This window comes from Tachypleus tridentatus, chromosome 7 (assembly GCF_004210375.1).
Source record: "Tachypleus tridentatus isolate NWPU-2018 chromosome 7, ASM421037v1, whole genome shotgun sequence".
NCBI lineage: Eukaryota > Metazoa > Arthropoda > Merostomata > Xiphosura > Limulidae > Tachypleus > Tachypleus tridentatus.
The window spans coordinates 22,521,728-22,639,117 of NC_134831.1; the positions used below are offsets into that span (position 1 = coordinate 22,521,728).

At 33.3% G+C, this 117,390-nt stretch overlaps 2 long non-coding RNA genes across 6 annotated transcripts; one reads left to right on the plus strand and one right to left on the minus strand.

Moving 5' to 3' along the window:
* Positions 1 to 8,805: 8,805 nt before the first annotated feature.
* LOC143255289 (uncharacterized) lies at positions 8,806 to 68,361 on the plus strand. 3 transcript variants are annotated; one of them, XR_013030519.1, is made up of 2 exons: positions 8,806 to 8,915; positions 68,027 to 68,361. It is a non-coding gene; the product is annotated as an uncharacterized LOC143255289 (long non-coding RNA). The 3 variants fall into 3 exon arrangements; XR_013030520.1 differs by lacking the exon at positions 8,806 to 8,915 and adding an exon at positions 8,935 to 9,101; XR_013030518.1 differs by lacking the exon at positions 8,806 to 8,915 and adding an exon at positions 50,288 to 50,382.
* A 6,229-nt stretch (positions 68,362 to 74,590) lies between these two features.
* Positions 74,591 to 116,539, minus strand: LOC143255288 (uncharacterized). Of its 3 annotated transcripts, none has more exons than XR_013030515.1 (2): positions 116,442 to 116,539; positions 74,591 to 74,882 (listed from the first exon to the last, which is right to left on the minus strand). It is a non-coding gene; the product is annotated as an uncharacterized LOC143255288 (long non-coding RNA). The 3 variants fall into 3 exon arrangements; XR_013030516.1 differs by lacking the exon at positions 116,442 to 116,539 and adding an exon at positions 89,684 to 91,005; XR_013030517.1 differs by lacking the exon at positions 116,442 to 116,539 and adding an exon at positions 77,972 to 78,494.
* Between the last annotated feature and the right edge of the window lie 851 nt (positions 116,540 to 117,390).

Below are 117,390 nucleotides of genomic sequence, written 5' to 3' on the forward strand. Positions count from 1 at the left end.
TCATTTAAAATAGATAAACTTTCTTTAAATAAAAGTTCAGTATTTGATGATCCAGATGGGATGACATTGTACGAATTGTAGAGTTTGGTGGATTTGATATTTTGATAAAGTTCAGTATTTGATGATCCAGATGGGATGACATTGTACGAATTGTAGAGTTTGGTGGATTTGATATTTTGATAAAGTTCAGTATTTGATGATCCAGATGGGATGACATTGTACGAATTGTAGAGTTTGGTGGATTTGATATTTTGATAAAGTTCAGTATTTGATGATCCAGATGGGATGACATTGTACGAATTGTAGAGTTTGGTGGATTTGATATTTTGATAAAGTTCAGTATTTGATGATCCAGATGGGATGACATTGTACGAATTGTAGAGTTTGGTGGATTTGATATTTTGATAAAGTTCAGTATTTGATGATCCAGATGGGATGACATTGTACGAATTGTAGAGTTTGGTGGATTTGATATTTTTTACCGGTTCTTTTTATTACTCCCATATGTTCGCAAGTGTAATTGATATATATAGTTTTGCCAATGTAAGCACCACTTTGCTCGCATAGTGAAAACAGTAACCACTCCGTCTTAGTTACAAATTTCAAAACCATATCATCTGGATCATCAAGTAGTGAACTTTTAATTAAATAAAGTTTATATATTTTAAATGAAATCCTAAATTTAAATTATGACACAAATTCCTTGTTGCTGCCTTCGTCCTGTTATTCATCATGAAACTTCGATTTCCGTCAAATGAATCTATTGCTTGTGTCCTGCAGTGGCAGCCAATGGTGTCTCAGTATATTCTGTGATTTCGAGAGTATATTAAAATATGCAAGACAGTTACATATGTAAATTCTTTGATATCGTTCGCTGATCAAATAACAAACTTTAATATTCTTGATAAACTACATAAATACTACAGAACGAAACAAACTATGCTTTAAAACACATATTAAGATTCAAATATAAATCTTTTTTTTTCATGTAATTACTGGTAAACACATTACTTTAAAAAATAAGTAGCAGAAAACATTAGATAGTTTTCGTATTAATAATTCGCATCTCAGCTACTTCATCAGTATTGGCGCTACATTATGGATAATAATAATAATAAATAAAAAGGAGTTATTGTTTCAAAACACAATTTACTTTTATTTACTGGAAGAGAATTATTAGTTTAAACTAAAGGAGAAAAATGAAGCACATTCTATCATTCGACTGGCTGTTACTTCACAAAAATAAATTACTAGCATTACTAAAGCTTATTATTGGACTTTCTGTATAAATATGGGATCACTGTACGAGCGAAATATACAGCAAAATTCCACAGATAGAAGAGTCAAAGCTATTTATTGGTCCAACACCTCGGTGAGACAGCGATAAGTTTACAGACTTACAACGCTAAAATTCTGGATTCGATACCTACAGGTAGGGACAGCTGATAGCTCTAGAAAACAAAGAACGAACAACGTTTCGACCTTCTACGTAAAATATTTTCTCAACCCAAACGAGCCGTTTTTGCATATATATTTCTCTACAAGTGGGTTTTCTCGACATCACTGAAAGCCGTTTATTGTTTTGCTGACTTCTATATTTTTGGTGTATCCGATAATATTCGTTTTATTTTGCTATTCACATAAAACTTAAATACAATTTAATCAAGGATACAAGACGTTAACAGGGATGGGAATTTCTATGACTTTAAATCAAACAAAGTAGTCAATAATACGTTAACTATTTTATTAAGAACCAAACATTCACGAAATAACCTTTCTAAAGAGTGAAATTGAACCGTGCAGTGGAAACAGTATTACTTTTTGTTAGGGTGATATAAATGGTTTGTTTACAGTAGTGAAATAACTTGTGACAAAACATTACTGGGGTATATTTGAAATTTTCTATTACTTAATAAGCAGTATACGCACAAAATTTTATTAATTAAAAAACCTTATCTACAATAAAAGCAGTATTTCATAGGTGTGGTTTTCCAGTGCCACATCCACAGCCAATTGGGAAACAGAAAAGTTATCCTGCGAAGAAGACAATGAATCAACTTCATCTAGTAATTCTATTCATGCAGCACCTCAGCATGAGCTGCCTCATCTGATCACACAAGAAGAACTAAATTATATGATTCATGACTTGTCTCTATCAAAGCAGCGAAGGGAACGTATTGGCTCTTGTTTACAGCAATGTAATTTATTAATTCTAGGAACAAGAGCTTCAAATTACCGAAGTTGCCATCAACGTTCTTGCTTCTCATTACAACAGTTAAGACACTTTATGTTTCTCTGCATTTATTGATGCACTAATGGAAGAATTAGGTAATGAACATCTAAAGTTAGTGTGAAAGATATATTTTTCAACAACGCGAGCACTAAATTATTGATTCCTGTCGCTAGTGCTATGAACATTAAATAAATTTATGGAAGTATCAATTGTTATACATTCTCAAATGAAATTTTCAATGAATAAATAAAGTTTTTAAATATAAAGGTATTATTTTCATGATATACAAAAATATTTTCAATAAATTTATCATAGCTCGAACACCAGAGACAATCAGTAATATTTAAAATGATTTTTAAACTTCGCGTCGTAATATTACTCAGTGACAAGTACTAGTTTCTATGAGTTTCTGTGGTATATAAAGCAGATATTCTAAACTAAGGTGGTAATGACAAGTACTAGTTTATATGAGTTTCTGTGGTATATAAAGCAGATATTTTAAACTAAGGCATCAAAGAATGTACTACTTTCTATGAGTTTCTGTATTATATAAAGCAGATATCCTAAACTAAGATATTAATGACAAGTACTAGTTTCTATAACTTCTGTGGTATATAAAGCAGATATTCTGAACTAAGGCATCAAAGACAAGTACTATTTTCTATGAGTTTCTGTAGTCTACAAAGTAGATATTTTAAACTAAAGGATCAATGACAAGTGCTAGTTTCTATGGTATAAATCAAGCCTGATAATGAACTAGAAATTAAGAATTTTGTGGTATATGCCATATTTCCTATATATGTCCTAGTTTTTATGTCACAGGCCAGTACTTTTAATCTAGAAGTATAATAGAAAATATATTTTCACTTGTATAGATAAAAGTTTCTAAAATAAGAAAGTGGTAAATCCTATAATAATTCTGTTGCAATAGATAAGAGCTTCTAACTTAATGATAACATGCAACAATAAGTTTGTATTGTAAAGTTCAATGTGTATACCCTTACCTAAGAGCTCAATGAGAGTCTTAGATTCTGTAGTATACTTTAGAGTTTCTAAATTAAGTATTCTATCTAGGTACAAGTTTTTGTGTACGCCAGAGTTTCTAAATTAAGCATTCTACGTAAGAACAAGTTTCTGTAGCATACATCAGTTTCTAAATTAAGTGTCATTTGGAGGTACAAGTTTCTATATACGTCAAAGCTTCTAAATTAAGCATTATACGTAAGAAGTTTCTGTAGTATGTGTCAGAGCTTCTAAATTAAGCATTATACGTAAGAAGTTTCTGTAGTATGTGTCAGAGCTTCTAAATTAAGTATTCTACGTAAGAATAAGTTTTTGTGGTATACGTCAGAGTTTCTACATTAAGTATTCTATCTAGGTACAAGTTTCTGTATGCGTCAAAGTTTCTAAATTAAGCATTCTGCGTAAGAACAAGTTTCTGTACAATACGTCAGAGTTTCTGAATCAAGTATTTTATGCAGGTATAAGTTTCTGTGGTATTATTTAAAACTTCTAATCTAATGGGTCATTAATGATCTTTTTTGACATAGGTCAGGAACTTGAATCTAATGAAGTAGGAAAGAGTATCCAGTCTATGAGTGTATAAAATTCTAGTAGCTTCTATGGAACAGGAGAGAACTGTGAATCTAATTATACAAGAGATTCTAGTTTTTATGAAATATTAGATAACTCTGAATCCAATTGTACAGGAGGTCCTAGTTTCTGTGATATAGGTCAGAGTTTCTAATTCAAAGGAGTAATAGGGATTTTACGTTTTATCAGTGTTGGTCAAAACTTTTAACCTAAAGTTTCAACAATGATTCTAGTCCAATCTCTGTGGAATAGATCGTAACGTTTAATCTAAGAGTGTGACTGAAGTCATACTTTACATAATTAAGATTGCGATGGGATTTCTAGTTTTAGTGGACAAAGTCAGAGTCCTGTATCTAGTGGTATAAAGTATTTTATTGTTTGTTTGTTTTTGGCATAGGCCATAGGTCAATGCATCTAACTTAGGAGACTCTAGGAGTTTTAGTTTGTATATAATTTGTCAAAACTTCCATCCCAAAGTTATGATAAAGACCAATTACACCGATACATATAGCATCTTCTGAAAACATGTAATAGACCTTGTGTTTGATGTAGTTTCGATACGAGCTTCTAACTCAGTTTCTAAGTTTAGAAGTTCGAGCTCCTAACACATTGGTGAAATAAAGATACTAGTCTCTTTAGGATAGAGTGTTATAGTTTCGGTGTAAAAAGTAATAACTCTGTGCGTAATAATAAAGAAGCTGTCCTGGTCTCTTTCAGATCTCTCTTAGTTGTTATAAGTATCTGAGTTTCTATTATTCCTACATACAATGATATAGGGTGGTACTTTTGACCATAAGAAACAGTAGAGCAAAGTTTTTATGGTATAACTCAGAGTTTGTAGTTTAATAGTGTGTTAAGTATTCTGTTTTGTGTGGTATAAGTCAGAGCATTTTAAAATGCGACAGGATTGTTAACAATACTCAATACAAGCCTTAATTCATGTTTTATAGATCACAGCTTCTGATCTTACTATAAGAAAGGAATAATAGATCTGTGTTATGAGTCATATCGTGTATGTTCAGATAAGATAAGTATCTTAGTTTTGTGGTATAGAAAAGGCTGTTTAATTTAAGGGTGCCAGTTATGACCACAGATTTTGTGACGTAGGTTGAACCGTTTAATTTAAAAATATTGAAGGAGTGTTACACTGTGTGATACATATCAGATCTACTGATCTTATGTTATAATAGGAACCCTAAGAGTAGAAGACCCCTTAACCTGTGAATGCAATAGTGGTCATTATGAGATGTAGGTCACGTTTCAAGTAAGTAAGTGATAACAGTGCTAATTTTAATTTGTTACGACAGGTAATTCAACCTAGCAATGCCACATGAAATCTACGTTCTGCTCTTTTAGTCAGAAAATATTATTTATGTGTTCAAAAAAAATTTATCTGTTATAGCGTTGGCCAGAATGCTAATGGGTCGTAGTTTCTACAGTATAGGTAAATACTTCCTGTTTAATTCTACCGTAAGGTTTCATTAGCTATCCTAGTTTCTGTGGAATAAGTCAGAGCGTATATACTAAAAACACGGTAAGTCCATAGTTTATTTGATATAACTGAATTTTCAGACTAAGAGTATAGTAAAGTCCTAGATTATGTAACATAGCTCTAAGTTTTCAGACTGAGAGTGCGAGGATGTTTTAGATTCTGTGATATACTTCTGAGTTCCCAGACTAAGAGTGCGGTAAGGTCCTGGATTGTATGATATGGCTCTGAATTTTCAGACTGAGAGTGCGGCAAGTTCCTATTTTCTGTGATACAGCTCTGAATTACAAGATTACGTGTGCGGTAAGGTCCTAGTTTCTTTAATATATCTCTGAATTTCCAGGTTAAAAAGTACAATAAGATTCTAGGTTCTGTGATATAGATGTATCATGATTCATACAGGTTTTTTTAGAAAGAGCATGAGTGACTTGGTGAAAGCAAGGGAAGTGTACAGAGTAAGGTAATATCTAATGTTTACATCCTGTTAAATAATATGACTTCACAAATGAAATGGGAAACGAGCAGATAGTCGCGCTTTAGTATACAGTTCAATGCTGTAAGAAAGTAATAATAATAAATATATTTAAGTAAGAACAAAGATAGGAAACAAAAGTATAAACTTATAGACACTAAACTTTCTTTTGATAAAGTTTAATATTATTGAAATATAAAAGCAAAGAGATTCCAATCCTCTTAAACCCGTCTTGTGTATGTTTTAAAAAATAATAGAGATTAAAAGTCATAAAAACGCTGTCTAGTAACATATTTGTATAAGAGGTAGAAATCCGTACGTCCAAATAAGGTACAAAGTTATTGTTACGTATATATTATAGCATAAATATTATTAGTTTTATTTCGTTCTTTAGTAGATTTCTCAATGGGCTTGGCATGACCAGGTGGTTTGGATCCTTGACTCGCAATCTGAGGGTCGAAGGTTCGAATTCTTATTCCACCAAATATGCTCGCCCCTTCAGGCGTGGGAGTGTTATAAAGTTACGGTCAATCTCACTATTCATTTGGAGCAGTACAAGAGTTGGCAATGAGTGGTGACGACCAGTTGCTTTCTCTGTAGTCTTATGCTAATAAATTAGGGACGTCTAGCTAAGACAGCCCTCGTGTGGCTTTACGTGAAATTCAAGAACAAACAAACAATCAAGCATCCCATCGGAAGCACCTCGAATACAACAGGTTTAACAAACTTTGTGCTCACTGATCTTACATGGTCACCAAATATGAAATATAGAATTAGGTAAATAGCCAAGCTTTAATTCCTCGTGAAATAAACGGCTCTGTGTAGTATACTTAAGGAGTTTTTACTTCTTTACTTGAACGCTTGGGTGTGGTAAAGTCAAGGAGCAGGAAGTGGTTATTTTCTTTTAGTTTTAGGCATACATTCACTTCGTATCTTATGCCATCGTCGTCAACTGAGCGATGCCCCTTCGTTAGTCGACAAAGACTACCACAGGCACACACGCTTCTGCCCCCTGTGTGCTTTTCTTTCCAACCTTTCGACAGGACTCCGCCTCTTCTTGTAGAGAGACGAAAACGAAACAGCGGACATCCGTTCCTAGTTGGTATGAAAGTTAAAAACTACTTCCATCCACAGCTAAGTCGGGTTAGGTTCTACCGTGCGCTCACTTTTTAACAACGGGCCTAACAATGTGTTCAGCGATCAAAGCCAATAATCCTCACGTTACAGACTTGCATGTAACCACATGGTCGTGCACTATACTTTATAGTGAATGTTTATAACCACTAGAAGGTTTCTTTATTCTAAACTCAAAAGTAGATTCTAAACATAAAAGAGTCTTGCTATTTTTACTTCAGAAAAAAAGTCACGACTGGTTAATGTAAATATAAAGTATGCATCCAAAAATTTCACTTAAATATTTCGGTGAGAATGTAGAAAAAAAAACTAGACCTTCAAAATGTACTTATTAAACATTTCTGATGCATAGAATTAAATCTTTATTATGTTATTTTTTGTGCTTAAGATATAACTGTTTGATAGAAATAGGTTGAAGCATTCCCTTCTTTTCATATGACTAGTAAACATTTTATTTTTCAAGAATACTTTAAAGATGCGAATTTATTTGTTTGACATATTTTAAGGGAAATTTGTAGCTATTCGTATACAGATCAGTTGACAACGTTTGGAATTGTAAATGAATTATGTTAACCTTGATAAGCCTTGTATTGCAGATGGTGGTGTCTTAACATTTTCTATTGTATGTTAAATCCAGTCTAAATTCAAGGGAAAGGGAGCTTTCTCTAGGGACGCCAAATAGAACAGGTATTTCATCTTCAATAAGAGTTTTATTGTAAAGTGTGTTTTTCACCCCTAATAACAGTTTTTTATGTTTTATGATAATGGTGTTGCATTAAAAGGCGCCAAAACCTGAAGGGAGAATGGTCACGACCGTATTATCCTTTCCTTGGATTCTCTTCAGTATAGTGGTGAATGGAAGAAGTTAAAGGTTACTAGTGCACTAAGGGTATGCTTTAAAATTATTCATTTCCGTGAGCGTTGAGCTTTATGAACAATTAGTCTATTTCGCTTGATGCTGTAAAAGTGAGCAGATAGAAAACTTTTGCAAAATCCAGTGAGAAGAGCCGAATATGAGCATAAGATATAAGCACTCATTTTCCGAGTAAAATTCATAATGAGTTCCCGGTCGTAAGAAGTGTGGTTAATTTGAAGTATTGATGATATTTTTTGTTTACACGTTTTAGTCTTTTGTAGTTGTTGTTTTGAATTAAGCACAAAGCTACACAATGGGATATTTGTGCTCTGCCCACCACGAGTATCGAAACCCGGTGTTTGGCGTTGTAAGTCCGCAGAACATACCGCTGAGCCACTGAGGAGCTTAGTCTTTTATAACCCACAAAGTCATCGGTCCACGAGAAATCTTGGTGCATAAATACCTATAAATATTTTTAACTAAATTTAATCTACTTGTGGACCCTACTGTTAACTCTACAGTTGATTAATGCATACTTCTTTCAAATCAATGGTTAATCTGGTGAGATAAAAAGGAAAATTTTTAACTTTGAATTATTTTAGACTGTCAAGTAGAGCCTGGAGATAACTTTGTAATATTATACATGACATATCATTTATATGACTAATAAAACATACGATATATGTGCATAGCCTCTGGAAAACATAATTAATGGTAGGTTATCAGGCTGGCAAATCAAAATTACGTAGTTATCATATGTGAACAGCAAATTTGATCAACTGCTTATCCTCAATAATAGATAACAGTATTTATTTAGTAACTGATGGTATGTCTTTTTAGGAGTAAAAATTACTGTAGTCAGTAAAATATCCGTGTTATAATTATACGTTAAGAACTGAACGTATCAGTATATTTATTATTACTTTTTGTATACCCAAGTACGTTATACGGTTGGAAAAGTAATAAAAATGTGTTTGTTTTAGTCATGCTGACGTAAAGGCATTTTTCTCCAGGCTAAGTACAACACCTGGTTCGTAAACCTGTTGGTTAATCGTTAATAATATATTAAGAGTAACAATTAAGTCGTTAAGATATACATTTACCTGGGATTGGTGGAGAAGCAAGTCATCTGGTTTAGGTATGAGGTTCTTGGTGAACTGGTAGAGTTAAGTAGAATTGAGATAAAGCTGATATATCAACTTATTGATGAATTATAATATTACGTATGTATTGTATCAGACCACTTGTGAGTATCTCACATACAAGTTGTATTTGTGTAATTAGAATAGCATTTTACCGATAAGTGCTAGTGATGTTGTTATAGGTAAGTGCCTTGTAGTAGTAATACTCAGTGTATGCCTGTTTTGTAGCTTTAGGGTGGTGGTATAAGTGACTAGTAATGGGAAGATGTGGTAAAGCTGGCTGGTAGTTGTTATCCAATTGAAATAGCTTTTTTATAGTTCTTTAGATAATCTTAATGTCTCCATATGTAATGGAAAAGACAAGGTATGTAATCAAATAGCTGTAAAATCAAACCTTTGTCAGTTGCTGGTGCGTTCGATGTGCTGTCAATAAACATAGCAATATAGTAGGAATATGTTGTTTGAAAGTCTGTAATAACTGTCTTGATATAAGACTTGAAAATATCAATCAGTTGTTTTTTACTATGTCAATATAAGAAATTATAATTTAACGTTTGAACGGAATAAACATTACGGAACGTGTTTCACATTGAGACAGTCAAACTAAGATTTTAACTCCATTTAGCGTTTAGCGTGTTTCTACCAAACGTTCTAGTTTGTGCAATCAAATAATAAATGTACTTTTCATACAGTTAAAAAAAAACGTATACTGGTTTAAGCACTCACGTATACACTCCTTAACATAGTTTTAAATTTGAAACTTAGAACTTTTACTTTACGTTTTGATTATATGATATGTGAGATTGTAAGACGAACTTAGAAACCAACAATCTGCGCAGATCATAACATTTAGATTTATGCGTTTTGTCTTTCTGAAACTCCTGTGGGAAACTTTAGACAATGTAATACTTACTGCATCACTTTGTAAGTTAAGATAAACTTTAGAACCAATGTGTTGTTCAAGCACATAACGTTGACATGCGGGAAAAGTTAAAGTTGCTTTCTAAGCCTGGAGACAAGATTTGAACAATAATCATAGCTCAGTTACTAACAGAATACTATTCAAACAGCTTTGGTTTTACTAATGTATAATTTAAAGAGAATATGTTGATTTACTCCATAAGAGACATTGGTGTTTTCTGTTACTAAATATCTAAACCAATTAGTAATTCCTAGAAATAAGAAAAGTTAGCTCATTTGTGTTGAAGGATTGGAAGAGGGGATATTAAGTTTTGGAAGATAACAATTTAAATGTCATTAAGGTTATTAAATGGACGAGACTGGAGGGAAGTAAAGTACAGGGTCTTCAGAAAAATATACCCTTCTTTTAATTACATTTACTTATTGAAATATCTTACTAACAGTTACTGATTTTGGTGTCAAAAAAACACACGATGTTTACGTGGTTTTGGCTGTATTGTATTTACTCTAGCAGAAGCTACAGTCCTATGACTAGCATCAATCAGAAATTTAGACTGGAATTCTTGAAATTTTGATAGATGTACGTAAATGTGTTTCGATGCTAATGGTTCAGATATTGAAAGTATTTTTACGTGTCTTAAATGTCTCTATCCTCGTGTGTTTTGGACACCAAAATAAATGTTTCAGTAAATAGATGCATGTGTATGTGTGTGTTTTTTATAGCAAAGCCACATCGGAATATATACTGTGTCAGCCGGGGGAAGGAATCGAAACCCTGATTTTAGTAGCATCGTAAATCCAAAGAATTTTCACTGTCCCACTAAGGATATACGATAAATGCAATTAAAACTAAAGAGACTTTTTCTGAAGACCTTGCAACTGACTACGTCAAACAGATATGAATTCAAAACGCAACTGATGCAGTCTTAAGAATAATTACATTATTTGAACCTTTAGATTAAAAAAAACCCATCCAAAACAGGTTCCACATCTGAAATTCGAAGACATCTCGTAGAAAATAAACTGATTTCAGTTTACTTACCAAGGCATCTATGACATGCGAGTTAAGTTTTGTTTTATTTTCTGTTTCACATTGTTTAGTTTTTAATTAATATTATTTAATGAAATGAACTGCAAGTGTCGCGCTTGCCTATAAATATGTGAAATTTCAATTGACGCTGAAGAAGCTTTCGTTGTGTGTTTTTCAATTATTTTAATCCAATTCAATTGAGTACTTTATTAATTAACAAATAAATATTGATTGAAAGACACATCTTACGACGCAAAAGGAGTTACGATATTAATGATAAATGTTACTGTCTCAAATTTTTAACGTTATTTAAGAAGTTTGTTTGTTTGTTTTTGAATTTTGCACAAAGCTACTCGAAAGCTATGTGTGCTAGCCGTCCCCAATTTAGCAGTGTAAGACTAGGGGGAAGGCAGCTAGTCATCACCACCCACTGCCAACTCTTTGGCTACTCTTTTATCAACGAACAGTAGGATTGACCTTCACATTATAACGCCCCCACGGCTGAAAGGGCGAGCATGTTTGGCGCGACGGGGATGCGAACCCGCAACCCTCAGATTACGAGTCGCACGCCTTAACACGCTTGGCCATGCCGGGCCGTTTAAGAAGTTAATGAAGTCATGTACGTGAATCGAGCATCCTTAAACTGTTTCATAAATTTATTTCTATTTGTGAAGGTCTGGTGGTTAGAGCGATCGACTCGTATGTCGCGGGTTCGAATCCTTGTCACCGAACATGCTCGCCATATCAGCCGTGGGAATGTTAAAATGTAAAGATGATCCCCATTATTCGTTAGTAAACGAGTAGCGCAAACGTTGGCGGTGGGCGATTTGACTAGTTGGTTCTCCTTGGTTCACCATTACTAAATTAGGCTACCAAAAGAGTCTTCGGGTAGTTTTGAGCGAAATCCAATGCAAACCAGTACCAACCCAAAAACCGTGACAGACCCAGAGTTTATCCAGAAAGTGCTGTAGGGTTGACCTAAGAATACCTGGGGATGCTACCAACGCAGACGAAAAGAAGCAACAATTTTTATTGATTAAATCTTTTAAATGATGAAAAAGCACATAATCATGGAATACGGTACATAAATTCCCCTTTGCTCTTTCAGGCACATAAAGCGAAATCTATATACGTTTCTCTCAGTCAGCACAGCTTTATCATGCTTACAAAATCAAATACACTATATGTAAAATATCCTAGTTTTTATGTTCAACCAATTACGGTGTACGCTCTACTATAATTTGGATAACCGGAAACAAATGTCGGAAGGGTTTAATCTGTACTACGTACGTATTTTCGCGTGCACAACACGGGTTTTCCCGCCTGAATAAATGAAAACACAATTGCAGCTTTTTTTCTTTTCTTTTTTTACAGATTTTTACTTCTTCGAAGTGTGTAGTTGTCAGAAACTTCCATCATGATCCGATACAGTTATTCAAAATTTAATGTTTATAAACATTTAAATTTAGCCTCCCCTTAATGGCACGGTGGTACATCTACGGACTTATACTGCTGGAAACCGGGTTTTGATACCTGTGGTAGGCAGAGCACAGATTATCCCTTTGTGTAGCTTTGTACTTAACTACAAACAAAATTCTGAGGTAATGTAGCAATTGCCAGTTATAATCATTTTACGTCTAAATTCATTCACCGTTTCACAACGATCGGGCCCGGCATGGTTAAGTAGATGAGGCGCTCGACTCTTAATCTGAGGGTCTCAGGTTCGAATCCCCGTCACACCAAACAAGAGGGCATTATAATATGACGATCGATCCCATTATTCGTTGGTAAAAGAGTATTCCAAGAGTTGGTGTGAGTAGTGATGACTACTTACACTGCTAAATTAGGAACGGCTAGCGCAGTTATCCCTCACGTAGCTGTGGACGAAATTCGAAAACAAACAAACACGACGATGGTATTTAAAATAAAGAAATTATTTTGTTATTCCATATCAACAAATGTGTATGTGGAGTGATGTTACCCTACTTCTTTATTTTATTTTAAATGTTAAATGATACGTAGTTAAGATTTCATTCACTTGCCTTAACGAACAAAAACATCAAATGTTTGTATATTACGAATTTCAGGTCATATTGATAAAGCTGTTGATTACCATACATGATCTTATTACCATTGCTTTTGTTGTTGTTTTTGCCTAGAGTAACTTTGCATATTGCACAACTAATAATATAAATATTTGAACGTTTACTGTGCTGTGAGTAAAAATATTCTTAACGTTTTTGTCACTTCCCCAACTCACATTTTCCGTAATATCAAAATATAGTCAGTCTATAGTAGAACTCTATCAAGGTCATATATGACGCATCATGAGAACTCGTAAACATTTAACAAGCGTATAAGAATTATAAAAATGAATTAAACCATTAAATTCTGCACACTAGACAACAATTAAAACACTTGCCTTCCTGGTGGTTGGCTGTAGGGTAAGCTTAAGAACACATAGCGTAAAAATTTAGGATTTAATCTTTGTGTTGAGTAGAGTATAGGTCGTCTGTTGTGCAGCTTTACGCTTTTCAACAACCTGCCAATTAAATCAGATTTCCGGAATTAAAGTGTTTATAGGTAATTGTATCAATAAACACAACACCACGTTTCAACTTGAAACTATAGTACACTCCAATAGGTGATACTTTGTATAAACTATAGTACAATCCAATAGGTGATACTTTGTATATCTGAATCAATTTAAGCTGATACTGTAAATTGTAGCAGTTTTCAGTCACTCGTGAAACTTTTAATATGTTCTAGTAACATACATGACTCAAAAGACTTAAATGTTACAGTCATCTTATATTTATTCGAATGAAATGAGTAGTTACTAGAAACAAATTGGTCAAGTATGCCCTGAACGACAAACAGTTACAGTTTTGTCATGTTTGTCCAGAAATGATGATCTGATAAACCATAACACAACTTTCACCTATTTTTTTCCAGTAATCCACGACCTAGCCTTATCTATTATTTTGCCTCTCAGTGGTTCAGCGGTATGTCTGCGGATTTACAACGCTAAACCCGGGTTTCAATACCCGTGGTGGGCAAAGCACAGATAGCCCATTGTGTCGCTTTGTGCTTAATTCAAAACAACAACAAAAACAACAAATCTATTGTTTTCCCCATTGGTACTATAAGTACATGCTTAATCTTAGTTTATCTAATTATTCCAGCAATTCGCAGCTTAACCTTAGGTCGTCTTATTATTGTATAGAAATAAACAATAATTTATTGATTGATTCAGTAATTTAGAACTTTGCCTAAGATTATTTAATTGGTCTATTAATCAACAACCCAGTCTCAGTTCATCGGATTATTCCATACAGCTTAGCCCTAATTTGTCTAATTTCTCCAGTTCTCTAGATCCTGGTTTTAATTCACCTGATTGTTTCAGTAACCAACAAATTTACTTCATGATGAAACTTTGTAGAATGGACAGCGTTTAAAATGTCTTCCGCCATATGTCTTCAGTTTCATCATGAATAATCTAAACAATCTATCAAAGAAAAATTTAGTTCATTTTATTCTTGAAGTAAGACACAAACATGCAGTAATTTACTATTTGCTACACTAATACACATCGTCGTTTTTTTTCGACTGATTCTTCATATAAATATATAATTTAGCTTAATTTCATCGGAATTTTAAAGTAATCACCAGCATAGTCTTGTCTCACCTAGCCTTAGTTCGTCTCATTGTTTCGGTAATTCAAATCATATCATTAGTTCACCTCAGTGTTCCAGTAATCCACAACATAGACTTAGTTCACCTCGTTGTTTCTGTGATACAAATCTAAGCCTTAATTCACTTTACGGTAATTCCGGTAATCCATAATCTAGTTTTAGTTCATCTCATCATTTTTGTAATCCAAAACTTAGGCTTAGTTAACTTAGTGAAACTTGGCATTTTAATGTAGTTCTAAGCAAAGTCGTGGCCCGGCATGGCCAAGCGTGTTAAGGCGTGCGACTCGTAATCTGAGGGTCGCGGATTCGTATCCCCATCGCGCCAAACATGCTCGCCCTTTCAGTCATGGGGCGTTATTATTTGACGATCAATCCCACTATTCGTTGGTAAAAGAGTAGCCCAAAAGTTGGCGGTGAGTTGTGATGACTAGCTGCCTTCCCTCTAGTCTTACACTGCTAAATTGGGGACGGCTAGAACAGATAGCGCTCGAGTAGCTTTGTGCGAAATTCAAAAACAAACAAACAAATCTAAGCAAAGTTAGTTTTGATTAACATTTACTTTTGTAATTCTTCAGTAAAGTTTCTTTTTATTGTAGATATTTCTCTCACGCAATGGCGTAACTACAAAAGATGTTTCCGTACCCCTCAGTTTTTCCGACCCCTCAGGGCCTTTTTCGGCTCATCCCTCCCCCGCAATTGCGTAAGCTGTATTGGCATACTTACACCACTGGTCTCATGTCATTTTACGTTGTCATTTTTGTAGAATAAAAATGTCATTGATTCCTACCGAAACTTTCGTGTTCTGTCTGTTCCGTCGTAGGTTAAGTCAGATTTTAAACATTTCACAGACAAATAAAATCTATAGAAGTTCTGTTATACAGTTTTAAAACACCATCCGTTAGAGCTACAAATCTCACACCAGTAACACATAACATAACTTTCGTTAACCTGAGTAATTCAAATCTAGCCTTACTTCATCTTAATTTTCGAGTAATAGATCAGCTTGCGTTAATTTATTCTTTACAAACTTGCCTTAATTTACTAATATACAGAGTAGCCATTGAATAGCTTTACGTGAAAACCAAACCAAACGTAACCCAAAGTATCGCAAGTATTTATAGTTAGAAGTGGTAAAATAAGCACGAAATATCCAGCAATGTTGAACCAACTGCTATTTACTCTTAAAATACTTGCACAGGAAGAGTTTAGGATTCATTCTACAATCTAAGTAGTATTATTTGTGTTGTTTCTAAGAGCTATTTACACCTACCGCTATCAATCATTAAGGCACCACTGATGAAACATCTACTGTTACGTGTTTCTCTGTTTACCTCAGTTTTTACAGTTAAAGACTGTGTCCATTCTTTGTTGATATTTAACCAGTTTGTGGTCAGTTTTGTACGCCTTCCTTCTACAAATACTACTTTTAACAACATGACGATGCAAAGACTGAAGGACAGAGTGATGTAGCCAAACCGCCGGAGGTTTCTTCTTTTAATTAAGTAGTCTATTACTTCACATTCCCTAACCTTTTCATTCCTGCACTATATATATCTACTATAGATATATCTATTTTATTTGTTTAGCGTAATAATACACAACATATAGTTTTTATAGTCTACAATCCACGCAGTTACAGTTCATAAATAAGGTAAAACTACTGCAATCTGTCTTGTTTAACAAGGTAAAAGAGAAGAAGGAAGTATCCTTTTCACCTGTTAAATTGAATTGGACAGCCCGCCATTTTTAAAAACAAAAGATGTCATGAAATCTGACAATTCACGAAATAGTTAACAAACTTTCCTGTATAATTTTGGATTTATATGAAGCTATGGTGAATGTTTAAGATTTTAGAAAGGATGATTTAATTTGTATGTTTAATTTTCTAAAACAGTATGCGCTTAGATTATATTGAATAATTAAAGACTGGGATGAAATTATTTCTGGGCACATTACGCAACAAAAAATGTCTTTCTGCTTCTATGTTTCCGAACTGCATCAAAATGTCATACCTTAAATAGAGAAACGAATTTCTTTCATTTAGTTCCTGAAACAATAACATTAACTATCTGTAAGTTCCTGATCGTTTTGAATCAGTAAGATTACCCATCTATATAATAATTTTCTGATCGCACGAAAACAATAAAATTACCCATCTATATTGTAAGATCCTGATTGTACTAAAACAATAAGATTACTCATTTATAAGTTCCTGATCGTATTGAAGCAATAGGATTACCTACACCAAATCTCAGATACAAAACTTAGGTTATAATTCGCGTCACACTTGGTATTAAAAACATCACTTAAAGAATAACTATTTATTTATTAATTGGATGAATCGAAGCCCTCAAAGTTTCAAGATGTATGACGATCATTGGAAAATAAAGTATAGTATTATCTGCTAGTATGATAACTATGCAGTATATCTCTATGTATCTATATCATATACTTAGCTTAATAATTGGCAACACTGGATTTGAAGTTTTCTTAGAAGACGCTCCCAACACTTATGGTAAAGCAGCCAGATTTAAAATTAATTGCTTTAATTGTTCTAAAGAAATTCTTTCTCAGATGCAGTATTTCAAAACATTATTATAAACTTTTTATCCATCCTGACTGGTTACTCTCATAGTCCTGAAGGACAATGTAGTTTTTTCTGATGAATCCTTCGTTCTATATTTTCTAGATTATTGTCAGTCCAATTTCTTTCTGTCATCATTTTTAATTATTTTTCTTCTTTCTCATCTGTTCTTGCTATACATTAGCCTCTCTGTTGGGCCCAGTTTTAATATTACTTCTCTTCTATTTAAATGAGTGTATTTCACCAGTTTCCTTTTCTTAACTTCAACTAACAACGTTTCTCTTTCAGGATTCCCAACATCTCTCTCACTCATTAACTGTTTCTAAAGCTTTGCTGTAGCATCCACATCCAACAGCATATCACAAATATTGTCACCCTATTCTGTTCCTCTCCTTCAGAGTCCAGTTTTAGGCTTCATAACTCAACTATAATCCATACCAATGCTTACACAACATCTTTAACTTTCTGCTAGTGACTTCCATATAATTGCCCTATATTTATTAAATAGGCGTAAGTTTAGTTTTTAATAGTTTAGTGATCATTTTGGCTTACAAATGAAACTACTAGGCAGGTGTGTTGTAATGGAGGAATTTGCTTTGATTTGCTAACATTTTGTACCAAAAGTTCAAGTGTTAAATTAGAACTACAGAATTATTAAAGTACGTTAACCAAACAAAGTAACTTATTTGTTTTCGTTTATAAAATATTATCAGAAATGTAATGGCAATAGATTATGTAAATCACTTCTATTCATATTTATTTCTTGCAAAATTTATGTTTTATATATTAAAAGGAAGAAAAATTATTGGAATAAATACCTTAACCACTTCTGTCCTAGATCACCTCCCAGCGGCACAGCGGGATATCTGCGAACTCACGTCGTTATAAACCGGGTTTCAATACCCGTGGTGGGCAAAGCCAGCAGAGATGTGCTCAATTCCAAATAATTAATCAATTAATTAATCAAGTGCCCTAGATCACAGAATAAAAATAGCTTGTATAGAAGTCTCCAAGCATCATTTTTAATCAGTACATTTGGTATTATCTTATAATTTCTTCATATTTTGCTAACCGATAACTAAATCAACTACTCTGTCAATAAAATATTGCGATATAACGTTTTGTAGTCTTAAACCTCGTTCTCAAAATGCTTTTGGTCTCAGCCTACTTTTAATCTGAAGCTGCTGAATGTTATTGCACATTCAGTTCACTGACCTTCCCTGCTAAGACGGCGGCAAATTATTACGAAATTATGACACCAAAATCCAATGTTTGAGTCCCCGCAATAGACACAGCAGATAGCCCACGGTGCCTTTGCTCTAAAACAAATAAAATAGTTCACGAATGAAGCTCGTTAACACTCGTGAATTTATATACTCTGTGTGTAGAGTGACGTTCTTGAATAAAATTAACAATTTGAATAAAAAGCTAACCCACCTTTACCAAGCAGTTGAATTTCAGCCTGAATCAAGCGATTTTTATATATAGTAACTACAATGCTGAAAGTCAGTTGTATCCGTAATTAGTAAATAATTTAAAACCTACTTATTCTGAAGCAGAGGAAAGAAACTATAAGGAAATACAAACAGATATATTATTTACTGATTTGTTTTTAAAGTAAAGTTGGTGAAGCATACAAAGCTTTTTGTTAAGTCATTTCCTATTTCTTTAGTGTAACTGTTCACCCAAACATACTAAAACAATCTGAAAACAGTATTCGAGCCATTTACCAGGGGAAAAGATAAGCAAATTACATGTTAATAAATAAATAAATAAACGTAATATTCCGAAACTTGTTTAATTTCGAAGTCTAAGTTCAAGGGAGGTCCAGTCCAATCTATGCTCTGATCAACGAGTGTTATTGTGTTATACTAGGTTCGAAGAATTCCACTCCTCCTCAGTAACCCTGAACACAAGTTAACCAAAGACAAATAAGTTGAACCTAAATAATAGTGAAAAAAAGGGATCTAACATATTTCTAGGGTGAATGTGCTTCGTATTCGCTATGAGGAAAACTTATGCACTGGATAGATCAAGAAAAAATGTCATTGGCCACTATTCATTTCTTCCCATCATAAAGCCATACTAGTATAACCCAATAGCACACGTTGATAAAAGTGTAGATTAAACCGGACCTCTTTTGAATTCACAGTTTGAAATTAAACACTTTTCAAAATACTAAGTTTATTTATTATATACGTTATTGAGCGACTATATAATGTGAAGAACTGCACAATGGCCAATGACACGTTTTCTTCAATTCACTTACCAAGCGTATAGGTTTTTCGTGATAGTGAATACAAAGTATGCTCACACCAACAATATGTTTGAAATTATATTTTCGTGTTGTTTGTTTTGTTTTGAAATTGAGCACAAATTTGCATAAAGGGCTATCTGTGCTCTGCCCACCATGGTATCGAATCTCGGTTTCTAGCGGTGTGAGTCTGCAAAAATACCGCTGTGTCACTGGGGGACGAAGTTATATTTCTTCCATAAGTATGATATGCTTTAAATGATAACAGTTTCCGAGCAGAGTAAATTTTAGTACTTAGAGCAAAACTCAAAATAAATATGGCCATCAGTATACTAAAATATACTTTTTCTTTACCTTTTTACTTATTCACTTTAAAATGTTCATTAGTTGGTTGTCCTTAGTACTAACGACATTTTTCGGCCGTAATCTCAATAATATCCCACGAGATTCGGCCACCTATGAAAATATAGGCGTTAATATAACAAAGAATGCATTCGTTAAAAACTGATGTAACTAAATTAATGACGTAGTGTCGTACTATATGTGAAACCATTATATAGCTAATATTAGCTATATATATATATGTAAAACAATAACTTAAAGAAACAAGACATAAAACTAATGGTTATCAATACACCAAAGCTGCTTATTATTCAAAGCAATATCCTAAGGAAGTAAAGGGTAAGTGTGAAAGTTTTTAAAAGGTCGTATCGTAATACTGTGTAAAACTTCTGAACCCAAAATCTCTAACAAGAATATTATGGAATTTTCACAAAACTGAATAAATCTTGTTTATTTTGTGAAATGTGAAATCTCGATTATGGAAAATGCTAGTGTGCTTAAAAACTATTTCTACAAAATATTGTAATGGTGAGCAAATTCTATTGTATCGAAAAAAGTAGGTGAACTAAAGACTGAAACATAACTGCTTTATAATTTTTGCATTTGAAATTCCCAATTTCCCTCTGAAGAAGAAAGGCCCACCTTTCGAAAGCGCTCGGGTTGTCATTTTATTACAAGACTTCCTGAACCTACGCGTTTTTCTGACATCATGAAGATAAATAAATACAGATATTGTGCTTTGTTTTTAGCGAAATAACTTTTTGGGAGTGGGTTATGGTAGATAAATTTGTTTGGCTGTCTATATAAAACGTGTATAATTCAATATAGAAATATCATCTACATAACAGTTCGTTCCCCAGTGGTACAGCGGTAAGTCTACGGATTTACAGCGCTGAAATCAGGGGTTCGATTTCTCTCAATGGACTCAGCAGATAGCCCGATGTGGCTTTGCTAAAAGAAAAACAAACTCTATCTTAATAGGGTTTTTAATGTTTGACAAATTCTAGTACAATGAATTGTACTAGAATGCCGACCAGTTAAATTCGTTGTGGTGATTGAAGACATGTTGAATAACAGGCATATTTATATTATTAAGTACAAAATACTTAGTCTACAAACATTCATTTAATGTCAAACAGCGGTATTTTTATTAAAATTAGTGCAGAGAACTCTCGTGTAGCTCTGCGTGAAATTCAAAACAAACAAAGAAACAATATTTAGTCTCATCTTAGTTCTCAGTTTGAGTGAACGTGAAATAGTTTTTGTTATAAAGCATTTGACATCGAAACACTCAGTACAGAAAGTGCAGAGAAGATTTATGTACTAACTCAATAGTTATTCTTTATAAACTAAGTAAAACTTGTGTGATCATAGTTAAATATTGATCTGAAATCGTGCAAGTTGAACATATATCTTTTGACGCACGAGATGAACATAAATTCTGCGTTCAACTCACATTGTGAACCGATATTTAACGTAAACTACCAATTATTTCTCAAAATAACTGCGTCAGCAATATTACTATGATGTATATGATTGAGTGTGTGTGTTTTGTTCTTATAGCTCAGCTATATCGAGCTATCTGCTGAGTCTACTGAGGGGGAATCAAACCCCTGATTTTACCGTTGTAAGTCCGTAGACTTAACGCTGTACCAGCGGGAGACATATATGATTGAAGTATAAGGCCTTTAATCGTTGGTTTTTAAATTGTAAATTTTGAGTACATTTTGCACATGAGTGAACGACGAAACACATTTAGCTGCCACAAAATGGACCTAAGGTTTTGCTTGTTTTGAAATAAACACAAAGACTACAGAATGAGCTATCTATGCTCTGCCCACCACGGGTATCGAAACCTGGTTTCTAGCGGTGTGAGTCCGTAAACATACAGCTGTTCCACTGAGGGACAAACCTAATTCCTAATTGTATATATAAAAGAGTTACACGAAAGTCTATAAAATCAACTTGAACAAAACAAAACTGATTATCTAAATAATCCCTTATGCTATAAATTGTGTGGATAAACTATAGCTTTGTTCGAAGACTGACACCGCTATACTTGTGAAATAATAAAAAATGTTGATTTGTTTTTGTCCTATACAAAACAAATAATCTATTTTGGATTGTACGAGGTGCTTGTCTAAATATTTGCAATTATATACATATTGGCATGCAAACTAGCGTTTGTAGCTGTGATTAATACATGGAAAGACTTATAATTATAATCTCTTTATCTACAAATTGGCATGATTTACAAACTTATGATTTGAGTGAAAACGTTACATTGGGGTACTATTTAGTTGAAATAAATTATTTCCTATGTATTCTGAACTAACTCACATTACACTCTTGGATCAGTTTGCTGCCTATGGATATAGGCCAGTCTTTGGTCAGTGAATCGCGTGGTAAATGCTCAGGTAATATCTAATTCCAAGACATGTTCCTAGGTCAAACACTAACTAGCATTAGCTATGTCAGACGTAGAACGATAGATGTCAGGTACAGGTTAGGTACATGTTAGGTTACATTTCTGACTGGAATTGTTTTACGAAACGTCGTACATTTAGAGTATTGTTCTCAATAGGATAATAAGTGTTACCTATTATTTATATGCTATGAAAAACGTTACACGTTAGGAATATTTAATTAGAATAAACTATTTTCTGTCGAGTTTAAGGACTAGAAGAGAAAATCAACTGATTGTAACACTGAAGAAAGAACATTGGGTATATATAAACACAGACAGATTAAAAAATAAAACTTCAAACAGACATACCGTTGATAAAAACCCTTTTCACTTCGAAACATCGTATTGTATTTAGTTAGTCTGATGCACGGGATCTAGAACTTGAATTATTTAGGTCACTATGAAAAAGAGTCCTTTTCAGGGCTAGGTACTTGTAAGATAAACTTCTATATCAATAGATATCTTTGTAAACCGTGAATTCAAAATGTAGTATATTGCCATTACATATATGTAAAAACGGCTAGTATGGGTAGACCGACTCACGCACAACACAAATATACGGCATCCCCAAACCTCATAAATCAGATTGTACACTACGGCTAATAATGTCCACATATGAATACTTTAATTACAATATCGGTAAATACATAGCATGGGCATTCTCCAAATATGTAACATCAGTCAGCTCATTCATTAGACTCTTTTAATTTCGAATCTAACCTTAACCAACTTAATCACAAAGCCTTAATAGCCAGTTTCAATGTTATATCCCTCTTTACAGAAGTCCCAACCGCTGAAGCCTACAAGATAGCCTTAGAAATCTATATCCGAGATACTAACCCATCAGTAGACATTCCCAGCAACCAATTAGCAACCCTCATAGAATTTACCACGATGAAGACAAACTTCATGTTCAACAACCACAACTATATGCAAACAAATGGCCTAAGCATGGGCAACCCAGTATCACCAGTTCTAGCCAATGTTTTTATGGCACAAGTTGAAACACAAGCAATTAACACAGCATTACATCCACCACTATACTGGTACACATATGTAGACGACACGATTAAGGGATTCACATCTACAGAACACACACTTTAATTTTTCAATAACTCTATACATCCCAACATTAGCTTCACATGTGAACAGGAAGAAAGCAATCAAATATCATTTCTTAACCTCAAAATTACAAAACCGATACACAATTTAAAACAGAAATCCACCGAAAAATCACTCATACTGGACTATACATTTCTCGGGACTCAGCACATGAAACAAAACAAAAACTCAACATACTAAGAAGCCAAATAAACATAGCCATAAAACTATGCTCACCAGATAAAATTAACGACGAATTAGACAAAATGAAACAATACTTCATCAACATCAATATGTTTCCTCCACAAACCGTAGAAAACATTATATGCACACACCTAGACAGAAAGCAAAATCAACCAACTAAAGTAAATATACCCTACGATTTAAAAAATCACGAAACCATATACTGCTGCACACCATATATTCCCAACATCAGCAGAAAAATAACTAACATTTGGCAAAAACTAGTAACAAAACATGACATTCCAGTTAATACCAAATTTATTCAAAAACCAGACACAAAACTGAGGTCTATACTATGTAAAAACTACACTGACAAACACCACACCAACATTATTTATAAAATACAATGTGATAAGTGCCACGACTTCTATATTGGAGAAACAAGTAGAAAAATGGAAACCGGATTCAAAGAACAAAAAAGTCACCTTCACACGTTTTCGAACACTGCAAGTCAAATAAACATAACCATAGAAAAGACCCAAATACTAAATAAAGATACAAACGCAAAGTTTAAAAAGCATTACTTATACATCAACTCAAGCCCAAAGTAAACCAATACAATGTACAACTTTATACCTATATTAATAAATATAATCAAACATCTAAGCACGCCCTCTACATTCCTTCACTCAATTACACAACTGCCTTCAAACATGTGGTGCTATCGGTCAGTTATCTCTTTCTTTCTTTATGAACCTGACGATGACCGAAGAAGATCGAAACGTTGTTCTCTCCTCTACATAGAGCTTTCTCTACCCAAACCAGCCGTTTTTACATATATATTTTTCTCTATAAGTGGGTTTTCTCGTCATCACGGATTATACTGCCATTAGTTATACTATGAGAGATTCATACGTTTCATGTGTAGTTTAAGTGTTTTACAATAATAAGAGAAAACGTCATTTGAGAACTATGTATGTTGTTAGCTGAATTAACGAGTGGATATTATATGTGTACCATGTGTTACAATGTATATGAAGTCAAACTGTAATAAATAAAATGTTAATTTTACGTATTCAAACAATGTTTATTTTTGAATAAATGAATATCGAAGTAAACTTATAAAGCAGAAATTTTGATCATTACGAAAATGCAGAAATGATATCGTATTAGGAGTTCTGATATTCAAGGTCAAACACAGTTTAATTTCGCTTATTTATAGACTGGGACATCGGTCAGTTTAAAATCTGTGTTACGTCTTGGAGGCGATTTATACACCCTCATTGTGGTACTTCATGGAACCACCATATAACCCTCTTGTAGCGCTCAGTGGAACTATGCGCCCCTGGCTACACTCCATGGTACTATTTGTCTATGGCGTCACAGGCTTTGTGACCCCACAGCCTCAACCATATCCCCTCTCAAGCCCTAAGCTATCGGCATCATTTTTGTACAAAAGTGGGGTGCATGCTACTGATGATACTGCTAATGACCCTCTTGCAAAAGTAATAACTAGGTATTCGGTTTTAAAAGGTATGGCCATGTAGTTGGTGCCCTCGACAGGCAATATGCGGGTCGTCAAACATGCTCGCTCTTTCAACCGGGAGAGCGGTATAATACGACAGTAAATCCCACTATTCGTTGGTAAAAGAGTAATCCAAGAGTTGGCGGTGGGTGGTGAAGTCTAGCTGCCTTCCCTCTAGTTTTACACTGCTAAATTAGGGACGGCTAGCACAGATAGCCCTTGTGTAACTTTGCGCAATATTACAAATAACTCAAACCGGTAATTGGTCATAAACGTTATATAACAGTGTTTTTGACTACCGATTCTAATTTAACTAATCCTACACTTCTGTCAATAGATGAGACTATAACCGAAGTCTTATTCTTATGGTTGTTAACTATTGTTTTATTGTTATAGTTAAGTGACTACACGTAGCAAATAATAGCTTGTCTATATATTCAAACCTGCTGACACAGGTATTTGTTCTTTTAGCTAACAGTCCTTGTATAATAACGTACAAATGTCTGAGACCATTTGCTTGATAAACTATCCTGTGCTTTAACCTTGTCTGTTCTGCGTTTTTAACCATGACAACGTGACTGACGAATAAACAAACTAATAAAATATGGATTGTTAAAATGTACAATCTTGAAAAAGCACGATTTTTATTTTCTATTCGTTCGTTAAGCACTAAGGTAATTTGAAACTAGCGTTTTCATTCAATAGTCCTTCTTTCTACTATCATGTAAACAATTTAAATGTTTAATACTGTACTAATTCTACGGGCTGTACGAGAATGCTCTTGAGGATTAAATTGTTGATAGAGGAAACCTGGATGCTTCTTTTTTGTTGAGAACTGTAGTCCTCTATTATATCTCTCAAAAACTGCAAAGACTCGCCAGTATTAAACCTCAAATTGTCTGATCTAAGTAAGTGTACAATACGTTTAGAGTCGTATTGTAAGTCCTGAAAACAATTTTTAATTACAGTTTTGTTTGAAAGATAATTAGTGGATGTTTTGTGACAAACTCTGTGATTACAAGCCGTTTGTGTATAAGCATTTTTAACCACTGATTCATAACCAGTTATGGCTGGTTATGGTAACCAGCATTTAAAAGTGTTCATTTAAATCATGAATATGCTAAAGATTATTAATTAGCATGAAAAACATCATCAGACATTGCCAGTGTCTGAACACGGATTACTAGTAATTTTTAATCTGAGTACTTGATTAAGGCCTACTTGTCGAACAAAGCAGTTACATATTTCAATTGTAGTACAGAAATGGGGTTATTTTTTATGTACACAATATCCCAAAATATTCGAATAGAATTTTGAACTATCAGGGTTTGGTTTGGTTTTTAATTTCGAGCAAAGCTACTCGAGGGCTATCAGCATTAACCGTCCCTAATTTAACACTATAAGACTAGAGGGAAGGCAGATAGTTATCATCACCCACCGCCAACTCTTGGGCTACTATTTTACCAGCGAATAGTGGGATTGACAGTCACATTTTAATGCCACTACAACTAAAGGACAAGCATGTTAGCCTGTTTGGTGCGACAGGGATTCGAACCCGCGACACTCAGATTAGGGGTCGAGTGCCTTAACCACATGGTCATGCCGAGCCCAGCTATCACGGAAAAGTTATGTAAATAAACCATCCATGTTCCTTCCTCGAACTTGGTTCTCTTCAGGTGTCAGAGTGTTCCGCAAACAACCTTAGAAATTTTCATGTTTTTCTTTAGTGTAGAATCGGTGCCATACACATGAATCTGGACTACATTACTCGTCAATTAAATTTAAAAAAAACAATTGAGTTCGTTAAATTATCGTTAAGAAACAAAAATGAGTAACAGTTTCACCTGATTTGTGGTAAAGGTTCTGTTTTTAGAATTTAGTTTTTGAGCTGGATATCTGAAAATACGAATGCCTGGTCTATTTCCAAATTGTCAATATGTTGGGATTTCCGTAAGAATTGGTTTAGTCATTTTAAATAATAAAACATGTCCACTGATCAATAATGACCTCCAACTCTATTGAAATGAAGTTAAATAATATATCGTTAACTGATCTGGAAGTACTAAAGTTATTTCTATGTGTTATATTGCTATACTGAGAATATTTCAGGAACCTGATATGAAAATTACCAATAGATTTCAAAGAATCAGAAAGTTAAACGTTTTTGTTTAGTTAATTATTATTCTTCAGGTGTAAATGAGTGTAAATATTAAAGAGTGCAGTAGAACTGATTTGAAAATAAAAGGTCATGTAAAAGCTAACAAATCATTCTAAACCATTGGCGGCACGGCATGGCCAGGTGGGTTAAGGCATTCGACTCGTAATCTGAGGGGCGTGGGTTCGAATCCCCGTCGCACCAAACATACTCGCCCTTTCAGTTGTGGGGCGTTATAATGTGAGGGTCAATCCCACAACTCGTTTGTAAAAGAGTAGCCCAAGAGTTGGCGGTAGAGGGTGATGAGGAGCTGCCTTCCCTCTAGTCTTATACTACTAAATTAGAGATGGCTAGCAGAGACAGCCTTCTTGTAGTTTTGCGCAAAATTCTAAAACAAACAAACTAAAGCATGGGCTTCTTTCCGTTTTGTTTCAGTTCTTAATAGAAATATATTAAATCACGATATCTTCAGATACACCCTAGTAACACAAGTCTTCATCACAATGATATCTTCAAATATACCCTCGTTACACAAGTCTTTATATTTTCTTGTTGGTGGTGTTTCATGTATCGAAACCTACTCACTAAAGTATTTTTGAGCTAAGAGCCAGGCGTTGCCTTAATGGATAGCGTGCTTGGAATATGGACCTGACGGTTCTCGGCTCATTGCCCATTGCTACAAAAATATATATTAAGCACTTCGGGCCACACCTGTCTCAAAAAAGAGTGTAGGCCAAATCTCACATTCGATTAAACTAGAGTAGCCCACAAAATGGCAGTGGACACTGATGACTAGGTGCTTTCCCTCTGGGGTACCATTTCAAAATTAAAGTCTGTTACGCACATGTGGCCCTTTCGGTTCATTTTTATACCACAATAACCCTTTAAAACTAGTTATTCTGGCTGTACAGTTGCATCGTAGTTGATCAGAAAATACTTATCAATAAGTGATTCGTATTTTTAATTCACAGGACTTTATAATTTTGTTCTACGATGCAGACTGACTTGAATATTATCATTTCACTCCAGTATGTTCACCTTTGCTATACGTCAATGTTCACACATAAAAATATTAAAACACGGTTCACATCAACTAGGTGTTTATTGGGTGTACTTCAGTCATCTTCAAATTATAAAATAGGTTTCAGAACGTAGTATGTATTAAAATTAATATCTATTATTTAACAAGTATATAGTGAGGCATCGAAACATTAAATCCGTCAGATGTCAGCACTATTACTCACTTCAAAAATGGTGTCTGCACGGAATAAATCAAACATGTATAGAAAGTTAATTTCACAAAAAACGTTTCTACAGATTCAACTTTTATCCAGTACTGCCGTAAGTTCTAAAGACTTCCTTTTAATTCCCATAATCCAGAAACTGAAAACCAAGATAATTTAAGCATATGAATGACGCAAAATAAAAAAATCACGTGCATTGTTATCTGCTTATAACTTTGTTTATATTTTCCTGAGTGCATTTAAATATATCTTTACATCAGTTAACCGAGTGATTCGTGATCCGTTGCCGCAAAATCGCGCTCCGCCCTTTGGGGACATGTGGGATTTATAAGGGTAACAGTCAAACTTCACTATTCAAGTAGAGTAGCCAAAGAGTTGATCGTAGATGCTCTTGACCAGCGACCTTCTGCATCCTGTTATCACTTCAAAAGTATGGACTTCTAACACAGACATCCTTTCTTTACCTTGCGCGAATATATTAAACAAACATACTTTATACCAGTACTTCTTAACCGATGAAAAATTCTAAAGCATTCTAGTATCAATGACGTATTTACAAACACGCAAAAAACTATCCATTCTTCCCTCATCCATTTTGTGTATCGAAAGCTAAACAAACGTACTTTTGATCTAAGGGCCAGGCGTGGTGTCTTCGTCTTGTCTGTGAACTTAACTAATTTGTTTATTCACTATATCCCTGTTGAATTTCGGGCCATTTAATCGTACTGATGTGTGTTGTTTTTTTTCAAAATTTTCTGAAACTTTGCAACATTGAATTATACCTGCTTTGGTAATACGAAAAGTAGCAACCTATACAGAGATAATTAATTTTATTCTGATGAAGTAGCATGTTGATTGCGCCTAAAACAGAGCGTGTTTGGTAAAACAAACAGCAATCCAGTTTTACGTTAAGGTCGAGACTCTCTTTATGACGTGTTTGTTCTGATTTGATACAGAAATTTAGTTCTATGAATTATACCTATTTGAAAGGCATTTAACTTTTCACTTTACATATAAAAGTTCTTGAGGTTTCTGTTTTGTTTCTGTACCTGCTTTAATACTAATTGATTAATAAATTAGTATAATCAATTAGTAATAAATTAATAATTAATAATTTTATGTATTAATAGTATTATAGATGGTATTAATTAAATAATTAATATTAATTAATTTTAATTCGCCTGTTAACTGACGTGCATAGGGAAAGGGGTGGCTTGGTAAGCTAAAGGCTTTGCCTTCAATCTCTTGTGTCATTTTTCTCTGTCATAAAACATTCAACGATTATAAAAGATATATCACGGTTGTTTTCCGCTATTTAATAGGAAAAAGATAATATTTAGTGTTAAAATGAACGTTTCACTGGGACTTGCAGGAATTTATAATAAAAACGTAACTGAGATGCTAATAAGTGTTAATATGGAATAATTCACTGTTAAAGTTTAGATAGTAAAAATGTTTATAAGGGCAAATGCTGTTTTATGAGCGGATGTTCCTTAAAATAGCTTACAACAGTATACATACGTTTTAGTAATGGTGTAAAATAAAATAATGTTTCAGTTCTCCATATTTAGTTTACCTCCGTTTTTTGTTTGTTTGTTTTTGAATTTCCTCAAAGCCACTCGAGGGCTATCTGTGCTAGCTGTCCCTAATTTAGCAGTGTAAGACTAGAGGGAAGGCAGCTAGTCATCACCACCCACCGCCAACTCTTGGACTACTTTTTTACCAACCGTCACATTATAACGCCCCCACGGTTGAAAGATGAGAATGTTTGGTGTGACGAGGGACTCGAACCCGCGACCCTATCGAGTCGAGTGCCTTAATCACCTGGCCATGCTGGGCTAGGAATATAAGGAGATATGTTTGCTTCTCTGGGTTTTATTCTATATTTAACAGAAGTAACTATGATGCCCATAGTATCTTCCAACATTCCTTCACCTCACAACCCCAAAAAAGTTTCTTAGCCTTTATGTTTTACTATCTTATATAGATAGATAATACGCCTGCTTATTTTCTAACACCACCTAGTGATAAACAAGATAGACATTCTATCGATACGTGTTGTATCTTACTTCACCACAAACTATTTCAGTTTGCGTATAAAGAGTTGTTCGCCAATTTATTGTTATATTTGCATAATAGGCTTTCATTGTGAAAAATCAGCTAATTGCAACGCTCCACGAAGTTTATTATTGTTCTATTATAGTTGTTTCGTAGTGTTTGTTATTGTACTACACGCTTAAGCATACTTAATATTATTTTTTGTTGGACCTATCGTGTTCAGTTGTACTGAAACTATTATTTTCACGCCGGGTTTATAACAAGTCTAATAGGATTCAGATCCGTTTCGTCGCTTACGTCACATCACTAGTTCACCGGCAAATGTCCTGTAACAATAATAACGTACCATTGGTTTCTAGAGCATTCTTTTCATTCGTTAGTAATCTGAGTTATGTTTAATTAGCGAGTGTGTACGGAATATTCTAATAATATTCATCTCTCGGAAAGAAACACTCCTATCCTTTTAAACAGTTTTATATATGTTTATATAGGGTTTACTATTAAGCCTATTCTCTTAAGAATGCACTGTTGAAAACGTAGTTTACAGAATGATACTTTATTACACACTACTCTCTAAATGTGTACAGATTTCAGAGCAAAATATGTAATTATAAAAAAAGAGGGGCCATCATAAATCTACTATTACAGGACACTCCCACTTACAATAATTAAGCGGTTAAAGCGAAATCTATTTTTCTTTAATTTTAACGGCCCAGTTATTTTTACGTATCACATCAAGTCGATTATAACTAGACGACCCCAAATTACATTTCAAATATATCGGCTTACCTTAATAACTACAATTCTGTCCAGGTTTAAACCTGTTTTATGTTTTTGATTTCCTGCATTATCTTAGTTTTAAAATCTCTATAAATAAACAAATTACTAACACTAACGTTATACGTCAACAAATGAATATCACTGATTTCTTCAAAAATTATCTTGAAAAGGTATATCTGCTCGAGTCCTATTTACTTAAATAATACAATTGTTAAATAGCATTGAATATATTCAGAAAATACACCATTAAAGACCTGTTATATTCTCTACTATATATTTTGAGTTTTTACAGTTTCTTCACCTAACAGAAACTTTAGTCTTCAGTTTTTGTACCTGAGAACCCGGCATCATTAGTCTGAAAAGATAACTTTTCAAACTACAAAGAATTAAATGTTATCGAGTTTAATTTAAACATTATATATTTTAGTGTAAGATTTCAATAGATGCTATTGTTTGTTAATGATATGTTGCTTTAAATTATGGGACTATATATTTAAGTCAATTAACACGTTCTATTTCTGAAAGGGAAAGAAAATCCATGCTGGTCAGAAGTTTCTTCTTTAAATAAAACACCAGTGCTATAAAATTCAACTTACATTTTGTTATTGTAATCGATATTATATTGCAATAATTTTCTCAACACTTGTTTGCAAATATTTTACGTTATTATTATTCATACATGATAATATGACATTTTTTTCTTATTAGTAAATTAGAATAAGAATCTATGTATCTGTCTCCCATGTTTATGTGACATTGGAGATTGTGGATTTGTGCAATACAGAGCAGAGAGGAACATAAACATTTGGAAGGGAGAATGTGGCTTCTTTCATGGCGAGTAGTGACGTTTCGTGACGTAAGATTAAACGCAAATTGTTGGCCTTAGACCTGCAATGTTAATATTCAGCAGACTACGGCAACTTTCCTCCAATGTCATATCTCGTAGCACAAACTGAGTCAACAGCTGACCAATGAGAAGAGCATTATCGCAAATCTTTCCGCAGAGGAAGTTCTATGTTAATAAGGTTCCAGTGAACAAGGTTACTGCTGTCTATGGAATGGCTTCCTCAACGAGAACGAACTCACATACAAGAATTTCAGTGAGCAGAGTTAATATTTCGACAGTTTGCGTCAGTATATAAATCTTTCTGTTTTTGCAGAGGTCTTGCCAAACTAAGACTACAAGACATATCAATACAAAAATGTTTACTGTAAAAAAATAATAATAATAAAACTGCCTGCCTCCCCAGGACTTTTTTTTCATCAAGAAAGCATAGAAACGAAAAATTTTCCTACACATTTGTATGTTTTACCGGTTTATGATCAAAGTAGCTTCCAGGACATTTATCATCAGGTAAACAGAAGATCATCGGATTATAAGCCTCTGTTATCACATAAAATTAATCTCACCTGTACCTAAAAAAATTACCATTCTAAATACAAAATTACTACAACTTCTGAGCACTTATCGCCATAATAAAGCATATGATCACCTATCTTCCAAGCACTGAAGACTCGGCCCGACTTGGTCAAGTGGTTAAGGCACTAGACTCGTAATCCGAGAGTCGCGGGTTCGAATCCCCGTCGCACCAAACATGCTCGTTCTATCATCCGTGGACACGTTATAGTGCGACGGACAATCCCATTATTCGTTGGTAAAAGAGTAGCCCAAGAGTTGGCGGTGGGTGGTGATGACTAACTGCCTTTCCTCTAACCTTACACTGCTAAAATAGGGACGGCTGGCGCAGATAGCCCTCTTGTAGCTTTGCGCGAACTGTAAGAAACAAACAAATAAAATAGTTATACAAACAGGATATAACCAAATTCCAGCCGACCCCGCTGATACAACGGTAAGTCTATAGACTTACAACGCCAAAATCAAGGATTCGATTCCCCTCTCGATTTACTCAGCAGATAGCCCGGTGTGGGTTTGCTATAAGAAAACACAAACAACAACAACAAGTTCCAGGCCTCTTGTCATGATGTAAGTTACCACCAACAGAATAATCACTCGGCTTTTGACCAAATATTTTTCGTTGAACAAACAAGTTTTCATCAGCTTCTGGTGCAGTTATCATCACATAAACAGAGTCTCACGAAGCTCAAGAACACTTGTCATCACACAAACAGAATCTAACAAGTACCTAAGAGGCATTGTTATCACATAAGTAGCAGGATATTAACAGCTTTCAAAACCTTTAGACAACTTAGTATTATACTACCATCACATGTAACACAAATTACCATACTGTTTGTCATAATATAAACAAACTTATGCATATTTTGAAAACGTTTTTCAATTGTAAACAAAATTTTCAAGTATCTTGAATACCGATTAAAGAATACGTGTTCTAAAAACATCTGAAATTCATTGTTCTTACAACCTTTAACGTTGTAAGTCTCTAAACTTATCGTTCATCCACATGAGGACAAAATGAAAAGTAGAGTCCACTTAACAAAAAATGTTTTATTTCCTCTACAACCAGTTTTACTACCTCATTAAACGATAGGCCTAAATAACAAATAAAACTAAGCAGCTGTAAGTTTACAGACTTACAATACTAAAATAGTGGTTCCATTCCCATAATGGACAAAAAAGCTAGCCTAATGTGGCTTTGCTCTAATAATAATTGGAGTCATATAACGCCTGCAGTTTACGTATTGCAAATACAAGTATAGAGAAAACCATAAACCATTTTACGTGTATTTGATTGCAAACAACATAAAAACCTATTTGTATGAAAGTGTGTTTTTGCAACATATATTGATGTACGAAAACGAAAATATCCGTTAATTAAACAGAAATGAATCACATGTTTGAGTTAAAACTTCATATCGGTTAAGTCGGTAAAAATACGATTTTTCATCACTCTCAGATTGCTGTACCAGGAGCCATTTTAATTATTTATAGAAATAATCGTATTATTATCTAAAATAAGTAAGTTATAAATGAGGGATTTCAGTCGTACTCCCAATCTAATTAAACACTTTTATTAAACGTCTTATATATAGAAAAGTCACATATTAATAACTGTTTGGATGTCAATTCCTCAAGATAATAAATAATAAAAATTTAGTTATTTTGAATTTCGCTCAAAGCTACACGAGGCACGAGGACCATCTGCACTAGCTGTCCCTAATTTAGCAGTGCAAGACTAGAGTGAAGGCATTTAGTCATCATAACCTACCGCCAACTCTTGGGCTACTCTTTTATCAACGAGTAGTGGAATTAACTGTCACATTATAATGCCCCCGAGGCTGAAAGGACAAACATGTTTGGTGAGATAGGGATCCGAACCGGCGACTCTCAGATTGCGAGTCGAGCGTCCTAACCGCCTGGCCATGCTGCACCAAATAATAAAGACCTTTAAAGGAATATCTCGTAAAAAAAAATACAAATTGTAGACAGTCTTGCATATAATAAACCTTGTAACAAACACGTGGAAAACTTATTCACTTCTGTCATAACAAACTACATCTCTGTGTTATTAAAATATATTCTTGCGATTGTATGATCTTAGTACAGTTTAACAACTAGTTTAAATGTGTGTAAGGCTGGATTATTCGAGAGAAATTACTTTCAAAACTAAAATTTGTAACTCAGTCATATCCTTGTTCTGCTTATCCCTCACAACTTAGTTAACACCAAGTGTATTAACCAAATTTACATTATGTAAATAGTATACTACAATTCATAATGCATAAATATGATAGTCGTAGCTTTCCACTAGAACACTAACAGAATGCTGAAGCCACATTATATATCTCAGTTGTGAGTGTTATAAGCTTTTCTTATTACGATATATTCATGTAAAATCTGTTAGATTTTTCTTAACTTACTTTTAACCTTTTGTTATTCTACATATGTAGTAACTCCATTACATTCAAATATCGCGTTTGACGTAAACTAAGTTGAAATCAATTTCATGCAACCCCTTAAGCACAAACATGTAATTTACATCTAGAAGAATCAAGTGTTTAAGAATGTTCACTTTTCCATATAGGACAGCACATGTAGAGGGTACATGTACAGTATAATTACCCAAGTCAGCTGTTGTCCTATTTGACAGTTGTCTATTTTAACAATAGCTCTGCAGCGTAGTTTCCATTTCAAAATGTTATCACGATAAAAACATTCTACTCCTCCTTCATACTTTCCATAATCCATTTAAAAAACGAGGACGACCATTTTTAAGCACTCATATCAACAGTAAAGTTGAAATGCGTAAATAACTTGACCGGTATGTCTTCATATTGAATAGCGTGAATACACATGTCATTTTCTAGTTATGTAAGGTATACGATGGATGAAAAGCAAGCAGAACTCGGAGCTTTGTTTTGGTGAGCTCATATTCTGTTTGCCTCGTTTCGGTAAAAAAGCCGATATTTCTTTGTGGTACAAAGGGTCCAGATCACTGTCATTATGGTAAAAGAGTACAGCTTGACGTTTTTCTCAACTTTCTTGATTTCTAACTTATTCCTAACGTGATATCCACCAGTCATCACACGTTTCATAAAAAGATGATTAGCGATATGCCATGTTCCACTTTTGAAAAATTTTCTTAAATCAGTTTAGCAGTAGAAAATGCCACCAAACTTCTTACAGCTTTCATGCTACACAAACGTTTCGTGGACTATGGCCATGTACTTCCATTTTAACAGGTTATATATCGTTCACACAGTTTTCTGTGGATGGTCTTCCTTCTTCTTGGTTGTGTTTCATGCTGTTATTTGAGATATATGCGTGGCTTTCTTTACCAACCCTTGTAGTCATAAATTCTCACTTTACTTACCATGGATGGAGTACAGTTTGTGGCAAGTATCTTTCTGGATGATTCTGATGCTCCAGTTTGATCAATATTCCTCTGTTTTCAAATCTCATAAAATGCATACGACGTCCTTGTGTAAAAAATTCTAAACTCCTCATTAGAATACATCTGAATGATTTCAATGTGCAAATATTTTGCAGTCAAGAGTTGTTAATACTCTCTTTTCTTTTCCAAAAGTGATTAATTGTCTATAGCATTACTCCAATCACGAACTCCAAACAGTATCAGATTGTAACTCTCATTCATGCCATTTCACGATAACCCTATACCACATGTGACTATCAGATGGCTTGCTAATTTGCATATTCAAAATATGTACCTAAACAGATAGACAGAAGCCGCGCATGTTACATCACTTTAAATATTTTTAGGAATACAATTCAAACAGTCCGCGTATTTTTTGAACAGACCTCGTACATTGTCTCGCTTCATTCGCTTGCAGATTTTAATTACACTTGCTCCGCCTCCACGTCTATAACAGAGTTAGATCCTCAACCCTTTGTAGTTAACATTTTAATAGACATAACAAATGCAAAAAGTTGCATAATTACTTCTTGTACCAAATGGTTGAAAGATGTAATCTGGTTTCATTTTGAGTGTTTTCAATGCAATTAATTCGATAAAACAAAGAAAATCACTCCAAAAAGCAATCAAAAGACGAAAATCACGTAAAGCATTTAAAAAAGAAAGTAGTCGAGAATAATAACGAAGAAAGTTATTAAGATAACAAATTAAGCGAGAGAAGGAAATTGAACTAAATTAGAAATAAAATAGCATTAAATAAATAGATATGAAAGATAGTCTCCTCCAATTAGAAGTAAATAAAAAAGTGGGCAGTAGAAAGACACTAAAGGTCAATTAATAAGACAGACAAAGTAGCGAGTCAAATAAGAAAGAAGCTCTCGACTCAAATAAAACTGAAATACGTCTAAAATAACTAAGTGTAAAAGAAAAAGTCGCCTGATCAAATAAGAATGAAATTCGCCTGCGATAGTTAAGTAATAGAAAAAGGTAGTCAACCAAATAAGAAAGTCGCATAAAATAACTGAATAATAAAGAAGGTATTGGAGTGAAATAATAAGTAGAATCGGTTAATATAACGAAATAAGAAAAAAATGATAGTAGAATAAAATAAGAAATAAAACTGCTTAATATATAACTAACTGAGAGATGAAAGATATGTTAATCAAATAAATAAACAACAGAGAAAGAAGAGGTAGTAGAATTAAGTAAAAAAGAAACTCGTATATGAAAACTGAAATAAAAGATAGTAGAAACATATAAGTTGTCGAATATAATATTTCAAATAGACCAGCCTTCTAAAAAATTAAAATAACGTGATCGTTGTTGGTTGATTTATAGCTTCTGTCTACGAATAAAGAACCGCTTTTTAACACAGAGGCTTTGTTTATCATTGGCCCGCCATGGCTAGGTGGTTAGAGCATTCGACTCGTAATCTGAGAGTTACGGGTTTGAGCTCCAGTCACACCAAACATGTTCGCACTTTCAGCCGTGAGGTCGTTAAATGATTACGGTCGATCCCTCTATTTATTGGTAAAAGACTAGCCCAAAATTTGGCGGTGGGTGGTGATGACTAACTGCCTTTCCTCTGTCTTACATTGCAAAATTAGGGACGGCTAGCGCAGATAGCCCTCTTGTAGTTTTGCGCAAAATTCCAAAATCAAACAAACTGTTCATTATTGATGTTTGTTAAGTTTGGTTTGAATTTCGCGCAAAGCTACTCGAGGGCTATCTGCGCTTGCCGCCCTTAATTTAGCAGTGTAAGACGAGAGAGAAGACAACTAGTCATCACTATCCACCGCCAACTCTTGGGCTACTCTTTTACCAACGAATAGTGGGATTGACCGTTACTTTTAACTCCCCCACAGCTGGAAGGGCAAGAATGTTTAGTGTAACGGGGATTCGAACCCATGACCCTCAGATTATGAGTGGAGTACCTTAACCACTTGGCCATGCAGAGCCTCTTTGTTAAGACCTTAACATAATTAAAATGGACGATCACGTCACATTTACCTTCGACATATTCAAGTACACCCAACTTGAATATTCGCATGTTTTTAGACGAGTTAAGAATTTTCCTTTAGTGGATTAAATACAGTCTTGCTTACAGAAATAACAAATAAATTTAGAAAATGCATTTGGTAACTACAATGCAATAATGCGGTACTTAAATATAAAATAAAAGTGTTGGTGACAATTACATTAAAAAATATGCTTTACCTATTTCTTATATATCATCCAACCCCCCGCTAGTACAGCAGTAAGTCTACGGATTTACAACACTAAAATCAGGGGTTTGATTCCCCTCGGTGGGCTCAGCAAATAGCCCGATGTGGCTTTCCAATAAGAAAACACAGCACATATATCACCCAATAATAAATAAATACTGTTTACTAACCTATGGCAAGAGAATAACAGAAGGATATTTCGGAACTTCAAATATAAACGGTTAACTTCACCCATTTAATTAATCTCGAAGCACTTTATCAGTGAGAAAAAAATAATTGTTATGTAAGAGAATTTTCATGTTACTGAACTCTAACTCAAAGATTTTTTAAGTGCTAAGTATTTTATAATACGCACAATGTTACACAATTCTTGTTGACGAGAAACCCACTTGAAATAAAAATGCATCTCAGAACGGCTGATATGGCAATTAACACTTTTATTGATAAGAAGAGAACAAGAACGACGTTGTTCTCTCCTCATCAATAAACGTGTTAATACCCATACCAGCAGTTCTGAAATACAATGTTACACAATGTTAACCAAGTTTGTTTTTTTAATATATTTAGCGTAAAAGTTACTGGTTTACTGGTTGTGTGTGTTTTTCTTATAACAAAGCTACATCGGGCTATCTGCTGGGCACGGCATGGCGAGGTGGTTCAGGCACTCAACTCGTAATCCGAAAGTCGCGGGTTCGAATCCCCGTCACATCAAACATGCTCGCCCTTTCAACCGTGGGGACGTTATAATGTGATGATCAATCCCACTATTCGTTGGTAAAAGAGTAGCCCAAGAGTTGGGGTGGGTGATGATGACTACACAGCTAAATTACGGACGGCTTGCTTGTATAGTTTTGCGCGAAATTCAAAAACAAACAAACAAGCAATCTGCCGTGTCTACCAAGGGGAATCAAATCCCTAATTTTATCAACATAAATCAGAAAACTTACCGCTATCCCAGCGAGGGAGAGGTTTACTGGTTGAGCATTCGAAAACGTTTATTGTTAATTAATTCACGATAAAAGACAGTTTTAAATTTTTCTGTTGAAGTACAGTCACTAAAGTTTGATAGTGGTGTTTATTAAGTCAAGTTTTAAGATGAATCATTTTATATAAGTATACCATTGGAAGGAACTGTATAGTTAAGCATTGATTTGATTTACAACAACACGAAAGACATGGTCATTTTTAAGTAAGTTCTAATTTTTAAGTTGGTGTACTTTGCTACTTAGTTAGATTTCTGACGACCAGATTGATGATTCTTCTATGGGTTCAAGACAGACGCCTTCTTTGGCAAATATAATTTGTCGTCTTAAAAAACAATGTTTGGAAAACCGCGCGTAATCGTTTATATTGCTTTATTATTGCACGCGTATGGGTGACATGTTAGTGTTCTTTAAGAACTCTTGACAAACATATAGGGATGACACGTTAATGTTCTTTAGAGCTCTTGACCAACACATGTGGATAACACGTTAATGTTCTTTAGAGCTCTTGGCCAACACATGTGGATAACACGTTAATGTTCTCTAGAGCTCTTGACCAACACATGTGGATAACACGTTAGCATTCTTTAAGAATTCTTGACCAAACTTCTCACTTTTTTCAATACTTGTAAAATAAACACTAGAGTATAAACTCTATAATACTGGTTTGTATTTTAATTGTGTAAATTTTATTATCAAATATTATTCTTTACCAAATAAAATAATAATTTTTTGTTCTATCGTGCGCATGATATATCTGGCACTTATAAAGTTTTGTATAAGGAATTCAACATTAAACCAAAAATTATTGTGTAAAAACAGATTTTCCATCTATGTTCTAAATAGGATATTTAAGGACTAATTAGATAAGTGAACTAAACCATTTATATTTGAAGTTCCGAATACCATATGAGTAAATGTTTTGTTGTTACTTCTTTATATTCTGTTTAAAATGTACGTTGGTTTGTTTTAAATCTCGCGCAAAGCCACATGAGGTCTATCTGCGCTAGCCGTCCCTAATTTAGCAGCATAAGACTAGAGTGAAGGAAACTAGTTCTTACCACCCATCTCCAACTCTTAGGCTACTCTCTTATTAACGACTAATGGAATTGACCGTTACATTATAACGCCCCCACGGCTGAAAGGGCAAGCATGTTTGGTGTGACTGAGATTAGAACACGTGAATTACGAGTTGAGTGCCTTAACTACCTGGCCATGCTGGACCCAAATATAAAGTAGTTGAATCAACAAAGTGACCTAAATGTGCAAGATAAGAGAGAGAGAGAAGTTTCGAATCAAATAAGAAAGGAAAAACATAAAATTACCAAATAAGAAAACAGTCGAGTTGAAGAAAAAATATCACCCAAGTTAATTTAAACAAGAGAGAGAAGTTGTACTCCAATCAAATAAGTACGAAAGTCGACTAAGATAAATAAATAAAAGACAGCATGTAGTCGAATCAAATAGGAAATAAAATCACGTAATATAACTAGATAAGGTAGTTGAGTCATATAAGAAAGAATGTCGCCTGGGACAAAATAATAAAAGGGAGTTGGTAGTCGAGTAAAATAAGAAAGTTTGTTTGTTTTTGAATTTCGCACAAAGCTACTCGAGGGCTATCTGTACTAGCCGTCCCTAATTTAGCAGTGTAAGATTAGAGGAAAACAGCTAGTCATCACCACCCACCACCAACTCTTGGGCTACTCTTTTACCAGCGAATAGTTATAACATTATAACGCCCCCACGGCTGAAAGGGTGAGCTTGTTTGGCGCGATGGGGATGCGAACCCGCGACCCTCAGATTACGAGTCGCACGCCTTAACACGCTTGGCCATGCCGGGCCCATAAAGTAAGAAAGAAAGCTGCCTGAGATATCTGAATACTGTTGTAACTATATACGTTTTTAATGTTGAAATGTTAGATAGAAGAAACAGGTAATTTTTAATTATGTAACGTGACGTTAACCTCAAATTAGTCCGAAAAAATATTTGAAACAAAGCAGGTTGGATAAACGACGTTTTGCGATTCGTCAATTTTGTTGAAAGTTGAGTTGAATTGAAAATTATATGAGATAAGAGAGGTATTGGGCTACTTTGTACAAGTAAGATGTACATTAGTTCTAACTGTGTTTTAAGAGATGTACAAGTCCTTTGTAAACGTAGACCTAAACAATTTACGACAGTGTAAAAATGGTTTGAAATTGTAGAAATATTTAAAGAATGGAATAAATTCATTAAGCGGACTGCACATTGAATTATTTTCCTCGAATAATTTAAAAGAACCCGCCTATAAGAACTACAGTGATAACTGTGGTATGAGAAGTGTGATATTTTAATGAAAGCAAAACGGATGTTTAGTTGATCTTCAGTTGTTGAAGATAACGACCACAGGAGCACAGACTGAGATATAAAACCTGTTGTACAGAATAGAACACTATAAAGGAAAATAAAGTGAATGAAAAGAAGCTTTTAAAGTAAACCAAAAAATATACAAAAAATTAAAAGTTTATTTCAATTTGTTTGGAATTTCGCGCAAAACTACACGCAGATTGGGAGTCGAGTTCCATAACCACCTGGCCATGCCAAGCTCGAAACTTAAAAGAAAACAAAGAAGAACGTGACAGAAAGTTAAGGGAGGAGTGAAGGAAAAGAGATGTACCATTTAAAAAAAAACAATTAAAATCTAAAATAAGTGTGACCGAAGGCATGGTCGATGTAATTTCAGAAAACCCGCAAAGGGACTACAACAGCTTGGAATAAATGTGAAAGCAATAAAGAGAGGCTGTGATGACAAAATTGACTATGTTAAAATTGAAATAAAGTTTGGTTTGAACTTCGCGCAAAGCTACATGAAGGTTATCTGTGCTAGCCGTCTCTAATTTTGCATTGTAATACTAGAGGGAAGGCAGCTAGTCATCACCACCCACCACCAACTGTTGGGCTACTCTTTTACCAATGAATAGTGAGATTGAGCATCACTTTATAACGCCCCCACAGCTGAAAGGGCGAGTATGTTTGGTGTGACGGAGATTCGAACCCGCGACCTTCAGATTACGAGTCTAGTGCCTTAACCTCCTGACTATGTAGGCCTTGAAATATAGATTAACATCGATGAAAATGAAAACAAGATCAGTGAGTTAGAAAACCACATTGGCGACAGAATAAAACATCTAGAAAATTAGTTATTAGTTGCAATGACTAAACCAGTCTCATTTCTTTTTTCATTGTTTCAAGAGTTACAGTCTAAAACACTACCTACTATAATATATGGAAAAAGACATTTTATCTACACCTACTACCATCACTGATGAGCCACCTGAAATGAAGAGTATTTCTGGATTACCCCAATCATAATGGAAAAAAAAAATTGGACTGAGGTTGGAATGACCCATATGAAATCATTTCATTATAGTCCATTGTTTTCTTGATAAACTTGTTGAATAATTAAGAACAAGTTATAGATTTTGTTGCCTAGCTTTCACAACATTAAACAGTGTTTCAGCTGAGTGTTATAACAGCTACCAAAAGTTGGTTGCCACTTTATTTTAATGGATCGGGAGTGATGCATCAGGGAAAAGGATCCAGAATAGAATATGAAAGAAAAAAGGGACTTTATCTAAACTTACAGACGATTTAGTAACCCTTGCCCAGTTATCTTACCTAGATGCTCCTCGTGAGAAGATGGATTTCTTGCTACATGACAAATTTATATTAGTCATAATAGATGGTGATATGAGAACTGGGTTGAAGCAAAGTACATCCTTAGAGGAACCCCTATAATTGGTTATTGAACTAGAATTAATTAAAATCACATATAAACAGGTCTAGAAACACTATCTAGAAATTACAGAATCATCAGATCGAATATAACTACTTCTAATTACAGTTTAGAAAAACTTAAAGGATTAGTTAAACAAAGTTGCTCAGAATGAAGGAAATAAGCAACAAGACAATGGGTGTTTTAGGTGTAACAGAGAGATAGAATTGTAATAGATGCAGGAAACCTGGTTATTATAGCCAAAACAGTGAGGAGTCAAGAGTCGTTAAGATACCATTACACAATGTCATCTTGAGAATACAGTCTTCAAGCCTTTATTGTCCTTTTGATATGATTAACTGGACTTACAGGACAAAATTTAGCTCAAAATACATAGGAAGTCTTGCAGTATATTGATCGACATTGGTTATAAAGCTACAATAATTCAACCTGATATAGAAAAAGAAGCAAACAGGAGGTGGAAATAAGTTTACAGCGAGAGTAAAGTTAGAAGTTGCCCTTACACTAATAAACTTCTATATGCCTCATGACTTTGGGGTCATTTACACTGGGGAAGATTACATATTGGGAAATCACATTACATAAAATATGAATACAAAGTTAGGCTTGCTTCAAATAGTTTCACATTCTATGACCAAGATATGATAAACAAGAGAGCAGTTCTTGTACCACCGAGAAGCAAAGAACTCATAACTATTATTTGTTAAAAATACATTTACATCTTGTGACGGGGCTGTAAAATAATTAAACAATTCAGTGTGTCCTAATGAATTAATAATTGGTAGAACTCTTGTAGACCTAAATAATAACGATGTCATCATTAACGCCATGAACACACCAAAAATAGGATTCGAGTCAAATCTTGATGGCACATTGTAATATATGATAATGTACAGGTAGTACATTTATATCAAAGAACTTTAGGAGTAGTCATCTCTCAAGAATGATGTGGGAAGTCTGATATGAACCATTTATTCAAGAATAGATTACAACTTCACTCATAACGGTTGGAAGGCCTTATCTGTGGAGGTCTTGTAAGTGATCAGTGTCAGCAGCTACACAAATTACTCACGAAATATTAACACATCTTTTCACGTTGACCTCAAGACTTGAACCAAAGTAGTAAAATAGCTTACAAGTCCACATACTGGTGATGCAGCCACGATACACCAGTTAGCCAAATGACTCCCACTAGCAAAGTATGCTGCAACTTTTAAAGTAATAGAAGCCATGAAGGAACAGTAAGCCATAGAACCAAGTACTAATTCTTGAGTATCGTCTTCTGTAGTTGTGAAAAAAAGGATGAATCCACAGAGTTCTGCATAGATTACCAGGAATTAAATGGAGCTACAAGCAAGAATGGCTACATACTGCCAAGGATTGACTCTTCCTTGGATTTTTTACAAGGATTGAAATGGTTTTCAACAATGAATCGTAAGAGTGAGCATTATCAGGTGGAGGTACACAAAGCAAGTAGAAAGAAGACAGCTTTACAGCAGAATGTGGATTTTAGTAATTTGTTGTGTTGCCATTTAAATTATGCAATGTATCTGCTACATTTCCGAGACTAATGAAGTGTGCATAGTTTGAATTGTTGGTAAGTTTTTGCAATCACGAAAGTCAGGTAGCAAGATGATTCAAAAAATCCGAGATTAAAACTTTGATATTTTTCTTTGCCATGGATAGAATCATAAAATTGCTGACACGTTATCCTGAAGGCCATTTGTTCTTGAAGAATGTAAACAGTGTGTACAGAGGAAGGCGTAAGAGAGTAAAGAATAGTTAACCTAAAATACAGCAGAGTATAATCCAAGATGTGGCACACACAAGTGTTGGTAAAGAACCAGTGTAGTCCAACACTCAACTCAAGGATGCTGAGGTAAAAGATCTTGAAACCTATTAATCAGTGAATCATGAACAGCGCATAATGACCTTTGTGGCAAACAACTGCTCTTTACAGCCCGAAAACAAAGATGTAATGGGCACACTTATATTCATTATGCCTAGAAGAAGGTTTATTAATTCTGAAATGAAAATATACTAATAAATGGCTATAGTCTGCAGTTATATAATCTTTATGTTCCACAACACTCCATCAGCTCCACAACCTGCCAACAACTAGACAGTTAAGTGATAAAAATACACCATATAGAGTAAGAGAACACTTCTATTGATTTGAGTTCCAGGAACCTACAAAAAACGTACGTCACAGTTGTGATATACCATTTCGTCAAATGGTCATAGGTATATGCTGTTTGTAACCAGGTAGCAAAAACTCTAACAGAGCAACTCGTCAATGGATTTGTTTTAAGATTCTGGACGCCAATAGAACACCACTCAAATCAGGATTTGTACTTTGAAAAAGTCTTTTTTGCAGGAATGAGATAAAAAAGACCAAGACAACAAATTTTCATCCATCTTTTGACTGGATGGTGAAGAGATACAATCATATACTCTTAAATCAACACAACCAATTTATGTGGATTAACATCAGAATTGTATGATCAATATCTTTCACAGCCACTTATAAGCTATTGAACAATAGCACTCGAAACTACTAGCACTACACTATCATAATAACTGATTTGTTATTGGATCTTCTGTACTTTCGGGAGGCCTGTCATTCAACAGAGTTTTATATGGGATATGTCGAGGGCATAATAAGCACCAATAATGGCATAGATGATTTTATCTGGGGAGAATTACATCTGCTGACGACAAAATTAAAAAACACTATGATGTTAATTCTATATGACCGGATTTCATCTAGGCAACATGGTACGGTTTTACAATCTTTGCAAGAAGAAAACATGAATTTCAAAATTAAGCGGACGCAAAGAAGGGCAATGTGTTGTAACAAAAGCAATCCACAAGGATAGATCATCCATCCTCTGTGATCATTTTTGGAAGTGAGCCAGTGAGATAATTGTCAATTGCATAACTCCAGAAAAAAACAAAAGTTTTCAGTTGAAACTCGGCCTTTTGAAGAGCCCAGGGTTTCTTTTGTTTGTTACCAAAAATCATGACAGTTTATAAATGGTTTAAGCTTGCAGAAGCATTTAAAGGATGAATCAAACAAATTGCATATAATTAAGTGGATTGAAAGTTGAATTATTTTCATCAGTTAACCTAAAAGAACCCGGCAATAAGAACTATATTACTGCAATACTGTTTGTTTTACTTTGTTTGTACTCAGGTCTTGAATAACCGTCATTACAGCTTTGTACGATTACTATTCCGAGAAAGTCATCTGTAACGTAAGAAGGTTAAGTTGTAACAAGTTACTGCTCCAAGAAAGTCAACTATATCGTAAGAAGGTTAAGTTGTGACAAGTTAGTGCTCTGAGGACGTCAACTATATCATAAGACAGTTAAGATATCGTAATTTACTACTCCCGGGAAGTCATCTTTATCACCAGATGATTAAATTATAACGTATAAGTTTTTTTTGTGGAAACCATATATATATATATATCACAAGATGGTTAAGATATAGCATGTTACTGTTCTGAGAAAGTCAAGTATATCGTAAGATGGTTAAGATATAATATATCAGTTCTCCGTTTAAATCAGCTATATCACAAGATTGTTAAGTTATAACATGTTACTGCTTCGAGGAAGTCAAGTGTATTTTAAGATGGTTAAGCTATAAGCATGTTACTTACTATGTCGCGAGGAAATGAGTTATATTTTTTTTAACGGAGAAATGACATTTCTTGTGAACTTTTTCTGATAAAAAAATAAATATTGTGAGGATATATAGCAAAATATCCTCAAAAGCTATGAATAAGAATTAAAAACAACCCGTGATCATGTTGACTGATTATAATGGGAAGTTTTTTTACCAAGTTCTACATGAGTCTTAACGGCATGTAGTGAAAAACTAGTAACATATGGGCGAGATATGAAAAAATATTTAGTTAGGAAAACACTTCTTGTAGTAAATGTAAGTACGATGTTTGATTAATTACATGTAATAAATTAGATATGTTATTTTGACAACAGAGATATCCCAACTGTACAATATTGTTACAATTAAACTCAGCAAAGATGTTTATTCTAATTAAATTGCTGAATTTATTATGGTTTTAAGTTTTAATACTACACATCTGTTATCTCAGATTATAAATCTTCTCATTCAGTATGGCTTTAGACGTTTATTCGTCTAACATTTTGTCTAAATATTCCCAAAACTTTGAAATGAAAGGTACGTATATATATATATATATCAACTACAGACATTTCCGAAGTTATTTGAGTGTTAATATATTTGGAAACTGAATAGCTCGGTGATATTACCAAAAGCCAATTCTATAATCTGTTTGTAAAGTTAGAGTTTATTACTCGCTTATAATTTCTTACAGAATTCTTTAAATCATTATAAGCCAGAAATAAGTGAAACGCAAAGCTAAAAACGTAATGAAATTACAACATCTCATTGAGTTTCAAGTACCATTAATCACTGTCACATTTACACATTTCTCTGAGTACCACACATCTTCTGACACATTAAATCAAGCTAACTAAAACTAGATAAAAAGTGAAAACATTAAGTTCATTTTTAATTTTCATCCTGAATTTTAGCAGAATTTATTTGACTTCAAAAATATAGCTCGTATATTATTCTATATACATAATAGTTTGACTTCAAATTATATTTTTATTGCTTATCGTATAAATTTATTAGTATTTGAATCATATTTTTATTTATTTAATTTCGTATTAATGAGTATCGCATATTTAAGAAATCTTTCATAACACATTAGTAATGCTAAGTAATCACTTGTTTAGTGTCAACTTTTTGGGGTATATTAAGGGTATAATAAACACACAAATCTATACCAATAATAATTAACTCACATCAAAGTCAGCGCCATTTTTACTTTTTAAGTCTGGAGAGTTGTTTTTCGTTATTTGTTTTGCGGTAAAAAGCGAAAGTGGGTGGGGTAGGACCGGTAAGTGGTCTGTAGGGTCTTTTGCCCCGCCATAGTGGTCATCAAACGAAAGAGTATTATGACCATTAGTCTATACAACATTGTTAAAGCACGTTTTATAAACGTAATGTTATATATAAGCAAGCGTTTTGTTAGCGTTTAACAGGAATTTGAATAAGAAAATGTCTGCTGGTGAATAGAAGCTCTGAATTTACAGCTAAAGTGTCGGATAGCATGTTTGTAACGTTAAGACATATATATTTTTGTGTTCACTGCTTTAGCCAAAATCACATTATTAATAACAAAATAATATATTTTTTTATCTCGAGGCTGTGCTCAGTGCTAAAACTAATATGGATGTTTTAGTACAGAGTTATACCATTTCTATTCTACACACAGTTTTGGGGTAAATATAAAGATTAATTTCACTGAAAAAAACTCGAGAATAAAACGTGCTGTGTGCTACTGACAACCTTATAAACTGTAAATGGATTTTTCGCTATTTTAAATCAAATACCTTGCTTTCAATGATGCAATGTCTAATTGGAGCTTCGGCCACATTAATTACAAACTCTGTGATTGGAATTCACTTTCCTATAAGAAGTTGTTAAAGTACAATGTATCTAAAAGTCCGAAACTTACCAGTTAAGTCCAGTTGTTAGATCCAATTAATGACAACAACTAGTTGTTAGATAACGCTATTTGTCCTTGTTTTCTACGAAACTTATCAGAAAAGTACACATGTTATGCAACATTAGTTGTTTTTTTTTTGTTTACTCTGCCAGTTACTAAACCAGATCAGGATCTGTATTTTAATCTTATATTTCTTATTTTTACAAAAGAAAACGGAGGGGGCCCGAGCAGGGCCAGGTGGTTAAGGCTTTCGACGCGTAATCTGATGGTCGCGGGTTCGAATCCCCGTCACACCAAACATGCCCGCCCTTTCAGCCATGGGATCATTATAATGTGCGGTCAATCCCACTATTCGTTGTTAAAGAGTAGTCCAAGAACTGGCAGTGGGTGGTGATGACTAGCTGTCTTCCATCTAGTCTTACACTGCTAAATTAGGGACGGCTAGCGCAGATAACCCTCGTATAGCTTTGTGCAAAATTCAAAACAAAAAAACAAAAAATTGAGGTTGGCTGAATATGGAGAACTGAACCATTTTACACATTTATTTTACACTGTTACTAAAACGTATGTGTACAGTTGTAAGTTATATTTAGGAATATCCCGCTCATAAAACAGTAATAAAGAAGTGAATTGCTCTCAGATGTGAAAGTAATATGCCCTCGACGACCACCGAGGTTGGAATTTCCAAATTAAAATGGTTCTCTGCCTTTAAAGATACATTACTTGTTTGTGTATCATAAAATTAATAACATTCCAAAATAACTCTCTGTAAACCACTTGTCCGATCAGCACAAAAATGTTCCAAGAGAGAGAGAGGGAAATTTTTCAAACTCATAAATCTGTACCTTAAAAGCTATCACACCCAAATGAGCGAAGGAGCATTGAATAGACGTAACGGAAGGCATTACCCATAACACTGTATGCATGCTTTACAGGATCGTGTATATGGTAAATAGTTTTACAATAACATTGACATACATATATTCAAAAACAGCTCTGCCTCAAGGTGCTGTAACAACTTTATTAGTGAAGCACACGCCATTTTGATATTTCAACAATACTCCGAATATTGTTCGCACTTTCTTTCATGGGAATCTTTTAAACAGAGTTTGGATTTCCAAATTAAAATATCATTTCTCTGTTACTTTATTAACTATATATTATTTGTTTGTTTATCGTAAAATTAATAACACTGCAAAAGAACTTGACTATTTACTATTTAATTAAGATTTACTTGGTGGACTACAGACTATTTTCTAATTAATGAAGATTTACTTGACATGCTACAAATTTACTTTTTTCTTCCTGGTTTTGTAGTTCGAAACGACAAACGTATTAAACGCACATCAACAACGAATGTTTGTGTTTTCCCTAATCCTTCAAGTTAATTTTGAAAAGCACCGTTATTTTACTAAAAAATATCGATAGAATCAAGTAACAACTAGAATAAGTAAGAAAGGCACTTTTCTTTCACTCCCCAACTATTAAAGTAACACCTACTATAGAAATATCTAGAAAAACAATTTGGTGTTGAAGGTAAATATTTCCTTATCTTTATACAAGATGGTTCGAGAAATATTTTATCATTTAATACTCATGATTATAATTTAATGAACAGTTGGTTTCTCAGTAGAAAGGAGTTTCCTAATCGTCTCGCAGTAAATTAGAACGACAAGCAGAAGAAGAGAGCGATTTGAAAATTACCTTCGTTTTACCAAAAGGTGAGCTGCAGACAACTTTTATGACGCAGGTGTATCTTAATACGTGTCTTTCATACCAACGCGTAAAACTTAATAAAAAAAAAACTTTACGTTGTGCATCAAAATCCGTTTGAAGTTGAAAACAAATCATTTTTCTGCCTAGACATATATCTGTTAAACAGCTAATTGTATTTATAATTACATTATTTAAGTATTCAGGAAATCAGCATCCGATATTACTGAATAATTTTATAAAGAAAATAGAAGTGGAGTTTTCAATAGAAAAGGCAAGTATTCAATGTTATGTATCCACATTCATCTAAATATGAATCTAGGTTGCTGGTTGAGTTCACATTCATTTAAATATTGTTGATATATTTATAGTTATATGAATATAGGTTGCTGGTTTTCTTCGTTTGTTTGTTTGTTTTGAATTTCGCGCAAAGCTACAGGAGGGCTATCAATGCTAGTTGTCCCTATTTTAGCAACAAAATACTAGAGGGAAGGCAGCTAGTCATCACTACCAACCGCCAACTCTTGGGTTACTCTTCTGCCGACGAAAAGTGGGATCGAAGTAGCAAAGTTACTTAAGTTTTGTTTACAAATAAGTTATACGAGCCACACTGTTTCAAAATAATAAATTCTATCTTTCTGCAACTTCTGTGATTTACCAAAGTTTTGTCTCAGTTTCAACTTTTCAGTGGTCATTATATAACACAATTAATATATCCTGCTTTTAAGACTAACAATACCATTTTTTTAGAATTTCTATTTATTAACTAATATAATGAAACTAAAGCACTGTTGACATCCCTTAACTTATCCACAAGTGCCAACACAGATTTTACGTAAAGTATCCATAACAGGCGATACTATCTTACTTAGAAATTAGCACATGGTAACCAATATTAATTTTTAAGATGTCATCATCACAGTATGCAACGTTTTAGTAGTAAATGCTGTTTTACGTCTCTTTTCTATAATATAACTCAATTCTTTAAATAGTCGAGGTACTTGGATCTTTTCTACAAAACTTTAAACACTTTTACATTTTCTCCAATATTTGAGGTATTTGGATCTTCTCCATAATACTTGACGTACTAGGATCCTCTCTACAATACTTTAGGTCCTTGGATCTTTTCTACAATACATGAAGTACTTGAATCTTCTCTACGACGCTTTAGGTAATTGGATCTTTCTACAACGCATGAGGTACTTGAATATTCTCTACTATACATGAGAAACTTGGATCTTCTCAGTGTTAACTTTGTTATTAATTCACCTAATGTTTAATGATTGAAGTTCATGTTAGTTCTTTTCTTTAGACGTTCAGAGATGAAAATACAATAAATAGGTCTACGATCATCCACAAGTTCAGTTAAAAAGCGTCTTTAAAACTGTGTCTAAGTTAAAATGGTTCTTTAATGTTTAAAGATAATAAACACCCTTTGACTACCTCGCTAATGGTATACGAGATTACGTGCTCTTAGTGCACCAAAAAAATAATTGGATCAATCACTAGAAGGCTCTACAGTCGAATAATAGAACACTGTAACTGTAAAACCTACAACACCAGAAATGTCATCAACCACTGTCCAAACGAATGTAATGTAGTGCCTAGTTCTAGTATTTTCTTCATTCCTGGCAAGAAATTCAACATGTAATGCTAGAATCTCTTACTGTCAAACTAAGAAAATCATCTTAACAAAAAGATGAATGTCTTACTAATACATGAACTTGGATTGTTAAATGTTAACTTTAAAGACATTAGGTCGGATGTATAGTTATTGCAAACATAACAAACTTTTGTGATTCACACAATATTGAAAGCTAACTCTTATTCATAGCAGTCTATCAAAATATCTGACTTAAATAGTCGGTACTTCTTTCACGAAGATAGTATCCACAGTGTTAATAACTGTATTGCAAAGGTTATAATCACTGAAGGTTAGGCCTACGTTAACCATCATGAAATTAAACCACTAAGAAATTCTTGAGTTCATAATTTTATATTTTCTTTATATTAAAAAATATACTTTCATACGGTGTTGCGTGTTCATGAGAGTGAGAAAAACGCATATAGAATCAAAATGTTTGGTAAATCACTTTTAAAATATCCGATGATATCAAACTGGTTTCGTCAGGTGGATCTGTATTCTTCAGGAATAAAGAAAGATAAGTAACCAACAAGATAATCAACTATCACTGTAAGAAAACAATACAAACAAATGTATTTTCACAGTAGAATACACCATAGTTTTGCTTTATTATTTACTGTAAAACATTACAGTACAGGTATGGTACAGCGTAGTATAGTGTCTTGTGAAACGATATAACTAACGTAAATGGTGCAGTGCGATAGTTGTATATAATGCACTGTAATGCTGTCTCTTATAAACTAGTAATGCTATCAACAAAGTAACACTTCTCAGTGATAAAGAGTGAATTAAACAAAGAACGCACGTTACACGTTGCAACAAGACGGGTATTTTAAAGTATGTATGGATATAGTCCAGCATAATCAGGTGGTTAAGGCGCTCGACTCGTAATCTGAGGGTCGCGAGTTCGAATCCCAAACACACTAATCGTACTTGTCCTTTCAGTCGTGAGGGCGTTATTATGTGATAGTCAATCCCACTATTTCGTTAGTAAAAGAGTAGCCCAATAGTTGGCGGCGGATTGTGATGAATAGCTTCCTTCCCTTTAGTCTTACACTGCTAAATTAGGAACGGCTAGTGCTGATAGTCCCCGAGTAGCTTTGCGTAAAATTCAAAACAAACAAAATGTAACAATACAGAACCAATGCTTATAGTTTAATGTATCATGAAGAAACTTTTCTTTTTTTTCCACACGATATTATCACTATTCAGCTCTTACTCTGTTCAGAGATTAAACCCGGGTCGTGTATTTCTTCAGTATTTATAAATGGCGTTATTATATATATCCTTTTGCACTATAGCTTGGTTTTTAAACTGGCGAGATGTTTTATGGAAACTTATTGTCACGCTTCTTTCGGGGAACTGTAATATATAATTATGTATACAATGTATATTGTAGAGTGGTTTGATTGTTTGCAATGCTTATTCATGAGCGAAAGCAAAGTGTAATAATATATTAAATACCCTACATCTGCTGTACCCAGTGCTGACGACGCCGTTCGTTCAAAGCCAGCAATAATTAGACTAGTTGAGGTATGTACACGTGTATCGCAACTTTATACGAACAACTGTTTTGGTATCAGTCAGACTAAGCAAGTGAATTATAATTATTATCAGTTTTATTTTAATCATTTACAAATCAGGTTTATACTTCTGGAATAAATAACACAACATTACTTATGTTTTATTATATTTTTTGCAATATTAATTATATTTTGTACCAATAATTATGAAAATTGAAAGAAAAAAAACTTAACAAAATAACTTATCCTAAGATTCATTTTCGATGTTGAAATACAACAAGTTCATGTGAATATTTCTCTACAATTGTTATTTTTGTGATTATTCTCATATTTTTATAGATACTAAGATGTTTCACTCTATTAAAGTTTTCAATTTACTAAGTTTTCGAAAATGATAAAACTTCAATGCTACTTACTGATGGTACTAGTTTTATAGTTTATAAGACCTAAGATTACTGTTCAATAATTGTAAGAAATGGAATTTTTATTGAAAATTTTCGAAATTTCGGAAGTTTTCATTTATAAAACTGTAGAGCGAAGATGATAGAAAGACGGGGGATAAAAAACAGACATTGAAGCGAGTATATATTATCATAAGTAGGGGAGAAGAGGAACAGTGGAATAGATCGATATTTCAGGAGATTAATTAGCTTGTCTAGCATTACAAGGTACACAAGATGAAAATCCTACATTTACAATTCACCCCGAGAGGGCGGAGCAAGTATATTCTAGGGCACAACGGCGATTGGCTCGTGCTCCTGCTCAGTGGCCTTGAACGTTGGCACGACCCACTGGAAACAGGGAACGAGGTGTGCCCGGGGTACATATTATTATCACAAGAGCATTACGTCGAACGGTATATGTGAGGCTGCATGATATTTTTTTTGTGTGTGTTACTCTGTCTTTCACGTCATTTCTTCCATTCCTTTCCTGTAGAGATGTTATTCCCTTTCCACATCACTTTCTCATCATATCCCTAGATTAGCATGAACTTCATAAACCGGAAAATTAGTTTGTATAAATATCTGTTACTGAGTTTCCCCACACTGTATCATCAATAATAACGACAGTGAACTTAAACATATCAGGAAACTGCGTTCGATAAAAGTCTAAGCTAGTTATGCAGAGAAAAGACCATCTTATCTTCTGTTCAAATATTACGACAAAAGAGAATATAATAGACCTGATTACTGAACATTGTCAACATTATACAGATGTTATGTTAAGGAGAGAATATTATACAGAAGTACTATTTTTGAGTAAATATTAAATAACTTTGACGGTGTTTAACTAACATTTAATACGGTAACGAAAACAAAATTCTATTAGAACACTGTAATTGTAATGGCATTGATCTGGCACGAAACAAAAGTGAGATAAAGATAAACACATGACCTAGAGAACCCGGATGACTCATATTTAGATCAAGACGTAAACAATAAAATACAGAACATTGTCGACACAACATCAAACTAACTTTGATGATACACAACTAACACAAAATTTAATCTAAGAATAAGAGGAGAAACTTAACACAATAACTATGTCAATATGAGACCCTTACAACAGAATTAAAATAGGCTACTATCAACACAATACTCACATAACCATGGAGAAACGATAACTCACGAGACCTTTACGAAGTAACTGAAACACGATACTGCCAACACAAATGTATACTTCAGAAACGAGTGACACAAGAACACTACAAAAAATAAAATCAGGACATTTCAAACAAAATCTTGGTGTAATTTTGATGACATGAAATTCCTAAAAAGTAATAAGGAAAACGAAAATTAGCATTGTCAACAACAGAAGGCAAATTTGACATAATAAACATACTAGAAGAGCAATAGTGAAAATGAAAAAAAATATATGTAGAGTGGCCCGTAAGTCCCTACCCATCCATATATCTTATTATCCAGTGTATCTGTGTGCTGTCCCTCATTCTCGCTGCATAATATTATGCATTATAACATAATGTTCTGTGAGACATTTTCCTCAACATAGCAGGAGTTATTGTTCCAAATGCCGCGGTAACAGCTGCCTTCAACTCGTCATTACTATTATAACTTTGTTTAGATACAACATATGGATGGGTAGGGACTTACGGGTCACCCTGTACATTACCAACACGGCTATTATGTAAATATTACGTTAAATAGTTAAATATAAAAATATATGCAACTTTGACGACTTACACACATATGTCTAATATATATAGCTAAGACTGTGTCTATTTCTTCCCATCTTTTGGCCATCTGTTCCTTACACGTTTCCACATCTCTTGATCAATTAGCACCAGTGATAAAAAAAATGACACGAGTAAGGTCGTGAGGAAGTGGGAGGAGTGTTGGACTCCCCATCTCATTTCATATTGATAAAATTCTTGGAAACACTATGTCTTTCTTTTCATTATTGAGCCCTTTACGCATTTTTATTCCACTTTACTGTTCATTATGTTAAGAAAAAATACATAAGCACGATTTCTTATCCTTTGTTACAAACAAGTTTTTTTTTTATTTCACTCGTCCAGCTAGTAAATATATATGGTAACTTTGTTAATACAACATAAATATATATATATAATAACTGTTAACACAACACATACATGTGTATAATAACATTGTTAATACAACATAAATATATGTATAAAATTTTGTTAACACAACACATACATATGTATAATAACATTGTTAATACAACACAAATATGTGTATAATAACTGTTAACACAACATAAATATATGTATAATAACTGTTAACACAACACATACATGTGTATAATAACATTGTTAATACAACATAAATATATGTATAAAATTTTGTTAACACAACACATACATATGTATAATAACATTGTTAATACAACACAAATATGTGTATAATAACTGTTAACACAACACATACATGTGTATAATAACTGTTAACACAACACATACATGTGTATAATAACATTGTTAATACAACATAAATATATGTATAAAAATTTTGTTAACACAACATAAATATATGTATAATAACTGTTAACACAACACATACATGTGTATAATAACATTGTTAATACAACATAAATATATGTATAAAAATTTTGTTAACACAACATAAATATATGTATAATAACTGTTAACACAACACATACATGTGTATAATAACATTGTTAATACAACATAAATATATGTATAATAACTGTTAACACAACACATACATGTGTATAATAACTGTTAACACAACACATACATGTGTATAATAACATTGTTAATACAACATAAATATATGTATAAAAATTTTGTTAACACAACATAAATATATGTATAATAACTGTTAACACAACACATACATGTGTATAATAACATTGTTAATACAACATAAATATATGTATAAAAATTTTGTAAACACAACATAAATATATGTATAATAACTGTTAACACAACACATACATGTGTATAATAACATTGTTAATACAACATAAATATATGTATAAAAATTTTGTAAACACAACATAAATATATGTATAATAACTGTTAACACAACACATACATGTGTATAATAACATTGTTAATACAACATAAATATATGTATAAAAACTGTTAAACACAATACATATGTATGTATTATAGCTTTGTTAATACAACACTTTGGTAATTTAGGTGATGATAGTTTCTAATAATTCTAAAAAAACAATAAAAATCTATATATTTCGCGAAGATAACAACAAAATAAAGTCAAAACAATGCTAACATTATATCTTGTCAAATTTGACAGCACGAAATCGTCACAATAGCAATAAGAGAAAAGGAGAAGAGAGTTCTGTATTTAATCACGCTGAATTTTAGTATTCTAAAATTCTTATATACTAGTATGCTGTAGTGTACTAACTATTATATTTTATTTTGAATTATACCGTACTACACTCTGTGGATACTGTTGTTCTATACTACTTTCTACTTGGAATTACTATAGTAGTAACACGACAACAACAAAAAGGAACAGGACACTGCCATCAACATAACACCCAAATAAGTATTTATAATAATGTGATACAACAAAGACCTTTAATGTAAGTATCTGGAATAATATAGTACAACAAAGAACTTTAATATAAGTACCTAGAATAATATGGTACAACAAAGACTTTTATTCTTAGTATCTAGAATAATGTGGTACAACAAAGACCTTTAATATAAGTATCTGAAATAAGATGGTACAACAAAGACCTTAATTATAAGTATCTAGAATAATGTGGTACAACAAAGACCTTAATTATAAGTATCTAGAATAATGTGGTACAACAAAGACCTTAATTATAAGTATCTAGAATAATGTGGTACAACAAAGACCTTAATTATAAGTATCTAGAATAATGTGGTACAACAAATACCTTAATTATAAGTATCTAGAATAATGTGGTACAACAAATACCTTAATTATAAGTATCTAGAATAATGTGGTACACCAAAGACCTTAATTATAAGTATCTAGAATAATGTGGTACAACAAAGACATTTTACAAATCTTAACAGGAAAGCAGCAACACACTTTAGTATGATAACAGTGATGATAAGGTATACTTGTGTATGGAAATATATTATACTAATACAGTCATAGAGTATAAAGAAAAATGATATTTGGGTAACTGACGGCACGGAACTACCCCGAGGCCTATTTATATAGAAATGAAATCTGGACTTTTCACCAAAGCACAGTGAGAACTTTGGACTATATTATTTCTATTAGCAGTTATTTATTAGTTCTGTGTTTCCTTATTCTAAGACTTGTTTTATTTCAATGTTTTCCCGATAGGCTTTGCTCAATGTAGCCTCGTTTTTGTTGAGTTCTGACTTCATTTTTCAGAAATCACCTTCTCCTTTCCGACGCTAAAACGAATCATACATATGCTGTGCGTAATTGATAACCATTTGTGACGTAGGTGCAGCCAGTGTAAAGGTAGATCAGCTGAATAGAAGCAAGCATACTATTTTGTTTGCCGGTTTCTTACTTATGAATAACAGGTTTTTGTTTGTTTGTGTTTCTCTTGTTGTTATGCATACAGCTTCACAACGGGTTATACGTGCTATGCCATTGTTCGGTATCGAAACTCAATTTTAACGCGTTACAAGCCCTCCGACGTACCGCTGAGTCACCAGAAAGTAACCACCAGGTATTACACATAATAGAAGCACCAGCATGGTGTTTGTTCCTCCAATAAAAAACATAATAAAGAGTACTCACGAGTTTTATCGTAAGTATACTTGACTAAAGCGTATCATGAATATTTTTTTGATGTACAGATATTGTTTTACATCACAAAATAAGTGGCTTCTTTAAACTGTCGTTAATACGAAACGAATTAAGCCGACTGTTAATTTTAATAACATCCGTCTGATGAGAAAAAAAACAAACTCGGTTTTATCCAACCAGGCCAAGTAGATTTTATTTCACTATATTATGTTATATATAAAACACTTAGATAACATCGTATTTTACGCTAATGGTTGCAAAGAATTAAAGCACAGTATCGGACTTTTATAAACATAGCCAAATAAAAATTGGGGTTAAAACAAAAAAGATAAGCTGAGGCCCTAAAATAAACAAGACTGCTTGTGGTAAATATTATTGAAAATGGCTGCTTCTTATGGATATTAAACAGTAATGGCACGACTGTTATGGTTAATAATAAGTTTGTTTTAGCTTAACGCCACCTACTAAGATTTCTAAGCCCTGTGCAGCTCGGGAAAACGAATCCCGAATTTTAGAATTAAAAGCCCATAAATTTACTGCTAACCCACCGGCGGGCTAATAATAAAAAATAATATATTGGTGCTATATATAATAACAAGAATACTCATAATGGATACTAAATAGTAATCAATAAGATTGCTTGTAGTGGCTATTATAAAATAATACGCAAAAATTTTGGAGTGAATACTAGATACTGATAGCTGAGGTTGTATGTAATGGATACTGAATAGTAGTGATAAAGATTGTTTGTAATGCACACCAAATAGTAGTAATCAAGACTGTTTGTAGTGGACACGAAATAATGTTAATCAAGATTGTATGTAGTAGAGACTAAATAGTAGTAAACAAAATTGTTTGTAGTGGACACTAAACAGCAGTAATTAATATTGTTTGTAGTGGATAATAAATATTAATAAACAGAATTGTATGTGGTCGACCATACATTTATTGTTTTGATGAACAATAAATATTAATAAACAAGACTGAATGTAGTGGATACTATATATTTACCCTATCGCACAGTAGCTCAACAGTAAGTAACTGAGTTATAACGCTAAAAACCGGATTTCGATACCCACGGTAAGCAGAGCACACATAGTATATTGTGTAGCTTATAAAACTCTTAAATTATATACACAGGTATGTATTCAAAACATTAAAATAACCCTACTTTTAAAAATATGCTTTACTGCGGGTGATGGAAATATTAAAAAATGGAGTGGAAAAAGTTGATTGTCACTAGTGTATTTCAGCACGTGCTAAAAATAAAAAAGCCAAATATAAATAATTTGTTAAATGTGACTTAAAGGTATAAAATAAAAAGATATTTGCATTTAGCAGATAGATGATAAGATAGATTTGTCTCTGTTTGTTTCAAATATTCACATAAATCTACAAAAGGGCTACCTGCGTTGTCCGTCCCTAATTTTAATATCATAAGGCAGCTTGTCAACAGCATTTCATGTTAACTCATGGGTGTTCTAATATAACAGTGAGGTTGAATTGTCGTTCTTATAACGCACAGGCAAACTCAAAAATGCAGAATGCTATCTTGCAAAAAAGGGGCGCGAACAAAAACTCTTGACTTCAGATTCCGAAGTGGTAGCATTGAGCCATTCCGAGCTTCACAGAATTTTGTTTTCCAACCAACATACTAAAACAGTATACCTGTTTGTTTAAATAATGCTTCTTGAACTAGATGACAAACAAACAAAATGGGAGAGCAAAAGCTTGACTGTCGGTTACGTATATGACTCTGCAAGTACCTAATAAAAAAACAGTGATATTTCCCCAGTAGTATAAACGAGTTTGCTATAAATGGCACTGAAAACATCCTCAATATGTTTATTGTAAACAATATGTATTTATACATATGTCAGATATATGACGAAATAGACTTACCCTCAACATTAAACAGCTATATGCTGGCTATCTCAAGCAACTAAACGGGTTTATCCTGAATAACAAGCTGGACTACAAAAGAAACGAGTTGTTATTTTATCTCCTACCCTTCCCGAATGTAAATAAAATGACAACAAAAACTTACATTGTATCTAACTTGCTTGCGTACAACGCGGTTGCATGCAGTCGCTACAAAAAATATAGGATACCATAATTCTTGTCAAAGAAATACAGCAGTATGTGTTTGCCACTCAAATGTACACAGGCTACCTTTATCGCCCTAGGAATGGCTCAAAGATGTACATGCGACACGGTAATTAAAATCACAATAATGTATTTATAATTCAATCTAGTGAATAACGGTGAACAGATAGTCTGGTTACTAGTAATATACACGAGTGTAAGCAGTTGTTATCAGCCCAAATTATAAATCATGTTGTTTTTTTTTCCAGTGTCACATAAACCTCGTTTTAATTAAATGTGAAACAATACATTCGTGTTTACACCACAGAGGTCGCTTGTTGTCCAAGCAATCAAAATAATTTTATTTACAGTCTACAGAATGTAAAGAAAGTGTGTTTACAAAATTGAGATTCAGAGACAGGGGCCATGAACATCTGTCACTAAAGTGTTTTGCTTCTGTTAGTTGTACAACTTACACTATGAAGGACACATGAAATACAGACAATGTATGCTATAGGGCTTTGCGCGTATGAAATATATGTTAATACATCTGTTAGCATAATATTCAAACATGTGTAACTTGCAAGTCTTATGAAAACCTTAATCCTATATTATCAACAATATATATGCATCTTTGTAGTGGCTCCAACAATAAAAGAAAACCAGTTTCGTTCTCTAACATATTTACTATGTAAGGACTACCAAAATACACATATTATGATAATATTCAACATTCTATATATGCCTTCCTGTTAACTTAAGAACTGGTTATATATAAGCGTTACCTAATTACACATACTACTACATACTGTCATAGTTACGAGTCATTCAAATCTTCAGAATATAAAATATTTAACGTTTCCTATCATTACTACACGTGACTTTCTTAAATGAATGACATCGTGATCTCAAAAGAGCGATTTAAATCAAATAAACTTGTTAAAAAATCTTAAAATACAGGATTAATCAAAGAGAACAATTATTTTTCTATAGAATTTTAACGTCAGTCTTGTGTATTCTATAACCGACCATTTTCGTATTTTTTTAGTTTTTTGTATGCTTTTGCCAGACATATTAACATGCGTATATTTATGTTCTAGTAATTGAACACCCCTTAACTACAACTTCAATTTACATGTATGTTGATAATGTTAACGAACGTGTAAGATTTTCGGTTTTTCAGTATGCATTAATACTAAAGTCGTATAAGTATGCCCTTTCGATGAAGATAGGGTTTTGCGTTTGAACCTGAAGGTAACTGTGTCAACAGGAAGACTGTAAGACAAGAAACTTGATGAATTAGGATAGGTCTGGTAAATACAAACTCCTGCTTTGTTAATCTCGTGTCCACTCCCACGTTCACGATCGTTACTCACTGTATTTGCAATAACATTTTAACATCTGATGATAAAACGGCCCATGCTGTGAAAATTATATGACTATAATAAAAAACTCACCAATTCGAAACAGAAATTCGTGGAGAAACACTTTCCCGCGACAGCTTAGAGACACCCTGTAAAAAGGGGAGCAAATGATACATATATTAGTACAGAATTAAAAGTTCGTAACAAAACTTTGTAGATGTGTCTAGACCGGAAGAGCTCGTTAACGTCATGGGATAACTTACTCTTCTTGAATATTCAGGGATGGTGTATAAGGAAAATAAATAAATATGTGGAATTAAGTTAAAAAAATATAGAGAAGAAAAAAGCAAAAAACGTGGAATTAAGTTGAAAAAAGATACATAATACAAATAAGCAAATATATGGAATTAAGTTGGAAGAAAACATATAAAAGAAATAAGTAAATACGTGGAATTAAGTTGAAAAAAATATAGAAGAAATTGGTAAATACGTGGAATTAAGTTGAAATAAGATATAGAAGAAATTGGTAAATCGTGGAATTAAGTTGAAATAAGATATAGAAGAAATAGGTAAATACGTGAAATTAAGTTGAAAAAGATATAGAAGAAATTGGTAAATACGTGGAATTAAGTTGAAAAAGATATAGAAGAAATTGGTAAATCGTGGAATTAAGTTGAAATAAGACATAGAAGAAATAGGTAAATACGTGGAATTAAGTTGAAAAAGATATAGAAGAAATTGGTAAATACGTGGAATTAAGTTGAAAAAGATATAGAAGAAATTGGTATATCGTGGAATTAAGTTGAAATAAGATATAGAAGAAATAGGTAAATACGTGAAATTAAGTTGAAAAAGATATAGAAGAAATTGGTAAATACGTGGAATTAAGTTGATAAAGATATAGAAGAAATTGGTAAATCGTGGAATTAAGTTGAAATAAGATATAGAAGAAATAGGTAAATACGTGGAATTAAGTTGAAAAAGATATAGAAGAAATTGGTAAATACGTGGAATTAAGTTGAAAAGATATAGAAGAAATTGGTATATCGTGGAATTAAGTTGAAATAAGATATAGAAGAAATAGGTAAATACGTGAAATTAAGTTGAAAAAGATATAGAAGAAATTGGTAAATACGTGGAATTAAGTTGATAAAGATATAGAAGAAATTGGTAAATCGTGGAATTAAGTTGAAATAAAATATAGAAGAAATAGGTAAATACGTGGAATTAAGTTGAAAAAGTGGAATTAAGTTGAAAAAAAAATACAAACAAGGAAATATATGTAATTAAGTAGAAAGAAAACATATAGAAGAAATAAGGAAATACGTTCAATTAAGTTGAAAGGAAATATATATAGAAGAAAAAAAGCTAAAATGTCAAACAACAACAAAATAAAAGAAACGTAAATAACAGTAAATTCAAATGAGAAAAACACATATAAAAGAACTGATATAAAATTAAATGTGATTCAGGAAACAAGACGATAATCGAAAATATAAGAGGATATTTTGTGAAAAGCTACACGAAGGCTATTTGCGCAAGGTGGCACTAAGTTTCAAGTGGTAAGGGGAAGAAAGTTACTTATTACCATCTACCACCAACTTTTGGGTTACTCTACTATCAACAAACAGTGGGATTTACCGTAATATTATACCGTTCCCACTGCCGAAAAAGCGTGCATGCTCGATGATAGGTTTCGAACCCGCGACATACTGATTATGAGTTGAGTACTCTAACCACCAGATTAGGCCTGTCATCGGTGGGAGCGAGAATAGCATCATTTATGATAAAAGTGTATAACTTCTTTTTTGCTATTTTATTTATGTTTTCTAAAGCTTGTGTTTATACCTTTTAAGTTCAATGTTTCTGTGACAGGACTAGTTAATTTCATCCCATCTGTGGCATGAACTACCAAATTGATTCTGTCTGTGACATGATCTGTCAAGCTCAAACTGTCCCTGGCATGAATTACTAAGTTCATACCATCTGTGACGTTGCTTATTAAGTTGAAACCATCGGTGTCATGAGTTTTAAAGCTCAAACTGTTTGCAACGTGACCTTTTAACTTCAAGCAATCTGTGACGTAACGTACTAATATAATTTTTTCTGTGACTTTTCTTAATAAATTCAGACCATTAGTGGTACGTGTACATTTGGATTTAAGCATTCTTCATCTGTGAGATAAATAAAAATAACTTTTATATGATAAACTGAAGGTGTTCGTTTTCAGCAGCTCTTACGATATATTTCATAAAGTAGTAAAAGTAATGGGTTTATTGGCTTTGTACTCTGTGAAGTTTTTATTCATTCAGAAAAGGCGTTGTCTTAAATTAACGCGTTTGGTTTGTTTTGAATTTCGCGCAAAGTTACAAGAGGGCCACCTGTACTAGCCGTCCCTAATTTAGCTGTGTAAGATTAGAGGGAAGGCAGCTAGTCATTACCACCCATGTCAACTCTTGGACTACTCTTTTACCAACGAATAGTGAGATTGATCGTAATGTTATAACGCCCCCACGGTTGAAAGGGCGAGCATGTTTGGTGTCACAGAGATTCCTATCCGCGTCCCTCAAATTACGAGTCAAGCGCTCTAACCATCGAGCCATGCGCGACCTCCATTGTAATGTGATGAAAGTTTAAGCTCTATCTTTTCAGCATTGCTCTCGGTTTTGTTTTTCTCTTGTGGTGATTACTAGTATATTGTGTGTAGTCAACAGAAGTTCTGCAGTGAAAATTTTTCAGCAGAGTTTGAATATACGAAAAATCTATTGGGGCTATCTGTCACCGTAATTTTGAAGTGCAGTGTAGCTTCCGAAATTCAAAACGAAACAAAAACCATGATTTTGAACTACTGACGAAAAAGCAACCTACAACCCATCATCCACGCTAAGGGATTGACTGTAGTTTTTATAACGCACCCATATTTTTTCAACAGCATAAGCGATACAGCTTGAAAATTGAAGATCTTCGTTGTAGTGTCTTTATGATGAAACTATCTTATGTTTTTTTTCTATACTATAGAAAGGAAGGTTATGTCATAGTTCTTTAATAATTCTTTCTAAGAAAACACATTAGGAAAAAAACACTCAAGCGCACAAACATATCTCGAAAGCAGATTGGAGGATAAAAGTTACATCACGGGTCTTCAGTAATACATCATAAACAAATTCATAAAATAGTAACGTCCATTACAATGTTTAATTATCGTTAAAAGGCATATTGGAAAAGTAAAAATTACATTATATGTCTAGGATAATGCATCTTAAAATATTCATGAAGTGGTAGCTTTTATTTAAATATCTCCTCAGTTCACATATCGGGCAAGGAAGGAATTGAATTACAGCTTTAGAGTAATACATTATTAGAAATTCAGGAAATGATGCCCCGGTATGGCCAGGTGGTTAGGGCGCTCGACTTGTAATTCAACGATCGAGGGTTCGAATCCCCCGTCACACCAAACACGCTTGCCCTTTCAGACGTGGGGGTGTTATAATGTTATGATCAATCCCACTATTCGTTGGTAAAAGAGTAGTCCAAAAGTTGGCAGTAAATGGTGATGACTAGCTGTCTTCTCTCTAGTCTTACACTGCTAAATTATGGACGGCTAGCGAAATTCTAAATAAACAATCAGGAAATAGTAACGTCTATTATGCTATTTGTTATCAGACATCTTATTATTTAAAAAAATAAAGTTGTAGTATATATGTATATATATATATATAAATTTAGAATTTAAAAGATTCTATAAATACAAAGCAGAATTTTTTTAAAAAAATGTTTCCTGAAAATATTCAACATGCATATATGAAACAATACAGAAATTACACTTACAAATTAGTAGCTTCTGAGGAGATATATCAGATACAGGATCTATTATAATTTTAAAATAATAATCGCAAAATGATACAAAAAATACACATCACTAACAAGGTTACTAAAAACATAACTGCACCAGTTACAGTTCTAAATTTAGACGACTTAAGAAGCACATTAGAAAAACAATGTTACTTTGTATTTTTACGACCAACACGCTGCATAAAAGTAAACGAGACAAGATATTGAGAAGACAAAATGAAGTAAATTTTGTTTTAGAGATTTACGTCATAAGATGATAAATCTTAATACAAAAGTTAAACCACAGTTAAAGAAAACACATAAGATAAAAATATTACATTACGCAAGTAGGATATCAGGTTCTAAAAAGAGTAACATGAAAAAAAATCTAACAAAAACACTGTTTGAGATTCCTATAGTAAAATTTCCATAGAATTATTATTGAAAAATGTATATGTCAATTGCGGTATTAAATTCTGAAAAGCTTTAAAATTTGAAAGGTACTATTAGTGTACTAACATATTATGTTCCTAGAAGAAATTTTAGAGAATAGCACATATAAGTGATAAAAAATACTATGTTCTAAGCTGCAGCGGATTCAAGGGAAGTGAGGGTTGTGCCCTCCCCTTTCGTAATTTTAGGCCATTATTCTTTAAAGTGTGCCCCTTTTAAAAATAAATAATTCTAATAAAATATTTCTTCCTGCTTCTCTTGGGTACAGGCTAATAATGTATAATATTATATTTAAGTTTGTTTGACTGCATCTATATGAGTGATGTATGCTGAAATTATATGACACACAACCCTTGAAATTATATGACACACAACCCTTTTCCTAAATTCTACATCCTTTACTGACTCAAACAAGATACTTCAGAAAAAAATTTCGATTTATAAAATCGAACCTTTATCAGTATAGAAATACTGAAGTTCTAGAATAGTGAATAATTGATGGAACGAAAGTTATGTGTAATAAGTCGCTATAAACCTCACCTAAAAAGATATTTAATAGAACTGTTTCATAATAAAACAAATAAAACTTCCAAAGCAAAAAAACCAGATAATACATTCAACATGCTTTAAAGTAGAAAACTGCCATTACAAGTGCAGCGAAAGAATAAAACATATGTGAAGACACATTAAAAAAGAACATTTAGAACATATTGTTTATACTACAGTTTCAGATCAAAAAATGGTATTTATAATAATATGGTGCACAGGAAAATACATCACATGAATGAATTCCAGTTCGAGGTTCCAGAATAATACGTTGTAAGAAGCAAAAACCAGAAAGAAAAAACCTCATCAATATCAAAACGTCACGACAAGACTAATGAGAACACAAAGTTTTAAATTGATTAAAGTACCTCACGTAACAGTTTTTAAACGAGAAAACATGTCATAAGACAGTTTTAGGTTGATTAAAGTACCTTACATAACAGTTTTTAAACAAGAAGACACGTCAGAAGAAAAAGTTTTAGGTCGATTAAAGTACCTCACGTAGCATGTTTTAAACCAGAAGACACGTCAGAAGAAAAAGTGTTAGGTTGATTAAAGTACCTTACATAACGGATTTTAAACAAGAAGACACGTCAGAAGAAAAAGTGTTAGATCGATTAAAGTACCTCACATATTTTTTTTAAACTGGAGTACACACATCAAGTGAAAAAGATATGATTAATTAATACTTTATGTGGAGAAAACACAACCGGTGAAACTTTGCAGTTGGAAACTAGAGCTTGTTTTAAGTTTTTACAAACTTGGAATGGACAACCTTCCAGAATTTATGCTGAGGTTTCCCTTTCATCGAAAACAAGTATACTCACGCACCTTACGTTGAATAACATATGAAATACACGATACTTTCTCAAGTTATATAATAGATTGTGTCTATAAAAACATATTTTATTAAATGTCTCATAAAATGCTCTACTGCTCTTTGATAAAGTTTTTTTTTCTTTCAGGTGTTTGTTTAGAATTAAGCACAAAGCTACACATTGGACTATCTGTGTTCTGCCCACCACAGGTATCGAAACCCAGTTTATAGCAGTGTGAGTCTGCAGACATGCCGCTGTGCTACCTGGAGGTTCTTTCAGGTGTAAGGTTATCCATGTTGTGTTAATATTCGTTACTGTACACTAGGCTGCACGTAAAGTGTTACTCGATGTTATTAATTATTTCTTAACATGTTGTTTTGAAACTTTATATTATGCGTAAAGTAAAACGTGAACCTCTGTTATATTAATTCTTTTTCATAATACACTGTAGGTTATCGTAAATAAAATGTTAGTTTAATAAATTTTGTGGGATAATTCTTACAAGGAATATTTTGAAAAATCAAAAAAAATATTTATTAATTTTAGTTTTAAGTCATGTTACCAAATGTAAACAGGAAGTTTCGGCAACACAGTTGAGATGGTAACGTATCATACATCAGAGCTGTTTCCTAGAAGCAAACTGTAACATCTCAACGTTTATAGAAGTAAGATAAAGGATTGAATGTTTATTATGCAAAGATCTGTGGTTATTTGTTTGTTAATTTAACAAACGCAAAATTAAACGAGCATATATCCCGCGTTCTCTTGTTATTCAAAGCAGATAATAAGGGTTTACATGTAAGTACTTAGCCAAATATATGAATACCAACTATTCAATAATATTTCATACAGACAGGGCTTATCAAACCATGTGGCTACTTTTGAAATTGTTTTTAGAAAGTGCATAGAGTTGTATTATGAAAAAACGTGAATGAATTGCCATGCTAATGAACTTATACATATATAACATGTCTTACACGTGCCAAGTAAAATGGAACAATTCAAAGACGACTGACGTTAGAACAGAACTCTTAATAACTTCAATTAACTATTGTTAACGAATGGTGAAACAGACATATCTGGTTGTAATGAATTAGTAATATAGCGTTCTCTGTATACCTTTAGTTGTAATTGTGGGTGTTGAATTGTTCCTTCATAATCAGTGTCAGTTGTGATTGTGGGTGTTGAATTGTTCCTTCATAATCAGTGTCAATTGTGATTGTGGGTGTTGAATTGTTCCTTCATAATCAGTGTCTGGTAAAACGGATGAGTTACTTCTTCTCTTTTCAGCTTAAAATATAAGGTAAAATATTATAGTATATTTACGTGGTTGTCATTATTAACAGGAATTATGAGTATAAATTAATTTGGTAGTAATGAAAACCGGTAAAACTGAATTTTTAGTAAATAACGTGTAGTATTTAGGGAAATCAAGCTTAAAGTTATTTGATAAAAAGGTACCTTATAATTGTTTTTCCATGTTAAATAAGAGTTGTTTGGAACAAGATGTCCCTCTATAATCAAAGAAAACAATACCTACAATACGGTATTGTTTGAACTCAATATACGTGTACACATTGTTGAGAATAATACTGAAAAGTTACAGGTATCTTGTAGTTATGACCGATTTACTAAGGTTACATCTCACCATCCCTAATTTTAAACTAATAATCCGAAGAAAGAACACTCTCACTCATCATCAACGTTAATGGATTGACCACTACACTTATAACGCAGTCACGGCCTAAAATGCGAAGAATGTTTTATGAAATCACAAACATTCGAATTCGGCTCGCCAAGTCAGATATCTAGAACTTCACCACAGAAGCAGCCCATATCCCTGCTTAAACTCTCAAATTCAATTATACAAAAAAAATCGTGTGTTCATTGTAACTCTGACTTGCTAAGTAGTTTCAAGAGTAAAGAAACTGCACACTTAAGAAAAGAAATATTTACATAGATTTGCAAACTAAAGAAAACGCCATGAAAATTATATAATGAAAAAATATTGTACAAATGTTCTTCCCTGTAAACTTATGAGCTTTTTTGTCCCTTCATTTCACACCACCGTAACTGTGATAAACGCATCCTGAATAGGAATAAGCCAGCACGGTAATCAAACATGACACAATCTTCAGTAAATACAATACAACAGTTCCAACTAATTCTAATGTACATTATGGAATTACGGTGTAATTTGAAAGGCGAATCATTAGATCTGGAAAAGTTGAATAATAAACAAAATGCGTTGCCTTCGCTGTTGTCAATACTTTCATTATATAATTTTTAAATGTTCCTATAAGTACAGGGCGGGTAATGTTTTTGATCAATTCATCGTTATTATCTTTGTTTAAGTTTCTTTTAGTTCACAGCAGTTTTTGATTTATTTTCTCTGATCAATTCTTTATTCTTTCTGATATTATCAGTTGTATAATACTTAAATATCCCTTATTTAAGAGGCCCGGCATGACCAGGTGGTTAAGGCACTCGAATCGTAATCCGAGAGTCGCGGATTCGAATCCTTGTCACACCAAACATGCTCATTCTTTCAACCGTGGGGGCGTTATAATGTCTAAGTCAATCCAACTATTCGTTGGTAAAAGAGTAGCCCAAGAGTTGGCGGTGGGTGGCGATGACTAACTGCCTTCCTTCTAGTCTTACATTGCTAAATTAGGGACGGCTAGCGCAGATAGCATTCGTGTAGCTTGGCGCGAAATTCAAACCAAACCAAATTTAAAATCTTACGAAATCATACTTATTAATATGTAAGTGCACATACATTCCTCAGAGAGCAGTTGGAAGTTTTGTTTTCTCTCTGATCATGAAGAACGTTTAGGAAAATAACGCGTAAATATTTACGTTCATAAAGCTCTAGTATCAGCGTGTATAGATGTATCACTCAGCTTAAGCCTACAAATATATATAAAGTCGTATAGCCGTCACAGACTTCATTTCTTTCGTGTTTGTTTTGTTTTTGAATTTCACGCAAAGCTACTTCTTTAGTGAAGTAGACATCTTTGTCAAAAGCTCACTCTCGATATCAAACACTACACAAGGATTTCCATAGTTCCGTTAAAACATGTTGCATTTTTAGTGACACACTGGTCTTCTTGTCTGATCATTGGGACATTTTTTAACCACGATAATGTATGTTGAGTTCGGTAAGTCACAGACCATTGTATTTATTAGTTCCGGATTCACACTTTTATAGCTTAAACCATTTTGTTTCAATCTGGTTGTTTTCAATAAAATAAAATGAATTTGCTAAATCCACGTGCTTTCCTTTATCATACACTGATATTTTACTGGTTTCACCTATGATTCGTCATAATAAAGTGCAATGTTTTGCTTGCATTGGAAGAATGTGATGCTCGCTATTTCGTAACAATGGAATTCCTTTGTACCTACAAATATGAAAGGATTAAAAACAAGCATAACTGATACTCAAACGCGAATTTCGACTCGGTTTATTTCGTTGCAAATGAAAACAAATATGTTTTATGAAATAATACATAATCATAGATATAAACACACCCATTAATTTATTTAGTTATATAATATCTTAATATACTGGTTCCCCGCTAGGACAGAGGTAAGTCATCGGATTTACAACGCTAAAATCAGCGGTTCGATTCCCATAGATGGACACAGCAAATAGCCCGCTGTGGCTTTACTATAAAAAAACTCACAGACACTTAACATACTGACATCACAAAATGGACTTCGGGAGAAAAAAATGAGAAAAACAAAATGTAGTTTACACGTTAAACTGAATGTTTGTGGAATTTCTCTGTTTAAAGATCCTGTTTACAATTAATATCTCCAGATCTTACTGAGTTCTGAAAAATTCTGGTACAAGTTAACCATTCTTATCTTAACAACTGTGATGTTTGTCCATCATAACTAGGACCATTGCTAAATCTTTTTTAACATTAGTTAACGTTCATTGTTAGCAGCATTCTTACATCTATTTGTTAATAACACAATATCTTTATTCTATCTTTTCCTCGCGACCTTCTTCACACTATATTTTTAGCCAAAACCAGTTTTTCCAAAAAATGTTTAATGCAGTTTTTTTTTTTTTCTAGTGGTTTTAATACATTTTTGTTTGAAATCGCAATTCGTCAAGGTCCCAACCAAATTTAAAAAACACTCAGTTTTTGCACTTATCTCTGTTGACTTTTATATTCTAAGTAAGATAAAAATTGGTGTTTTAAAAACTGGAGTTGTTTTTTTCTGTACTATATCTGTTTAGTGTAAATCTATTTTTGAAGATTTATAAATGAAAAGAAAACAGCTGGTTTATTCAGCTCCGTGACACACACACATCCCAGACACGATTAAGCACGTTCAATTTCAGAAAATAGTTACATCTGTATTAAATAATATCGTGAAAAATATAGATTTACGAGGGTTTGAATAGCTGTAGCCATGAAATGTTACATTTACTATTCAGCAATCAAATGGTCTACTACCTTTCACTGCTTTTACAACTTGGTGTTAAGTGTTCTAACAAAAATTAAAAGGAATTCACATATATAGCACGTTGTCTACCATTTGAGATGTTTTAATATTATTAGCTGTATGTATTATTTGTTTGTTCGAAGATAAACACAAAATTACACAATAGGCTATCTGTGCTCTGCCCACCATGGGTATTGAAACCCGGTTTCGAGCTTGTGAGTCCGCAAATACAGCAATGCCACCTTGTTGATTGTATACATTGAGTCGAAAAGTGTGTTTTTAACAACAAAAATATTTAGTTCACAGCATAATTGACGTAGGTTGCGTAATGCGACTTAGTCACATGATACATAATGTGATCTCGTTGGTTTTACTCCTTTCTCTTGAATTTGTAATGTTTCTATTGTGACTAATATTATTTACAGTCAAACGTTGAGTACCGTACGTGTCAATCCCTGTGGCTATACCAATAGCTGATAACCCTCACATGGAGCTCAGGTGCTGGCTGCCTCCCTGGGAGTAAAAAATATTTCGAGGTCATATATATATTTATATATTCATTAGTTTTGTTTTTTTATCTGATGTATTTGTTTATTGAGGCCCGGCATGGCCAAGCTGGTTTAGACGTTCGACTCATAATCTGAGAGTCACGGGTTCGAATCCCAGTCGCATAAAACATGCTCGCCCTTTCAGCCGTGGGGACGTTATAATGTGACGGTCAATCCCACTATTCGTTGGTAAAAGAGTAGCCCAAGAGTTGGCGGTGGGTGGTGATGACTAGCTGCCTTCCCTCTAGTCTTACACTGCTAAATTAGGGACGGCTAGCGCAGATAGCCCTCGAGTAGCTTTGCGCGAAATTCAAAACAAACAAACAATTTGTTTATTGTGGGTTAAACTGTTTTAAATTTTATCATAAGTAAAGCTTTTAAGTTAAAAATTTCGCGATTTAATAACGACATACATCAGATTAAGAAAAATATATTCGATTTGTTTGTTACTCAGTTTCGCGCTATTTGTGCTATCCGTTCCTAATTGTATCAGTGATAGCTTAGAAGAAACGCAGCTAATAAATACCACTTACCGTCAACTCTTGGGCTTGTTTTTTTTGTTTTTTTACCGACGAATAGCGGGATTGACTTTCACATCATACAGCCAAAATGGCTAAAAGGGTGAGTATGTTCGATGACGGGGATTCAAACCTGCGACCCACAGATTGCAAGTCGATCGTTCTAACCACTAGGCCATGCCAGACCAATAGACTCGAAACGCCGTACGAATTTTCTTCGAATTCAAGACATAAAATATCTTCTGAGTTGAACTCGATAAATAAATTTATTTTAATAACGAGATAACTCGTGAGGAGCTACTTTCTGTCCTAAAACTCCTGAAAAAGTTTGCTAAAACCATGCCTAGAGCTAAAGAAAAGGTAACATGGAAGATAAAAGTTGTCTGAATAATACGTATCTAAGTCTTTCTTTTCCTAATTAGGTGTGAATTCTCTTTCTTTAATCAGTGTTTCAAATTTCGTAAAAAAACACACTAAAAGCGCCCTCCGAAATATTTCACGAAAAATCTCAAACATAATATGCGAAAATCCTTATTCCATTAAATCGCAGATTTTTGAAATAATCAGTTCATTAGAGTGTTTGTTTTCAGTTGTTATTAAACGTTTTCACATCGAATATTGATTACACTATTTAACTTAAGAAGAACTATAACGTTAAACTAATGATATATATTTATCTTTTGATGAAGGTATAATAGAACAACTTTCAATAAATAGGACAATATTCTGTCTATGCGTAAAAATGATACAATAATCTATCCGAAACGGATTATATCTTTGCACAGTCTGAAATAACAACAACAAATTTTGCCCATTTAATTTCAACGACTTACTAATTTGTCATTTATTTGTTAACTCTTTAAAATGCTATGGGATGACTTTCAATATAATTGCATACCATACAAAATGATACAAAATATGATACTAGTTGGGGAACTTTTTAAAAATAAATAATATAAAAATGAACTGCATGATATACACTCGTATGCGTTTATCATATTAGATGATCCAACAGTTTTACACAGAAATTTGTTGGCACAGTACCGAACAATTTACCACATCTGTGACAAGAAAAAACCTAACTTCATACACTTACAGTCAACTAATTAAACAGCCCTATTGTCTTATTGTATTTGTTTATTAACTACGAGATTTGTTGAGGAAAGTTGGAGTCACTAACATTTGTCATACGAATCACATTTATTTTCCTTGTTGCTTTATACGACTAAACAAGGTGGAATGGTTGTAGGTGCAGCCCACCAAACTAATTCGATAAAAGTTGTAAAAAGCAGTATTAATGCTTATCAACTAACACGTTTCCATCACAGCGACTAATATTTCAGGTATCCGACACAAATAACGGACTTCTCACAGAGAACAATTGTGTCTTGAGTTGCCATGGAAACTCCTCATCATCTTCATCTGCCGTTCTCTTTACATACCCTAAATCCTGTTGTTCACGCTCTCGACGCCCTTAGAAACAAAGACAAAAAAAAAATTATGCAAATTACAAAAGACTTTCAAGAAACGACAGTTAAAATGAAAAAAGTGCAAAAATAGCATATGAAATAGAAGACCGCCGCTTGTATTTGTATACACGAGAAGAAAAGAACGTCTGCCGTTTCTAGCCTCGGCGAGACAATGTCATGTGACACCTGGCGGAGAGTCTAGAATATTAAGAATTTCCCAGGGTTAAAAAGTTGCTTCTCTTTGCTTTTTTTTTTTCTAAACTGACGGAATAAGCTGCATAAAATAAAGAAGCAATCATGTGCGTCATGATCGTAATTAATTAAGTTCATATTCTACAGTTTATAAATAAATATTTGGAACTGAAGAAATAAATCGCTGCCAAGTTGAGCAATGGCGCAGCCAAATGTCTGTTGACGCTACCAAACTGTGACTAAAAGGATAAAGAGAAGGGCAGGGCAGGGCTCTGTAATGAATGCAAAACGTGAACAAGAGGGGTTAATTGTTAGACTTGCTATGTAGACTGGCACGATAGGATAGATTTATTTCGTTTAGGCTCTAGTTACCATTTAAGAAATATGCACATATATATATTTATGTTGGCCCGGCATGGCCAGGTGGGTTAAGACGTTCGACTCGTAATCTGAGTGTCGCGGGTTCGAATCCCCGTCACACCGTCATAATGTAACGGCCAATCCCACTATTCGTTGATGAAAGAGTATCCCAAGAGTTGGCGGAGGGTGGTGAGGACTAGCTGCCTTTCCTCTAGTCTTACACTGCTAAATTAGGGACGGCTAGAGCAGATAGCCCTCGTGTAGCTTTGCGCGAAATTCAAAAACAAACAAACAAACGTATTTCTGTTACGAGCAAATCAGTCTAACATCATACATCGCATAAACGGTGTGTGTTAAAAGGAAAGTTACCATTGGTCACTTTGACTGCCAACATTCAATATATGATAGATGCACTGAAACATTATATACATTGTACTTGACCCTTCCAGGTTTACGAGGCCTAAATCTTGATATCTAAAACACAAACGTTATAAACAATATACACACGCATCTATACATAAAAAATGTAATGTATCAAGAAAACAACTTTCTTTTTGCTACAGATAGAAAATATGTGTTGATCCCCCCTTCCTTGACGTACGTATGTGTGTCGGGCTATCTGCTGAGTCCACCTAGGAGTTTCTATAGCACGAAATAGTTTTGCTGTTGAAATAAATCAATACAGAATAGTTAAGCTGGTAAAATAAGTCAGCACAGATTAGCATGATGCTAAAATAAGTCAGCACAAGACTGTTAAACAATTTAAAGTATTTAATAAGTCAACACAATAAAACAAATGACATTTACCAACAAGAGTGCCTTTTTATTCCTTTGTATTTAGTAACAGTTTTATACCTACAACACTCCACTGGCACAGCAGTATATCTGCGGACTCACACCGCTAGAAAACGGGTTTCGATACCCATGGTGGGCAGAGCACAGATAGCCCTTTATGTAGCTTTGTGCTGAATTCCCATCAACCAATCTATAAATATTCATTGTCATTATATAATCAGATATGGTATATAATGACTATGTAATCCATATTAAAAAATAAAAATAATTAATTTTAGAAAATTTACTTTTATATTTTTGGTATTTCTAACCTGTACGTAACCATATATCCTAAAGACGCATGTTAAAGACCGCCTATTTTAAAGTACTGGCCAGAGGGAAGGCAGCAGTTAGGTATACCCACTATAAGGGTTCGATTTTCACTTTTATAACGTTAACAAAGGGAATTAAACAGAGTCATATCCTATGAAAAGCTAGTTTAGGTATGTCAGATAAGCGAATCATATCATATGAGAATTTGCTTCACCTATGTGAAATAAAGATGTCATATTCTATGAAAATCTAGTTTAGGGACATCAGCTGAAGGAGTCATATCAAATCAACAGCTAACTTTAAATACGTCAGAGGAATAAGCCATAGCCTCTAAACATGTGATGTCAGGTAAGTTTGGTTTTGAATTTCGCGCAAAGCTACACGAGGGCTATCTGCGCTAGTCGTCCCTAATTTAGCAGTTTAAGACTAGAAAGAAGGCAGCTAGTCATCACCACCCATCGCCAAATGTTGGGCTACTCTTTCACTAACGAATAGTGGGATTGACCGTCACATTATAACGCCACCACGGCTGAAAGGGCGAGCAGTTTGGTGTGACGGGGATTCGATCCCGCTGCCCTCAGATTACGAGTCGAATGCCTTAACCACCTGGCCATGCCGGGCCGACATCAGATAAATCAGACGAGTAAGTCATATCGTACGAACAGCTCATTTTAGGGACGTTAGTAGAATAAATCATATCCTATGAACAACTAAATTTGGGAAAGTCAGGCAAGTGAGTATCTTTGAGAGCCTCACTGGAATAGGGCATTCAAAAATAAGCCCGAAATAATTCATTTCCACAGAGAGAAAATGTGCACTTTCTAACGAATACGCACAAAATAGTTCAATCAAATTTAAATGTAGAAAAATCTTAAGATCTGTTTCAAAATCAGCATTAAAAGGAATTACGTATCATTAAAAGTTGTTTTTTTTTTTCTGGCATTATAGTGCATTTAGATAACAAAACAATTTTGAATTTCCAGTAATCACCTATTAAAATATAAATATTTTGAAACACTGTGGATTACCGAAAATACCTCAAAGTTTCAAGTAATCATTTAATATAGACTATAAATGTTTTTGTTTCTACATTGACACACACATACCCTCTTTTTTCTTTTTTTACGAAATATTATTCAACGCTGCTTAACTTTCCAGTTAAATAAAGCAATTAAAGTTACAACATAAAATAAAAGCCCTTTGAATATTAAAATCCATACCATGTGTTATTTAAAACTGTCACTTGAAACAGCATATATTACACCATAAATCGACTATGGAGAATGTGATCCACTAACATATATAAATGAGGTTTTATTAGACCATTGTCTATTTAAGATCACACCTACAGCTGAACAAAAGAAAATGGTTAGAACAACTAAAAATTAAAATAATATAGGTTAATAAAGACGAAAGAAAATGATGATTCCTTACAGGACAGAAGAGATTGCTTGTAATTTGCAGCTCAACTGTAAACACTCCCCATAGAACAGAAGAGATTTCTTATCATTTGCAGCTGAAATATAAATATTCCCCTAGGAGAGAATATATTTCTTGTAATTTGCAGTACAAATATAAACACTTCCCTACACCAGCATGTAAATGGTCAAGTGATTTGTAGTATAAACCTGGATTATCGTAAATGAGAGAGGACAAGTGAAAGGAAAGATTGGAAACGCCTGGATCATTTGTAGTTGAATTTCAACAACGTTTAGACTGGAGATAACTTATATTATATCATTTTTGTGTGTGTGTGTGTGACATAAAACTAGATACTTATTGAAGTACAAGAATTAACCAAACTTTCAGAACCGGGAAGAAATACTGGCATGTCCCATCAGATGTGGTGGGTGAATAACAACTGCTTTTCTAAGAAAACTCAGTACTGAATTCTGAAAGCTTCTACCACAAGTAGTCCTTCTTAGGATTTCCTTGAAGACGACAGAAAATTAGCAGACATACTGTAAGACATAACATAATTAGTAATTATATATCTAGTGATAAAACTTAACTGATTTGCAATTAAACAATCTTGGATTATCGTGTAGATTATTCATACCAATCACGGCAAGGAAGATTAACACGTAAGATGTTGCCACATTTCGTATGTTTAACCTAAGCAAAACCCCTTTGTTACGAATAAAAGCTGTGGTTTGTTTTGTTTTTAAATAGTATTTAAGAAGTTTTAAGATAATACAAAATCATTTCAGTTTCATTCTGGCCCATGCTTTTACTTTCTCGTACGTTCAAAGCGGAGATGATCTGTTCAATTGGTTGATGCCTATATCAACTCAGATGACACCTAAAGATAAGTCTGAACTTCTTGAGAAACAAAATGGTCAAACTATTTCATCACGTTACGTTTTATCTATTGGTAGAGAGCTGAATCGTTTCTGACCCCAATATCATACAGTGAGGGTACTGACTCCCTGCTGATATAGACTACTTTGTCAAGCTAGTCCCTTCTCTGGGCCTCCGAAAGCATACCCTCCTGTCCGTGGCGTCGAGGGAGGGGCCTACATTCATGTGCCGACACATGTGTGACAAATGAAGCAATATTTCCCTGACTAGGAGGTTTCTCTTGAATAAAACGGACCAATCAAACCAGAAGGATGTCTTGGATGAATCTTCTGACGGAAATGTTTTCACTGGAGGAAGTTCACATGAGAACAGAAACACGTTTACTTTGATCTGCCTTCCCTATGCGACAGTTTGATAGAGATACCTGTATATAACACAAAGAACAATGTTAAGTAAAACAAAAGTTAGACTAATCTAAAGATAACCTAGAACTCCTCTCTCATCTGAAGAAGAAAACAAAAGATGTAGAATACATTTGCGGAAGTATGTTCTATCTTACGGCATATCTCCCTTTACTCTCTATTAAGTGGAAGTTTATTTTAATTCATATGTCTGTGTAGCCTACCAAACACAAGCGAGAAGTGAATAACAATACAGTAACCGAGACTTCAGACTGTATCACATACAAATTTTGCAAAATGAAATTTGACCATTTCACCATTTTTTTTTCATGGATAGGAATTGTTAACACAAACAGATAATTTTCTATTAAAGCAACACTACACGTTAACGCAAGGACATAAAGTTCGTCAATAATTTTTAACATAAAGTTAATTGTTTGTTTGTTTTTTATTTTCGCGCAAAGCCACGCGAGGGCTATCTGCGCTAGCCTTTCCTAATTTAGCAGTGTAAGACTAGAGGAAAGGCAGCTAGTTATCACCACCCACTGCCAACTCTTGGGCTACTCTTTTACCAACGAATAGTAGGATTGACCAAAACATTATAACACCCCCACAGCTGGAAGGGCGAGCATGTTTGGTGTGACGGAGATTCGAACTCGCAACCCTCAGATTACGAGTCGAGTGCCTTAATAACCTGGCTATAAAGTTAACCACTGAAGGACAAATATGGAAAGGGCTCCAAACACTACAAGATGGATAAAAGTTGGACAACAGTTCACTGATCTTCTTCACCTTGAGTATTATTAGGCACTGTTAATCGTGTGAGCACTGAAGATAAAACTATTTAAAATAATGTTTCTAATTTAACAAACGGTGAAGTCAAAGTTCGAAAACCAAAGTGAAATACGAGAGACAAAAGAAAAACATGTAACGTGATAATGATTAAAGAAAAACACAGTTTTAATATTGAGTAAATGAAACCAATTACAGCTAATAATAAAATAAAAATTTTGAAAAATTGATGCGAAATAGAAAAACTGATTTGTTTAAAGCTGTGGTGTATTTCATCATACGATCTGAAGTAACCTCTAACGACAGACGAAAAAATTAAACACGTGACTGGTGAGTGTAAAATTTTCCGTTCGAACCCTGCCATAACCACAGATCATTCCCATATACGTTAAGCTGTGGGTGCACTATAAGCGTTATAGTCAGTCTCTTAGAGTGAATTTTAGGGTGCTGCTGGCTATCTGCCTTACCTCCGGTAAGTAGTTCAAGATTAGGGAGTGGCAGACAGTCTTATTAGTTTTGCGATAAATACAGCCACGATGTACCACTGAATATGATACGAGTTTGCAGCTCTAGGAGTGTTACAAGAATAACAATCATCCACGTTATCTCGTTAATAATGAATGTACAGGCGGCAGTGCTTCTCAACAGTCGCTCACTTAGCGTTCACCAGTTTCAAATGAGAAATATCCGTGTCTGAATGTTAAGTCTTCACATAGCAGTTTAGCACACATTTCAGAAATCTGAGAATGGAACTTCTTGAACGTGAAATATTCAAGTTTCAGGGTAGCAATTCATTATAATTACGAGAAAAAATTTGGCTCTGTGAGTTACATATGAATGATTGTAGAATCTTTGTAAAAATAGATAAAGTGTATACAGTTACCTTTTTCTATTTAAAGACTAAAGTTAAATGACTGAAAAATTAGTGAATATTATATTTTAAAAACGAAATCCTTATATTACTGAAGTTACAATAGCTGTTATAATCACCTACTAAAATGTTTCCAGAAAAATTTAAGTTTCGTCAAGACATCTAAAAACTTAACAAAATTAACGCGTAAAAAAAGTCGTGGTAAAAATAGGATAAATTTTAACGAGTATTTAAACCTTTTTTTTTGGTTAAAATGCATTAGCGAAAACGAAATTTTGGTTCCATCCATAGATATTAAAAAATTATTTGTTATGTTCCGGACAAAAAAAAGTAACACAAATTCAAAAATTCTGAACCATCTAAAAAATTATGATCAGCACAACAGTTTATGTACATGAAATCCTCGTATCATGAAGTAAGTGTGGGCCCTATGATGATTTTTATCAACCTGAACGCTTCATATGATTTAAAGTAGGCATGGTGGGCCTTATGATGATTTTTATCAATCTAAACTTTTAATATAAGGTAAAGTAAGCATTGGTCCTGTGGTGCAAAATAATTTACAAACCTAAAAGAGCTTAGCATGATCAGAGACCCAACGTTTTCAGGTATAGCCATTCATAATTTTTAATAACTATCCAAAAGGAAGGTAGGTAACCAGCAGCACCCAATACCACAAAGTTGTTGTTTTTCCTGGCTTTTTGAATCAAACAACCTGATTAACTGCTGCTTTTATAACGCAATCACAACTGAAAGTAGAAAGAATTATCAGAAGTATAGCGTCTCAAACCCTGAACCACTAGGCTACACCTGACCTCCATATTGTAGATACGGCAGAGTTATTTAAAAAAATGTTATTTCCACAAAGTTGCTCTTAACCATAGACAATACAAATCTTGAAATGTGTTTAAAAACTGTACAAAGTTTGTTGGCCCGGCATGGTCAAGTGTGTTAAGGCGTTCGACTCGTAATACGAGGGTCGCGTGTTCGAATCCCGGTCGCACCAAACATGCTCGTCCTTTCAGCCGATGGGGGCGTTATAATGTACGAACAATTCCACTATTCTTTGGTAAAAGAGTAGCCCAAGAGTTGGCGGTGGGTGGTGATGACTACCCGTCCTCTAATCTTATACTGCTAAATTAAGGACGGCTACCACAGATAACCCTCGAGTAGCTTTGTGGGAAAATTCAAAACAAACAAAGTTTGTCAAAAAACTGAAAAAAAAACATTAAATTCTTGTGAAAAGTGATATTTTATAACTGGTAAATTACAGTCTAATATTTCAGCACATTCTGAAATTAAATTGCAGAAGTTTGCCAAACTGGAGAGCAGTATTTATGTACAATGTACGTACAAGTTCAAGCCTAAAATCTAAAAGCCAGCGGTACATGCAATCGTACAATAACTGAAAATTTTAGTTTTTCTTGAAGCCAAACGAATTATTGGTTTTCTACAGACATTTCACCTATACATACATTCGTGGAAATCTCTTATATTCTATACTTTCCAATAATTAAAAAACATCATACACACGAAAATAACTTAAATCACCATACAACAGCTGTACGCAGTCATGATTCTCAGCATACCAACGTAGTTTCAAGTATTTGCAAAATCAAAATGATGCACATACACAAGCTTGAATACGATATTGACAAAGTGCATGCACTCAACTCATGAGGGTTTGATATACAGACGCATGAAAGTGAATAAGCAATCAAAAAATAAAAAAAATCTTAAAATTAAAATATATTCCACGAGTCTATATGCACGACGGACGAGTTTCTACTATCAGGTTAATAAAACATTAATCGCATAATTCCACACCAGAGAAAGTATAACAACACTGACAAATTGAAGTATGATTTTAGATCATGCTACAGTTTCTTATTTCTAACGTTTCTTGTTTGTTGATACGTCTTTCTTGTTTTTATACAAGTATAAATATATTGATATATATACTGTATAGCCACGAAGACTAGGGCCAGCTTACAACCAAATGAGGTTATTTTATTGAAGGATCTTTCTTAGAAGGGAATATTACCTTTCGTCCAACTGGAGACTTGTATGATAAACACGTTTAATAATTAAGCTCTTTAAATATTAAGTGGTACCTTCTGATACTCAACAATAATGACTCTTCACTACATACTAAAAAAAAAAAGAAATTCATGTTAGGTGTTATTTTGAATTTATTTTCTTACATACAATCTTGGCCTTTCTAATACATGCAACGTAATACAGTATTGAATAAATATCATACACACTCCACCAGAAAATAAAATCATGCAATTAAACACCGACTGGTTTATCTTTCCGCTTACGAAACCACTTTTACCGTTCAACGATTAGCATGTTATCAACGTGGGAATAATAATAGATGAATCAAAGTAAATTACAAATTACTTCAGATCAAAAGCAGCCAATAAGTAAGTCGAGAAAAATAGGGTTTGAAATGTACAAGCTGATTACATAAGTTTGAAAAACGGCATTTAAAATACAGACCGCTCGGTTCACGTGGGTTGTAAATAACGTATTATTGATCCAAAGACGGTTCATATGTGTATGGCTATAGAAGGAAGATGTCAGTCAGGGGCGTAGCACTGATAACGTTATAATAATAACATTCTACCTATTTACTGCATGTATTACTAACAACTTTTAATAACTAGTGTGAGAAAAGTACAAGTTACATTATATAGTCAATGTATCTTCAATCACTTCCTCCCACGATTACAGTCTACTTGTGCAGTTGTTCTAACTAATGTTCGATACGAAAAGCCAAAACAAAACCCACTTCAATTCGTGGAAAACTAACTGTACAGACTTTGAACGTAGCAATACTTGAGTAACTGTTTTTTCGCTATATTTACTGCTTTGAGAACAATTTTTGTTTAAGAAACTTTATTAGGACTGAAACTTGAGTTCCCTAAGTGCAATGCTCCTAAAATAATGAGTAATATTCTAGTTGTCTTCTAATTAATCAAATCACAGTCATTTTAAAGTGAAAAATAAGAAATATAACACAGAAGTATTAGGTATTTATAACACAGTTTATGTGTTTAGAGTACTTCTTTAGTAACCGGTAAAGTTATCTGTTGCTTATGTAATGTTTCGAGTTTTTTATATTTCACAGTTTGGATTATTTGTATAGCAACTAGTAATTTGTATTAATTCACTAAAAAATATCAAAAACCTTTCAACACGAAATAGAAAGAACAATATACTATGAAAACAGAGGTAAGTACCGAAGATTATTACACACATAATACCCAGTGTAAATCATGAAACAAAAACATTACGAAAATATTAAGCAGCTAATAACAAACACTGAAATGAACGAACTTTAGCACGAGTAACAAGAAAGAGAAAAATAGAATATGTTGATTATAAAAGTGACCCCAAATGTTATTCGTAATTACAAAATGTCCACCTTTTTTGACAGGAAGTGCTTAAATGCGATGAATATCAAAAATAAATAAACAAAAAAGTACGGTTTTATAAGGAACAAATTACAATTAAAAAACTATAAAATACACTGATCTGGAAATACATAGTCTTACTGCTAATGTACGCATGTATAGTAATAAAAGTCCTTGCCTGTTATTGTGTTTTATTTGCCAATTGGTTTGTTTGTTTTTTAATTTCGCACAAAGCTACTCTAGGGTTATCTGTGCTAGCCGTCCCTAATTTAGCAGTGTAAGACTAGAGGGAAGGCAGCTAGTCGTCACCACCCACCGCCAACTCTTGGGCTACTCTTTTACCAACGAATAGTGGGATTGACCGTCACATTATAATGCCCCCACGGCTGAAAGGGCGAGCATGTTTGGCGCGACGGGGATGCGAACCCGCGACCCTCGGATTACGAGTCGAGTGCCTTAATAACCTGGCTATTGCTATTCAAGAAAAATTGTAAGATGCTATAAAGAAACGTGTAAATTAATAAATAACGAGTTACTGGTAAGGAATATTATCGGTCAATTAACAACTAAACAGTAAATAAAATATGCAAAAAAACGTTTAAATTAGTAAACAATGAGTTACTGTCATAGTGTATTACTAAAATTAACCACTGAAAAAAATAAATACAATATTCTAAAATAATGTATAGATTAATAAATAATGAATTACTTCCACGGTGTATTATAAACGAATCAATAACTAAGGGGAATTAAAATGTGTAACAAGAACATGTAAATTAATAAGCAACAGTTCCTACCACAAGTTATCACTAACTGGTTGATAGCTAAAGAGAAAGAACACTACTAATAACAACGTGGAAGATAATACAATTACACAATAAATTACTGTTGCAGCGTATTATTAATCAATGAACAACTAAAAAGAAAGAAAGATACACTAGCACAGATGTATAAAGTTTGTTTGTTTTGGATTTCGCGCAAAGCTACACGAGGGCTATCTGCGCTAGCCGTCCCTAATTTAGCAGTGTAAGACTAGAGCTAGTCATCACCACCCACCGCCAACTCTTGGGCTGCTTTTCTACAAACGAATAGTGGGATCGACTGTCACATTATAACACCCGCAGCATAAAGGGTAAGCATGTTTGATACGAAGGGGATTCGAACCCGCGACCTTCAGATTATGAATCGAGCGCCCTAACCACCTGGCTATGCTGGATTACGTATAAAGTAATAGACACTCAGTAACTGATCCAGTGCATTAGTAACCAATAAACAACTTAAGAGATTTTTCTGATTTTTTTTCGAATAACAACATGCGTTTCAATCATGGTAAATTATTATGTTTTTGTCATGACTTTAATACAAGCTACAAAAAGCATTTCCCGAATCACGCTAAATGGGACAACAAGTAGTTTTGTAATGAAGAAATACCGAATAAATTATAAATAAGAGTACATAATACCAAAGTTCCCAAGCGCAAAACGTCTTATATTGTTATACGAACACTAGTAACATATAAGTGTATGTGTGAAAAACGAAACGATAACAATCATCTTCCTCCCCCCGAATAGCACAGCGATATGTCTACCGCTAAAAAACCTAGTTGGGCAGAACACAGACAATCCATTGTGTAGCTTTGTGCTTAATTCTAAACAAACAAAGTCAACTGCCGAACTTAAGTTTTGAGACGATACGAGGGCTTCAATGTTATTCTATGTATATTAGTTCGTTCAGCATTTCGAAGGTTCTTTATCTCAATCAAGAGGGGCTATCCTAAACAACTTGTGATTGTATATAATCCAGACTGTCTGAATTATCTTGTGATAATCTTTAACCCAGACTGTTTGAAATATGTTGTTATCATATCTAATTCAGATTGTCTGAAATATCTTTTGACAATTTCTAACCCAGACTGCTTAAAATATCTTGTAATTGTGTTTATTTCAGACTGTCGGAAATATATGATAATTTCTGGTCCAGGTTGTCTCAAACATTTGTAAACGTTTTTTGTCACGTACACTGAGGACTATACATAATTTCTGAAAATTCACGCGAAGTAAACTTGTTCACCTATTGTTTCGACAATGGTTTACATTCAGCAGATTCTTCTACCAGACGAAGCTAGTCGATTCCCACGAGCAATGCTAGTTTCGTTCTACACGTCTCACGTCTTCACGAACGTCAAGCCACGCTCGTCTTCAAATTCAAAGGATATATAGTTTCATTCAAATGCGTGCCATAATTTACGAATACCATCAGGATGTTTTGAAGCAACACACTGTTTAAACTAGCAAATTTCACGATAACCATGTATGATTTTGCCATGTTTCCTCAAGCATGTAATTAACGTGCGAGTACATCCTGAGCGAAACGTTGTTAATATGCTCGTACAACAAAATACCGCATTCATACCAAGTACGTCTTCTTTTCACGCAACGATACACCTTACTAATGAGAGTGATGAGGTTTTGACGCTCATTTGTTTACTTTATTGTAATATTCTGAAACAAATTTTGCGTTTTCCTTTTGTTTATAAAAACAAACAGTTATTGTGAAAGGAGATAACAACTACTATCACGTTTATTGATATATAACTTATTGCAAACAGTCACATTGGGTTCAGTCTTGCTATAATTTTTTCCTTGTTCTTTCAGGAATTACAAATAAATTTCCTTGTTTTTTATCATTATGAGAAACTCAACTTGAGTTTTTACTTTGGTGTGTAATACGGGGCCTGAAGGACTCAGAACTGATAAAAAAAATCTCACCAAAACGAGGATAGTCGTGTTGGTATGTTTCTTTCTTGTTTTTAACACCTTTATAAGGAAAACATACTATAATGTTCTAAAAAAATAGTTTTTCTTCTTAAAACCGTTTCTTCATGTTTTACAATCTATCCTCCAGTCATACCTTAGTAACGTAAGACAAGCCATCTTCATTTAGTCTCACCTTAGTAACATAAAACACACTGTCGATCGTTTAGTCACACCTAGGTAACGCAAGACAAACCGTCGGCCGTTTCATCACTCCTCAAGGATTATAGAACACTAAAGAAATCTGGAATTATAAGTAAAGAGACGCCACACGTTCACCTTATATATATAAACCCCTGTAAAATGCAGAAAACCATAATGAAGTTACATCGTAAAAATTGTAATAAATGAAATACTCGAAATAATATTTAAAATAAACATTGAAACAAACCTCCATAAAACATCTGTTTTTACTGTAACTCAAAAATAATATAGGTTAAATTCTGTTACTTTCAATCTTACAGAAAGTGTCCAAAAGAAGTTAGAAGATGGAAATTCAAAGAAAAACCGCAATGTGTAGATTGAATGGCCACCAGCGTTAGAAACTGTAATAAACTTGTGTATAAATTACAACGTTCGTGTACGTTATGTCCAACGCAAGTCTGTACCAGCCACATGCAAAAGTTTTAAGACCAGTAGAAACAATTAAGACAAAACGTTGCAATCATTGTATGTGATTACAGTCATGACAACAGAATATTTTTATTTTGTCATCAGCTGCAAATATAAGTTTGAATTCTAAAATTCCAAAACAACAAAAACTTCTTAATACCGCCAATAGCGAATAGGAAAAAAAAAAACAGACACTGGAAAGTACGCCTTTTAAGACATTACTGAGTAGACTGTATTAAAGCATTTGGTTGAACTTAACAACAATTAGTGGACTCAAAAACTGATTTTCTTTTAAAATGCTCTTTTAAACCGGTTTTAGATTCATACAATAAAAAATCAACACGCATTCTACTTTTCGGTTAGCAAAAACGAAAGTTACGAGAGTGCAAAAACCATGAAATATGAGTTTGTTAGTTTGAATATTCAAATGTTTAAGAACACTTTTAAATGCTTAAATTGACTAGTTTCGTTAATTTAATGGTAGTCATCACTGTTTGGTCAAAAAGTAAAGTCTGAGTTCATAACTTTCTGGCCAGTTTGGACGCAATGAGCAGTTCTATTTACAAATATTGAGAGATTATAAATCTGTAAAAATCGCTTTTAATATTACAGTCGGTGAACCAACAGTGTTCAGAACACATGAATACAAGTACATGATAACGAATCAGCTTGAAAAACTTTTATTACAATAACCGTAAATAAATGTAATATGGGAACCTAACGATACGAAAAATGAAATCCTGAAGTGTTTCGCCATGTTTCAACGTTCGGCAGACCATCGTAAAGTATTTCTTGGTAAAAGAAGCCTTATTAAAACTTTTTTAAAGAAACTCGTTTAAATAGTTAGAATTGAATTGGTTTGTTTTGAATTTCGCATAAAGCTACACGAGGACTATCTGCGCTAGCCGGCTCTAATTTATCAGTGTAAGACTAGAGGGAAAGCAGCTAGTCATCACTACCCACTCCCAACTCTTCGGCTACTCTTTTACCAACGAATGGTAGGATTGACCGTCACATTATAACGCTCCCATGACTGAAAGAGCGAGAATGTTTGGTGCGATAGGTATTCAAACCCGCGACTCTCAGATTATGAAATCGAATGCATTACCACTTGGTCATGCCGGACATAAATAGTTAGAAGGAGGCTAAGATATAATGCGATACGCCAACGTTACCTACTACCAAGAATAAAGATACGATGCTACTAGTGTAAAATGCAAATAAAAATAGTCAGTGTGTGAAATTTATATGAAGAATCCAAACAGACGTCCAAATCAAACTATTATCCTCAATACGCGGTAAACAAACCAAATATAAGTTGAGCAAAAAGGCAATGTTCGTGCGTATACGCTGCGCAGTTTGGACGCCTTTTTTGGCTTCCATATGCGAACACAAACTGACGTATTGCGAAACATAATTTTACCTCAAGCAAATGCATAACGCTAAAGCATCAGAAACTGCAGCGTAGTTTTTAAATATGATTGTACAATATTAGTGGGGAGGAGCTCTGATATCGACTTAAAACTAAAGCGGCCACTCAGAGTTCAACAGTAGGGCCAATAATCCTTCAATATACTGCACGAGCTGTTCACGCCTTCATCTTAATAAGGAATGGATCGTTAACTAAATATAGCTCTTGTGTAACTAACGCACATTGAGAATTCATCATACAACGATACAGTTTTTCATCATTGTGGTGCTGCTGGAGTGTACAACACAGGAAGAAATCCATCTTTTTCTTCTTTTTTTTTACAACGATAATATATGTTACTATCCATTAACATACATTTAACTAGAGTTTTGTGAAACTATACTGAGAAAATCTCAAATATCAGTTTCCTAAAAAACATAGTTTCAATAGTTTTATCGATTTCATACACATGAAGGTTAGTATATTAAAAAATGACTTTTTTATCCTAAAATAGTAAACAAACCTTTCCGATAATTAAGCAAGTATAGCTGTCTGCTAAAGAATATCTAAAGTTAAGCTGCAGCAGAAAACAAACCGTCGTCTGTCATTGTCTTCCCATAATACTCACAAGAGGAAGCCTACAAAATCGAGTTCGTGCAAGGTTGAAACTAATGAAACGCAGACACAAGACACGACTAACTCCAGTGAAGAAAGAGAGAAAAAAGGCTAATATATATAACTATGCGCAGCTAGTAATTATTTGAAGTACTTTCTCGCTAACATCAATAACCTAATCTGATGATATACAGAACAAAGAAGAAAAACCGGGAGATTACAGAAATAAGTTTAGTGTGTTCTTGATTAATTATTTGCTTATTACTTAGCGGAGAAAAACTGTATTAACGTGATTAACATGTGGTTGGGACGTGAAATGACCCAGATTAAGAGAATTACAAAAACGAGAACTTATACGCGTCTTGTACATTTGTTACTACCCATAAACCTATATCATGTCTGCAAAATAATTTCACTCATTTTTTCTACTATGAAGCAAGTAAAACGCTCGCAAGGCGTAATAAAGAACGTGCTTTCAACGTAATAAACGTAATAAAGAACGTGCTTTCAATACAAAAATCGTGTTTTAAATTGTAATTTGAATTTAACAGTATTAAGGGGGAGAAATAACTATTTGTTACTCATTTTATTTAATTTATGCGTGCGCAAATTGCGATTTTTTTTATTTTACGCATACAACAACTACTTAATTCATGGTGTGTAAGTGTGTTCGTGTTTTTGTGTGCAGACAAATTTCAGATTTCCTGTTTTTCACGTTATAATTTGCGCCGTGAAGTTGTTTGTCCGAAGGACGCGAGCCATTTTGGTTTTAGGAGTTTACCCGTCCTCCATTGAAGTAAACACAGAGGTGCTCGTAAAGCCTTATTTCTAGTGCTAGAGTTCTGTTGATAAAGAAACTGCAAGCGAGAAGTGAAGAAAAAATTGTAGGTCTGTGAGAAGTAGGGCAGGCATGTGTAGTAAAGGGACAAGCCTAGTCTCTAATAACCCGTTTGTCCCTATAGAAACTTAATGCATGACTGCCTCAGGCCTTCTTCGCTCGGTATTGGGAATCGACTTTAGTGCAGAAGGGGTTACGTATTGCGGCTGTAACATAGAGCAGGCGGCGTCGCATGAGTCAGTGTGATTGCCTCTTCTTTCCTTTCGTTAGTGATAAGCCTCACATAAAGGATCCGCTATTTTTTCTTAATGGGGAGATATACAGCAGAAAATGCGATGTGATTCCTTTCACATAGTAGCGAATAACCGAAATCCCCCCATACAGTCGTAAACAATTCCACAGCTAAGATTTAATGATTACAGAAGTAAGATATGTACACAAGAATCGGGTGAATAAATGTAATAAACTATTCTGGTGTTTCTTTAACCGTTATAAAAAATGTAAATAATAAAAAGACTAATCAATTATTTTGGCAGTATTATGACGTTTTACTTATACTTACGTTGAAACAGGATTATGTTGTCAAAGACACTTACTATAATATCTATACCGATACATAAGTAGTGAATATATATATATATTAGTGAAAATAATTACATTTTAATGAAGTTAAATAGTAAAATATGTGTATAATCATAAGAAAGGACTGCTTTATAAACAGTAAATCCAAACCTCTGACAAATTATATAATTTGTAATTCTTACTCAAAAACAAGCCAAAACAAAAACGTTTCATCTAGTAATATAACCCTACATTTTATAATCCCACATCGTAGCTTTTAACCTCAGATCTTTTCAGTTATATATATTATAACCATAAACTTTCAAGCCATGAGCAAAGCACCTTAACATGAAACAAAATACGCTGCGTATATATTTTAATATATATTTGTATATATACGGGTTGGCATATGTCAAATAAAACCCGGAGTAGAAATGCACTTGGTTATTAAATATCGAAATGACTTGACTGGTATTATCTGCTAATTATTGAAACGTTTCATTATAGAAAGCTTAAAAAAAAAAAGAATGAATTTCACTTCGTTAACAACAGTGTTCCAAATATCACAGCCTATCTGTAAACTCTTTTATCATAGCTGTGCTTCCAAGCTTCTCTTTGTCTTATTCTGTTGTTGCTAACATCAAGTATAAAACTCACGTTGTAACTATAAAGCAAATCCGTCAACCATTTCACTACCGTCTGTAAATTTATCCCCCCTCGAGAAAATTACCATACGAGTTTGGAATTTTGTATCACAATGAAGGAGGGGCGTTTCCTTTTAACATTCTCAAAATTTACCGGTTCAACTTATAGAAAAGTAATGTGCTCGTTTTTGTTTTTATTAAATACCTAAAAAATAAACTCAACGTGTGAGAGTAGAAACGCAGAAGAAATGAAGTGAACCAACAATTCAAAAATAACACAAATCTTCATTAGGTTTCTTTGTTCAATTTCACACAAAACTGGTCGAGGGATATCTTCGCTAAGCGTCTCTAATTTAGCAGTGATAGACAACTAGACAATACCACCCAGCGCAAACTCTTAGGTTACTCTTTTACCAACAGCTGTTTAGTTGTTTTCAGCTTTGTAAGTTCGCAGATGTACCACTGTGCCACTTGCGGGAGGATTCAAGAGTGAATGGCGGATTGATCATAACACTACAACACCCCACGGCTGCTTTCACATTTGAGCACGTTCAATAGGGAGGATTCGAACTCGTGACTCTCAGATTCAGAGTCGAGTACTTTAACCACCAGTCCTTCTTAGGACTCCTGGTTTCTTGTTAAGTGCTATAATCACTAGGTCTTTTCACTGAAAATAAATAGAACACTGTAAAGTAAGAGGGCCCGGCATGGCCAAGCGTGTTAAGGCATGCGACTCGTAATCTTATGGTCGCGGGTTTGCATTCCCGTCGCGCCAAACATGCTCGCCCTATCAGCCGTGAGGGCATTATAATGTTACGGTCAATCCCACTATTCGTTGGTAAAAGTGTAGCCCAAGAGTTGGTGGAGAGTGGTGATGACTAGCTGCCTTCCCTCTAGTCTTACACTACTAAATTAGTGATAGCTAGCACAGATAGCCCTCGAGTAGCTTTGTCCCAAATTCAAAAACAAACAATAAAGTAAGACATATAAAATATTTACAAGTGAGATTGGCCCGGCATGGCCAGGTGGGTTAAGGCGTTCGACTCGTAATCTGAAAGTCGCGGGTTTGAATCCCCGTCGCACTAAACATGCTCGCCCTTTCAGCCAGGGGAGCGTTATAATGTCTAGGTCAATCCTACTATTCGTTGGTAAAAGAGTAGCTTAAGAGTTGGCAGTGGGTGGTGATGATTAGCTGCCTTCCCTCTAGTCTTACACTGCTAAATTGGAGACGGTTAGCACAGATAGCTCTCGTGTAGCTTTGCGCGAAATTCCAAAACAAACAAACAAACAAACAGTGAGATTATTTTGATGTCCAGTTTTCCAGAACGATATTTAAACGTACTCTACCGTTTGTTCTGTTAAACTCTAAATGGTAAAGTTGTTAAGTTGACTAGAATTACTGCTTTGGGGGAAAAAAACTACAATGCTCTTGTCTAAATTGAAATACTTAAATGCTTGTTTGTTTGTTTATTTTTGAATTTCGCGCAAAGCTACACGAGGGCTATCTGTGCTAGCCGTTCCTAATTTAGCAGTGTAAGACTAGAGGGAAGGCAGCTAGTCATCACCACCTACTGCCAACTCTTGGGTTACACTTTTATCAACGAAAATTGGGATTGACTATAACATCAAAACGCCCTCACGGCTGATATGGCAAGCTTATTTGTTGTGAAGGAATTTGAAACCGCAACCTACAGATTGCGAGTCGAGTACCCTAACCACTTAGTAGAGCCACCGTTCAACACTATCTCGTTTAAGATAGCCAAAACGTTATGTACATTCAAATTAAACGAAGTAGGTTGTTTAGACATTAAACTGGATTCCTTACACATTTGCTCTGTGTTAATTTACCTTAGAAACTGAAAAACAAATACTTTACTGGCCATTTGCAAGTATCTCCCCCCCCCTAAATTAACTAACTAATACTAACAGCTATAATTCTGACGAATATGACACGTATAGGGTTAGTATAATATCGTTTACGCTTTATAATTCTATAATTCATGTGCGTATACATATAGACTTAAACATTTTGGTTACCTAAATGAATGTAAAACAAATTAACACGCGTTACTTTTTTATTGTTATTATTTGCGTTAGATATGTCTAAGTTTACAAAATTAAGGCTTTTATATATAATTCATTATATATAATAAATAAAAAGCTTAGTTTAAAATTAATATTTGTAATGTTACAAGAGATTTGTTAAATAAAGAATTATAAATATAAATATACATATATATATCCAAAGTTTGATAAAGTCAGTTCGGTTAATTATAAGGAGTCCAAGTAATAAGTAGCATTCTATTAGGTTCTGACATGTGAAAAACGCTGTTTTTTTCACTTATTCAAAACAAGCTAGAATCGAACTCTAACATTACTCGACATAATACAAACGTTGATGGTAATCATTACTCGACATAATACAAACGTTCAAGGTAATCATTACTCGACATTATACAAACGTTGATGGTAATCATTACTCGACATTATACAAACGTTGATGGTAATCATTACTCGACATAATACAAACGTTGATGGTAATCATTACTCGACATAATACAAACGTTCAAGGTAATCATTACTCGACATAATACAAACGTTCAAGGTAATCATTACTCGACATAATACAAACGTTCAAGGTAATCATTACTCGACATAATACAAACGTTGATGGTAATCATTACTCGACATAATACAAACGTTCAAGGTAATAATTACTCGACATAATACAAACGTTGATGGTAATCATTACTCGACATAATACAAACGTTGATGGTAATCATTACTCGACATTATACAAACGTTGATGGTAATCATTACTCGACATTATACAAACGTTGATGGTAATCATTACTCGACATAATACAAACGTTGATGGTAATCGGTAATCATTACTCGACATAATACAAACGTTGATGGTAATCATTACTCGACATAATACAAACGTTGATGGTAATCATTACTCGACATAATACAAACGTTCAAGGTAATCATTACTCGACATAATACAAACGTTGATGGTAATCATTACTCGACATAATACAAACGTTCAAGGTAATCATTACTCGACATAATACAAACGTTGATGGTAATCATTACTCGACATAATACAAACGTTCAAGGTAATCATTACTCGACATAATACAAACGTTGATGGTAATCATTACTCGACATAATACAAACGTTCAAGGTAATCATTACTCGACATAATACAAACGTTCAAGGTAATCATTACTCGACATAATACAAACGTTCAAGGTAATCATTACTCGACATAATACAAACGTTGATGGTAATCATTACTCGACATAATACAAACGTTGATGGTAATCATTACTCGACATAATACAAACGTTCAAGGTAATCATTACTCGACATAATACAAACGTTGATGGTAATCATTACTCGACATAATACAAACGTTCAAAGTAATCATTACTCGACATAATACAAACGTTGATGGTAATCATTACTCGACATAATACAAACGTTCAAGGTAATCATTACTCGACATAATACAAACGTTCAAGGTAATCATTACTCGACATAATACAAACGTTCAAGGTAATCATTACTCGACATAATACAAACGTTGATGGTAATCATTACTCGACATAATACAAACATTACTCGACATAATACAAACGTTGATGGTAATCATTACTCGACATAATACAAACGTTCAAGGTAATCATTACTCGACATAATACAAACGTTCAAGGTAATCATTACTCGACATAATACAAACGTTCAAGGTAATCATTACTCGACATAATACAAACGTTGATGGTAATCATTACTCGACATAATACAAACGTTGATGGTAATCATTACTCGACATAATACAAACGTTCAAGGTAATCATTACTCGACATAATACAAACGTTGATGGTAATCATTACTCGACATAATACAAACGTTCAAGGTAATCATTACTCGACATAATACAAACGTTCAAGGTAATCATTACTCGACATAATACAAACGTTCAAGGTAATCATTACTCGACATAATACAAACGTTCAAGGTAATCATTACTCGACATAATACAAACGTTGATGGTAATCATTACTCGACATAATACAAACGTTCAAGGTAATCATTACTCGACATAATACAAACGTTGATGGTAATCATTACTCGACATAATACAAACGTTCAAGGTAATCATTACTCGACATAATACAAACGTTGATGGTAATCATTACTCGACATAATACAAACGTTGATGGTAATCATTACTCGACATAATACAAACGTTCAAGGTAATCATTACTCGACATAATATAAACGTTGATGGTAATCATTACTCGACATAATACAAACGTTCAAGGTAATCATTACTCGACATAATACAAACGTTGATGGTAATCATTACTCGACATAATACAAACGTTCAAGGTAATCATTACTCGACATAATACAAACGTTGATGGTAATCATTACTCGACATAATACAAACGTTCAAGGTAATCATTACTCGACATAATACAAACGTTGATGGTAATCATTACTCGACATAATACAAACGTTCAAGGTAATCATTACTCGACATAATACAAACGTTCAAGGTAATCATTACTCGACATAATACAAACGTTGATGGTAATCATTACTCGACATAATACAAACGTTCAAGGTAATCATTACTCGACATAATATAAACGTTGATGGTAATCATTACTCGACATAATACAAACGTTCAAGGTAATCATTACTCGACATAATACAAACGTTGATGGTAATCATTACTCGACATAATACAAACGTTGATGGTAATCATTACTCGACATAATACAAGTGTTGAAGGTAATCATTACTCGACATAATACAAATGTTGAAGGTAATCATTACTCGACATAATACAAATGTTGAAGGTAATCACCACTTAACACTAAAATACGTCTTCTTGAATTAGAAACAAAGAAACACAAATTATATTAAGTTTTTCACACTTGGATAAAAGTGTTTTTTTTAAATAAATAATTTATATTGTTACTTAGAAGACAAAAACATTAAATTAAATATTGTCGAATCAAAAACATCAACAACAATTTTTTAGGGGTTATGCCATAGATTTGGTGGATAAGATTATATTATTAATATAAAAAATGTATATAGTGATAAAATAATCTATAAGATGCACTCCTCAGACCCGTTTAGTTCGCATTTCTCTGGCTGAAATCCCTTTACAACACAAATTATAAATATCCTGAGTGCGATGAAAACAGGTTCGTCTTTCAGTGACGTCACGTAATATACCTTTCATAAATATGTATGATGGTTAACTTTTTAAAGTAAATTTGTCAAAAAGTGTTATATAAAGTTTGATTATTGTGAATTAGATACACTGGGTATATAAAACTTATGTATATTCTGTTATCTTAAAATTTACCACTCATTACTTTGAATTTCTACAGACTTGTAGTGTTCTACGACTATGTTGAATTAAAAAAATTATGTATATTAAAATATATGTGAGATATATATAACTACCTTGTAAGATATACAAGATGATATGAAGGTAATAATACTTTTCATTGAGAAGTAATATAAAGTAAACCAGTCTACTTATAAAATCTTTTTACGGATGCCAGTTTTGCATATTTAAGCATTTACACATTATACTCAAACCCACACCGATACCAACTTGTCATTTTAAAATAATTTTCGATTGATGTGTTCATCGAAACAGGTTACACTATAGAAAGTTTGACGTATAAAATTATTAGTCTTTATTTTTATAATTATGAACAGATCCCTTGATTCCTAGGTCACGGTAAACATAAGATCCATTACCTTAACGGTTGACTTTTAAAAGAAAGCTTCAGTTGATCATATTGAAAAAAACAGTTTACTTGAGTTCTAGTGTTCTTACAGTCACGGTGATTATTGTGTTTCTGTGTTAATTTTATTCTAATTGCTTAAAAAAAAGAGATAAAGAGGATAGTATTAAAACAGCTTGTTGTTGTTTTTATTTCGCTCAAAGCTACATGATAACTATCTGCGATGGCCTTCCCTACTTTAGCAGTGTAAGACTAGAGGGAAAGCAGCTAGGCATCACCACCCACCGCCAACTCTTGAGCTACTCTTTTACAAATGAATAAGAGGGATCGAACCTTACGTTACAACGTCTCGACGGCTAAAAGGGTGCGTACGTTTGGTGCAACAGAGATTCGAACCCGCGACCCTCAGCTTACGAGTCGAGCGCCCTAACCATCTGGCCATCCCGCACCTATTAAAATAGAATGTGATGTTTGAAATGTGACTTTTTGAGGAAAGATTAACTCCTTATTCATGCTTGTTGTGTTGAGTCTGATGTTTGTATTATACTATCGTCAATTTATCGTAAGTTTTTTCTTAAAGGTGTCATTAGTCACAATAGATAATTGAGTTTTTTGTTATTTTGTTTTTAATTTCGCGCAAAGCTACTCGCGGGCTATCTGCGCTAGCTGTCCCTAATTTAGCAGTGTAAGACTAGAGGGAAGGCAGCTAGTCATCACCACCCACCGCCAACTCTTGTGCTACTCTTTTACCAACGAATAGTGGGAATGACTGTCACATTATAACGCCCCCACGGCTGAAAGGGCGAGCATGTTTAGCGCGACGAGGATGCGAACCCGCGATCCTCAGATTACGAGTCGCACGCCTTAACACGTTTGGCCATGCCGGGCCAGATAATTGAGAATACATTTAAAGAATTTCGTGTTATTTAATTGATGTTACCTACACTTTCCTAGATTTTAAATCACGAACAGCAATCGCAATTATCGTGAAATTTTAATTGTTAAAAATTTTTGGTTTTCAGATAGATGATGTTTGAAAATGTTTATTGTAAGTTCGTTTGATTAATTTCGCTCAAAGGTACTCGAGAGCTATCTGCGCTTGCTGTCCCTAACTTAGCAGAGACAGACAAGAGAAAAGGCAACTATTCAACACCACCTGCCATCAATTCGAGAACTACTCTAATCAAATGATGAGGTTTTACCATCACTCTTACAGCACGCCAACGGTCCCAAAGAATAAGAGGGCGACTTTTTTAATAGTTTGGTTGTAATTAAGCACGAACCATAAAACCTTAGAACCACATCCTGGCACACTAACCACTAATCCTTGATTTAAAGTTTAGTATTCGAAATATCATTAAGAAAAAACAATCAACATATGAGTAAGATACTGATTACTTATATATCCGTAAAACTTGAAAGTTGCAGAAATAAAACGTAATGGTTATACACTGATATCCCTTTTTTATCCTATTGATACTGACGTCATTTTAAACACAAAATGAAAATTAGATAAACATTAGGGATCTCCCAATGCCTTTAAAAGTTCTAGTGTTTAACGAACATTTCGCTACAATTTTGTAATATGCCTGAACCAAATTACAAAAGTTTATATTCCATACTAGTCAACATATAACCTTACCATGAATAAATTACTATATATATTTTTCTTACTTTTTTTAAAATCCACTCGTTAATATGACGTTAGTTGATGGTTGTTATTGATCATTCTTCAGCGGTCAATTACACATCTTTACACTTAATTGTATACTTGAACTCTTAAAAGCTTAAAATATGAGAAACAACTCATCACATGAAAAGCAGACTAAAGCATGACGTGTTTTAAATTATTCAGACTAAACTTATAAAAGTTTAAAATATCACAGGAAAAGCGGACTAAAACATGACGCGTTTTAAATAATTTAGACTAAACTTGCAAAGGCTTAAAATATCACAAACGAATTATCACACGAGAAGCAGGTCTCATACGGTTTAATGGGTTGTAAACGTATAACAAAAGAAATAATTAAGATCATCCTATATAGAATGTAAAAAACGTTAAAGAATTTACAACCTAGCAGTCTTTTAGAAATAAGTCAGTTTGAGTAAAAAATAAATTCAAATTTATCTCTGTTACTGTATAACTACAGATTTTTTCATAGTACTGAATCAAAAATAAAGTGTGTTTTTTTCCGGAAAGATCGCTTCTAGTTGGGACAAAGTTTATTTATATATATAAACAGAAAGGCTTTTTCTATGCCATCTAATACTTCGGTCATCATCAATGCTGAATACGCTTAACTGACGAGATCCTAATGAAAAGAAACCAGACAGAAGAGACCAGAATCACTGACAAGGGCTTCATCATCAATAGTTGGAGAAGGCCGAACAGGCGAGCCGTTCCGTTTTGTGGCTCCTGTTCTACACAGTTAAGACGTGGACCCTGCTGATTTTGTTGTCTGCGTCAGTCAGAGAGCACATTTATTGGGACAGAGACGTAGGAGCTTAAGTGTCTTGGAATCATCGACTACATTCACAACACTGAAAAGAAAGGGTTGTTCACTAAAGAAACGGGACAGTATATATGGCTGCAATGAGTTTGGAAAAGGTAGGGGACTGGTGAGAGAAGCTTCAAATGAGCTATCTGATTTTTTTTCACAAAAGTGTTACACTTCAGAAGAAATGTGATTCGTGCTACGAGTCCTATTCAAACACTTTTTCATATCACATTTTCCTAATAAATTTCACTACACGTAAACTCGGGTCTCACCAGATACATAAACACTCGAAAGGTAGGCCTACCTCTCAACCTACAAATAAAATTTTATCGTAGGTTTTACACTACAATCAATTATTTGATTTTCCACATTCTACATGTATTTTAATAATGTAAATTAATTCTTCAAAAGTTAAAGTATTTTCACTTCAAAATAGATAAACAGCATATAAAGAACAAGAAAGACATTAAAATGCCAACTTGCCCTCATATTGATTGAAATAATCAAATATTACATACATTTTCAGTCAGATAAGCACACCACATGATAGGGAACGACAAAAGAACATGAAAGGAGAAAAGAGATACTAAAAAGTTAACCATCAACTACCACAGAAACGTATCCTGAATTTTTATTTCAACATATTAATATTACTTCACATACAATAACAGTAAGACTTTACATCAATACAGAAGCGTATCATGGATGTTTATTTCAACATATTAATATTACTTCACATACAATAACAGTAAGACTTTACATCAATACAGAAGCGTATCCTGGATGTTTATTTCAACATATTAATATTACTTCACATACAATAACAGTAAGACTTTACATCAATACAGAAGCGTATCCTGGATGTTTATTTCAACATATTAATATTACTTCACATACAATAACAGTAAGACTTTACATTAATACAGAAGCGTATCTTGGATGTTTACTTCAACATATTAATATTACTTCACATACAATAACAGTAAGACTTTACATCAATACAGAAGCGTATCCTGGATGTTTATTTCAACATATTAATATTACTTCACATACAATAACAGTAAGACTTTACATCAATACAGAAGCGTATCCTGGATTTTTACCTCAACATATTAATATTACTTCATATACAATAACAGTAAGACTTTACATCAATATTGAAGCGTATCCTGGATGTTTATTTCAACATATTAATATTACTTCACATACAATAACAGTAAGACTTTACATCAATACAGAAGCGTATCCTGGATGTTTATTTCAACATATTAATATTACTTCACATACAATAACAGTAAGACTTTACATCAATACAGAAGCGTATCCTGGATGTTTATTTCAACATATTAATATTACTTCACATACAATAACAGTAAGACTTTACATCAATACAGAAGCGTATCCTGGATGTTTATTTCAACATATTAATATTACTTCACATACAATAACAGTAAGACTTTACATCAATACAGAAGCGTATCTTGGATGTTTACTTCAACATATTAATATTACTTCACATACAATAACAGTAAGATTTTACATCAATACAGAAGCGTATCCTGGATGTTTATTTCAACATATTAATATTACTTCACATACAATAACAGTAAGACTTTACATCAATACAGAAGCGTATCTTGGATGTTTACTTCAACATATTAATATTACTTCACATACAATAACAGTAAGACTTTACATCAATACAGAAGCGTATCCTGGATGTTTATTTCAACATATTAATATTACTTCACATACAATAACAGTAAGACTTTACATCAATACAGAAGCGTATCCTGGATTTTTACCTCAACATATTAATATTACTTCACATACAATAACAGTAAGACTTTACATCAATATTGAAGCGTATCCTGGATGTTTATTTCAACATATTAATATTACTTCACATACAATAACAGTAAGACTTTACATCAATACAGAAGCGTATCCTGGATGTTTATTTCAACATATTAATATTACTTCACATACAATAACAGTAAGACTTTACATCAATACAGAAGCGTATCCTGGATGTTTATTTCAACATATTAATATTACTTCACATACAATAACAGTAAGACTTTACATCAATACAGAAGCGTATCCTGGATGTTTATTTCAACATATTAATATTACTTCACATACAATAACAGTAAGACTTTACATCAATACAGAAGCGTATCTTGGATGTTTACTTCAACATATTAATATTACTTCACATACAATAACAGTAAGATTTTACATCAATACAGAAGCGTATCCTGGATGTTTATTTCAACATATTAATATTACTTCACATACAATAACAGTAAGACTTTACATCAATACAGAAGCGTATCCTGGATTTTTACCTCAACATATTAATATTACTTCATATACAATAACAGTAAGACTTTACATCAATACAAAAGCGTATCATGGATGTTTACTTCAACATATTAATATTACTTCACTTGCAATAACAGTATGACTTTACATCAATACAGAAGCGTATCCTGGATTTTTACCTCAAAATATTAATATTACTTCACATACAATAACAGTAAGACTTTACATCAATACAGAAGCGTATCCTGGATGTTTATTTCAACATATTAATATTACTTCACATACAATAACAGTAAGACTTTACATCAATACAGAAGCGTATCCTGGATTTTTACCTCAACATATTAATATTACTTCACTTACAATAACAGTAAGACTTTACATCAATACAGAAGCGTATCATGGATGTTTATTTCAACATATTAATATTACTTCACATACAATAACAGTAAGACTTTACATCAATACAGAAGCGTATCCTGGATTTTTACCTCAACATATTAATATTACTTCACTTGCAATAACAGTAAGACTTTACATCAATACAGAAGCGTATCATGGATGTTTATTTCAACATATTAATATTACTTCACTTGCAGTAACAGTAAGACTTTACATCAATACAGAAGCGTATCCTGGATGTTTATTTCAACATATTAATATTACTTCACTTGCAGTAACAGTAAGACTTTACATCAATACAGAAGCGTATCCTGGATTTTTACCTCAACATATTAATATTACTTCATATACAATAACAGTAAGACTTTACATCAATACAAAAGCGTATCATGGATGTTTACTTCAACATATTAATATTACTTCACTTGCAATAACAGTAAGACTTTACATCAATACAGAAGCGTATCCTGGATTTTTACCTCAAAATATTAATATTACTTCACATACAATAACAGTAAGACTTTACATCAATACAGAAGCGTATCCTGGATGTTTATTTCAACATATTAATATTACTTCACATACAATAACTGTAAGACTTTACATCAATACAGAAGCGTATCCTGGATTTTTACCTCAACATATTAATATTACTTCACTTGCAATAACAGTAAGACTTTACATCAATACAGAAGCGTATCATGGATGTTTATTTCAACATATTAATATTACTTCACTTGCAGTAACAGTAAGACTTTACATCAATACAGAAGCGTATCATGGATGTTTATTTCAACATATTAATATTACTTCACTTGCAGTAACAGTAAGACTTTACATCAATACAGAAGCTTATCATGGATGTTTATTTCAACATATTAATATTACTTCACATACAATAACAGTAAGACTTTACATCAATACAGAAGCGTATCTTGGATGTTTATTTCAACATATTAATATTACTTCACATACAATAACAGTAAGACTTTACATCAATACAGAAGCGTATCCTGGATGTTTATTTCAACATATTAATATTACTTCACATACAATAACAGTAAGACTTTACATCAATACAGAAGCGTATCCTGGATTTTTACCTCAACATATTAATATTACTTCACATACAATAACAGTAAGACTTTACATCAATACAGAAGCGTATCCTGGATTTTTACCTCAACATACTAATATTACTTCACATACAATAACAGTAAGACTTTACATCAATACAGAAGCGTATCCTGGATGTTTATTTCAACATATTAATATTACTTCACATACAATAACAGTAAGACTTTACATCAATACAGAAGCGTATCATGGATGTTTATTTCAACATATTAATATTACTTCACTTGCAGTAACAGTAAGACTTTACATCAATACAGAAGTTTATCATGGATGTTTATTTCAACATATTAATATTACTTCACATACAATAACAGTAAGACTTTACATCAATACAGAAGCGTATCCTGGATGTTTACTTCAACATATTAATATTACTTCACATACAATAACAGTAAGACTTTACATCAATACAGAAGCGTATCCTGGATGTTTATTTCAACATATTAATATTACTTCACATACAATAACAGTAAGACTTTACATCAATACAGAAGCGTATCCTGGATTTTTACCTCAACATATTAATATTACTTCATATACAATAACAGTAAGACTTTACATCAATATTGAAGCGTATCCTGGATGTTTATTTCAACATATTAATATTACTTCACATACAATAACAGTAAGACTTTACATCAATACAGAAGCGTATCCTGGATGTTTATTTCAACATATTAATATTACTTCACATACAATAACAGTAAGACTTTACATCAATACAGAAGCGTATCCTGGATGTTTATTTCAACATATTAATATTACTTCACATACAATAACAGTAAGACTTTACATCAATACAGAAGCGTATCTTGGATGTTTACTTCAACATATTAATATTACTTCACATACAATAACAGTAAGACTTTACATCAATACAGAAGCGTATCCTGGATGTTTATTTCAACATATTAATATTACTTCACTTGCAGTAACAGTAAGACTTTACATCAATACAGAAGCGTATCCTGGATGTTTATTTCAACATATTAATATTACTTCACATACAATAACAGTAAGACTTTACATCAATACAGAAGCGTATCCTGGATGTTTATTTCAACATATTAATATTACTTCACATACAATAACAGTAAGACTTTACATCAATACAGAAGCGTATCCTGGATGTTTATTTCAACATATTAATATTACTTCACATACAATAACAGTAAGACTTTACATCAATACAGAAGCGTATCCTGGATGTTTATTTCAACATATTAATATTACTTCACATACAATAACAGTAAGACTTTACATCAATACAGAAGCGTATCCTGGATGTTTACTTCAACATATTAATATTACTTCACATACAATAACAGTAAGACTTTACATCAATACAGAAGCGTATCCTGGATGTTTATTTCAACATATTAATATTACTTCACATACAATAACAGTAAGACTTTACATCAATACAGAAGCGTATCCTGGATTTTACCTCAACATATTAATATTACTTCACTTACAATAACAGTAAGACTTTACATCAATACAGAAGCGTATCATGGATGTTTATTTCAACATATTAATATTACTTCACATACAATAACAGTAAGACTTTACATCAATACAGAAGCGTATCCTGGATTTTTACCTCAACATATTAATATTACTTCACTTGCAATAACAGTAAGACTTTACATCAATACAGAAGCGTATCATGGATGTTTATTTCAACATATTAATATTACTTCACATACAATAACAGTAAGACTTTACATCAATACAGAAGCGTATCCTGGATGTTTATTTCAACATATTAATATTACTTCACTTGCAATAACAGTAAGACTTTACATCAATACAGAAGCGTATCCTGGATGTTTATTTCAACATATTAATATTACTTCACATGCAATAACAGTAAGACTTTACATCAATACAGAAGCTTATCATGGATGTTTATTTCAACATATTAATATTACTTCACATACAATAACAGTAAGACTTTACATCAATACAGAAGCGTATCCTGGATGTTTATTTCAACATATTAATATTACTTCACATACAATAACAGTAAGACTTTACATCAATACAGAAGCGTATCGTGGATGTTTATTTCAACATATTAATATTACTTCACATACAATAACAGTAAGACTTTACATCAATACAGAAGCGTATCCTGGATGTTTATTTCAACATATTAATATTACTTCACATACAATAACAGTAAGACTTTACATCAATACAGAAGCGTATCCTGGATGTTTATTTCAACATATTAATATTACTTCACATACAATAACAGTAAGACTTTACATCAATACAGAAGCGTATCCTGGATGTTTATTTCAACATATTAATATTACTTCACATACAATAACAGTAAGACTTTACATCAATACAGAAGCGTATCATGGATGTTTATTTCAACATATTAATATTACTTCACATACAATAACAGTAAGACTTTACATCAATACAGAAGCGTATCATGGATGTTTATTTCAACATATTAATATTACTTCACATACAATAACAGTAAGACTTTACATCAATACAGAAGCGTATCCTGGATGTTTATTTCAACATATTAATATTACTTCACATACAATAACAGTAAGACTTTACATCAATACAGAAGCGTATCCTGGATGTTTATTTCAACATATTAATATTACTTCACATACAATAACAGTAAGACTTTACATCAATACAGAAGCGTATCCTGGATGTTTATTTCAACATATTAATATTACTTCACATACAATAACAGTAAGACTTTACATCAATACAGAAGCGTATCCTGGATGTTTATTTCAACATATTAATATTACTTCACATACAATAACAGTAAGACTTTACATCAATACAGAAGCGTATCCTGGATGTTTATTTCAACATATTAATATTACTTCACATACAGTAACAGTAAGACTTTACATCAATACAGAAGCGTATCCTGGATGTTTATTTCAACATATTAATATTACTTCACATACAATAACAGTAAGACTTTACATCAATACAGAAGCGTATCCTGGATGTTTATTTCAACATATTAATATTACTTCACATACAATAACAGTAAGACTTTACATCAATACAGAAGCGTATCATGGATGTTTATTTCAACATATTAATATTACTTCACTTGCAGTAACAGTAAGACTTTACATCAATACAGAAGCGTATCCTGGATGTTTATTTCAACATATTAATATTACTTCACATACAATAACAGTAAGACTTTACATCAATACAGAAGCGTATCCTGGATGTTTATTTCAACATATTAATATTACTTCACATACAATAACAGTAAGACTTTACATCAATACAGAAGCGTATCCTGGATGTTTATTTCAACATATTAATATTACTTCACATACAATAACAGTAAGACTTTACATCAATACAGAAGCGTATCCTGGATGTTTATTTCAACATATTAATATTACTTCACATACAATAACAGTAAGACTTTACATCAATACAGAAGCGTATCCTGGATTTTTATTTCAACATATTAATATTACTTCACATACAATAACAGTAAGACTTTACATCAATACAGAAGCGTATCCTGGATGTTTATTTCAACATATTAATATTACTTCACATACAATAACAGTAAGACTTTACATCAATACAGAAGCGTATCCTGGATTTTTACCTCAACATATTAATATTACTTCACATACAATAACAGTAAGACTTTACATCAATACAGAAGCGTATCCTGGATGTTTATTTCAACATATTAATATTACTTCACATACAATAACAGTAAGACTTTACATCAATACAGAAGCGTATCCTGGATGTTTATTTCAACATATTAATATTACTTCACATACAATAACAGTAAGACTTTACATCAATACAGAAGCGTATCCTGGATTTTTACCTCAACATATTAATATTACTTCACATACAATAACAGTAAGACTTTACATCAATACAGAAGCGTATCCTGAATGTTTGTTTCAACATACTAGTATTACTTCGCTTATAATAGGAGTAGTAGGTTTATCACCAGTTCAGGAAAGAAGAAAAAAAAAAAGAACCTTTCTCTCCAGACAATTAAAACATCAACTTAAAAAAAAATTCAACCAACGTTTCCCATTGGAGTTTCATTAGAGCTAAAATTAAGATATAGACTACAAATTCTGGAAAACAACAACACTTTCACCATTAACACAGAATAGTATCCGAGATGCTTTCGTCAACATGGTAACAGTAGTTTACTCTGAGTTTATTGGCTTTCGTGCATATCTTCTTAGTTTTACCTCATGCTGAATGAAAGAGGGAGACACTTTAGTTTAAAGTATTTTACACATGATGTTGTAAGGCAAAGCAGGAATTTTTTGTAAATAAAATATGTAAAAAAAAAACACCTTCAACATGTTTACTTTTATATTAAATTAATTAAACTCTTGATGGCGAGAAACCCACTTGAAATAACAATGTATCTCAGAACGGCTAGTATGAATATTAACGCTTTTACTGATAAGCAGAAAACGACGCTTCGACCTTCCTGAATATTACCCAGGAAGGTCGAGACGTTGTTCACTGCTTAGCAATAAAAGTGATAATACCCATAGCAGCCGTTCTGAGATAAAAACTAATTAAACATTTACGTCGAAATCAAACTCGTTTGTTAAATAAACTTTAGGATCTTAAAACAAATCAACAGAAAATTAAAGGAATAATATTTGATTCTTTTAAAACATGATAAAACTTTTAACAACTTATTCACTACCATTAGAAAGAAACCTGCCTTTAACAACTACCAGTCTACGTTCAAAGTCAAATTATTTGAGGCAGAATTACAGTAAATTAGCCTATGAAACCTCGGGCATGGTTAAATAAAACAATCGAAACGATTTGATCTCCTGAGTCCAAAACTGTAATTAGATCTCAAATTTGTCAAGAGACGACGGATGTATGAGCTAAAAGGTTGTCCTTGAAAAAAAAAAAAACACCTCAGAGCCGTTCTATGAGCGGCTATGTTGCGGCTAGCAACAAACCACAGACATAACCGCAAATAAAAATCAGCTGTAATGATCCAGGATTTTTTCTTCGTGGGTTTGATAAAGACAAATAAATATTTTTCGCTGAATACGTGACCTAATAGAGTAAACCAAACGCAAAAAATGCCATGATCTACAGATCACCACCACATTCACACACATTACAATCTTTTTTGTGTGTGTGAATATATATATATAAATATAGCCATTTCTACTTCACGCATGCCATGACTTCACTTTAGAACACTATGTGTTCACGTACTTTAAATCTCTAAGCTAGTCTGGCATGACAAGATAGTTAGGGACGCTTGAATTGCAATCTGCATATCGCGGGTTCGAATCCCTATCTCACCAAAAATGCTCGCCTTTTCAACCGTGGAATTGTTATAATGTTATTATCAGTCCATTTGTTTGTTGTTAAAAGAGTAGCCCTAAAGTTGGCGGGGGTTGTTAAGACTAGCTGTCTTTCAATGCGACATTTGAGACACAAGCGTGTGACATTGCGCGAACTCCAAAACAAACCAAATCAATCTACAAGTTAAACAATTGAACTCCAAATAAGTATCTGGAATAACACTGCTCATGCTTCTTCAAACCTGGTTCAGAAAATGTTTTTTATATAAAACCTGTGTGAAACAAACTCAGGGATTTGAGGGAGGTATTCATATAAAAAAATGAGGCCAAATTTATTTTAAAATCCAGATTGTTCATAAGACAAAAGAACAGAACGTGATGGAATAGTTATCGTGCTGGACTGAGTTTGAAAATCATTCACGTCTCATTATGGCAAAAACAGAAGGAAAAATGGTGAAGGTAAAGAAGACGAAGAGATGATTTTGTACGTTATAAAAGTGACATTCAAGTCCCACTATTTTGTCAGATAAGAGTAATTCAAGAGTTGGCTGTTGATGCTGATGGTTAGAGTTGCCTTCACTCTGATCTGTCGGTTAAAAACAGGAAGAGCTAAGAACAGATCGCCCTTGAAAAGAGTAAAGAAAATATCTATAAACAAAACACACTGAAGAGAAATATTCCTTGGCTTTGACTTATAATCGTAACACGAAAATATTAACGGAATTTATATAAGAATTCCCATAAAGATGAAATTAATACAATAAATTATATTAAAACACTTCAAATCTCCAATCTTCAATTCATATTTATAATTGTTAAAGACGTACGAGAATGAACCAATGAAAATCTACCGTACAAAGTTTGTATGTTTGCTTGGAATTAAGCACAAAGCTAAACAATGGGATAGCTCTGCCCACCTCGAGTATCGAAACCTGGTTTCTAGCGTTGTAAGTCCGTAGACATAGCGCTGTGCCACTAGAGGCGCGTACAAAGTCGAAAATGGTCACTTCAAAGTCATAAATCAGGTCATGACGTTTTAATACATTACTTTAAATTATGGGTAACAAAATGAGAAACCTTATTGCACAAAGTGATATGGTAGAACACAAAGAAAAGCCATACGTGTTGTGATCGTAACACCAAAATATTAACGGAATAGAATCGCATAAAAGATTAAATTAATACAACAAACTGGATATAAATAGACTGAAATGAAGTTATAACTAAAACGTAAATTTGCCAATCAACGTTTAAATGAGAGAATGGTTTTCAAACAATACAATTTACGAAAACAGCAAGTTGTAATAAGAAAAGTTAGTCATAGTGAAAAGCACCTTGCGAGGGTTTAGATATTGAATACAAAATCAAGAAATATATTCTCCAAAGTCATTATTACAAAACGAAAAACATTGTCCAAATGGATAGAAACTGTCAGCCAAGAACAGAGCTCATATATATTTTAAAAAAACTTACTGCTTTGAAAGGAAAAATTTGGCCATAAAATATAGAGTGCGTTTTGCTATTTTTTTTTTAAATTGGAAGATACTCAAGGAATGAAACTATTAGGAACATATGTGCTACTTTTAAAATAATGATCATTGTATATAAAGAACAAGCATTGCGTGAGAATAGTGAATAGTTTTTAGAATTTTTTTACAATATTATATATATATATATATATATAGAAAGAGACATAAAGAGATTGTAGTGCAGTATGTTATTATTCCGTTAAAATTGTTCTGTGCAATCTTTTACAAAAACATAATCAACCTAAGCAATAGTTTTACGCAAAAACTTTACAGGAAAGTTCATAAGATTGAAAGGACCAACTGAAGCTGTGTCATGGCTTTAAAAAAAATAATGATGGCAGTTGGGTATATCTGTTTTGAAAAAAAAATCGTTTGTGATTAAATCTTTATTTTATACGTTTGGAAAAAACAATAACTAAACAAATTAGAATTAATGTTGAACGCAGAAAAGCGTACTTGTGGAATATATATATCGTAAGATTTTTTACGACTATCTCAAATCCAGTTTAAACGCCAAATACTTTGCACTATTATATCATTTTAATGTCAAATTTTAGAAGCGGATATTTTAGAAGCAAATACTTAAATATGAAATACAGTTTGTAGCGCCCCCTTTAACGATGAATTCTTTAAAATCATTACGTGTAGACAATATACAAGCTGTAGATCTACGGGCTAAGGAATTCTGACAAAATGAAGTGTTGTGTAAAATCAATGAAGCTCGTTGTGAGGAAAATATATCTGTAATTTTGGAACTAATAGCCTTATAGTTGTTAGGATATTAACAAAGAAATTATATATTGTTCGTGCACAATGGGTTAGTTCCCTCAGAGGAACAACAGCAAGTGCAAAACGCTAAAATCTGGGATTTGATTCCCTGCGGCGTGAACTTACGAAAACCTATCATACAAAGTTGAAACGGGTCATTGCGTTTATATGGATATAAAAACATACTTCAAAATCAACGCATCAACGGCATATACTAAATGAAGGAACAACGGCTGCAAAAACCAGGTCATTAACTTAAATTATGGATACAAACTGAGAAGTCTGATCGCACGAAGTGATGTGGCAAAACAAAAATGATACATTTGTTATTCGAGTCATCAATAAATATCACGACTCCAAATCGTCTTTTAATAAACTAAAATCCTTGAGTGATAACATTTATAAAAAACAGTCGCATGTACCAATATCTGTTTTTTTTTTCGTGAAAATGCTCTCCCAAGCACATACGGAAGGATTAACGTAACCAGTGTCCTTTTACTACTTAGCACCCACCACCCTCGGCTGCTATTGATCTCAACCAGGTTCCGAGATATATCTAGCAGAATATGTTTCTGCTTCATAAAAAGTTACAATAATGTCTATAAACAATTATTCACAACGGGAATAACACAGCAATCTTGGTAGAACTCCTTACCTGCCTGTCTCCAGATCAACATTCGTTCGATCATTATTTCAAAATTGACGAAGTGACTTAAGTAAGTTTTATCTCAAGTATCCCCCCCCCCACCGTTTACAGATCACTTTAAACGCTGGTCATACCACATAACCAAAGGGTGAATTGGTATTTTGTAGGGTAAGGGATAATGTTGACCAATAATTGAATATTGAATTTAAAAAAAAATTCAAAGGGCTGTACGCATATTTTTCTAAGCATACGTATATTAATTAATCCATACTATACATTACGATTTACTCCAGCTGTGTTTAATTTAACTTCAAGCAAAATTTTTTACTGAATAACGACGAATTTAAACGAACCTCTTTGTTCATTTTTTGGGTCACTAGAGGGTGGTGACCCCATGCAAGCTTCGTGCTAAAAAACAAAGAAAAAGTCGAGCTCAAAATTGAATCACTAATAAAGCATAAGAGACGAGTATGTGAATTCATATGTTTATATTTCTATTTATTCTAATAATGGCTAACTAATATCACGTGCTCAAGTAAACCAAAGTGTCAGTTGCTAAACGTTTATCTGACTTCTGCATACATGTCTCGTCTAATCCTACGTGTATACAGGTACACTGTTCTCATGACCGGCTGGTCCTGGTCCCTATACAAGCCTCTTTGCCGTTAAAAAAAAAAAAAAAGTTAACCCTTTGAGACCGGGAGTTGTTCGATGAACATGCAGGAATGTGGCGCCGCCTCCTAGCAACAACCACGAGCACTTTTTTTTTTTTTCCATTCTACTACATTATCATGGAGCATTTAGGGCGACGACACTACAGGCTAAGCACATGTTGGAAGGTAGGTTGGAAAACTATAAGATGAGACAAAAACAGATTATTCGGTAGGCGGAAGGATTTTAGAATTTTAATTGTACTACACCCTGGAGAGAGAGATGTATTTCACACATTTAATAGACAAAACATAGCCTTGCTCTGCAATTCGTTATATCATAAACTTACTTATATATAATCATAAAATGTATTTTAAATAATCCAGTATTTCAAACAAGGTTCATTTTAATTCTCATCTCTCATTTTAAAGATTATGTACATTTACAGCTTCATATTATATGTTATTGTGTCAAAATCACGGAAAAAAACTCAAACATGGAAAATATTCCACTACAATCCAACACTTAGATATTAATCATGCCAGCCGGACATGAACTATGGTTAGCGAACTATACAACCAAGAATCCACGGTTCGCGTTTCGTTGCTGCAAAATCCGGACGGGTGCGTTAAAAGAGTAGCGGTCCAATCACATTATTCGATTAGAGTATCCTAAAAGCTGGCAATGGATGCTGCTAACTAGTTGCGTTTCATCTAGGATGGCAGTTGAAAATTAAGAACGGTTAGCGCAAATAGTTCGTTTGCAGCTTTGCGCAAATATCCAAAGCAAACAAACATTTAATATGCCATTACTTAACAAGAGAAGAGGAACAAGTGTATTGGCAGCAGTTTGGAACATAATAAACCACACGCAAATATCTGTAGATACGTTTGTTCTCATTAGTTAGAGGTCCCGAAAATAGAGAAATGTTACAATATCAAAATAGTAGGTCTCAAAGTGTGCCAAGTATGCATGCTTCAAATTAGTACTATAAGACCTATTATCCTAAATTATTCAAGTTCGTCAGTCAACTTCTTAATAATATTAGCAGAGACCTTTGAATATAATATGAGGGTCGCAGGTTCGATGCCATTTCGCACCAAACATGCTCGCCCTTTCAGCCGTCGTGTCGTTAAAATGTGACGGTCAATTCCACCAGTCGTTGGTAAAAGAGTAGCCCAACAGTTGGCGGTGGGTGGTGATGATTAGCTACCTACCCTCTATTCTTACACTACTAAATTAGGGACAGCTAGTGCAGATAGCCCTCGTGTAGCTTTGCGTGAAATTCAAAACAAACCAGACCCTTTGAATACAAGTAGCTTGTTTGTGTGGAATTAAATACACAGCTACACAAGGAACTACCTGTGCTCTGCCCACAAGGGGTATCGAAACCCGGTTTTTTGCGGTGTGAATCCATATAAATATCTAAAAACTCGTCAAAACGTATGATTGTCTTTTTAAACGTTATAATAAAACCAATGTTCTGATAATGTCGTTCAATTCATGTTATGTTGTAACTTAGCGGTAACGTGGCGCTAGTCTTTTTTCAGACTTTAAACAAAAGAAAATGTCAATATTTATTTTTAAAAAGCAACATTATTCATAATCTCTAAAATATGAGCACTTGCTTAAGAGTTTCCGGCATTTAATATTCGAGTTCAATTCAGTTGCAAGATAAATATCGTGTTTCTAGCCATATAATGAAGCTAACGAGACAAGTTACATCATAACACAAACAATCGATTCTACGATGTTGTTGGAATTATCAAAAGCTTAATATTTTAAGCAGTTTCTATTTATAATTTCCCTGCGACATATGTGTCGAATATTATGGGTGAAAAGTTGCAATTTTTGTTTTTCTTAAGTTTTATCCTTTGTCAAATCTACGATATATAACACAATCATGCGAAAAATTTCAAAATGTTTATAATTTCCTAACGACATAGTAGCATATTAAATTCTCTTTTTTTTCTTTTTACGCTCATATGTGGTGCATTTACAGAAAACTTCGAGTACTTTATACGTTTCATTTTTATGTTGCATTAAAATAACAAAATTATTTTCTTGCGCCATCTGGTGACACGAAACTTCTATTTAAAGAACCTATACAAACAAGTTATTTTAATCAAACTTTCACTTTCATTAATGCTATGACTGAAAAATGCAGAAAATTATTCTCGTATTAAAGTCAGCATCAGGCACTAAAAGATCTGGTTCATTATGATAAATCTGCTTTCATATAGTGAAACCATCTGAAATTTTAAAAAGCCAGTAATTAAGAGATAGTTTTAAATTGGAACGCCAATTTATCAAATCTGGTTTGGATGTATTCATGAGCGACTCCACGTGACAGACAGAATTTGTCCAGTTATTTTAGTTTTGCATGATAGAATTTCAAATCAACAAACATATAACTCAAGAAAGATATGTTGATTATAGCACCATCTATAGTTGAAAAATGACACTTTACACAGCATATATGAAATCTGAGCCTTATTCCCATGGTATTTTCCAACGATTGTTTACAATACGAAATAGTAAAACAGAAAAACAACGAGTAGTGTGTTCAGCTGGCGTATATAACCGCACGTACATATCTTAGTAACAAAATACAAGAAAGTCGAAATTGACTTATGCGTTCTGAGAAAATTTGTACTGTGTAAAATTATACGACCCAATATATGTACTTATGTAAGTAAATATATACACTAACATACATATTCGTTGCAATGACTCATTTTGTAGAATTTATCTATCTTTAAGGTTTTAATATTTTAAAAGAACGTATTAATCAAGGAATACTGAAGTGTTCTAAATTAGAAAATGTGCAGATGGAAAAACGTAATGCCTATAAACATGGTAATAAAAAAAACTTTATTGCAATAATAATGATAATTAAAACACCCACTTTTATGCAAATCAGTTTTATATGACTATTGTGTAAAGTTTCAGACTGATGAACATTAAGTTTTCTTTTAAAATTGCCAACTTATTTAGCACAGTTTACGATCGGTAGGGTTGGGTCCACATATACTAGAATGTAGAAAACTTTTAGGTTTCTATTTGTTAAAACACTCAGTGCAAAAGATCGAGCAAAAAAAAAGTAAGTGAAAACACACTCGTTCCGTATGCAGAACACATATTGATTGGATTTTTAAATATATATATATATATTGTTTTGCGTAACTCTTATTAAGGATCCTGTTGAAATCGAGAGCAATTTGTCGCATAAATAGTTTAGAAATGTATATATATATAAATTAATTAAATGATAAGTGCAATAATGAGTAGGATCTTCCTTTCAAAACTTGAGTTAATAATCTTACAATATCACTCAATCAGGTACAAGACTGCAGTCAATAAATGAAGTTTAACACATGTAAAGTTATATTTATGCTACAGCGTTCATAACTGTATATGTACCATCCATGCATTGAATCACACGTACAACATGCGAGTTACAATATGTAAGTATACAGATATATCTTCCTAAAATAGATGCTAAATCTATTAGCACATCGCCGTACACTTACTTGCAAATTTCAATAAAGATGTAGTTCCAATATTTGTCCAACTCCTTTTATGATTTACTGATGTGTTCATGTGTAATATAATATATCCACGCGTGAGTTTTATGTGCGGAACAATGCACATTACGTTATTTTTGTAAACACTATCAACGCAAGGGGTAGGGGGGAACAAAAAAAACTAAAACTTGAAGTTGTTAGCCTTGAATTAGAGTAACCTAATAAGCTATTCAAATAAGAATCGTTGTAACTGTTTGCCCAATGTGGTAAGCCTCTTCTTACTTATAATAGCTTCATTATCGAAAGCATCTATTTATAAACATACTCTATGTTACCATGTTTAAACAACACTGCTTCATAAACTATGTTGTTATGTTATTCCTGTGATTCTATTCATGTTTACGAATATGGCTTTCAGGTAACTTTTTCGTGAAATATCACTGTGTAGTAAACAGCCGAGACATAAACTCATGGTTTCAGTTTAGGTTTAAGACTATTATTCTTAACCTCATTCTCTAGATACTGAGAAACATCACAAGCCAAGTTAACTGTTTTAACTACTTAAAATAGTTATTCTTGTGGCCTTCACTCGCCTTGAAGTGAGTGTCAGTAACAATGCCAGCAGACACTTGAACTAACAATATTAATACGCGTTTCGGATATCAAAAAGAGGTAGACTTGCACTTGGAAAAATGTATGCTTCTCACTTGAAACTCAATAACTTAACATTTATAGTAGGAACTATTTCGAGTTATTGAAATATTCTGAATGAGAGAAAAAATGTTACATTTTGTTGCTTTCTTAAATGTCTTAAATTGGTAGAAAATAAATGTTTTCACAAGGACTTAAAGTCATTTCTTTGAGATCTTGCTGACAACGGACTAGATTTTTAAGGTTATAGTTTTATCATTTACACTATAATTCCAAGAAAAAAGTTTTAACAATTATATTTCCT